The sequence below is a fragment of the Chlorocebus sabaeus genome, chromosome X (assembly GCF_047675955.1).
Source record: "Chlorocebus sabaeus isolate Y175 chromosome X, mChlSab1.0.hap1, whole genome shotgun sequence".
Taxonomy (NCBI): domain Eukaryota; kingdom Metazoa; phylum Chordata; class Mammalia; order Primates; family Cercopithecidae; genus Chlorocebus; species Chlorocebus sabaeus.
The window spans coordinates 32,746,666-32,886,197 of record NC_132933.1 but is presented as its reverse complement, the minus strand read 5'-3'; the positions used below and the strand labels follow the sequence as shown (position 1 = coordinate 32,886,197).

General features: G+C 43.3%; 12 protein-coding genes and 2 pseudogenes across 18 annotated transcripts; 1 reads left to right on the top strand and 13 right to left on the bottom strand.

The window, feature by feature from the left end:
- The first annotated feature begins 28,055 nt into the window (after positions 1-28,055).
- Positions 28,056-28,759, top strand: LOC103247364 (large ribosomal subunit protein eL14 pseudogene; annotated as a pseudogene).
- A 31,473-nt stretch (positions 28,760-60,232) lies between these two features.
- Positions 60,233-61,423, bottom strand: LOC103247365 (proliferation-associated protein 2G4 pseudogene; annotated as a pseudogene).
- A 4,087-nt stretch (positions 61,424-65,510) lies between these two features.
- On the bottom strand, positions 65,511-67,844 carry LOC103247324 (cancer/testis antigen family 47 member B1-like). 2 transcript variants are annotated; one of them, XM_073013169.1, is made up of 3 exons: positions 66,692-67,844; positions 66,538-66,625; positions 65,511-65,658 (listed from the first exon to the last, which is right to left on the bottom strand). In XM_073013169.1, exons 1-3 carry the CDS (start codon positions 67,382-67,384, stop codon positions 65,534-65,536), a joined length of 906 nt encoding a protein of 301 aa, XP_072869270.1. In that variant the 5' UTR covers positions 67,385-67,844; the 3' UTR covers positions 65,511-65,533. The 2 variants fall into 2 exon arrangements, with proteins under 2 accessions (XP_072869270.1, XP_072869271.1); XM_073013170.1 differs by having other exon boundaries at positions 66,538-66,628; positions 66,701-67,844.
- Positions 67,845-70,191: 2,347 nt separating this feature from the next.
- Positions 70,192-72,773, bottom strand: LOC140710751 (cancer/testis antigen family 47 member B1-like). Of its 2 annotated transcripts, XM_073013168.1 has the most exons (3): positions 71,648-72,773; positions 71,497-71,608; positions 70,192-70,613 (listed from the first exon to the last, which is right to left on the bottom strand). In XM_073013168.1, the coding sequence occupies exons 1-3, from the start codon at positions 72,311-72,313 to the stop codon at positions 70,489-70,491; spliced, it is 903 nt and encodes a 300-aa protein (XP_072869269.1). In that variant the 5' UTR covers positions 72,314-72,773; the 3' UTR covers positions 70,192-70,488. The 2 variants fall into 2 exon arrangements, with proteins under 2 accessions (XP_072869269.1, XP_072869268.1); XM_073013167.1 differs by having other exon boundaries at positions 71,473-72,773.
- A 2,353-nt stretch (positions 72,774-75,126) lies between these two features.
- Positions 75,127-77,681, bottom strand: LOC140710750 (cancer/testis antigen family 47 member B1-like). Its single transcript, XM_073013166.1, has 2 exons — positions 76,432-77,681; positions 75,127-75,548 (listed from the first exon to the last, which is right to left on the bottom strand). Exons 1-2 carry the CDS (start codon positions 77,270-77,272, stop codon positions 75,424-75,426), a joined length of 966 nt encoding a protein of 321 aa, XP_072869267.1. The 5' UTR covers positions 77,273-77,681; the 3' UTR covers positions 75,127-75,423.
- Positions 77,682-80,100: 2,419 nt separating this feature from the next.
- Positions 80,101-82,296, bottom strand: LOC140710749 (cancer/testis antigen 47A-like). The gene is made up of 2 exons (XM_073013165.1): positions 81,361-82,296; positions 80,101-80,501 (listed from the first exon to the last, which is right to left on the bottom strand). The coding sequence occupies exons 1-2, from the start codon at positions 82,202-82,204 to the stop codon at positions 80,377-80,379; spliced, it is 969 nt and encodes a 322-aa protein (XP_072869266.1). The 5' UTR covers positions 82,205-82,296; the 3' UTR covers positions 80,101-80,376.
- Positions 82,297-85,006: 2,710 nt separating this feature from the next.
- On the bottom strand, positions 85,007-87,588 carry LOC140710748 (cancer/testis antigen 47A-like). Of its 3 annotated transcripts, none has more exons than XM_073013163.1 (3): positions 86,439-87,588; positions 86,312-86,399; positions 85,007-85,428 (listed from the first exon to the last, which is right to left on the bottom strand). In XM_073013163.1, exons 1-3 carry the CDS (start codon positions 87,126-87,128, stop codon positions 85,304-85,306), a joined length of 903 nt encoding a protein of 300 aa, XP_072869264.1. In that variant the 5' UTR covers positions 87,129-87,588; the 3' UTR covers positions 85,007-85,303. The 3 variants fall into 3 exon arrangements, with proteins under 3 accessions (XP_072869264.1, XP_072869265.1, XP_072869262.1); XM_073013164.1 differs by having other exon boundaries at positions 86,312-86,402; positions 86,448-87,588; XM_073013161.1 differs by having other exon boundaries at positions 86,288-87,588.
- A 2,347-nt stretch (positions 87,589-89,935) lies between these two features.
- LOC140710747 (cancer/testis antigen 47A-like) lies at positions 89,936-92,517 on the bottom strand. 3 transcript variants are annotated; one of them, XM_073013159.1, is made up of 3 exons: positions 91,368-92,517; positions 91,241-91,328; positions 89,936-90,357 (listed from the first exon to the last, which is right to left on the bottom strand). In XM_073013159.1, the coding sequence occupies exons 1-3, from the start codon at positions 92,055-92,057 to the stop codon at positions 90,233-90,235; spliced, it is 903 nt and encodes a 300-aa protein (XP_072869260.1). In that variant the 5' UTR covers positions 92,058-92,517; the 3' UTR covers positions 89,936-90,232. The 3 variants fall into 3 exon arrangements, with proteins under 3 accessions (XP_072869260.1, XP_072869261.1, XP_072869259.1); XM_073013160.1 differs by having other exon boundaries at positions 91,241-91,331; positions 91,377-92,517; XM_073013158.1 differs by having other exon boundaries at positions 91,217-92,517.
- A 2,347-nt stretch (positions 92,518-94,864) lies between these two features.
- Positions 94,865-97,075, bottom strand: LOC140710746 (cancer/testis antigen 47A-like). Its single transcript, XM_073013157.1, has 2 exons — positions 96,146-97,075; positions 94,865-95,286 (listed from the first exon to the last, which is right to left on the bottom strand). Exons 1-2 carry the CDS (start codon positions 96,981-96,983, stop codon positions 95,162-95,164), a joined length of 963 nt encoding a protein of 320 aa, XP_072869258.1. The 5' UTR covers positions 96,984-97,075; the 3' UTR covers positions 94,865-95,161.
- Positions 97,076-99,784: 2,709 nt separating this feature from the next.
- On the bottom strand, positions 99,785-101,995 carry LOC140710745 (cancer/testis antigen 47A-like). The gene is made up of 2 exons (XM_073013156.1): positions 101,066-101,995; positions 99,785-100,206 (listed from the first exon to the last, which is right to left on the bottom strand). Exons 1-2 carry the CDS (start codon positions 101,901-101,903, stop codon positions 100,082-100,084), a joined length of 963 nt encoding a protein of 320 aa, XP_072869257.1. The 5' UTR covers positions 101,904-101,995; the 3' UTR covers positions 99,785-100,081.
- A 2,709-nt stretch (positions 101,996-104,704) lies between these two features.
- Positions 104,705-106,915, bottom strand: LOC140710744 (cancer/testis antigen 47A-like). Its single transcript, XM_073013155.1, has 2 exons — positions 105,986-106,915; positions 104,705-105,126 (listed from the first exon to the last, which is right to left on the bottom strand). Exons 1-2 carry the CDS (start codon positions 106,821-106,823, stop codon positions 105,002-105,004), a joined length of 963 nt encoding a protein of 320 aa, XP_072869256.1. The 5' UTR covers positions 106,824-106,915; the 3' UTR covers positions 104,705-105,001.
- Positions 106,916-109,632: 2,717 nt separating this feature from the next.
- On the bottom strand, positions 109,633-111,778 carry LOC140710743 (cancer/testis antigen family 47 member B1-like). The gene is made up of 2 exons (XM_073013153.1): positions 110,938-111,778; positions 109,633-110,054 (listed from the first exon to the last, which is right to left on the bottom strand). The coding sequence occupies exons 1-2, from the start codon at positions 111,776-111,778 to the stop codon at positions 109,930-109,932; spliced, it is 966 nt and encodes a 321-aa protein (XP_072869254.1). The 3' UTR covers positions 109,633-109,929.
- Positions 111,779-114,584: 2,806 nt separating this feature from the next.
- LOC140710742 (cancer/testis antigen family 47 member B1-like) lies at positions 114,585-116,730 on the bottom strand. The gene is made up of 2 exons (XM_073013152.1): positions 115,890-116,730; positions 114,585-115,006 (listed from the first exon to the last, which is right to left on the bottom strand). Exons 1-2 carry the CDS (start codon positions 116,728-116,730, stop codon positions 114,882-114,884), a joined length of 966 nt encoding a protein of 321 aa, XP_072869253.1. The 3' UTR covers positions 114,585-114,881.
- A 2,827-nt stretch (positions 116,731-119,557) lies between these two features.
- Positions 119,558-121,747, bottom strand: LOC140710741 (cancer/testis antigen 47A-like). The gene is made up of 2 exons (XM_073013151.1): positions 120,818-121,747; positions 119,558-119,958 (listed from the first exon to the last, which is right to left on the bottom strand). The coding sequence occupies exons 1-2, from the start codon at positions 121,653-121,655 to the stop codon at positions 119,834-119,836; spliced, it is 963 nt and encodes a 320-aa protein (XP_072869252.1). The 5' UTR covers positions 121,656-121,747; the 3' UTR covers positions 119,558-119,833.
- Positions 121,748-139,532: the final 17,785 nt, after the last annotated feature.

Genomic DNA, 139,532 nt, shown 5'->3' with positions numbered 1-139,532 from the left:
TTTGTTTCCAAAAGAGCTCCATGGCTAGGTTCATGCCAAGCTCAGGTACTACTGTTGGAAGGAAACATAATGTAGTTATTCTAAAAGATGCCTTTTGCCAAGAAGCCTCTTAGTTACTTCTTGGTTCCTGAATTTCCATTTATTTGCTTGATTCTTAATGGAAACATTTCAAGTCTAGTTGAATTTAATTTAAAGCCTAGTACTGTTGTAGCTGATATTAAAATTCAGTTGGGGAAAGATCAAATGACACTTTGTGAAGCTCTCCTGTGATACTCTTTGAAGCATTCTGGAGATCTCTCAGGATCTCTTAGGATTAAGGACATGTGATAGGAAGAAATGGTAGGACATTCTAATAAATGGTAATAATAAAATCACCCTCTGCTGTGCCTCTCTGTGAAGCAGCATTTTCTAAACTCTGCTCTGTAGGTGTTCCACAAAATGTGATTCTACTAAAAACGTGTTCTGTGGTTAAATAAGCTTGTGATGCTGCACACTACAAAGCTCTTTTAGCGATTCATTATTCATGTAAAGTTTCTGTTAAATCCTACCATAAAGTCATCTGTTTAACTCTGTGTAATGTTTTCACCCCAACTTATTGAACCCCTGTCAGCTGACCAGCTTCTTCAAATGGGAAAAAAAAGTACCAGAGGATCAACTAACCCAGACTGGCTTATTGAGCTTTATGTGGTTTTGTTTTAGACATATGCATCAGGAGGCAGTGGTTGAGCTGGGCAGCTTCCTCTCTTAGTTTATGAGCTGTAACCACAGAATATTCCGTAGCCATTGAGGCCAGGTTGAAGGATATCACATTACCCACAGACATGGCCTTGATTTCCAAAGTATCCTCGTGGTCAATAATACCTAACTTTTGTAGAACTTTAAAAGTACTCCATTATATATACTCTTATCAACAATTATTTAAGGAAAGTATTATCATTTCAATTTGCAAGGCCTAAAGAGGTTAAGTACCTGTCCAAGAATGGTAAATATGACTGGGAGTTAAAGTTTCCAGAGTTAAGGTGTTAAGGTTTTACTTCAACACGATACTGCTTCCTCTATCTATCTATCTATCTATCTATCTATCTATCTATCTATCTATCTGTCTGTCTGTCTGTCTGTCTGTCTGTCTGTCTATCTATCTATCTATCTATCTATCTATCTATCTATCTATCTGGTTATATATGTAGAATTCTTTCTGTTGCATCATGCTTTTTAGACTATGCTCTGGCAGAGCCCTAGGGGTTCTGAGAGGCTTCCCTTAGGGGCCCCCCAAGAGGGCATGATGAATGGGGAGCCCAGAGAGGTTGGGGGAGAAACTTCTATTTGAAATCACCGAAGCTTTGCCTTTATCTGTTAAACAGAGTAGGTTTGAGAATAAATTTCTTTTCTTTTCTTTTTTTTTGAGACTTTGTCTTCCTCTGTCACTTAGGCTGGAGTGCTGTGGCACAATCTTGGCTCACTGCAACCTCCACCTCTGAGGTTCAGGTGATGCTCCCACCGCTGCCTCCTGAGTAACTGGGACCACAGGCACATGCCACCACACCCAGCTAATTTTTGTACTTTTAGTAGAGATATGGTTTCATCATGTTGCTCAAGCTGGTCTTGAGCTCCTAGACTGAAGCGATCCACCCACGTCAGCCACCCAAAGTGTTGGGATTATAGGCATGAGCCACTGTGCCCAGCTTGAGAATAAATTTCTTTGGAGGAAAGTGTTCCTAAGAAATTTGTAAACTAGCTGAAAGATTAATTTTCTAGTTTCTGAGGAGAGTAAGGCAGGTACTTTCTCCAGATGAATAGATCTTTACATAGACGCAGACTGCCGGACTATGGATATAAACCTAAACAAGCTTTAAGGCCATTTCTAGTTCCTCAAGAGATGTAATGAATAAGAAAGAGGGGGCTCCCTAGGAAAAGAGGGATGTTAAAGGTTATGGTTTCTCACCACTCCAGGCAAAGTTTAGGGCAGCTTGATAGAGGAGAAGGAGCTGGATCTTTCTTTTCTGTCCATAAAGTCGACAGCACTTCTTATCAGTATGTTTTAGCAGATTCAGGAGCAATAGAACTGGTTGGGTTGGTGGTCCTAGAGAAAGTTCAACTTCTGCCCAATATTCCCCACAACTGCTATTATAGACCAAATAGATGTGCCCTGGGAGTAGCCCAACAGCAGTAGCCTGGAGGACTGATGGTATGGAGGGCATGACCAGATACTTTAGGGACAGGGCTGCTGAGGCATTCAGGGACTAGGTACCTCATGCGAAATTCTCTTGTCCTTTTAGAAAGACAAATTGCTGAAAACTGACTAGACGGTTTTCTTTTCCACATAGCATTGGTACCTGTGATGGTCAATTTTATGTGTCAACTCGGTATTTGTTCAGCTGTTTGGTCAAATACCAGTTTACACGTTGCTGTGAAGGTATTTTGTAGATGTAAGTAATGGCTATAATCAGTTGACTTTAAATAAAGCTGATTACCCTCCACAGTGTGGGCCAGCCTCATCCAATCAGTTCAACGTCTTATTAGCAGAAGCAGAGGTTTCCTCAAGAGGAAGGCATTCAGCTTCAAGACTGTGACACAGAAATTCTGCATGCCTTCCCTGTAGATTTTGGACCTGCCAGCCTCCACAGTTGTGTGAGCCAATTCCTTAAAATAAATCTCTTAATGTACATATACATATGTCCTGTTGGTTCTGTTTCTTTGGAGAACCCTCACTGATACTCTATCTAAATTCATTAAGCTGCTTAGCTCCCACTTAGAAGTGAAAACATATGATGTTTAGTTTTCCATTTCTGAGTTACTTCACTTAGAATAATAGTTTTTAATTCCATTCAGTTGCTGTGAATGCCATTATTTTGTTCCTTTTTATGACTGAGTAGTATTACTTGGTAGATCTATATACCACATTTTCTTCTTTTCTTTTCTTTTCTTTCTGTTTTTTTTTTTTTTTTTAATGGAGTCTTGCTCTGTTGGCCAGGCTGGAGTGCAGTGGCATGATCTCGGCTCACTGCAACTTCTGCCTCCTGGATTCAAGCGATTCTCCTGCCTCAGCCTCCTGAGTAGTGGAATTACAGGCGCGTGCCACCACACCCGGCTAATTTTTGTATTTTTAGTAGAGACAGGGTTTCACCATGTTGGTCAGGCTGATCTCAAACTCCTGACCTCGTGATCTGCCAGTCCCAGCCTCCCAAAATGCTGGGATTACAGGCGTGAGCCACTGTGCCCGGCCACGACGTTTTCTTTGTCCACTCGTTGATCGATGGGCATTTGGGCTGGTTCCATATTTTTGCAATTGAAAATTGTGCTGCTATAAACATGTGTGTGCAAGTATTTTTTTCATATAATGACTTCTTTTCCTCTGGGTAGATACCTAGTAGTGGGATTGCTGGATCAAATGGTAGATCTACTTTTAGTTCTTTATGGAATCTCCACACTATTTTCCACACACAAAAGCATAAGAATGATACATTGGACTTTGGGGACTCGGGGGAAAGGGAGGGATGGGGGTGAATGGTAACGGACTACACATTGGATAGAGTTTACACTGCTTGGGTGATGGGTGCACCAAAATCTCAGAAATCACCACTAAAGAACTTATTCATGTAACCAAACACCACCTGTTCCTTAAAAACCTATTGAAATAGAAAATAAATTTAGAAATACAAAAAGAAAAGGAATTAAAAATACATAAATAAAATTTGGCCACTAGAAATTAAAAAAAACATAAATATTTCAATTGGTAGTTGGTTGAATCCAAAACAATAATTTTTTTTTTTTTTTGTCATGCAGTCGGCTTGCGTCAGCTAGCTTTATGTCTAAGGCTTTAACTACTCTAGGGGAACAGTCTGGTGATGAGAGAGTTTCTTTGTAACATGGTTTTTGTTTGGAAAGGCATACATTCCTCTTGAAGGGGATTTTCCAAGGGATCCCTACCAAACACCACTCTTACATTTTTACATTGGAGAGACAGAACAATAGCATTTGCCACTCCCAACCCTGATCTGGTAGAGTTTCCCTAGCCCAATTCAGGAGAAAATGTCTCAGAATTTCCAGAGGATTGGATTATCGAATACTTTTCTGGGGACGGACAGAGTGACTTGCTCTACCAGCATTATATGTATATTGCTTTTTTTTTTTTTTTTTTTTTTTTAGAGATGGGATTTCACCATGTTAGCCAGGATAGTTACGATCTCTTGACCTTGTGATCCACCCTCCTTGGCCTCCCAAAATGCTAGGATTACAGGTGTAAGCCACCGCACCTGGCCAATTTTTGTGTTTTTAGTAGAGATGGGGTTTCACTATGTTGGCCAGAATGGTCTCAATCTCTTGACCTTGTGATCTGTCCTCCTTGGCCTCCAAAAGGGCTGGGGTTATAGGTGTGAGCCACCATAGACCAAGACTGGGGTATGCCACCTGTAGGCTTGAAGGAGAGGATCAAGGAAGACTAAGAAGGAGTGGCCAATGAGGAGAGAGGGGTATCCTAGATGTAAGAGATAGAAGTAGCCTTGGCATGGTGGCTCTCTGCTGTAACCCTAGTACTTTGAGAGGCAGAGGCGGGGGAGTTAGTTGAGGCCAGGGAAAGTTTTGTGTTTTTAGTAGAGACAGGGTTTCACCATGTTGGCCAGGATGGTCTCGATCTCTTGACCTTGTGATCCACTGCCCTGGGCCTCCCAAAGTGCTGGGATTACAGGCGTGAGCCACCGTGCCTGGCCAATTTCTGTGTTTTTAGTAGAGATGGGGTTTCACCATGTTGGCCGGGCTGGTCTTGAACTCCTGACCTCATGATCTGCCTGCCTCAGCCTCCCAAGGTGCTGGTATTACAGGCATGAGCCACCGCGCCCCCACATATACTGCTTTTTACTGTATTTCACAGTGCTCTCACAAACAGTATCTTGATGAACCTTTGATATAGGTATGGTACAGGCTGCTTTGCTTTTTCACACCAGTTTCCTCTTTCTTCCCCAATAAAAACCCTCAATATTTTGCTGAGTTAATTGCTACCCAACAAAAAGACTACTAGTTCTCTATGAAGCTAGGTGATGTCTAGCTTGTTTTGGCAGTATAGCATTGTGGTTAGGTACACATATTCTGGAATCAGGCTATGTAGATTGTGTTCAAATCTCTGCTTCATCCTTTACTAGCTGTAAATTTACTTCTCTATGCCTTCGTTTCTGCATCTGTAAAATTATATAATAATTGTACCTGTTGTATTGAGTTTCTCTGAAAAATAAATGAGTTTATATTTGTAAAGCTTTCAGAGCAGAGCCTAGCACATAGTAAATGCTATGGAAACTCTATTATTTTTATTTTGGCCAACAAGATGAAAGTGTTGTGTGGGATACCTAGGGGAAGGGGAAGTCCATCTGATCCTTTGTGCTTAATCATGGATGAAATGGGGTTGAAGCTTGAATAGTCATCTTAGCCACAAGATGAGGCAACAAGCTAAGAAGGAAGAGCAAGATAGAGCTTAGGCCTCTGATGACTGATGGCTGTGGAGGTGCCACAACAATTCTGGACTCTGTATCTATCTCCAGACTTCTTTTCATGAGAAAAAAAGAAACTTCCATTTTGTTTAAGACACTGTTGTTATTATAACTTTTTGTTGTTAAATGCAGCCAACCTTAATCTTAACTGATTTAGTAAGTGTGGCAGGAGGTGCTACCTGCTTTTTATAGTTGAGAGATTAACTATGGTCATCCAGTAAGAGTGAGAATGTTGGATTGAGGGGAAAACAGTGGTTTCAATAACCCTTATACAGTCTAGCTTGTGACCTGGTATGAGGGAAATCTGCCAGATCTACATGTGGAGAGAGGTGTTCCTTTTCATCCTAGTTCTCTCCTTACCCCCCTCCCCTAACCTGAGCAGAGCTGCTTAACCATTAGCTATCTTTTCCCTCAATGTGGACATCAAAAAAAGACTGGGGCCACATTGATAATTGTGCTTAAGAGGCAGTTAGAGCCCTTTGTTTTCCAAGGAAAACTTCTTTTCTAGACTTATCAAGGTGTTATTTCTATTTCCATCCTTCTTCCTGGAATCTCTCTTCCCCAGTTCCCACTGCACATTGAGTCTGGTTGATGCTGTCAGGTCCAACCAAAGACCCATCTTTTTTAGACAACCATCTCTGATTATTGTAGTTCCTTCTCAATGGCTTGTTTAAAGTTCTAGCATGGACCCAGTTCCAAGATGGCTGAATAGGAACAGCTCCAGTCTATAGCTCCCAGCGTGACTGATGCAGAAGACGTGTGATTTCTGCATTTCCAACTGAGGTACCAAGTTCATCTCACTGGGGCTTGTTGGACAGTGGATGCAGCCCAAGGAGTGTGAGCAGGGTGGAGCATCACCTCAGCCAGGAAGCACAAAGGGTCAGGAAATTCCCTTTCCTAGGCAAGGGAAGCCATGACAGATGGTACCTGGAGAATTAGGACACTCCCACCCTAATACTGTGCTTTTCTAACGATCTTAGCAAATGGCACACCAGGAGATTATATCCTGTGCCTGGCTCAGAGGGTCCCATGCCCATGGATTCTCACTCACTGCTAGCACAGCAGTCTGAGATCGAACTGCAAGGCGGCAGCAAGGCTGGGGGATGGGCATCTGCCATTGCTGAGGCTTGAGTAGGTAAACAAAGTGGTCAGGAAGCTTGAACTGGGTGGAGCCCACCACAGCTCAAGGAGGCCTGCCTGCCTCTGTAGACTCCAACTCTGGGGGCAGGGCACAGCTGAACAAAAGACAGCAGAAACTTCTGCAGACTTAAATGTCCCTGTCTGACAGCTTTAAAGAGAGTAGTGCTTCTCCCAGCATGGAGTTTGAGATCTGAGAACAGACAGACTGCCTCCTCAAGTGGGTTCCTAACCCCCGAATAGCCTAACTGGGAGACATCTCCCAGTAGGGGCTGACTGACACCTCATACAACTGGGTGCCCCTCTGAGACAAAGCTTCCAGAGGAAGGATCAGGCAGCAACATTTGCCGTTCTGCAATATTTGTGGTTCTGCAGCCTCTGCTGGTGATACCCAGGCAAACAGGGTCTGGAGTGGACCTCCAGCAAACTCCAACAGACTTGCAGCTCAGGGTCCTGACTGTTAGAAGGAAAACTAACAAACAGAAAGGATATCCACACCAAAACCCCAACTGTATGTCACCATCATCAAAGACCAAAGGTAGTTAAAACCACAAAGACTGGGAGAAACCAGAGGAGAAAAGCTGAAAACTCTAAAAATCAGAGCTTCTCTTCTCCTCCAAAGGAACACAGCTCCTCACCAGCAACGGAACAAAGCTGGACAGAGAATGACTTTGACAAGTTGAGAGAAGAAGGCTTCAGATGATTGGTAATAACAAACTTCTCCGAGCTAAAGGATGATGTTTGAAACCATCACAAAGAAGCTAAAAACCTTGAAAAAAGATTAGACGAATGGCTAACTAGAATAAACAGTGTATAGAAGACTTTAAATGACCTGATGGAGCTGAAAACCGTGGCATGAGAACTACGTGACGCATGCACAAGCTTCAGTAGCTGATTTGATAAAGTGGAAGAAAGGATATCAGTGATTGAAGATCAAATGAATGAAATGAAGTGAGAAGAGAAGTTTAGAGAAAAAAGAGTAAAAAGAAATGAACAAAGCCTCCAAGAAATATGGGACTATGTGAAAAGACCAAATCTACATCTGATTGGTGTACCTGAAATTGATGGGGAGAATGGAACCAAGTTGGAAAATACTCTTCAGGATATTATCCAGGAGAACTTCCCCAACCTAGTAAGGCAGGGCAACATTCAAATTTAGGAAATACAGAGAATGCCACAAAGATACTCCTCGAGAAGAGCAACTCCAAGACACATAATTGTCAGATTCACCAAATTTGAAATGAAGGAAAAAATGTTAAGGGCAGTCGGAGAGAAAGGTTGGGTTACCCATAAAGGGAAACCTATCAGACTAACAGTGGATCTCTCAGCAGAAGTGGGTGGGGGCCAATATTCAGCATTATTAAAGAAAAGAATTTTCAACCCAGCATTTCATATCCAGCCAAACTAAACTTCATAAGTGGAGGAGAAATAAAATCCTTTACAGACAAGCAAATGCTGGGAGATTTTGTAACCACCAGGCCTGCCTTACAAGAACCCCTGAAGGAAGCACTAAACATGGAAAGGTACAACTGGTACCAGCCACTGCAAAAGCATGCCAAATTGTAAAGACCATCAATGCTAGGAAGAAACTGCATCAACTAACGAGCAAAATAACCAGCTAATATCATAATGACAGGATCAAATTCACACATAACAATATTAACCTTAAATGTAAATGGACTAGATGCTCCAATTAAAAGACACAGACAAGCAAATTGGATAAAGAGTCAAAACCCATCAGTTTACTGTATTCAGGAGACCCATCTCATGTGCAGAGACACACATAGGCTCAAAATAAAGGAATGGAGGAAGATCTACCAAGCAAATGCAAACAAAAAAGGCAGGGATTGCAATCCTAGTCTCTGATAAAACAGACTTTAAACCAACAAAAATCAAAAGAGACAAAGAAGGCCATTACATAATGGTAAGGGGATCAATTCAATGAGAAGAGCTAACTATCCCAAATATATATGCACCCAATACAAGAGCACCTAGATTCATAAAGCAAGTCCTTAGAGACCTACAAAGAGACTTAGGCTCACACACAATAATAATGGGAGACTTTAACACCCCACTGTCAACATTAGACAGATCAACGAGACAGAAAGTTAACAAGGATATTCAGGAATTGAACTCAGCTCTGCATCAAGCAGACCTAATAGACATCTACAAAACTCTCCACCCCAAATCAATAGAATATACATTCTTCTCAGCACCACATCACACTTATTCCAAAATTGACCACATAGTTGGAAGTAAAGCACTCCTCAGCAAATGTGAAAGAACAGAAATTAAAACAAACTGTCTCTCAGACCACAATGCAATCAAACTAGAACTCAGGATTAAGAAACTCACTCAAAACCACTCGAATACATGGAAACTGAACAATCTGATCCTGAATGACTACTGGGTACATAATGAAATGAAGGCAGAAATAAAGATGTTCTTTGAAACCAATGAGAACAAAGACACAACATGCCAGAATCTCTGGGACACATTTAAAGCAGTGTGTAGAGGGAAATTTATAGCACTAAATGCCCACAAGAGAAAGCAGGAAAGATCTAAAATTGGCACCCTAACATCACAATTAAAAGTACTAGAGAAGCAAATGCAAACACAGTCAAAAGCTAGCAGAAGGCAAGAAATAACTAAGATCAGAGCAGAACTGAAGGAGATAAAGACACAAAAAACCCTTCAAAAAATCAATGAATCGAGGAGCTGGTTTTTGGAAAAGATCAACAAAATTGATAGACCGCTAGCAAGACTAATGTAGAAGAAAAGAGAGAAGAATCAAATAGACACAATAAAAAATGATAAAGGAGATATCACCACCGATCCCACAGAAATACAAACTACCATCAGAGAATACTATAAACACCTCTACGCAAATAAACTAGAAAATCTGGAAGAAATGGATAAATTCCTGGACACATAGACCTTCCCAAGACTAAACCACGAAGAAGTTGAATCCCTGAATAGACCAATAACAGTCTCTGAAATTGAGGCAATAATTAGTAGCCTACCAACCAAAAGAAGTCCAGGACCAGACGGATTCACAGCCAAATTCTACCAGAGGTACAAAGAGGAGCTGGTACCATTCCTTCTGAAACTATTCCAATCAATAGAAAAAGAGGGAATCCTCCCTAACTCATTTTATGAGGCCAGCATCATCCTGATACCAAAGCCTGGCAGAAGCACAATTAAAAAAAAGAGAATTTTAGACCGATATCCCTGATGAACATCGATGCAAAAATCCTCAAAAAAATACTGGCAAACTGAATCCATCAAAAAACTTATCCACCATGATCAAGTTGGTTTCATCCCTGGGATGCAAGGCTGGTTCAACATACACAAATCAATAAATGTAATCTGTCATATAAACAGAAGCAAAGACAAAAACCACATGATTATCTCAATGGAGGCAGAAAAGGCCTTCAACAAAATTCAACAGCCCTTCATGCTAAAAACTCTCAATAAACTAGGTATTGATGGGAAGCATCTCAAAATAATAAGAGCTATTTATGACATACCCACAGCCAATATCATACTGAATGGGCAAAAACTGGAAGCATTCCCTTTGAAAACTGGCATAAGACAGAGATGCCCTCTTTCACCATTCCTATTCAACATAGTGTTGGAAGTTGTGGCCAGGGCAATCAGGCAGGAGAAAGAAATAAAGGGTATTCAATTAGGAAAAGAGGAAGTCAAATTGTCCCTGTTTGTAGATGACATTACTGTATATTTAGAAAACTCTATCATCTCAGCCCAAAATCTCTTTAAGCTGATAAGCAACTTCAGCAAAGTCTCAGGATACAAAATAAATGTGCCAAAATCACAAGCATTCCCATATACCAATAACAGACAAACAGAGAGCCAAATTATGAGTGAACTCCCATTCAGAATTGCTTCAAAGATAATAAAATACCTAGGAATCCAACTTACAAGGGATGTGAAGGACCTCTTCAAGGAGAACTACAAACCACTGCTCAATGAAATAAAAGAGGACACAAACAAATGGAAGACCATTCCATGCTCATGGATAGGAAGAATGAATATCGTGAAAATGGCCATACTGCCCAAGGTAATTTATAGATTCAATGCCATCCCCATCAAGCTACCAATGACTTTCTTCACAGAATTGGAAAAAAACTATTTAAAGTTCATATGGAACCAAAAAAGAGCCTGCATTGCCAAGACAATCCTAAGCCAAAAGAACAAAACTGGAGGCATCACACTACCTGACTTCAAACCATACTACAAGGCTACCATAACCAAAACAGCATGGTACTGGTACCTAAACACACATATAGACCAATGTAACAGAACAGAGCCCTCAGAAATAACACCACACATCTACATGATCTTTGACAAACATGACAGCAACAAGAAATGGGGAAAGGATTCTTTATTTAATAAATGGTGCTGGGGAAACTGGCTAGTCATATGTAGAAAGCTGAAACTGGATCCCTTCCTTATACCTTATACAGAAATTAACTCAAGACAGATTAAAGACTTAAATGTTAGACCTAAAACCATAAAAACTCTAGAACAAAACCTAGGCAATACCATTCAGGACATAGGCATGGGCAAGGACTTCATTACTAAAACACCAAAAGCAATGGCAACAAAATCCAAAATTGACAAATAGGATCTAATTAAACTACAGAGCTTCTGTACAGCAAAAGAAACTACCATCAGATTGAACAGGCAACCTACAGAATGGGAGAAAAGTTTTGCAATCTACCCATCTGACAAAGGGCTAATATCCAGAACCTACAAATAACTTAATTTACAAGAAAAAAATCAAACAACCCCATCAAAAAGTGGGTAAAGGATATGAACAGACACTTCTCAAAAGAAGACATTTATGTAGCCAACAGACACATGAAAAAATGCTCATCATCACTGGCCATCAGAGAAATGCAAATCAAACCACAGTGAAATACCATCTCACACCATTTAGAATGGCGATCATTAAAAAGTCAGGAAACAACAGGTGCTGGAGAGGATGTGGAGAAATAGGAACACTTTTACACTGTTGGTGGGACTGTGAACTAGTTCAACCATTGTGGAAGACAGTGTGGCGATTCCTCAAGGATCTAGAACTAGAAATACCATTTGATCAAGCCATTCCATTACTGGGTATATACCCAAAGGCTTATAAATCATGCTGCTGTAAAGACACATGCACACGTATGTTTATTGCAGCACTATTCACAATAGCAAAGAGTTGGAACCAACCCTAATGTCCATCAATGATAGACTGGATTAAGAAAATGTGGCACATATACACCATGGAATATTATGCAGCCATTGAAAAGGATGAGTTCATGTCCTTTGTAGGGACATGGATGAAGCTGGAAACCATCATTCTCAGCAAACTATCGCAAGGACAGAAAACCAAACACCGCATGTTCTCACTCATAGGTGGGAATTGAACAATGAGAACACTTGGACACAGGAAGGGGAACATCACACACCAGGGCCTGTTGTGGGGTAGAGGGATAGCATTAGGAGATATACCTAATGTAAATGACGAGTTAATGGGTGCAGCACGCCAACATGGCACATGTATACATATGTAACAAACCTGCACATTGTGCACATGTACCTTAGAACTTAAAGTACAATAAAAAAATACATAAATAAATAGAGTTCTAGCAATGAGGCCTGGTGGCTTGCTACTACTCCCTGATAGAAGGAAACCTGAGCCTCCATTATCTGGGATGGTTTGAGAGCTATGCCCATGAAACAATGAAGAAAGAAGGAGGTCCCTACTGTGCAGCATAATTACCTGAATGAAACCTGGTGATCAGGGGAGTGACATGTCACAGATGACCTCTCATTTTATCTCCTCCTCTTTGAACTCTTACAATTCTTACTTATGTTATCCAGAAGTTAACTCAAGACTTGGGTTGATTGAGAGGTTTCATATTGTCATGTTATTGAGAATAACTTGCCTTTCCATTCTTTACTGCCTAGCACCTTCCTTTGCATATCCAAAGTATCTTTTATTTATAGTAGTCCATCTTTTGCAGGGTACTTTACTTTGGCAGTATAAAGAAATAGCAGAGGCTATTAAATATATTTTTCTTCTCCTTTCCCACAAATCTCCATGAGGGGAAGGGAACATATTTCCACTAGTTTGAAATATGCCTCCTCCCTTAGCATACAAATGTGGAAAAATTAGTTTTGGGTTTAAAAATTAACTTGAAAATTAAATGTTACACTAATAATACTTACTATTTATTGTTTACTATGGAAAGCACTATGTGAAATCCTTTATGTACATTATTTTATTTAATAACTGTACATATTTTATAGACAAAGAAAGAGGCTCGGGAAGGTTAAGTAGCTTGTCCAAAGTCACATAGCTGGTATTTGAACTCAGGTCAGTCTAACCCCAAATTTCATTAATTCAGCAGCATGCTGTACTGCCTCTCTTTTTCAGTACTCCTTACTTAATCTGTATAATTTAATTAAACATTTGGCAGTATAGTATAGTGGATATAATGGCTCTAGCACCAGACCTGGGTTTGAATCTGAACTTGTTCTCTTGCTAGTGGTATGACCTTGGGCATATGTACATTATTAAATGAATGAATGAATAATATGTCTTGCAGGAATGCAGTGACGATTAGATGTGAACATTGCCAGCACATAGCAGATGCTAGATGAAAGTGTTTTTCCCTCTGCTCTTCTTCTTTCATGTGTTTAGCTTGTTTTCCCAAGGAGACTACACATACCTTAAGGAGAGCGACCATATGTTTGATTTCTTGCATAGCCTCAGAATCATACACAGTGCTAGGCACATGATAGTAGGGCAATTAAAACTTTTGGTATTGACTTAAAGGAAGTATTTTTTATTAAAATTTGACAACTGCAAAATAGTTTGAGAGACTTTTCTCCATTTTAGATGCAAATAATTAACTAGCAAAGTATCACCTTGGTCCTCTTCCTTTGTAGTATGTGGTAATAGTATAAGTTTATTTCTTTTTTAAAAAAATTTATTTATTATTATTATTATACTTTAAGTTCTAGGGTACATGTGCATAACGTGCAGGTTTGTTACATATGTATACTTGTGCCATGTTGGTGTGCTGCACCCATCAACTCGTCATTTACATCAGGTATAACTCCCAATGCAATCCCTCCCCCCTCCCCCCACCCCATGATAGGCCCCGGTGTGTGATGTTCCCCTTCCCGAGTCCAAGTGATCTCATTGTGCAGTTCCCACCTATGAGTGAGAACATGCAGTGTTTGGTTTTCTGTTCTTGTGATAGTTTGCTAAGAATGATGGTTTCCAGCTGCATCCATGTCCCTACAAAGGACACAAACTCATCCTTTTTTATGGCTGCATAGTATTCCATGGTGTATATGTGCCACATTTTCTTAATCCAGTCTATCACTGATGAAAACCTAGGTAGTACCATTCAGGACATAGGCATGGGCAAAGACTTCATGTCTAAAACACCAAAAGCAACGGCAGCAAAAGCCAAAATTGACAAATGGGATCTCATTAAACTAAAGAGCTTCTGCACAGCAAAAGAAACAACCATCAGAATGAACAGGCAACCTACAGAATGGGAGAACGTTTTTGCAATCTACTCATCTGACAAAGGGCTAATATCCAGAACCTACAAAGAACTCAAACAAATTTACAAGAAAAAAACAAACAACCCCATCAAAAAGTGGGCAAAGGATATGAACAGACATTTCTCAAAAGAAGACATGCATACAGCCAACAGACACATGAAAAAATGTTCATCATCACGACCATCAGAGAAATGCAAATCAAAACCACAATGAGATACCATCTCACACCAGTTAGAATGGCGATCATTCAAAAGTCAGGAAACAACAGGTGCTGGAGAGGATGTGGAGAAATAGGAACACTTTTACACTGTTGGTGGAATTGTAAACTAGTTCAACCATTATGGAAAACAGTATGGCGATTCCTCAAGGATCTAGAACTAGATGTTCCATATGACCCAGCCATCCCATTACTGGGTATATACCCAAAGGATTATAAATCATGCTGCTATAAAGACACATGCATACGTATGTTTATTGCGGCACTATTCACAATAGCAAAGACTTGGAGTATAAGTTTATTTCTAAATGCTTTAGCAAATATTTTCTACCTTCTAACTCAGGAGATGAGTAATTTTTGCTGAAAGCATTTCCATTTTACTTATTTCCGTATCCTCTACCAAAATGAGAATTGGCTTTTGATCTGAGAATAACTTTGAAAAGCCTTGGCTGGACATCTTTAGGGCATTGAAAAAAGTTTTCTTGTAAATTTAAGTTCCTTGTAGATTCTGGATATTAGATCTTTGTCAGATGGGTAGATTGCAAAAATTTTTCTCCCATTCTGTAGGTTTCCTGTTCACTCTGATGATAGTTTCTTTTGCTGTGTAGAAGCTCTTTGGTTTAATTAGATCCCATTTGTCAATTTTGGCTTTTGTTGCAATTGCTTTTGGCGTTTTTGTTATGAAGTCTTTGCCCATGACTATGTCCTGAACGGTATTGCCTAGGTTTTCTTCTAGGGTTTTTATGCTTTTGGGTTTTACATTTAAGTCTTTAATTCATGTTGAGTTAATTTTTGTATAAGGTGTAAGGGAGGGGTCTAGTTTCAGTTTTCTGCATACTGTTCCCAGTTTTCCCAGCACCATTTGTTGACTAGAGAATCCTTTCTCCATTGCTTATTTTTGTCATGTTTGTCAAAGATCAGATGATTGTAGATGTGTGGTGTTATTTCTTAGGTCTCTGTTCTGTTCCTTTGGTCTATATGTGTGTTTTGGTACCAGTACCATGCTGTTTTGGTTACTGTAGCCTTGTAGTAGTATAGTTTGAAGTCAGCTAGTGTGATGCCTCCAGATTTGTTCTTTTTACTGAGGATTGTCTTGGCTATATGGGCTCTTCTTTGGTTCCATGTAAGATGAAAAGTAGATTCTTCTAATTCTCTGAAGAATATCAATGGTAGTTTGATGGGAATAGCATTGAATCTATAAATTACTTTGGGCAGTATGGCCATTTTCACAATATTGATTCTTCCTATCCATGAGGATGGAATGTTTTTCCATTTATTTGTGTCCACTCTTATTTCCTTGAGCAGCGGTTTATAGTTCTCCTTGAAGAGATCCTTCACATCCCTTGTTACTGTATTCCTAGGTATTTTATTGTTTGTAGCAATTGTGAATGGCAGTTCATTCATGATTTGGCTCTCTGTTTGTCTATTGTTGGTGTACAGGGATACTTGTTATTTTTGCACATTGATTTTGTATCCTGATACTTTGCTGAAGTTGCTTATCAGTTTAAGGAGTTTTTGGGTTGAAATGATGAGGTTTTCTAAATGTAGAACCATATCATCTGCAAACAGACAATTTGACTTCCTGTCTTCCTATTTGAATACCCTTTATTTCCTTCTCTTGCTTGATTTTCCTGACCAGAACTATCAATTCTGTGTTGAACAGGAGTGATGAGAGAGGGAGTCCTTGTCTTGTACTGGTTTTCAAAGGGAATGCTTCCAGCTTTTGCCCATTCAGTATGATACTGGCTGTGGGTTTGTCATAAATAGCTCTTATTATTTTGAGATATGTCCCATCAATACCTAGTTTATTGAGAGTTTTTAGCACGAAGGGCTGTTGAATTTTGTTGAAGGCCTTTTCTGCATCTTTTGAGATAATCATGTGGTTTTTGTCTTTGGTTCTGTTTATATGACGGATTACATTTGTTGATTTGCGTATGTTGAACTAGCCTTGCATCCCAGGGATGAAACCAACTTGATCATGGTGGATAAGTTTTTTGATGTGCTGCTGGATTCAGTTTGCCAGTATTTTTTTTGACTTATTTAATGAAAATATTTTTATTAGAAAATTATATTTCTCTTTACAAAGTATGTATTCTTTCTTGCATCTATATAGTCTATCAATTCTTTTTTAAATTATACTTTAAGTTCTAGGGTACATGTGCACAACGTGCAGGTTTGTTACATATGTATACATGTGCCATGTTGGCGTGCTGCACCCATTAACTCATCATTTACATTAGGTATATCTCCTAATGCTATCCCTCTACCCCACAACAGGCCCTGGTGTGTGATGTTCCCCTTCCTGTGTCCAAGTGTTCTCATTGTTCAATTCCCACCTATGAGTGAGAACATGCGGTGTTTGGTTTTCTGTCCTTGCGATAGTTTGCTGAGAATGATGGTTTCCAGCTTCATCCATGTCCCTACAAAGGACATGAACTCATCCTTTTTAATGGCTGCATAATATTCCATGGTGTATATGTGCCACATTTTCTTAATCCAGTCTATCATTGATGGACATTAGGGTTGGTTCCAACTCTTTGCTATTGTGAATAGTGCTGCAGTAAACACATGTGTGCATGTGTCTTTACAGCAGCATGATTTATAATCCTTTGGGTATATACTCAGTAATGGAATGGCTTGATCAAATGGTATTTCTAGTTCTAGATCCTTGAGGAATCATCACACTGTCTTCCACAAGGCTTGCCAGTATTTTATTGAGGATTTTTGCATCGATGTTCATCAGGGATATTGGCCTGTAGTTTTCGTGTGCGTATGTGTCTCTCTGCAGCAACCCCATCAAAAAGTGGGCAAAGGATATGAACAGACACTTCTCAAAAGAGGACATTTATGTGGCCAACGAACATGTGAAAAACTCATCACTGATCATTAGAGAAATGCAAATCAAAACCGCAATGAGATACCATCTCATGCCAGTAAGAATGGCGATTATTAAAAAGTCAAGAAACAATAGACACTGGCGAGGCTGTGGAGAAATAGGAACATTTTTTCACTGTTGGTGGGAATGTAAATTAGCTTAACCATTGTGGAAGACAGTGTGGCAATTCCTCAAGGATCTGGAACCAGAAATATCATTTGACCCAGCAATCCCATTACTGAGTATATACCCAAAGGCATATAAATCAGTCTACTATAAAGACACATGCACACATATGTTTATTGCAGCACTATTTACAATAGCAAATACATGGAACCAACCCAAATGCCCACCAATTCTTGACTGGATAAAGAAAATGTGGTACATATACACCATGGAATACTATGCAGCCATAAAAACGAATGAGATCATGTCCTTTGCAGGGACATGGATGAAGCTAGAAGCCATCATCCTCAGCAAACTAACACAGGAACAGAAAACCAAACACTGTATGTTCTCACTCCTAAGTGGGAGTTGAACAATGAGAACACATGGACACAGGGAGGGGAGCAACACGCACTGGGGCCCATGGGAGTTGGGGTAAGGGGAGGGAACCTAGATGATTGGTCAATAGATGCAGCAAACCACCATGGCACACATATACACATGTATCCCAGAACTTAAAGTAAAAAAAAAAAAAAAAAGTTTTAGGTTAGTTCAGTCAGATGACTAGTCAAGTTAAAAAACTTTAGCTGAACTATTTATTTGAGTGAGTTGTGTGTTTGATTAGGTTAATTGGCAAGAGTTTTGCAGTTAAAGTTACTGAGGGAATGTCTTGATATTTTAGGGCTTTATGTTTAAACCACTATTTGAGATCCTTGAAGAGAGGTTAAAAGACATGGACGATAGACAAAAGGTCCAATATACGTCTAAAATGAATTTCTAATGGAAGCACTAGAGAGAATGGGGGACAACTAATGTTTAAAGAGATAATGAATTTTTTTTCAGAATTGATGAATGATAGGAGTCTTGAAATTCAAAAAGCACAAGTCCTAAGTAGAATGAGTAAAAATAAGTCTGCTTCTAGATATATCATAGTAAAATTGCAGAGCACCAAAAACAAAGAAAAGCTCTTAAAATTAACTTGCTCAAGATCATAAAGCTAGTTAGTAGTGAAGTCAGTATTCAAAACCAGTGTTTTTAATCACTACTAGTACCAGATCATCTAGTTACAAGCTCTAATTTACAGATGAGGTAAATTGAGGCCAGGAGATGACAGAGATTTGTTTTTGGAGTTTATGGTAGTAGGTCTTGAAGTTATACTGGTTTCTTTACCTCAGATTTAGGAAACTCCCCATTGTCAGTGGTAAAAGGAGCCATGCTGTACCTTGGAAGCAATAATTCATGGGTTGTAGACTGTTGTTTCCAGAATGATCAGCAGACACTGCAGAACATAGCTAACAAAAATGTCCAACACTTATGTAGTGCTTACCATGTGACATTAACCCATTTAATTTTTATGTCAACTCGATGAGTTAGATAATGGTTTTATCACAGTCTTTTAGATGGGAAACTAAGGCACTCAGAGGAGGAAAGTAATTTGCCACATTCACAAAGCTAGTAAGCAGAAGAGCCAAGATTTACACCCTAGGCAGCCTGGCTGCTAAGTGTTTAACCTCTGCACTATACTTCTGCTAGCGCAAACAAAATAAACCATGTGAAGTCCAAAACTGTGTCTGTCTTGTTCACTGCTGTATCCCTAGGACCCAGTATAATGCTTGGCACATAATAAATACTCAATAAATATTTATTACATTAATTAAGTAATAAATAAGTGAATAAATTTGATTTGTGATGCATATTCAGGTGGTTGTGTGGATTGAGCTGTTCCATTACCAGCTAGCTACTTAGTAATAGTGAAATTTCTTGCAAATGGGACCAATTTGCACTTGGGCAATTAGAGCTGTGCCTAACTACCCTTTGCTCACATCATCAGTTTTACTCTGCAGCGTCGGAGATCTACTAAAGTGAATCTCCTGGTTCTGAATCCCAGCTGAACCCTAGATGCCACCTGCTGACTTGTGATTGTTTGGAGCCTGAGGCATCAGGACCCTGGGTGGAGAGAGTCCAAGTTATGATTTAAAAATATGTATCTGTACCACAGAGTCAACATTAGGCAGCTGGAAACTATTCACATCCTGTGTATTCTCTGTCGGGGTAGGGAGACTGACTGATCATGTGATCACAGAGCACACAGATTATTAGCAGGATAAAATAATCAACGTGCTTAAAACATAAAAGCTTCTGAGGGGCAATCGGAAGCCATCTGTCTCTTAGCTCTGAGACCAAACTCAAGGCTAGTGTTGGGCCTCTTGTGCATTACAGTTTCATTTTACTCTTAATTCAAACCAGATTCCTATTAAAACAGACTCCTAATAAAGCTTAACAGCCTAAGTAGGTAATCACTCTCTTAAAAATGAAATCTCACTGCCTCCACTCTGGGGCCCTTATATGGCATTATACAATTTTTAAAGTTTTAAGCGAGTAAGTTTCCATTGAAAAGATGGCAGAGATTTACTTGTCTATCGTAGTCTTCAGAGTACATAGCTATATTTACAATGGAATCATTGGTATTCTCAGTTTGATGATGCAACTTAGTAGAAGTAATGTGTCATTCACTGCTTAATATGATTATATCTATTCAGGAACTTTGATCTGAGCACTGTACTTAAACTGATGGGTTTATTCAGTAAAGTAATTAGTAAAAGACTAATTTAATAATGCAACTGACTTTGTTCATCACCTCTACACTGAACAAACCGGTTGTTTTCTTGAATCGTTTGCCCCTACCATTTGGTTTTGAACTCTGTAGTTATGTTCCCAATAAAACCAGGCTACAAGTTGGTCAAACCAGTTGCTTAGATAATGCAAACATCTGAATGATTACGGGCATGACTTCCAAAACATTGGCGTTCTGTTGTCCTCTCTTGATCAGAAATAGAGAGATTTGGTCATTCAATTATGATAAAAAAAGACAAAGTGTAAATTATTAACAGAATGTTGTCAACACATACGATTTTCCTCATTACAATGTGACTATTTGTCAAGGGTATTGTTACCTGGGAAATCACTGATATTGGAGGCAAATTTGTAATACACTCATCTTTTTCTGAATTAGAAGACTTCAACTAGGCTTGAACATCATTAGTAAATGCTCCTTTTCCTCTGAATAAACCCTTTAATTTACATCCATCATCAAACATTTCCTAAGACAAAAGCTGGTGATCTTTTGATTTCAGGCACTATTCTTGTTAATAATTGTCATTAACTGAATAGAGCTGGATCTACTCTCTTTTCTCTGTATTTCTCTTACCAGAACATGAGTATTCTGCTTTCTTAGGTATATAACTAAAAGATGGATAAATCAAAGAGGTAGAAGAATTATCTTTGATTGAAGGAGGTGGAGGTGCTATAAATATATGTCTAGACACCCGCTTTTTAACTTCCATCTCTGCATCATTAAAAAATGTATTAATGAAGGCCCTGTTCACATATCTATTATCAATTCTAATTATTTGTGTGTTTGAATCAAGCTCTCCTGCTTTCATTAGTGTTATTAACACCTGTCAGCAAATGATAATGTGGGAGAATCTCACAAATTTATATGCATTCCCAGAGTGGAGACCCAACAACAGTCAGTATTCTTGCATGACACCAGCTGTAACAAATGGCCATCCTTCCCAGGAGAAGTGTAAACAGGTCACTAATTAATGCATTTACCATTAGACTCTGTTTAGTTTTCAGTCATAGCATGTCATTCATTATGTTGGGACACCAAGTACAATGTCGTTATGGAAATGAGGTATTTGTACATTCTCCTTAGATCCACGTGACAGATTGAGTTATCTACCTGCTTTTCTCTCAGCACTTTCCCAGATATCAGAGAGTATATGAATGACCTTGGAGAAGGTCCTACTTTATTACCAGGCTTCTAGTGTAAATGGCATTATGGGTTGGCAGTTTATTTAAATACATGCAGTGAAAATCAGCTCTTGGTGAGGGATAAAGTTGGGGAAAAAATAAGAGGATTAAGAGGAAAAAGGGAAAATAAATTCTAAATGTTAGGAGTTGTGCTATAATGTCAGGAAATTGAAATCAAAATTAGAAGTGGAGTGGTACAATGAGAAGTTCATTGCTTCCAAAAGACTGAAAAGTAGACTTTGATGGTCAAGCTCCTTCCCCTATATCCACAAAATGGTCAACAGCTCCCCAAGAAAGATATAGTTGAGACAAACTTTTTTTTTCTTCCAGCTGGCAATTCTAAATTCCCTAAATCCTTAGATTAAAGCTTCAAATAAACAATGGGGCATCAAGGAAGACTAGTCATGCCTTATTTGTTAACTGTATATATTATGTTATGTGTTGATTACAAATAGCAGTTCTTATCATAGCTCATCCATTCATTTACTTAATAAACACTTAATGAGTAACACTCTGGGCCAGGTTATATGTTTGGGATACAGAGATGAAAATGATACAGACTTACCCTTCAAGAAACTTAGGAGACAGACAAACTGACAATACAGTGTGGTTATTATAAGTGAGATAAGTACTATGATAATTGTATGCCCAGGATGCTGTGGAAGTATAAAGGATGAATTCTTCATGGTAAGCATAGGGAGGGTTTCACAGAAGAGGTAACATTTAAACTGAGTTTTAAAGGAAAAGTAGGAATTTTTAGAAGAGGAAGGGAGGGGACAGGTATGTTAGGTTGAGGAAATAGGATGTGCAAAGGTAAAAGCACATTAAACAATGTACTATATTTACAGAATGGTAACAAATTAAAGGTGGCTGGAACATTGTTTGCATAGGGGATAGACTATGAGAAGGAGCAATGAGAGATGGTTGTATGAGAAGTAGATGAGGACCAAACAGAGTAGAGTTTTATATGCCATGCTGAGAGGGTTTGTACTATATATTATGAAGGAAGTAAAGGCTTAATAGAAGCATGATGTAGCCAAGTTGCTTTTTCTTTTCTTTTTTTTTTAAAGAAATTAATCTTGTGACACTGTGGAGGATGAACTGGAATGGGGAGATTGGAGACTGGGAGAGTGAACAGGAGCTTGATAAAGTAGTCTAATCAAGTGATAATTTTTCAAAGTCAGATCAGGATTAATAACTCTCAGGATCATAGGCCTTTTACTAGACCTTCCTTCCTGGAAGAGCTACCTTTCCTAGGGTCATGAAAGAAACTTCTTTTTCTTTTTTTTAACTTTTAAGTTTAGGGTACACATGTAGGTTTGTTACATAGGTAAACTTGTGTCATGGGGGTTTGTTGTTATTATGAAGGAAGTAAAGACTTAATAGAAGCATGACATAGCCAGTTTGCTTTTTCTTTTCTTAAATGTTATTTCATCACTCAGGTATTAAGCCTATTACCCATTAGTTATTTTTCCTGACCCTCTCCCTCTTCACACCATCCACCCTCTGATAGGCCCCAGTGTGTGTTGTTCTCCTCTTTGTGTCCATGTATTCTCATAATTTGGCTCCCACTTATAAGTTTACTGCACTTATCAACCCATCACCTAGGTATTAAGCTCCACATACATTAGCTATTTATCATGATGCTCTCCCTCTCCTCACCTCCATAACAGGCCCCGGTGTGTGTTATTCCCCTCCTTGTGTCCATGTGTTCTCATTGTTCAGCTCTCACTTATGAGTAAGAACATGCAGTATTTGGTTTTCTGTTCCTGTTTAGGTTGCTAAAGATAATGGCCTCCAGCTCCATCTATGTCCCTGTAAAGGACATGATCTTGTTCTGTATTATTATTGTTGGTTATTATTATTATACTTTAAGTTCTGGGGTACATGTACAGAACATGCAAGTTTGTTACATAGGTATACACGTGCCATGGTGATTTGCTGCACCCATCAACCCGTCATCTACACTGGGTATTTCTCCTAATGCTATCCCTCCCCTAGCCCCCACTCCCCGACAGGCCCTAGTGGTTGATGTTCCCATTCCTTAGTCCATGTGTTCTCATTGTTCAACTCTCACTTATGAGTGAGAACATGCAGTGTTTGGTTTTCTGTTCCTGTGTTAGTTTGCTGAGAATGATGGTTTCCAGCTTCATCCATGTCCCTGCAAAGGACATGAACTCAACCTTTTTTATGGCTGCATAGTATTCCATGGTGTATATGTGCCACATTTTCATTATCCAGTCTATCACTGATGGGCATTTGGGTTGGTTCCAAGACTTTGCTATTGTGAATAGTGCTGCAGTAAACATACGTGTGCATGTGTCTTTATAGTAGAATGATTTATAATCCTTTCGGTATATGCCCAGTAATGGGTTTGCTGGGTCAAATGGTATTTCAGGTTCTAAATCCTTGAGGAATTGTCACACTGTCTTCCACAAGGGTTGAACTAATTTACATTCCCACCAACAGTGTAAAAGCATTTCTATATCTCTAGATCCTCTCCAGCATCTGTTGTTTCCTGAATTTTTAATGATCGCCATTCTAACTGTCATGAGATGGTATCTCATTATGGTTTTGAGTTGCATTTCTCTAATGACCAGTGATGATGAGCTTTTTTTTCATATGCTTGTTGGCCGCATAAACGTCTTCTTTTGAGAAATGTGTGTTCATTTCTTTTGCCCACCTTTTGATGGGGTTGTTTTTTCTTCTACATTTGTTTAAATTCCTTGTAGATTTTGAATGTTAGCCCTTTGTTACATGGGTAGATTGCAAAAATTTTCTCACGTTATGTAGGTTGCCTGTTCACTGTGATGATAGTTTCTTTTGCTGTGCAGAAGCTCTTTAGTTTAATTAGATCCCATTTGTCAATTTTGGATTTTATTGTCATTGCTTTTGGTGTTTTAGTCATGAAGTCTTTGCCCATGCCTATGTCCTGAATGGTATTGCCTAGGTTTTCTTCTAGGGTTTTTATGGTTTTAGGTCTACATTTAAGTCTTTAATCTGTCTTGAGTTAATTTTTGTGTAAGGTGTAAGGAAAGGATCCAGTTTCAGTTTTCTGCATATGGCTAGCTAGTTTTCCCAACACCATTTGTTAAATAGGGAATCCTTTCCCCATTGCTTGTTTTTTGTCAGGTTTACCAAGATCAGATGATTGTAGATGTGTGGTGTTACTTCTGAGGCCTCTGTTCTGTTCCATTGGTCTATATATCTGTTTTGGTACCAGTACCATGCTGTTTTGGTTACTGTAGCCTTGTAGTAGTATAGTTTGAAGTCAGGTAGCGTGACGCCTCCAGCTTTTTTCCTTTTATGTAGGATTGTCTTGGCTATATGGGCTCTTTTTTGGTTCCAGATGAAGTTTAAAGTAGTTTTTTAAATTCTGTGAAGAAAGTCCATGGTAGCTTGATGAGGAAATGGGTAGTATGGCCATTTTCACGATATTGATTCTTCCTATCCATGAGCATGCAATGTTTTTCCATTTGTTTGTGTCCTCTCTTATTTCTTTGAACAGTGGTTTATAGTTCTCCTTAAAGAGATCCTTCACATCCCTTGTAAATTGTATTCCTAGGTATTTTATTCTCTTTGTAGCAATTGTGAACGGGAGTTCACTCATGTTTTGGCTCTCTCTCTGTTTGTCTATTATTGGTATATAGGAATGCTTGTGATTTTTGCACACTGATTTTGTATCCTGAGACTTTGCTGAAGTTGCTTATCACCTTAAGGAGATTTTGGGATAAGACGATGGGGTTTTCTAAATATACAATCATGTTATCTGCAAACAGAGACAATTTGACTTCCTCTCTTCCTATCTGAATACCCTTTATTGCTTTCTGTTGCCTGATTGTCCTGGCCAAGAACTTCAATATTATGTTGAATAAAAGTGGTGAGAGAGGGCATCATTGTCTTGTGCCAGTTTTCAAAGGGAATGCTTCCAGCCTTTGCCCATTCAGTATGATATTGGCTGTGGGTTTGTCATAAATAGCTCTTATTATTTTGAGATACGTTCCATTAATAGCTAGTTTATTTAGAGTTTTTAGTATGAAGGGCTGTTGAATTTTGTTGAAGGCCTTTTCTGCATCTATTGAGATAATCATGTGGTTTTTCTCATTGGTTTTGTTTATGTGATGGATTACGTTTATTGATTTGCATGTGTTGAACCAGCCTTACATCCCAGGGATGAAGCCAACTTGATCGTGGTGGATAAGCTTTTTGATGTGCTGCTGGATTTGATTTGCTCGTATTTTATTGAGGATTTTCGTGTCAATGTTCATTAGGAATATTGGCCTGAAAGTTTCTTTTTTTGTTGTGTCTCTGCCAGGTTTTCATATCAGGATGATGCTGGCCTCATAAAATGAGTTAGGGAGGATTCCCTCTGTTTTTTTGGAATAGTTTGGAATATTGATTGGAATAGTTTCAGAAGGAAGGGTACCAGCTCCTCTTTGTACCTGTGGTAGAATTCGGCTGTGAATCCATCTGGTCCTGGACTTTTTTGGTTGGTAGGCTACTAATTATTGCCTCAATTTCAGAGCCTGTTATTGGTCTATTCAGGGATTCAAGTTCTTCCCGGTTTACTCTTGGGAGAAAGTATGTGTCCAGGAATTTATCCATTTCTTCTAGATTTTCTAGTTTATTTGCATAGAGGTGTTCATAGTATTCTCTCATGGCAGTTTGTATTTCTGCGGGATCAGTGGTGATATGCCCTTTATCATTTTTTACTGTGTCTATTTGATTCTTCTCTGTTTTCTTCTTTATTAGTCTGGCTAGCGGTCTACCTATTTTGTTAATCTTTTCAAAAAACCAGCTCCTGGATTCACTGATTGAAGGGTTTTTCATGTCTGTATCTCATTCAGTTCTGCTCTGATCTTAATTATTTCTTTTGAATTTGTTTGCTCTTGCTTCTCTAGTTTTTTTTAATTGTGATGTTAGGTTGTCAAGTTTAGATCTATCAGGCTTTCTCCTGAGGGCATTTAGTACTATAAATTTCCCTCTACACACTGCTTTAAATGTGTCCCGGAGATCCTTGTATGTTGTGTCTTTGTTCTCATTGGTTTCAAAGAACTTATTTATTTCTGCCTTAATTTCATTATTTACAAGTAGTCATTCAGGAGCAGGTTGTTCAGTTTCCATGTAGTTGTGCAGTTTTGAGTGAGTTTCTTAATCCTGAGTTCTAATTTGATTGCACTGTGGTCTGAGAGACTGTTTTTTATGATTTCCATTGTTTTGCATTTGCTGAGGAGTGTTTTACCTTCAATTATGTGGTCAATTTTAGAATAAGTGTGATGTGGTGCTAAGAAGAATGTATATTCTGTTGATTTGGAGTGAAGAGTTCTGTAGATGTCTATTAGGTCTGTTTGGTCCAGAGCTGAGTTCAAGTCCTGAATATCCTTGTTAATTTTCTGTCTTGTTGATCTGTCTAATATTGACAGTGGAGTGTTAAAGTCTCCCAATTTTATTGTGTGGGAGTCTAAGTCTCTTTGTAGGTCTCTAAGAGCTTGCTTTATGAATCTGGGTGCTCGTGTATTGGGTGCATATATATTTAGGATAGTTAACTCTTGTTGCATTGATCCCTTTACCATTATGTAATTCCCTTCTTTGTCTTTTTTGATCTTTGTTGGTTTAAAGTCTGTTTATCAGAGACTAGGATTGCAACTCCTGCTTTTTTTCACTTTCCATTTGCTTGGTGAATATTCTTCCATCCCTTTTCTTTGAGCCTATGTATGTCTGAAAGTGAGATGGGTCTCCTGAATACAGCACACCAATGGGTCTTGACTCTTTATCCAATTTGCCAGTCTGTGTCTTTTGATTGGGGGATTTAGCCCATTTACATTTAAGGTTACTATTGTTATGTGTGAATTTGATCCTGTCATTATGATGCTAGCTGGTTATTTTGCCCATTAGTTGATGTGGTGTCTTCATATTGTTGAGGGTCTTTAAAATTTGGTGTTTTTGCAGCGGCTGTTAACAGTTTTTCCTTTCCATATTTAGTGCTTCCTTTAGGAGCTCTTGCAAGGTAGGCCTGGTGGTGACAAAATCTCTCAGCATTTGCTTGTCTATAAAGGATTTTATTTCTCCTTCAATTATGAAGCTTAGTTTGGCTGGATATGAAATTCTGGGCTGAAAATTCTTTTCTTTAAGAATGTTGAATATTGGCCCCCACTGTCTTCTGGCTTGTAGGTTTTCTGCAGAGAGATCTGCTGTTAGTTTGATGGGCTTCCCTTTGTGAGTAACCCGACCTTTCTCTCTGGCTGCTCTTAACATTTTTTCCTTCATTTCAACCTTTGTGTTCCTGATGATTATGTGTCTTGGGGTTGCTCTTCTTGAGGAGTATCTTTGTGGTGTTCTCTGTATTTCCTGAATTTGAATGTTGGCCGGTCTTGCTGGGTTGGGGAAGTTCTCCTGGATGATATCCTGAAGAGTATTTTCCAACTTGGTTCCATTCTCCTCATCGGTTTCAAGTACACCAATCAAACGTAGGTTTGTTTTTTTCACATAATCCTATATTTCTTGGAGGCTTTGTTCATTCCTTGTCATTCTTTTTCCTCTAATCTTGTCTTCACACTTTATTTCATTAAGTTGGTCTTCAATCTCTGATATTCTTTCTTCCACTTGATCAATTCAGCTATTGACACTTGTGTATGCTTCACAAAGTTCTTGTGCTGTGTTTTTCCACTCCACCAGGTCATTTATGTTCTTCTCTAAACTGGTTATTCTAGTTAGCAATTCCTGTAACCTTTTATCAAGGTTCTTAGCTTCCTTCTCACCTAATGCTGCCAACATGGTGTTCAGGTGCTTCATGGAGGTTGGCCGGATGGCCTACATCTCCTTTGGATCTCATGCCAGAAAATTGGTTGCGATTGTAGATGTTATTGATCAGAACAGGGCTTTGGTCGATGGACCTTGCACTCAAGTCAGGAGACAGGCCATGCCTTTCAAGTGCATGCAGCTCACTGATTTCATCCTCAAGTTTTCACATGGTGCCCTCTAGAAGTATGTCCGACAAGCCTGGCAGAAGGCAGACATCAATACAAAATGGGCAGCCACACGATGGGCCAAGAAGATTGAAGCCAGAGAAAGGAAAGCCTAGATGACAGATTTTGATCATTTTAAAGTTATAAAGGCAAAGAAAATGAGGAACAGAATAATCAAGAATGAAGTTAAGAAGCTTCAAAAGGCAGCGCTCCTGAAAGCTTCTCCCAAAAAAGCACCTGGTACTAAGGGTACTGCTGCTGCTGCTACAGCTGCTGCAGCTGCTGCTAAAGTTCCAGCAAAAGAGATGACTACTGCGAGTAAAAAGGCTCCAGCCCAGAAGGTTCCTGCCCAGAAAGCCACAGGCCAGAAGGCTGCGCCTGCTCCAAAAGCTCAGAAGGGTCAGAAAGCTCCAGCCCAGAAAGCACCTGCTCCAAAGGCATCTGGCAAGAAAGCATAAGTGGCAATCAAAAAAAGTAATAAAGGTTCTTTTTGACATGAAAAAAAAAAAAAGATTCTTAGCTTCCTTGCATTGGGTTAGAACATGCTCCTTTAGCTCGGAGGAGTTTGTTATTACCCACCTTCTGAAGCCTACTTCTGTCAGTTTGTCAAACTCATTCTCCATCCAGTTTTGCTCCCTTGCTGGCAAGGAGTTGTGATCCTTTGGAGGAGAAAAGGCATTCTGGTTTTTGGAATTTTCAGCTTTTTGTGCTGTTTTTTCCTCGTCTTCATGGATTTATATACCTTTGGTCTTTGATGTTAGTGACCTTTGGATGGGTTTTTTGAGTGGACATCCTTTTTGTTGATGTTAATTTTATTTCATTCTGTTTGTTAGTTTTCCTTATACCAGTCAGTCCCCTCTGCTGCAGGTCTGCTGGAGTTTGCTGGAGGTCCACTCCACACGCTGTTTGCCTGGGTATCACCATCAGAGGCTGCAGAACAGCAAAGATTGCTGACTGTGTCTTCCTCTGGAAGCTTTGTCCCAGAGGGGCACCAGCCAGATGCCAACTAGAGCTCTCCTGTATGAGGTGTCTTTCGACCCCTGCTGGGAGGTGTCTCCGAGTCAGGAGGCATGGGTGTCAGGGACCCACTTGAGGAGGCAGTGTGTCCCTTAGCAGAGCTCGAGCGCTGTGATGAGAGATCTGCTGCTCTCTTCAGAAGCAGCAGGCAGGAACATTTAACTCTGCTGAAGCTGCGCCCACAGCCACCCCTTCGCCTAGGTGTTTTGTCCCAGAGAGATGGGAGTTTTATCTATAAGCCCCTGAGTGGGGCTGCTGCCTTTCTTTCAAAGATGCCTTGCCCAGAGAGGAGGAATCTAGAGAGGAAGTCTAGCTACACTGGCTTTGCCATGCTGCAGTGGACTCCGCCCAGTTCGAACTTCCTAGAGGCTTTGTTTACACTGTGAGGGGAAAACATGCCTACTCAAGCCTCAGTAATGGTGGATGCCCCTCCCCCCACCAGACTTGAGCATCCCAGGTCCACTTCAGGCTACTGTGCTGGCAGCAAGAATTTCAAGCCAGAGGATCTTAGCTTGCTGGGCTCCTTGAGGTGGGATCTGCTGAGCTAGACCACTTGGCTCCCTGGCCACAGCCCGCTTTCCAGAGGAGTGAATGGTTCTGTCTCACTGGTGTTCCAGGTGCCACTGGGGTATGAAAAAAAACTCCTGCAGCTAGCTTTTTGTGTGCCTAGATGGTAGCCCAGTTTTGTGCTTGAAAAACCCAGGGCCCTGGTGGTGTAGGCACCTGAAGGAATCTCCTGGTCTGCAGGTCGCGAAGACTGTGGGAAAAGCATAGTATCTGGGCCGGAATGCACCATTCCTTACGGTACAGTCCATCACAGCTTCCCTTGGCTAGGGGAGGGAGTTCCCTGACCCCTTGCACTTCCTGGGTGAGGCGACACCCCACCCTGCTTCAGCTTGCCCTGCATAGGCTGCATCCACTGTCTAACCAGTCCCAATGAGATGAGCCAGGTACCTCAGTTGGAAATGCAGAAATCACCCATCTTCTGTGTTGATCTCACTGGGAGCTGCAGGCTAGAGCTCTTCCTATTCGGCCATCTTGCCAGCCATCTCTGATCTCATTCTTTTTTACGGCTGCATAAAATTCCATGGTATGTATGTACCACATTTACTTTATTCAGTCTACCATTGATGGGCATTTAGGTTAATTCCATGACTTTGCTCTTATTTATAATACTGAAGTGAACGTATAAGTACATGTGTCTTTACGATAAAATGATTTGTATTCCTTTGGGGATATGCCAAATAATGGGATTGCTGGGTCAAATGGTATTTATATTTTAAGTTTTTTGAGAAATCGCCACACCACTTTCCACAATGGTTGAACTAATTTACATTCCCAGTGGTATATAAGCATTCCCTTTCTCTGCAACCTCACCAGCAGCTGTTATTTTTTGACTTTTTAGTAATAGCCATTCTGACTGGTGTGAGATGGTATCTCGTGGTTTTGATTTGCATTTCTCTAATGATCAGTGATGTTGAGCTTTCTTTCATATGCTCATTGGCTGCATGTATGTCTTTTGAAAAGTGTCTGTTCATGTCCTTTGCCCACCTGTTAATGGGGCTGTTTGGTTTTTTCTTGTAAATTTGTTTAAGTTCCTTATAGATGCTGGATATTAGATCTTTGTCAGATGCTTAGTTTGCAAAAATTTTCTGCCATTCTGCAGGTTGTCTGTTTACACTGTTTATAGTTTCTTTTGCTGTGCTCTTTAGTTTAATTAGATCCTATTTGTCAATTTTTGCTTTTGTTGTAGTTGCTTTTGTCATCTTTTTTATTAAATCTTTGCTTATTCCTTATTCCTATGTCCAGAATGGTGTTGCCTAGGTTGTCTTCCAGGGTTTTTATAGTTTTGGGTTTAATATTTAAGTCTTTAATCCATCTTGACTTAATTTTTGTAAGAAACTTCTTTTTCTTAAGGTTTTAGATCTAATGTGGTTTTAGACCACATTTTCTTTATCTACTCATTGATTGATGGACATTTGAATTGGTTCCATGATTTTGCAATTGTGAATTGTGCTGCTATAAACATGCGTGTGCAAGTGTCTTTTTCAAATAATGACTTCTTTTCCTCTGGGTAGATACTGAGTAGTGGGATTGCTGGATCAAATGGTAGTTCTACTCTTGGTTCTTTAAGGAATCTCCACACTGTTTTCCATAGTGGCTGTATTAGTTTACATTACTACCAGCAGTGTAGAAGTGTACCTTGTTCACTGCATCCATGCCAACATCTACTATTTTTTGATTATGGCCATCCTTGCATGAGTAAGATGGTATCACATTGTGGTTTTGATTTGCATTTCCCTTATTAGTGATGTTGAGCATTTTTTCATATGATTATTGGCCATTTGTATACCTTATTTTGAGAATTGTCTATTCATGTCCTTAGCCCACTTTTTGATGAGATTGTTTTTTTTCTTACTGATTTGTTTGAGTTCGTTGTAGGAAAAACCCTTCTAGACATTGGCTTAGGCAAGGATTTCTTGACCAAGAACCCAAAAACAAATGCAATAAAAACAAAGATAAATAGCTTGGACCTAATTAAACTAAAGAGCTTTTGCACAGCAAAAGGAACAGTCAGCAGAGTAAACAGACAACCCACAGAGTGGGACAAAATCTTCACAATATACACATCTGACAAAGAACTAATATCCAGAATCTAGACAACAAGTGCCCTATTCCTGAGTGGTAGAATTATATCTGAGATGATTTTGGATCTAAACCTTAACTTGTAGGTGTGAATTGGGTAATACATATGTTATTTGGTCTTTCCTGTTATGTTTCTCTTTTTACCTACAGTATTCCCCCAGACCCCCTGACACTTATCTGTAATACCTTGTAGTTTAATATTTAGGTAGTTGCTAGGCCTAGCTGTCTCCATCTTGAGTTAATTTTTGTAAGAAACTTCTTGGTAATAAAGAGAAAACATGTATCACTAACGTTTTTCGACAGATGGATAAACCAACACCCAAAGAATGCATGGACATTCTCAAAAGCACCTTGGTAATTAGGATTCGACACTATTTTGTCGCTGACACAACAAGGGTAGATTTGTGAGTGTGCTAGTTATTGCAAGTAACTAACTGCAGCAGTTTATCCAGTATTTCTTTCTTTCCTTTTTTTCTTTTTTACAGTTCAGAAGTCTTGAAAAAGCCTACTGTACTGTGACTTGCATAGAATTCACTGTGTAGGATACCTTCTTTCTTGAATTTAGTTTACTTTGTCATTGGAAGAGTGAAGTTTGCTTATAGAAGTTATGGCTTCTTGCCTGGAAATAGTCTCTTGGTAAAATGAAAAATTTACACGCGGGAGGTTTCCAAGCTTCACTACCTAGCCCCTCCAAGCTACCTCAAGAATATGTTTAGTGGAACAATGGCAGATGAGAAATGTGCTTGACTAAGAATGGCCCCAGTGTGGGAGGCACTCCAGAGCCTGAAGTCTTTCCCTCATTAGTGTAAAGCAATGGACTGAAGGCATAGTCCCCCATGGGTTCTCCATCTAGCTGAGCTTATTCTGGCCAGGAGAAAGTGGCCTACTTATTATGGTGGTTGACAGAATCAAAGCAAGAGAGAGAGAGAATGTAGGACAATTTTTCTCCATAACAAATATCTCTGAAAGTGGAAAATGGACAGCAGGTGATGCCATCAAAACAGGCTTTGGCTTTCAAAGCTAGCCCTTCATCTCCTGGCCCAGTATCTCCTTTTTTCCCTTCTGTCATGCTTCCCTTGATATTTTCACTAGGAGCAGAACAAGGTATGCCTCTGTAGGATCCCAATTACCCTTGCCTGTAGCTTGAATATAGGCAGGCTGAGTTTGGGACAGGGAAGTTCAAGGGTCTGAGAACTTTGATAAAATTTTTTAATAGAGTCAAAGCTCTAATATTAATCCTAGTAATTTCAAATTTGCCATAATTCAGAGGGCTGACCTAAAAGTTACCTTTGTTCAGAAAAGGTCTTCAAAAAGAACTATTAGAGAAACAGTTAAACATACACAGAAATAGAATAGTATAATGAACCTCCATACACCCATCATCCAACTTCAACATTTATTACCATTTTGCCAATATTAGCAAAGCTTTTCTTCATTGGAATTTTAATCTTGGTCTCCCATAGGACTCTTTGGTGCCTTTACATTTTTAAACTATTTTAGTTTAGAAGCTCCCCTTCAATTTGTAATTGACTTACCAATTACAAATAATTCCAATTATTCATTAAATAGGTCTCTTAGGGACATTCTGGGACAATACTTCCTTAAAGCATTTTGAGTCCAGTTTGAGTTATTTTTATTTGAGAGTAATAAAACTTGTTTCTGTTAAATTGTCTTATGATTTGGATTTTTCCTTGGTTGACGCTGACCTCATCTTTACCATCTTCTCTAGGTAATATCAATTACCAAAGAGAGCTGATAAATTCAGGAAGAAAAGGTGTGTAGGCCTGAGTTTTGCATAATAGCTGAATTCTTCCCACTGAGGCACAATTACTTAAGGCCAGTATTTCAGGCTGCATCCCAGGAAACCATTGGCCTGTTTGGTTCATGCAGAATCAGAAAAGAGTATGAATGGGGCCTAAATGAGATGGTGATTGTCTATTAGCCCTCCAAGAAAGAACTGAGTCATACTGTCCAAAGGGCATTAAATCAATCTGGATTGTCGGAGTAGATGATTCACCTCTAAGCTGCTTGGATTAACAACGTTATTATTTCTCTACCATCAACCAGGCTTATTATGCTTTGTGTAAAGCAGAACAAATGTGCTTGAAAGCACTTGAGAGTGCTTATAGCTTTCCAGGCTCCTAAAAATGGATACACAACCTTGGGTAAGTGGTCTATCTGAGCCTATCCCTGGTGCTTCAAAGTCATTAACTTCTAGCCTGTAGAAAAGAAAATATGACCTCCCATCTTTTGCTTCATTAGCATACTGGCATAAATAAGCTCAAACAGTAAAGCATTTTATCAAGTCATTTGACTTTTCTAGAATTCCACTCACTTTCGTGTAAGTAAGGCTGTGGTATCACATTTCTAATAGCCTTTAAGCCTGAATAAGGATGAGAGTACTGTGTTGTCCTTCATCTGTATTGAAAAAAGAATTTTGGGTTAATCATAACACTTGACTGTGAAGCCCATCTACCAATCTCAGGGGAAAGTCTGCTTCCTGCGGGCCCTGGGTATCATGGGATATATAATTGGAGTCTTTGGGGGTCTGAGTTGATGTGGCTGCAAATCAATTAAGCTTAGCACTTTCAAAATAATTTCTCTCATCTAGGTGAAAAAGAATCCCAAGTGCAATTTGAGTTTCAAGGCAAAAGAATCTGTGTAAATTGTGTCCTAAAGGGTCCTATAAGACCTTGGTTTTGTGGAGACAAATTATTCTCTCATTGCTCCCCACCCTCTCATCTTTTCCCTTGTTTGATACTAGCTGGATTTGGAAGTAGAACAGGGGTATCAATAAGAGACCTGTAATTCTTCTGGTTGAATGGATAACTCTTGAGATAAGAGCAATACTCAACTGGGATTCTTGCAAAGTTTTTTTAGAAGAGTTTGGCTAGTGATAACTGTTGGTTTTAAAGCCATGTTTGACAGAATTTATCTGTTTAGATTTCTCTGGGGCTCCATCATTTCAATGTGGCAATTGTTCCGTGTCTTAGAAATATAATTCTAGGTATCTAGGCCTAGGCATTTTTTATTTCAGGGACTGAAAAGGGAAAGAGGAGAAATATTGATGCAATGGTCTTGCACTTTCATTTTTCAGGTCTGAAATTCTCCTCTGGTTTCTTCTCTCCATTTTCTGACAACCTCCAAAGAGTGGCTGGGGCTGACAGGAGGAGGATCAGGCTATTCCTCATCACTGCACTATTTTGTTTGCCCGCTGCAAGAGCTGTCTGTTGCCCACAGGGTGCCTTCTACTTCTCTCCCACTGCTGTCCCTGATGAGTCAACATTTCCCTATTCATTCCATTGTGAGATACTGCCTCTCTGAAGTAAGAGAAGCACTTGGGAATTGTATTTGTTAATTCCTCTGGAGGAACTCAGTGCATCAGTGTGCATTTGCTGCTGTATGGGCAATACAGCCAGGAGGATAGTCCTAAAAGAAAGACTGCTTCTCTTAACTTTAGGGCCTCTCTCATTCCTTATATGCCATGCTATAGTGTAAGTAAATAGGGTTACTCTCAAAGAGAGCAATCCAATGTCGTTGTTTTGTTTTTCCTCCAAGCTGGAGGTATTGGTGGTTGTTAATTTGAGAGGGAGTGGGAGTGGGGTGGAAGGGAAAAGATGAAGGAGGAATGTAAGGAAATCTGAAAGTTCCTTTAATGAAATCTAACCCATTTATTTTTCAGAGTTAGCAATGGAGGGAGGATTTCCATGTGGGGTGGGAGAGCCAGCTTTGATCTTAGAGCTCTCAATTTTCTTTCTCTTAGTATATCTTTTATGCTCTTAATGGGCCTGATACTCCTATACTGGCGTGATTACTATGTTTTCAAAAGTAGTTGAGAAGCCTGTAATACAGTTCCAATCCTCTCACTGAGAACCTGTCGGGTCTTGAGCGGTTCCCTTTTCTTTACTTTGCTCATCTGTAAAATTAAGGAGTTGGCATAAATTATAGATTTCTAAGACTCCTTCAAGTTCTCTGGCTCTCCGGCTTTCTGGATCTAAATTCATGAGTCTTCTTCATGTCCAGTGGAAGGCATCATTGAGTCCCCCAGAGACTAGTCCAACAGGTATTCGGTACCTGTATTGACACAAACAATGAGTCTTTTTTAGCTTTTTTTTTGCCTATGAGCTGTAAGATACAGTAAACAGAACTAATTATTTTAGACCCCTAACCATAAACTTGGTTTGCTAAATGAAGAACAAATAACCCAGTTTTGAAGGAAAAGGAAAAAGCATTTAGAGCTTAATGGTGTGGATTAGATTCCTTAGGGAATGGCATTCCAAGGGGAATGTCTAAGTCCAACACCATTGAGATGAACAGGAACTCAGAAGTCACTGCGGTTTCCTTCTGAGACTGAATAACATCATCTCTAGGAAGTCTTGGGAAGAGGGAGCCCTCATCCTGGGCATGTTGAGGCATTGCCATGTGATGCTGCTTGTTCTGTTGTAGTTGTAGTGTAAATGGAGTCGAGTTAGGAGAGATAGGCTGGGCGACATTCAGAGACAGCAGCTTCCTTTGTGCTCCTATAGCACATATTCTGTTTAGCACATTTCCCACTGCCTTAGGGTTATTGGGTGGATGTGTGTCTCTCTCGTGTCCTCCATAAGCTCTTAGAGAGTTTCTAGAATAGGAGCAAGTGTCTCAGGCATCTCTGTTAACTCCAGCATCTAGCACAGGGCCTGACAAACAGTGGGTATTCAATGAATCTCTTCAAAAAACCTATTCTGAGTTTCCAAACTGGGTTGGGGTCTTTCTTCTCTACTCCCATAGCACCCAACATTTCCTTTCATCAATCACAGTACAGAGTACTGATTACACTGTATTCTACCTGCCAAGTGACTTGTATCTCTGCTGTAACACCCTTAAGGGTAGGGACTGTATGGTTGTTTTCTGATGCAGTGACCACACAAAGGAAGTACAAAATAAATATTTGCTTGATGGATGTATGGAAGACTTTATTATTGCAAAGATTCAAATATTATGTCAGAATCTCCTACCTACGTCCTTGTGGGGCTCCTTAGAAATGTACTTCCCCCAGCATTTGGATAAATATTTTGTCTTTGTCATACTTTCCATCTCTATTATTTGAGAACCTAATATATGCCTATACTATACAGAGATAAATTGGACAGATCCTTCCTTATCAGGAAAGCTTTTGTTGATGAGGAACCTTCAGAACTAAAACAATGTCACTATGAAACGAGAGCAAAATCTTAGAGCATATATGGGAACTTCAATTCTAAATCAGATAGTTTAATGCTACACACTTGAGATTTTCCTCTTCTCCATTCTTTTTTCCATGTACCCCATTCCTGACTGTTTATATATATCTGGCTATCTTCTGTGTGTCTTCAGCCTTCATATTAAAGGCTACAGTGTTGCAGCCTGTAGGTACTTAAAAAAAAATTATATTTCCATAGGTTATTGGGGAGCAGGTGGCGTTTGATTACATGAGTAAGTTCTTTAGTGGTGATTTGTGAGATTTTGGTGCACCCATCACCTGAGCAGTATACACTGCACCCTATTTGCAGTCTTTTATTCCCCACTCCCTTCCCGTCATTTCTGCCTGAGTCCCCAAAGTCCATTGTGTCATTCTTATGCCTTTGTATCCTCATAGCTTAGCTCCCACTTAACGAGTGAGAACATACAGTGTTTGGTTTTCCATTCTAGAGTTACTGCACTTAAAATAATAACTCCAATCTTATCTAGGTTGCTGCGAATGCCATTAACTCATTCCTTTTTATGGAAGAGTAGTATTCTGTTGTACATAGCACAGTTTCTTCTTTTTTTTTTTTATGGTGTTAGACAGCAACTTTTATGAAGTAGCAGTGTACAGCAGCAGCAGAGGTACTCCTCCTCGCAGAGCAGGGCTAACCCATAGGTAGTGTGCCCAGATTAGCAACTCAGGGGCAGTTCTGCATTTATATTTATACCCACTTTTATTTTATTTATTATTTATTTATTTTAAGACGGGGTTTCACCATGTTGGCCAGGCTGGTCTCAAACTCCTGACCTCAAGTGATCTGCCCACCTCAGCCTCCCACAGTGCTGAGATTATAGACGTGAGACATTGCACCTTCCCCTTGACTTTTAATTACATGCAAGTTAAGGGGCATGTAATTTCTAATTCTCTTTTCTAGAAAAGGGGTGGTAACTTCTGGGTGTCGCCACAGCGATGGTAAAGTGTCATGGCATTGGTGGGCATGTCTGTTGTCTGTTTTTTTTTATTATTATACTTTAAGTTCTGGGATACATGTGCAGAAAGATCACAGCTTTTTTAGCCATTTGTTGATTGATGGGCATTTGGGTTGGTTCCACTTTTTGCAATTGTGAATTGTGCTGCTATAAACATGCGTGTGCAAGTGTCTTCTTCACATAATGACTCCTTTCCTTTGGGTAGATACCCAGTAGTGGCATTGCTGGATCAAATGGTAGTTCTAATTTTAGTTCTCTAAGGAATCTCCACACTGTTTTCCATAGTGGTTGTACTAGTTTACATTTCTACCAGCAGTGTAGAAGTGTTCCCTGTTCACCACATCCACAGCAACATCTACTGTTTTTTTATTTTTTGATTTTTTGATTATGGGCATTCTTGCAGGAGTAAGGTGGTATCACACTGTGGTTTCGATTTGCATTTCCCTGATCATTAGTGATGTTGAGCATTTTTTCATATGATTATTGGTCATTTGCATATCTTCTTCTGAGAATTGTCTATTCATGTCCTTAGCCTACTTTTTGATGGGATTGTTTGCTTTTTTTCCTGCTAATTTATTTGAGTTCCTTGTAGATTCTGGATATTAGTCCTTTGTCAGATGTATAGATTGTGTACATTGTCTCCCACTCAGTGGGTTGTCTGTTTACTCTGCTGATTGTTCCTTTTGCTGTGCAAAAGCTCTTTAGTTTAATTAAGTCCTAGCAATTTATCTTTGTTTTTATTGCATTTGCTTTTGGGTTCTTGGCCATGAAATCCTAACCTAAGCCAATGTCTAGAAAGGTTTTTCCAATGTTATCTTCCAGAATTTTTAGTTTCAGGTCTCAGATTTAAGTCCTTGATCCATCTTGAGTTGATTTTTTTTTTCTTTTTTGAGACAGACTCTCGGTTTGTCACCCAGACTGGACTGCAGTGGCACATTCTTGGCTCAATGCAACCTCCTCCCAGGCTCAAGCAATCCTCCTGCCTCAGCCTCCCAAGTAGCTGGGATTACAGGTGTCTGCCACTGCACCTGGCTAATTTTTGTATTTTTAGTAGAGACAGGGTTTCGCCATGTTGGCCAGTCTGGTCTTGAACTCCTGACCTCAGGTGATCCACCCCCCTTGGCCTCCCAAAGTGCTGGAATTACAGGCGTGAGACACCAGAGTTGATTTTTGTGGAAGGTGAGAGATGAGGAATTATCCCAGCACCATTTGTTGAAAAGCGTGTCCTTTCCCCTCTGTATGTTTTTGTTTGCTTTGCCGAAGATCAGTTGGCTGTAAGTATTTGGGTTTATTTCTGGGTTCTCTATTCTGTTCCATTGGTCTAAGCGCCTTTTTTTTTTTTTTTTTTTTTTTTAAATAACAGTACCATGCTGTTTTGGTGACTATGGCCTTATAGTATAGTTTGAAATCAGGTAATGTGATGCCTCCAGATTTGTTCTTTTTGCTTAGTCTTGCTTTGGCTATACAGGCTCTTTTTTGGTTCCATATGAATTTTAGAATGGTTTTTTCTAATTCTTTGAAGAATGATAGTGGTATTTTGATGAGAATTGCATTGAATTTGTAGATTGCTTTTGACACTATGGTCATTTTTAACAATGTCGATTCTACCTATGCATGAGCATGGGATGTGTTTCCATTTGTTTGTGTCATCTATGATTTCTTTCAGCAGTATTTTGTAGTTTTCCTTGGAGAGGTCTTTCACCTCCTTGATTAGGTATATTGCTAAGTATTTTATTTTATTTTTTGCAGCTATTGTAGAAGGGGTTGCGTTCTTGATGTGATTCTTAGCTTGGTCTCTGTTGGTGTATGGAAGAGCTACTGATTTGTGTACATTAATTTTGTATCTGGAAACTTTGCTGAATTCTTTTTATCAGTTCTGGGAGCTTTCTGCAGGAGTCTTTAGGGTTTTCTTGGGAAATGATCATACCATCAGCAAACAGTGACAGTATGACTTGCTCTTTACCAATTTGGATGCCCTTTATTTCTTTCTCTTGTCTGATTGGTCTGACTAGGACTTCCAGTACTATGTTGAAGAGGAGTGGTGAGAGTGGGAATCCTTGTCTTTTTCCAGTTGTCAGAAGAAATTCTTTCAGTTTTTCCCCATTCAGTATTATGTTGGCTGTGAGTTTGTCATAGATGGCTTTTATAATTTTGAGGTATGTCCCTCATATGCTGATTTTGTTGAGAGTTTTAATCATAATGGGATGGGGATTTTGTTGAGTGCTTTTTCTGCATCTATTGAGATCATCATGTGATTTTTGTTTTTAATTCTGTTTATGTGGTATATCACATTTATTGATTTGTGTATGTTAAACCATCCCTGCATCCCTGGTATGAAACCCACTTGATCATGTTGTATTGTCTTTTTGATATGTTGTTGGATTCAGTTAGCTAGTATTTTGTTAAGGATTTTAGCATCTATGTTCATCAGGGTTATTGGTCTGTAGTTTTCTTTTTTGGTTATGTCCTTCCCTGGTTTTAATATTAGCATTATACTGGCTTCACAGAATGATTTAGGTAGGGTTCACTCTTTCTCTATCTTTTGAAATAGTGTCAGTAGGATTGGTTCCAATTCTTATTTGAATGTCTAGTAGAATTCTGCTGTGAATCTGTCTGGCCCTGGACTTTTTTAATGATAATTTTTAATTTACCATTTCAATCTTGCTGCTTGTTATTGGTCTGTTCATGGTATCTAATTCTTCCTGATTTAATCTAGGAGGGTTGTATATTTCCAGGAATGTATCAATCTCTTTGAGGTTTTCTAGTTTGTGTATGTAAAGGTGTTCATAGTCACCTTGAATGATCTTTTGTATTTCTGTGGTGTCAGTTGTATATCTTCCATGTTGTTTCTTATTTGGATTTTCTCTCTTCTTTTCTTGGTTAATCTCGCTCATGGTCTATCAATTTTATTTATCTTTCCTAAGAACCAGCTTTTTGTTTCATTTATCTTTTGTATTTTTTTGTTTTAATTTCATTTAGTTCTGCTTGATCTTTGTTGTTTCCTTTATTCTGCTGGGTTTGGGTTTGGTTTGTTCTTGTTTCTCTAGTTCCTTGAGATGTGACCTTAGATTGTCTGTTTGTGCTCTTTTAGACTTTTTGATGTAGGCATTTCGGGTTATGAACTTTCCATTTAGCACCAGCTCTACTGTATCCCAGAGGTTTAGATAGGTTGTGTCACTATTATTGTTCAGTTCAAAAAAATTCTTAATTTTCATCTTGATTTCATTTTTTACCCAATTATTCAGGAGCAGGTTATTTAATTTCCAGGTTATATGAATTTGCATGGTTTTGAAGGTTCCTTTTGGAATTTGATTTCTAGTTATATTCCACTGTGGTCTGAGAGATTGCTTGATCTAATTTCGATTTTCTTAAATTTATTGAGGATTGTTTTGTGGCCTATCATATATTCTTTCTTGGAGAAAGCTCCATGCACTGTTGAATAGAATGTATATTCTGCAGTTGTTGGATGGAATGTTCTGTATGTATCTGTTAAGTCCATTTGTTCCAGGGTATAGTTTAAATCCACTGTTTCTTTATTGACGTTCTCTCTTGATTATCTGTCTAGTGCTGTCAGTGGAGTATTGAAATTCCCCACTATTATTGTGTTGCTGTCTGTCTCATTTTTTAGGTCTATTAGTAATTGTTTTATAAATTTGGGAGCTCCAGTGTTAGGTGCACATATATTTAGAATTGTGATATTTTCCTGATGGAATAGTCATTTTATCATTATATAATGTCTCTCTTTGTTTTGTGTTTTAACTGCTGTTGCTTTAAAGTTTGTTTTGTCTGATATAAGAATGGCTACTTCTGCTTGCTTTTGGTATCTATTTTCCTGAAATGTGTTTTTCCACCCCTGTACCTTAAGTTTGTGTGAGTCCTTATGTGTTAGGTGAGTCTCTTGAAGGAAGCAGATAGTTGGTTGGTGAATTCTTATCCATTCTGCAATTCTGTATCCTTTTTCTTTTGAGATGGAGTCTCGCTCTGTTGCCCAGGCTGGAGTGCACTGGCATGATCTCGGCTCACTGCAACCTCCGCCTCCCAGGTTCAAGCAATTCTCCTGCCTCAGCCTCCTGAGTAGCTGGGACTACAGGTGCACGCTGCCATGCCTGGCTAATTTTTGTATTTTTAGTAGAGAGGGGATTTCACCACGTTGGCAAGGATGGTCTTGATCTCCTGACCTAGTGATCCGCCTGCCTCGGCCTCCCAAAGTGCTGAAATTACAGGAGTGAGCCACCATGCCCAGCCAATTCTGCATCTTTTGAGTGGAGCATTTAGGCCATTTACCTTTAATGTTAGTATTGAGATGTGGGGTACCATTCCATTCATCGTGCAATTTGTTGCCTGTATACCTTGGTTTTTTTGTTTCAGGTTTTTGTTCTTTGAATTGCATTTTTGTTTTATAGGTCCTATGAGATTTATGCTTTAAAGAGGTTCTGTTTTGATGTATTTCCAGGATTTCTTTCAAGATTTAGAGCTCCTTTTAGCAGTTCTTGCAGTGGTAACTTGGTAGTGGCAAATTCTCTTGGCATTTGTATGTCTGAAAAAGACTTTCCTTCGTATATGAAGCTTAGTTTCACTGGATACAAAATTCTTGGCTGATAATTGTTTCATTTGAGGAGGCTGAAAATATCCCTTCTAGCTTGTAGGGTTTCTGCTGATAAATCTGCTGTAAATCTGATAGGTTTTCCTTTATAGGTTGCCCGGTGCTTTTGTCTCACAGCTCTTAAGATTCTTTCCTTCATCATAACTTTAGGTAACCTGATGACAATGTTCATAGGAGATGATCTTTTTGCAATGAATTTCCCAGGTGTTGGTGTTCTTTGTGCTTTTTGTATTTGGATGTCTAGGTCTCTAGCAAGGCCAGAAACGTTTCCTGAATTATTCCCCCCAAATATGTTTTCCAGACTTTTAGATTTCTCTTCTTCCTCAGGAACACTGATTATTCTTAGGTTTGATCATTTAACATAATCCCAGATTTCTCAGAAGCTTTGTTCCTATTTTCTTATTCTTTTTCCTTTGTCTTCATCGGGTTCAGTTAATTTGAAGACCTTGTCTTTGAGCTCTGGATTTCTTTCTTCTACTTGTTCAATTCTATTGCTGAGACTTTCCAGAGCATTTTGCCTTTCTATAAGTGTGCCCATTGTTTCCTGAAATTTTGATGGTTTTTTATTTATGCTATCTATTTCCTTGAATATTTCTCCCTTCATTTCTTGTATCATTTTTTGGATTTCCTTACATTGGGCTCTGCCTTTCTCTGGTGCCTCCCTAATTAGCTTAATAACTAACCCCTGAATTCTTTTTCAGGTAAATCAGGGATTTCTTCTTGGTTTGGGTCCATTGCTGGTGAGCCAGTATGATTTTTTGGGAGTGTTAAAGAGCCTTGTTTTGTCATATTACCAGAGTTGGTTTTCTGGTTTCTTCTCATTTGGGTAGGCTCAGTCAGAGGGAAGGTCTAGGGCTAAAGGCTGTTATTCAGATTCTTTTGTCCCATGGGGTGTTCCCTTAATGTAGTAATCTCCCCCTTTTCCTATGGTTGTGGCTTTCTGAGAGCTGAGCTGTAGTGATTATTATCTCTCTTCTGGATTTAGCCACCCAGCAAGTCTACCAGGCTCCAGGCTGGTACTAAGGGTTGTCTGCACAGAGTCCTGTGGTCTCTCAGCCATGGATACCAGCACCTGTTTCGGTGGAGGTGGCAGGGGTGTGAAATGGACTCTGTGAGGATTCTTAGCTTTGGTGGTTTAATGCACTATTTTTGTGCTGGTTGACCTCCTGCCAAGAGGTGGTGCTTTCCAGAGAGCATGAGCTGTGGTAGTATGGGAAGGAACAGGTGGTAGGCCCTATAACTCCCAAGAGTATATGTCCTTTTTCTTCAGTTACCAGGGTGGGTAGGGAAGGACCACTGGGTTGGGGCAGTGCTAGGTGTTGTCTGAGCTCAGACTCTCCTTGGGCGGATCTTGCTGTGGCTGCTGTGGGGGATGAGAGTGAGGTTCTCAGGTCAATGGAATTATGTTTCTAGGAGGATTATGACTGTCTCTACTGTGTCGTGCAGGTTGTCAGGGAAGTAGGGGAAAGCTGGCAGTCACAGGCCTCACTCAGCTCCCACACAATCCGAAGGGCTGGTCTCACTTCCACCGTGCCTGCTCCCCGCCCAATAGCACCAAGTCTATTTCCAGGCAGTGGGCAAGCAGGGCTGAGAACTTGCCCCAGGCTACCGTCGTCCTAGCTGTGAAAGCAAATATGTCTTTCCTTCTTCCTTGCCTGTGAAGTCTGTACACTGGATTCATGCCCTCCCTTGAGTTCTGGCCGGGAGGTTTCTCAAACAGTTCAAATTGTTACAAAGTTTAGCTGGGGATTTTCTTCTCCCTGTGGCCTTTTTCCTGTGCCTCTGGCAACCCTCTTGAAGGGCCCCTGTGAGGCCAGACAAAAACGGCTTGCTAGGGAACCCAGTGAGCTCCCAGGGCTTTTCCTGCTGCTTCCTCTACCTCTGTATTTCGCTCAGCTCTCTAAATTGACTCAGTTACAGGTAAGATCAAAATCTTTTCTAGGTCAAAATCTAGGCCTTCCATTTCCCCAGTTGGGGTATGTGTTCAGGGGCGGACAATCTCCCTTTCCCACCTCTTCAGTTTGAGCACTCACAGTATTTGGGTTGTCTCCCAGGTCCTGCAGGAGCAATCTGCTTCTTTCAGGGGGTCTGTAGGTCCTCTCAAGCTTCCCGATTTGTTCCTGCAATTGTTCTGGAGCAAAAACTCATGATGTGAGCCTCTGCATGCTGCTCTGTCCATCTGAATTGGAGCTGCAATCTAGTCCTGCATCCCATATGCCATGATCCCCTGAGAGTCTCTAGGTACTTCAGTAGCCTGAAGGCTTTCTGCTGAGAAATGCAGTGTAGGCTCTCATTGAGTACTGTTCACTTATGACACTATCAAACTAAATTCTTGCCTACTGGTTGTACTGGAGACTTGCTAATAGTGTCTTCCTCTTTCATTTATTTTAACCTGACTAGGCACCAGGGCTGATTAGATCAGTTTTTATTTTCCCTACAAGAATGATGCTTATTTCGGCCCTGAAATCTTTTGGCAATTTAAAAATGGTTGTTGTATAGCATTTGCACTGGTAGATATAACAATTGTGCTTTGTTGTTTTCCATGTTGTAAAACTAGCTAAGAATTACCCTAATGGTGACATTGCCAGTTCTATCTCTTGTCCCAAAAGAATATGAACTACCCTTACTTGGAGATAGTAAATGCTGGATTATTTGTGTTTCTGAAAAGATTTGCCAGTCTAGGGATATTACTGTATTAGTTAGAGTAAATGCTAGGCATATCACTTCTTCAAATAATGATTCAGGGACTGAAACTCCTTTCATCTTATGGCAATGCCATCTTTATCATGGCATTCTAGGCTCTGTTTCCATTCCAGTAAACTAGAAGGAAAAAAAGAACATGGAGAATATCATATAGGAGAGCAGGATTGGAGATGATACATATCACTTTGGTTCATAATCCACTGGGCAAAAATCAGTCACATGAATATAGCTAACTATAGGGGATACTGGCAAATATGGTTCAGATATATGGCCATTCCAAGGAAAAGGAAACAGGTTTTCATGAATAGATAGTATCTATAATAATTAACTTTGGAGCAACCACTAGAAAGCTAAACCATTCCTTCTAATTGTTTCCCTTTCACTGGTGCAACAGAGCCACTGCGTCCCACTCCTGTTGTCTTTTCCGATGTGTCTTTAACTTCTAGGTGGAAGGAGCTAGACACTAACCTGACTGATTGTGAAAGATGATTGATCCAGAGATCAAGAACCATTTAGTGAATGCCATGTTAGGTAACATATTAGTCCATTTACGTTGCTATAAAGGAATACCCGAGACTGGGTAATTTATAAAGAAAAGAGGTTTATTTTGGTTCCCAGTTCTGTAGGCTGTACAGGAAGCATGGTGATGGCATTCATTTCTGCTGAGGGCCTCAGGAAGCTTACAATCATGGCAGAAGGTAAAGAAGGAGTAGATATATCACATGGCAAGTGAGGGAGCAAGAGAGAAAGGGGGTGGGTCACAGATTATTTTAAACAACCAGACCTTGTGTTAAATACCTGTGAAAGAACTCACTCATCACCAAGAAGATGGTACTAAGCCATTCATAAGAGACCTGTCCCTATGACCCAAACACCTCCCACCAGGCCCACCAACAACATTGGAGGTCACATATCATCATCAGATTTGGAGGGGACAAAACATTCAAACCATATCAGCTAATGATAAACTGCTAAAGAAAGTTGTATCACCTACATTTTTTCATGTTATCTTTTCCTCACAGGTTTGCTTAGAGGTAAGGAAACTGGGATCTCCCTCTGGTTCTTGCTGAAAGGAGACACTTAGTTGTGTTCTGAAGTATCAGCAGACCAGAGCTGGTACCCACATGTGACGTTATCAAAAGTAGAGATGAGCAAATATTTACCAAGCAATCAACATGTGCCAAATACTTGCTGGGAGCTGAGGACATAGAAGTTAATAAAATGGTTAAAAACAGTAATGAAATAACTCTTTTCTATGATAATATTGGCAAAATTTAAAAGGCTGACAATAGCAAGTGTTGGTAAGGAGATAGGGAAATGACAACTCTCAAACAATGCTGATGAGAGTAAAAGTCAGTACAGCCACATTGTAGGACAATTTGTCAGTGTCTCTTAAAAATATGCACATACCCTATAATCCAGCAGTTTCACTTCTAAGTCTTTTTTACTAGAGTAACACACATGCAGACACATAGGAACGTAGTAAAGCACTTCATCATAAATTTCATGATAAATTTTTTGTAATAGCAAGATCTTGGAAATGATCTAAATGTCCATCAATATGGACAAAAATGGTTACAATGGGGATACATCCATATAATGGAAAACAATTAAAATGAATTACCTAGCTATATCTATCATCATGGATATATTTCATAAATACTTTTGAGTGAAAGAAGCAAGTGGCAGAATGATGTACACAGCCACATGATATTTGGGAAAATGTGCAAATCAATACTGTATATTTTATATGGATACAGGTTATATATGTAGATGTATACAAAAAGATTGGAAGGCTAACCATCAAACTCATATTACTGTTTGGTTACCTTTGGAAAAGCAGTGAAGGGATAGAGCATGGGGGTGGAGATCAAGGGTGCTTTTGGCTTTATCTATAATATTTTATTCTGGAATAATGAACAGTGTTTTTATAAGTTATTTTTAAGTGAAATAAATTGGAAAAACTGGAAGTAAAAGTGCCAAAAGGTTAATAGTAGTTACTTGTGAAAGTTAGAAAAATGGGTGATTGTTTTATTATTCTCTGTACTTTTCTGGATGTGTTAAAATTAATGGCAACAAAAAGAACATCTAGAGAAACAACTGAAAATACCCATCGTCCATGACTTTAAAGAGCTTCCTCTCTAATAGGGGAAAGATGGGCATAAAGAGGTAAAGAGTGCCGAGAGAACAAGGAAGAGAGTCTCCTAACTTAGGCTTAGGGGTCTAATAAATGCTTCCCAGAGAATATGCCAATGATTTAGGCCTTGAAGATCAAGTATGAGCTTTCTAAGTCAAGGAGCTGCATCCAGGCTAAAGAAGGAGCATAAGCAACAGTGTGGAGATAAAAAGTAGCATATTGTGGCTGGGCACGGTGGCTCATGCCTGTAATCCCAGCATTTTGGGAGGCCGAGGTGGGCAGATAACGAAGTCAGGAGATGGAGACCATCCTGGCTAACACAGTGAAACCCCGTCTCTACTAAAAATACAAAAAAAATTAGCCGGGTGTGGTGGCGGGTGCTTGTATTCCCAGCTACTCGGGAGGCTGAGGCAGGAGAATGGCGTGAACCCGGGAGGCAGAGGTTGCAGTGAGCCGAGATCACAACACTGCACTCCAACCTGGGCGACAGAATGAGACTCCATCTCAGAAAAAAAAAAAAAAAGGTAGCATAGTGTATGAGGAAACTCCAGTTGGTTTTGTTTGTCTGGAGTATGAATTCTTAGGTAGGAGATTGTGGCAGGAAATGCAATAATGTGGGTACATACAAACTGGAAAGGTTTCACTAAGGAACTTGAATATTTTCTTATTAGAATTACTAAGATGTATTGAATGATTTATCATGTGCTAGGCAGTGTGTGAAGCTTTGTACATGTACATCATTTAATTTTCTCCACAGCTTGTAAGAGGTATGTGCTATTATTATCTTCGTTTTAGAGAAAGGAAATTGAGGTTCACTGAGAGAATCATGTATATATTTGGGCAGTGAAATACTTTTTAGTTCATTGATTGAGATCTGGAGGTCCCGCTGAGGAGATTCCATGCTAGAATGCTGTGCGCACTTACGAGTTGTTTCCTAGCTGTGGGGATGAGTTTGCACTAAGCTAGTGATTCTCAAATGTTGGTGAGTGTCAAAATCACTTGGTGGAGTTTATTGTCATTCAGATACCTGGACTCCAATCTGTAGATTCTGATTCAGCAGGTCTGGGGTGGAATCCAGGAATCTGTAGGTTTAATATTCACCTCTGATTGTGATTGTGATGCAGGTGGGCCTGAGATCACACTGTGAACAATTCCAACACTATTGCCTTTTCTTTCTTAACGTCTTTGGACCACTGGTGTCCATTTTAAGCATGGCACCCAGGAGCAGGGCAAAACTCTTAACTATATATTACAAAAATTAGCTCTACTACCTTGGAACTCCATTTTACTTAGATAACCAGTCACAGACCCAAATAGAGAAAGCCCATTGGCAAAAACTGTAGAGTGAACCAGGGGCCTTCAGTTTCTCACCTGAGCTCTTCTAGCTCCTAGAGCTCATTAGGTCCAGGGCGAAGGGCTTGGTAAATGTATAGTATACACTGCTGGGTGTCAGTTGGTTAGGCTGAACATGACCATAAAGAAGAGTGATAAATTGTAGGTAAGTCATCAATGTTGAATTTTACAAGCAAATACATTACACATGTAAATTACTTAGAAACCAACTAGATTTGTGGGCAAGAAATTTTACAAACGGGATGCAGAGGACACGGCCTAATATTGCCATTCACACATCACAGAAAACAGAGGCTCAGGGACTATCCAATAACCTTGATTCAGAGATATCTCACATTCATATGCCTGACGTGGTGTAAACTCAACCTTTCCCCACTCCCATTCTATTGGCGTGGGGAGTTTCTTCTGGGTCTTCTGGAAGAATGTTTACTTCTGTCTCCTGTGTCACTGGGAGCAATAGGTAGGAGCAGAAAATTTGTGTTCAAAACTCTTCATTTCCTTCTCCTTAACGCCTAGATAGATGGTTAGGAGATTAATGGAGCCTTCTGAAGTTGGAGATGAAAGTCCTATTGAATCACAGCAGCATGGTCTCTGTGATTCCCGTGATAGTCCTGTATTCTTGTCTCTTTCTTTTGAAGTGATATCAATTTGACAAATTGGTCGAGGCTGTCCTGTTTTACAATGATGTGGCTCCACCTGTTTGCCTTTTTAGGGCCACATTCAAGATTATATTAATATAGTATAGCTTTAAGAAAGGAAATGGTTATTTTTTGGCTTAAAGATGTCCAGAATGTGGGCAAAGGATAAAAACATAACACAATGCATTGTTTTTTAATGTGCTCATTCACCTTTGTACTTAGCATTGAAAATTCTGACTAAAAAGTATTCTTTCCCCACAACTCCTGTAATAATTATTTGTTAAAATTTTATCTTCCTCCTGATACTATGGTTATATCTCTTCACACTTTCTGGTCTTTTATAAGTTCTGTGTCCTTTTCTGACCAAAACACATTTATATGCTGCACTCACATAATGTCCACGTGACTAAAAGTGAAAGATCCAGTTAAACAACCTCATTTTTGTAGTGTGTGTGTGTTTCTTCCCTGTGGATTCAACTATTTTCCCCCAGATTTTCTGTGTTATATACACACCCCATGTACATTAGGAGGAAACTATTAAAATGGGCATTAGAAATAATGGAGTAATGAGGCTGATGGAATCTGAAGAGATCTTCTGACACAGCTCCTGCATACAGGCAGGTAAATATTTAGTCTATTTAAGATAAGTAGTCATCTTATCTCTTCTTCAAGGGCTTTACAGAGTATTTTGATCATTTAGTCCAGTGTTTTGTCTCCACAGTCAAGATAGTCTTCCTCATGATTAGTGGTGTTAAGCATTTCTTTCATATATTTGTTGGCTATTTATGTCTTTTGAGGAATTTCTATTCAGATCCTTTGCCCATTTTTAATTGGGTTATTTGTTTTCTTGCTATTGAGTTGTTTTGAGTTTGTTATATATCCTTATCAGATGTATGGCTTTGAAATATTTCTTGTTCAGTCTTTAGGTTACCTCTTCATTCTGTTAATTGTTTCCTTTGTTGTGCAGAAGCTTTTTAAATTTGATGTAATCCTATTTATTTACTTTTGGTTTTCATTGCAAATTAAACTACAATGAGATAACACTTCACACCGATCAGAATAGCAATTATCAAAAAGATAAAAGATAACTGTTGGATTAACATGGCAGACAGGAGGCAGGACTAGCTTGCAGCTCCTGCTTGGACATGTGGAGACTCACATCGTGAACTTTTGCTCCAAGAACTACCACAGGAACTTACCAGGAGAGGTGAGAGAATCCACAGACCCTTTGACGGAACTGGATCAAAGCTACAAGCTCCCTGAGATGCTGAAAAACTATAAGTCTGCATGCCTTCTCAATGAGGAGGCTCGTGGTCCTGGGAAAGTACTCAGTCTTGGTCACCGGCTGCCTGAAAATAGGCTCAGTGTTGTTGGCGAGGCACAGTGGGAGTGAGACTGGCCTTTAGGACTGCAGGCTGTGAGGGAGTGGGGTGAGGCCTGTGACTGCTGACTTTCCTCCACTTCCTTGGTGACCTATATGACTCAGCAGAGGCAGCCATAATCCCCCTGGGAATATAACTCCATTGGACTGGGAACTAAACTTCCATCCCCCACAGCAGCCTCAGCAAGCCCTGCCCAAGGAGAGGCTGAGCTCAGGCACATCAATCCCCAACCCCACCTGGTGGTCATTCTCTACCTGTCCTGGTAGCCAAAGACGAAAGTCATAATCTCTTGGGAGCTCTATGGCCCTGCCCACCACCTGAGAAACCTGAACACTTAACCAGTTGTCCCTAGGGCAAGTTTGCGTCCTTATAGAACTGCAACTGATGCACTGTTGAAAGCGCCACCTCCTGGCTAAAGGCCAGCCAATACAAAACCAGTGCATGAAACAAAAACACAACCAAAGAACCTCACAGAGTCTACTTCACTCCCCCGCTCCCTCCACTGGAGCAGGTGATGGTATCCATGGCTGCAAGACCTGAAGATGGATCACATCACAGGATACTTCTTAGACACTCCCCAGTACCAGCCAAGAGCCTGGTAGGTCCACTGGGTGACTAGACCCAGAAAAAGAAAGACAATCACTACAGTTGAGCTCTCAGGAATCCCCATTCCTATGGGAAGAGTGAGACCACCACATCAAGGGAGCATCCTGTGGGATAAAAGAATTTGAACAGCAGCCCTTGAATACCAGGTCTTCCATCTGACACAGTCTACCCAAATGAGAAGGAACCAGAAAAACATTTCTGGTAATATGACAAAACAAGGTTCTTTAACTCCCTGAAAAGATCATACCAGCTCACTAGCAATGGATCCAAACCAAGATGAAATCTCTGAATTGCCAGGAAAACAATAATTCAGAAGGTCAATTTTTAAGCTAATCAAGGAGGCACCAGAGAAAGGCGAACTCCAACTTAAAGAAATCAAAAACATGATACAGGATATGAAAGGAAAATTCTTCAGTGAAATAGAGAGCATAAATAAAAAACAGTCACAACTTCTGGAAATGAAGGACACACTTAGAGAAATGCAAAATGCACTGGAAAGTCTCAGCAGTAGAATCAAACAAGCAGAAGAAAAGACTTCAGAACTTGAAGACAAGGCTTTTGAATTAACCCAAACTGTCAAAGACAAAGAAAAAAGAATTTAAGAAAATGAACAAAGCCTCCAAGAACTTTGGGACTATGTTAAACGTCCAAATCTAAGAATAATTGGTATTTCTGAGGAAGAAGAAAAATCCAAATGTTTGGAAAACATATTTGAGGATATAATTGAGGAAAACTTTCCTGGCTGATATGGTTCAGCTATGTCCCCATCAAAATCTCATCTTGAATTCCCAGGTGTTGTGGGAGAGACCAGGTGAGAGGTAACTGAATCATGGGGGCAAGTCTTTCTTATGCTGTTCTTGTGATAGTGAATGAGGCTCATGAGATCTGATGGTTTTATAAAGAAGAGTTACCCAGCACAAGTTCTCTCTCTATGCCTACTGCCATCCATGTAAGACATGACTTGCTCCACCTAGCCTTCCACCATGATTGTGAAGCTTCGCCAGCCACATGGAACTGTAAGTCCATTTTTTAATTGCCCTGTCTCGGGTATGTCTTTATCAGCAGCTTGAAAATGGACTAACACTGGCCTTGCTAGAGATCTAGACATCCAAATACAAGAAGCTCAAAGCACACCTGGGGGATTCATGGTAAAAATATCATTGCCTGGGCACATAGTAATCACGTTACCTAAAGTCAAGATGAAGGAAAGAAACTTAAAAGCTGTGAGGCAAAAGCATCAGGTAACATATAAAGGAAGGCCTATCAGATTAACAGCAGATTTCTCAGCAGAAACCCTATAACCTAGAAGGGATTGGGGTCCTATATTTAGCTACCTTAAACAAAACAATTATCAGTGAAGAATTTTGTATTCAGTGAAAGTAAGCCTCATAAATGAAGGAAAGATACAGTCTTTTCCAGACAAACAAATGATGAGAGAATTCACCACTACCAAGCCAACACTACAAGAACTGCTAAAAGGGGCTCTAAATCTTGAAACAAATCTTCAAGATACACCGAAATAGAACCTCCTTAAAGCATAAATCTCACAGGACTTATATAACAAAAACACAATTTAAAAAAGCAATGTGTTCAAGCAACAAATAGCATGATGAATAGGATAGTACGTCACATCTCAATACTAACATTGAATGTAAATGGACTAAATGCTCCACTTAAAAGATACAGAATAACGGAATAGATAAGAATTCAACCAACAATTCTCCTGCCTTCTTCAGGAGACTCACCTAACATATAAGGACTCACATAAACTTAAGGTGGGAAAAGATATTCCATGCAAATGGATATCAAAAGCGAGCAGGAATAGCTATTCTTATATCAGACACAACAAACATTAAAGCAACAGCAGTTAAAAAGAAACAAAGAGGGACATTACATAATGATAAATGGACTAGTCAACAGGAAAATATCACAGTTCTAAATATATATGCACCTAACACTGGAGCTCCCAAATTTATAAAACAATTACTACTAGACCTAAGAAATGAGACAGTGATGCAATAATACTATGGGACTTCAGTATTCCAATGATAGCACTAGACAGGTCATCAAGACAGAAAGTCAACAAAGAAACAGTGGACTAACACTATACTCTACAGCAAATGGGCTTAACAGCTATCTATAGAACATTATGCCCAACAACTGCAGAATACACATTTTGTTCATCAGCACATGGAACATTCACCAAGATAGACCATATGATAGCCTACAAAACAAGTCTCAGTAAATTTAAGAAAATCAAAATCACATCAAGTACTTTCTTAGACCACAGTGGAATAAAACTGGAAATCAACTCCACAAGAAACGCTTTAGTAGAGATGGGTTTCACCATGTTAGCCAGGATGATCTCGATCTCCTGTCCTTGTGATTTGCCTGCCTTGGCCTCCCAAAGTGCTGGGATTACATGCATGAGCCACTGTGCCTGGCCAGAAAGGGGTCTAGTTTCAATCTTCTGCATATGGCTAGCCAGTTCTCCCAGCACTACTTATTGAATAGGAAATGCTTTCCCCATTGCTTATTTTTTGTCAGCTTTGTTAAAAATCTGATAGTTGTAGATGTGCAGCCTTATTTCTGGGCTCTCTATTCTGTTCCATTGGTCTACATGTCTGTTTTTGTATCAGTACCATGCTGTTTTGGTTATCGTAGCCCTGTAGTATAGATTGAAGTTGGAGAGCATGATGCCTCCAGCTGTGTTCTTTTTGCTTAGGATTGCCTTGGCTATTTAGGCTTTTTTGGTTCCAAATGAATTTTAAAATAGTTTTTTCTAGTTCTGTGAAGAATGTCACTGGTAGTTTGATAGAAATAGCATTGACTCTATAATTTGCTTTGGGCAGTATGACTGACCATTTTAACAATATTGATTTTTCCTATCCATAAGCATGGCATGTTTTTCCGTTTATGTCATCTCTGATTTCTGTGAGCAGTGTTTTATAGTTCTCCTTGTAGAGATTTCACCTTCCTGGTTAACTGTATTCCTAGGAATAATATTTTATTCTTTTTGTGTCAATTGTGAATGGGATTGCATTCCTGATTTGACTCTCAGCTTGACTGCTGTTGTTGTATAGGAATTCTAGTGATTTTTGTACATTAATTTTGTATCCTGAGACTTTGCTGAAGTTTTTATCAGCTGAAGGGGCTTTTGGGCTGAGACTGTGGGGTTTCCTAGATATAAGATCATATTGTCTGAAAACGGGGATAGTTTCGCTTTCTCTCTTCCCATTTTGGATGCCCCTTCTTTCTTTCTCTTGCTTGATTGCTATGGCCAGAACTTCTAATACTATGTGGAAGGGAGGGCATCCTTTTCTTGTGCCGATTTTCAAGGGGAATGCACCAGGTTTTGCCCATTCAGTCTGATATTGGCTGTGGATTTGAGGTATATGGCTCGTATTATTTTGATGTATCTTCCTTCAAGATCTATTTTATTGAGAGTTTTTAACATGAAGGGGTATTGAATTTGATTGAAAGCCATTTCTGCATCTATTGAGATAATAACGTGGTTCTTCTCTTTAGTTCTGTTTATGTGATGAATCACATTTATTGATTTGTGTATGTTAAACCAAGCTTGCATCCAGGGATAAAGCCTGCTCAATCATGGTGGATATGGTTTTTGATGTGCTGCTGGGTTCAGTTTGTCATTATTTTGTTGATGTTCATCGAGAATACTGGTCTGAAGTTTTCTTTTTTTGTTGTATCTGCTAGGTTTTGGTATCAGAATGATGCTGGTCTCATAGAGTGAGTTAGGGAGGAGTCTCTTCTCCTCAAATTTTGGAAATAGTTTCGGTAGGAATCACACCAGCTCTTCTTTGTACATCTGTTAGAATTCAGTTGTGAATCAGTCTGGTCCTGGGTTTTTTTGGGGTTGGTAGGCTACTTATTACTGATTCAATGTTGGAGCTCATTATTGTTCTATTCAAGGATTCAGTTTCTTCCTGGTTCAGTCTGTGAAGGGTGTATATGTCCAATAATTTATCCATTTCTTCTAGATTTTCTAGTTTGTGTATATAGAGGTGTTCATAATATTCTCTGATGGTTGTATTTCTTTGGGGCCAGTGGTAGTATACCCTTTGTCATTTCTAATTGTGTTTAATTGGATCTATTTTCTTCTTTATTAGTCTAGATGGTGGCCTATGTATTTTATTAATTTTTTCAAAAAACCAACTCTCAGATTTGTTGATCTTTTGAATGTTTTTTTTCATCTCAGTCCCCTTCAGTTCATCTTTGATTTTGGTTATTTCTTGTCTTCTGCTAGCTTTGGGATTGGTTTGCTCTTGGTTCTCTATTTCTTTTAGTTGTATATTCACTACTTTAAACATTTATTATTTCTTTTTGGTGATGACACTAAAAATCTCTTCTAGCAATATTGAAATATGCACTACATTGTTATTTGCTCTAGTTACTTTACTGTGCATTAAAATAGCAGAACTTATTCTTCCTGTGATATGGTTAGGCTTTGTGTTCTCACCCAAATCTCAACTTGAATTGTAATCCCCATAATCCCCATATGTCAAGGGGAGACAAGGTGAAGGTAATTGAATCATGGGGGTGGTTTCCCCCATGCTGTTCTGGTGATAGTGAGTTATCATGAGATTTAATGGTTTTATATGGGGCTCTTCCCCCTTCACTCAGTACTTCTCCTTCCTGCACCTTGTGAAGAAGGTGCTTTGCTTCCCCTTCACCTTCCACCATGATTGTAAGTTTCCTGAGGCCTCCCCAGCCGTGCTGAACTGTGATTCAATTAAACCTCTTCCTTTATGAATTATAAATTACCCAGTCTCAGGCAGTTCTTTATAGCAGTGTAAAAATGGACTAATACATCCTAACTGTAATTTTGTACTTGTAGTTTTTTCCTTGAGTTGTTAGTAGTTTTCTTATTGCTGAGTTTTAAGAGTTTTTTGCATATTTTGAATAACAGTCTTTTATCAGTTATCTTTTGCATATTTTGAATAACAGTCTTTTATCAGTTATCTTTTGCAAACATTTTTTCCCAGTCTGAGGCTTGTCTTTTAGTTCTCTGACAGTTTCTTACACAAAGCAGGAATTTTTAATTTTAATGAAGTCCAGCTTATCAATTATTTCTTTCATAGATTATGCCTTTGGTGTTGTATCTAAAAAGCCATGTCCAAACCCAAGGTCATCTAGATTTTTTCCTGAGTTATCTTCTAGTATTTATATAGTTTTGTGTTTCACATTTAAGTCTATGACCCTTTTTAAATTAATTTCTGTGAAGGGTGTAAGGTCTGTGGCTAAATTCACTTCTTTTACATGGGAATATTGTCCATTCATTTTTGCTCCACTGCTTGCAACTGGACCATTACTATTCATTTTAGATGACCTAGGATATTACAACACACACACACACGCACACACATACACTCCACCCCCACCACACCAGACAAGTGTCTTCTCAGGTTGTGAAGAGCTGAGCTGTCTACTTGAAGCTGCAGGAGAGACACTTCAGACCCTGGTCATTCAGTCATTTACTCAGCATGTATTGAGTACCTACTATATGTTTGTTGTTATGTTAGAAGCTGGATACTCATGGTGCCTAAGGAACATGCCTTGATCTATCTAGTTCATGGTCTAGAGGGGAAGATAGATGTTTGTACAAGGATGACATAAGATGTCAAGTTCCAAAACGGGGATAAGCAAAAGGTGCTATGGATATCAGGAGAAAGAGTGGTAAGTTAGGAGGAAGAGAGGAGGAATGTTTGTTGGTACTTGGGGAGGTGCTCAAGAGGAAGCATTTCACTTCCTGAAAGATCACTAGGAGTAAAGGGGTGGGGAAAGCAGAGAGATCACTGCAAATAAAGGAAACAGTATGAACAGTGGTAGAGGTGTGTGTGCGTGTGTGTGTGTGTGTGTGTGTGTGTTTAAGGAAAGGGCTCGATTACTGGGCAGAGTAGCAAATGGGTCTGAAAATCATATTGGGATCATGAATACAATACAATGCTAGGGAGTTTGTTCTTTACCCTGTAAACTAGATCTGACTCCCAGGACAAACAGATACTACTTTCTGCCACCATTCTCTTCCTCTTTCCTAATCAGTGCCCTCCTTTGTCTTTACTTTTTATGTAAACTTGTTCACTTCATTTATTAAGTCATGGATTTATGTTTACCACATTTATTGGGTATTTTCTAATGTACCAATGCTGAGTCTTTTGGAACTGTCATTTGTAGCTGGTGATTGTTTGATATGCAGAACCCAAAGACAGCAGAACTCTCCATGGTCCCCATCCTAGTGCCTCCCTGCCATCATTCCTGTGCCCCTCTAGGGGATTTGGCCAAGACTTCTGGAAGCCAATGCCTTCCAGCTATATATAGTGTTGATATTCTGATATATTTGCCAAGACTGTAGTTTATATGCAATCATTTCTTCTCCAGTTGCCTCCTGGACTTATCAGTGGTACTGAAACACAACATAAAGACTACTGCCAATATTAAAGTTTTTGGCAAAGAAGTGTGCACCTGAATCTTCTTCTTTGTGCAGGGAGGTAGGATTGGGCACTGGACTTGTCATAGAGCAAGCTGTTGTAAAGAAGTGAAGTGGATCCTGGAGATGGTTCTGTTGTAGTGGCAGCACACTATCTCACCAGGTGCTTGGAACTGGCTCCAAGTCTCTGGGAGGGGAACTGGTTGGCATCAGCAAACAAAGGAGGAAAAAAAAAATCTGAGCAGGTGTATTTTCAAGAAATACCTGAAGTAAAACTGAGAAAGAGTCTCCTCCTAGCTCCCACATTGGGACTCTCTTCATGGCAAGTACATGATTCAGAATTCTATGGAATAGTAGTCTCCATATCCTTGGTTATCTGCCTGAGCCTGCTGCCTATAGATGCAAACCCAACCAGGATGTCACATTCTCTATCTCTGGTGTATAGTTGGTGCCTATATTTATCCCTAGCTATCCCACCCGTGATATCTGATCTTCTCCAAACAAGGAAGTTGGCACAATCCAGAATTTCAGATTTGCTTGGGGAAATGTGTTTTCTTTCTCCACCAGACTTCCTCTGTCAGTCAAGAAAAGTGGCCAAGTCCTTTCTCTTTGCAAACTCATCACTAGGGACAGGGTGGGATGGGGGAGGGACCCAAGACCATACAACCTGAAGAGATTACCATTTAATTTTGGAAGTAGCAGAGAACACCCCTGGAAAATAAATGTCTAAAATTCTCCTTTACAGTCTGGCTCAAAATTCATCACCTCCAAGAAGCCTTCTTTTCTATATCTCCCCACATCACTACGTTCACTAGAGGCTATCTTGAATTTACAGTGATATGTGTAGACATTGTTTAGCTCCACCGAAAGCATAGGCCCCTTAAGGGGAATGTCCAGGCCTTCCTCTAGTTTCTAACACCCATGGTGTCTGTCACAAGGCAGGTGTTTGGTAAATGTTTGTTAAATAAATCCCATGGGTTTTGGAATAACTGTTACCATTAATGTTATTTTTTTTCCTACATGCCTAGGTCTTGACTGTCTATATAGGGCCTTCACATCCCTTTTTCCTTGAATCCTCATCATGGCCTATGAAGTTTCTGCTCTCATGTAAGGGCCATCCATGATGCTGGATACACTGCTGTAGACAAAAAACCTTTATATTTGTACAATGTACTTTTTTTTTTTTTTTTTTTTTTTTTTTTTGAGATGGAGTCTCGGTCACCCAGGCTGGAGTATAGTGGGGTGATCTCGGCTCACTATAACCTTTGCCTCCCAGGTTCAAGCGATTCTCCTGCCTCAGCCTTCTGAGTAGCTGGGATTACAGCTGTGCCCCATCATGCCCAGCTAATTAAATTTGTTGTTGTTGTTGTTGTTGTAGAGACAGGGGTCTCACAAGTCCATGATAAATGGACTAGTCAACAGGAAAATATCACAGTTCTAAATATATATGCACCTAACACTGGAGCTCCCAAATTTATAAAACAATTACTACTAGACCTAAGAAATGAGACAGTGATGCAATAATACTATAGGACTTCAGTATTCCAATGATAGCACTAGACAGGTCATCAAGACAGAAAGTCAACAAAGAAACAGTGGACTAACACTATACTCTACTCTACTAACACTACACTATACTCTATACTCAAGGACTCAAGAGATCTTCCCTCATTGGACTCCCAAAGTGCTGAGATTACAGGTGTGAGCCACTGCACCCAGCCGTAAAACATCTTTTTTTTTTTTTTTTTTTTTTCTGATAATGGTATCTGCCTTGTTGATAATGCTAGGTTTTCAGTTGACTGGATTTGATTTGTTTTGCATTCCCAAAGCAAACAGTTCATGTAGGTAGATGCCCCTTATCCAGGTAATCCTCATAGCTATTTCACTCCTTCCTCCCTTTTCTCACAGTGGATCTCTATTAGGTAATTATCAGTCTTATAAATCTCCATTAAGAATTTCTTTTCCACAGTTAACAACAAAGCCCCTCTGTTTTTATTTTATTTTTTTGACTCCTGATTTTATTATTCTATTTCTTTTTTTTTCATTTAGTCTTCTGTGGTTGGGAAGCCATGCCTCCCAAGACCATTCAGTTGGAGCTGGTTGTTGGAAGGGAGTGGGTTGGGGAACTGGGATGGGGGCAGGGAGACCCCTGCTCTGCTGGTGGTCCTAGGTGGAGAAGAAGAACTATACTTCACAGAGCCTGGGGTGTGGTGGGAAGGGGATGAGGTAGGAGCAACAAGCTGGGGAGATGGGACCCACCTAGTCCCCAGCTTCATTTTCTTCTAATGTTTCCCCACTGGTGGCTTTCTCTGCAGTCTTGTAGGCCTTTTTTTTTTTCTTTTTCTTTTTCTGGGTTTTTTGACTTGCAGAACTCTGGAGGAGAGCCTTTAGCTCTGCATCCTGGACCTCCATCTCAGACTTGTAGAGGTCAGGCTCAAAGGGACCACTGGTTATCTGCATAAGGCCAATGGGCATGAACAGAACTGTACATTTAAACTGGGCAAGAAATTCGCCTTCCTTCTTATAGAGAACATTAAATAGTTGCAGCAGTTCATGCTTGGTGCACTCTGCCACACCCATCCGAGCCTTCTTCTCATCTTCAATTGTTCTTAAAGTAAATGGCATAGCATCAAAACGCCTTTCCACCTCACTGAAGAAGGCGCGTGAAGTTTTCATTTTCAGTCCGTGCTGTTTAGAGGGGTCTCATTTGTAAATAGTGGTTCTCTGTCCTGCATCCTTGGCCTTGCCCTCTTCTGAGCTGATGAGAACATCCACAGCATATACTTCATGTACCGCCAATTCTGCTTTTTCATGGTCCTTCTTCTGCTGGTCTGTGGGATTCTGGATAATGGTTTTTTCTCCATCGACGACATGCTCCTTCAACTGATGTGACAGCATGCCTTCTATTGGCATGCAGTTAAGTGAGTGGGCAGCTTTGTTCAGGGTTTCTGTCACTTGTGTGTTCTGGTTTCCAGGTTTGACCAGGCATAGGACAGCTTCATCACAAAAGTGAATTGCCTTAATAACATCTGCTTTCCTCCCTGTTACTTGGGTCCCTGAGCTACGTCAACTACAAAACTATGAACTACATTAGCGATGAAGCCATCCACATGGACCCCGAGGTCAATTTTTACCAAGTCACCTTCCTTGAGAATATAATCCTGGTTGCTCTTCAAAGGGGAGAAGTGACATACACAGTTATTTACTGAAATGCTGGTGGGAAAAGCAATACCTTTTTTCATTTCTATTTTTTTCTTGAAGATTTTCCCTATTTCTTCCATAATCATGGCATCATCTTTCTCACACAGGCTCAGTACCGATACGCCTGAGCTAGATGCTTCTACCAAGGACTGAAGTACCTGGTTGGCTATGTCGTTCCCCCATCTTATACTTGGTCACGACCAGGTCCTTGGTGATAGTTTGCTCCTGCTGCTTGTCCTTGCCGGACATCTTCCTACACCATCACTGCAGCCTCGTTTTCCCTGTGCCACCGCCTGTTTCCCTTCCCAGCCACAGGCTGTGGTCAGAGCCCCCTTGATCCTCGAGGAGAGGGCGAGCAAAATCGTGAGCAAGAAAGGGAGAGGGTAGGCAGGCGAGAGCAAAGCTCTGTTTTTAAATGAAGAGGTTTTCTTATTTCATTTTTAAATACCCAGAGGCTCATTCTGACAAGTTTTCAGCTCCTTTGTAGCTTCCTTGATCTTCCCTACATGACAAATACAATGGAACCTGTTCTGTAGTCCTTCCCTGTCTGTAACGGGGAAGGAAATCAAATAGGAGAGACAACTCAGAGCTGAAGGTTGTCAGAGAAATAAACTGTTCTTAAGAGGTGGGGCTGCGAATAAAGGGCGTCCACGCAGGTGTGCCTGACCAAAGTGATGGCTTTCAGGTGTGCATTGATATTTGGTATGTGGGAGAAGGGCCATTGCAGAGGTTTTGCATCTGAACACCTAGAGAGCAAAGAGAGGGGTGTGGTTGGGGGCGAGCAGAAGAGACAAGGTGGTTGGTGGTTGCACTCTAGCCTGGGTCAGGGACGAAGTCCAAGTCCCATAGGAAGATGGGCTACTGGAACAAGCGCTTTTCAGAAGCAAGGGGCCCCACTATGCTCAGGTAACAAAGTGGCATGGAGGGAGGAAGGAAAAGGGGTTACAGGCCAGATATTGAGCCTGGCTCACCTGTAACATTTTCGGGGTTTAGAACAAGAGTTCAACTTGGGATCCACATACCATATGCCTAAATATTTGAAATGTTTAGCTCAACAAATACAGCATGTTTTATTTAATGGTTTATCTCCTTCTATGACAAATGTACCTTCATAATGACCTCAAAGGCCAGGTTGGGTTCTAGAATTCTCAGACTAAGTCCTGCCCAGTGGTGTGGGAAGAACTGCTATGCTTCCCCCTCCCGCTTTAGAAATATTTCAGACCTACATAAAATTGTAGAAAACATTACTATAAACATCCATGTGTCTACTATTCAGCTTAAGAAATATAACATTACAAATACAGTTGATGTCTGCTGTGGAGCCTTCTCTACTAGAATGCCCCTCCCTTTCTTTCCCTGAGAGGTAACCATCATCTCAAATGTTCTTCTTTTGTTTTTGTTTTTATGAGATGCAGTTTTGCTCTTGTTGCCCAGGCTGGAGTGCAGTGGTGCGATCTTGGCTCACTGCTGCCTCCGCCTCCCAGGTTCAAGCGATTCTCCTGCCTCAGCCTCCTGAGCAGCTGGGATTATAGGTGTGCACCACCACGCCTGGCTAATTTTTGTATTTTTAGTAGAGACGGGGTTTCACCATGTTGGCCAGGCTTGTCTCAAGCTCCTGACCTCAGATGATCTGCCCGCCTTGGACTCCCAGAGTGCTGGGATTACAGGGGTAAGCCACTGCGTCCAGTCACAAATATGCTTGTCTTTTGAATGCACACCTCTCTGTATTCTGTATGCTACATTTGTATGCATCTCTTACATGCACACCTTTTAGTCTCTATATACTTACGCACAATCAATTTATGGTGGTCATTTGTATGTTTTCCTAGAAGTCATATACATGGTGTCATGTTTGCATCCTTTTGGGCCCGACTTTTTCCTTTATGCATTTTTCCCCTCTAGGCCTCAGCCCCTGTGAGTTTTACTCTCCTCCCCAGCCCAGCCCTTGCTGTCCCTTTCAGTTTACCTGAAACAAACCCAAGCTAGTGAATTAAGGCTGGTGTGACAGGAGGTGAAGCTCAGCTTCTTCCTCTGTTGCTTGAAACCAGTGGTTCTCAAACCTTAATGTTCATCAAAAGCTCTTAGGGGTCGTGTTAAAACACAGATTGCTGCCCCTACCACCAGAGTTCCGATTCTGTAGTTCCTGGGTATAGTCTGAGAATTCCCAGGTAATGCTGATGATGCTGTTTGGGGACCAAACTTTGAGAACCACTGCTTCAGATCAAAGGCTGGGCCCAAGCTCAGTGATAACATGTGGCTTCCAGGCAACCTGAGCCATTCATGAAGTTTCCTTCAGAACCATGCTCTACAGCAGTATTGTCCAACAGACATATAATGTGATCTACATGGGTAATTCTAAATGTTCTAGTAACCTCACTAAAAAAAAAAGAAACCAACAAAAACTTTAATATTTTAATTCAAGTATTATTTCAATGTGTAATCAGTATAAAAAACATTAGTAAGGCTGGGCGTGGTGGCTCACACCTGATATCCCAGCACTTTGGGAGGCTGAGATGGGCAGATCACAAGATCAGGAGATCGAGACCATCCTGGCTAACACGGCGAAACCCTGTCTCTACTAAAAATACAAAAAATTAGCTGGGTGTGGGGGCAGGCGCCTGTAGTCCCACATACTCAGGAGAGTGAGGCAGAATTCCTGGAAACCGGGAGGCGGAGGTTGCAGTGAGCTGAGACCGTGCCACAGCACTCCAGCCTGGGTAACACAGTGACACACAGTCTCGGAAAAAAAAAAAAAAAGTAAAATATGCAATATTATTTAACACTTACAATACATATTAAATCAGACTAGCCACATTAAAAGTGCTCAGTAGCCACAACACACTGATCTAAAGATGTGCCCCATCTCTCTCTTTCCAAAAATTGTTTTAAACTTGACATTTTACTTGATTTTTGGCTGCAGTAAAAGAATTTCAAACAATCTTACCAAATGGTGGAAAGTAATACCTTTCAATGAAGGTATGGTGGGCCAAAACAAAGAGGTAAAGGAGAGATTTGAGTTAGCATTATTTATTGAGAAATCTTCCCATGTTTCAGTTTATTCATTTGAAACAAACTTTTATTTTTAACTTGAACAAACACTGTCAAATACATGCATGAAAGTTAGATGTCACTGGATATCACTTTTGATGTAACCAACTTTGCAATGACGTGTGTTAAAAGTCCCACAGGCATCTGAAAAAAAAAATAAAAACAATGAACAACAGAGACTTCTTTTGATTCTTCCCAACTGCAGGATGAAATGAGAGAAAATAAACAATAGCACAACATTAACCAGCACCAGTGACTTTCTAAATAGAAGAAAATGGCCAGCTCTGTGTATATCTGCAAGATTTGTGTGCTATATGTTAAACAAGTAGAGAAAACCACCTTTTCCTTTTGTAACTCACAAGCTTGGATATCAAGGTGCTTGCGGAACTGAAGGTTTCAGTCAAAGGGTCACACCAACCTTGTGTGCCTAGCACTACAAAAGCTTGTTGCTTTTCTATCTACATGAGGGGCCATTCAGAGATTTAAATAAATCTCTCAAGCTTCAACAGCCTGTGCTGGTTTCATAAATGAACCTCCCTTACCCTCCCAGACCCTTGGTTTCCTATCTACCATGCAGGAAAGAAGCTATTAAGAAATACACGGCTGTGAAAATGCAAATAAATAAATAAATAAGAAAGAAAAATGTTAACCATTTAAATATACTCAAAGACAGATATACCTTAAGACTTAATTACCAATTCAGTGATAAACACACATTCTTTTCATCTGACTGTGACATAAAATACAAAAATATATAGCTAAGTAAATACTTAGGTATTAGTCATTAAATGTGTTCCTACTTGAAATTCTTAGCTTTTTGCTAGTTGTAAGTAGTCACTTTGTAAAAGGCATTGAGTTGTCTCCTAGTTACTATGGGAGCCTGCATTTCTGTGGTCAAGTAATGACAGCCCAACTAATGCGTGTGGCCCAGTCAAGTTAGTGACTGTTCCTGGCAACTGTTTTCTACACAAATATTGGTCTTGGTAGTAGGTCTGATACATTTACCACTTGTTAGTAGTCTTGCAGCTAGAAGACAAAACACCTCAAACATGAACAAATGAGTAGCCATGAAGTATATTTCAGAACACACTGCAGTTCATATTACTAGATACATGAATATTCTAGTAATATTTTACGTAAGCTAAATTGAATTTTTAAACTACTTTTAAACATTTTCTTAATTAATTTGCTGGGATTCTTTTTTGTTGTTAAATAAAACTGTCAGCAACAGGTAAATGCCAGGAACAGTCGAGTGATTCTCAAAGCTATACACAGATAACCTGGATTTTCTCGGCTTCCCCTCTGCTGCATCTAGGTCCCCTTGGAGTTCTTCGCCTTGTTTTCCGCATCCTTCTCTTTTCCTTGTCCTTTCTCTTCCTCGCCTGCAGCATCTTGGGCCTCTTCATCCCACTTATCAGGCTGAGATTTAGTGACTTCTTAAGTTAAGAAAAATACACACTTGGGACCAGACATTCACAGAAAATACAGCCCAATTTACAACTAGCAGCGGCATCCCATATCCCCCCTTCAGGAGAAGCAGGATAGAGTTAACTAAGGAAGGAACAGCTGGGCACCTTCCTACTGGTTTTCACAACAGTTCCATGGCCCTGGCGTTGCTCCCGCTTGATCATTTCCACAGGGACACTATCTCCCTTTCTTCTGGTAAATCTCCCACCCAAAGCTGCTGATTATTTCTCGTTTTTGGAGAAGAGATCTGAATCATCGGGTCTGGTCTCATTCTACGGTATTTTGGTCAGAACTTCGTTGGGAAAATATTTGTTTGCCTCAAAAGACAAATTTTATGGTGAAGCTCATTGGTTCCTCACCCCCCTGAATGTGTCAGTTTTACCAAGGGCTCCTGTATCACTTCATCATTTGAGGGATCATCTTTCTACAAATCTTTGTACTTTGAAAAGCCATGAATCTGAAAGGATGCCTGCCATTTGCCTGTTCTCTTCGTGCCGGTACCCCTCTGTTTCCTGCGGAGCTCCCTCCTGAACCCCTATCTACCCGGCCATTCATCTGCGGGCTCACAAATGGCATCGATGATCTCAGATCTCCTATCAAATACAGGTTGGTAGAGGGCGGCAAGTTTTCTCAAAACCATAGAGGTCGTTAGAGAACTGGGTTTCGACTCATTGGGAAACATTCGGCCTTAAGTTTCAGGAGGGCCCCGACTGCTGCTTCATCACCCGAGGCCCCGACTACCCCTTCACCACCCGCTTCACCAGCTGTGTCCGCACCACGGCCCTGCCCAGAGCCCTTGGACACACGGGTCCCCGCCTCCCCACTGCTGCCACTAGCCCGTTCCTCACCCTCAGGGGCCGTGGCCTCCTCTGCGGGCGGTTTCTCTGTGGCTGGTTCCTCTGTGGCCTCCTCTGCGGGCTTCTCCTCTGTGGCCTCCTCCTCTGTGGCCTCCTCTGCAGCCTCGTCCTCTGTGGCCTCCTCTGCAGCCTCCTCCTCTGTGGCCTCCTCCACCGGCTCCTCTGCGGCCTCCTCTGTGGGCTCCCTGGCCATCTCGGCCAGGTCGCCTGGCACTGCAGGCTCTGGGACCAACGCGGCCTCCTGGATCAGGCCCAGGCCCTGGCCTTCCAGGGCTGCGGCCCCCGCGGCCAGCCTCTGGAGCACCAGCAGCAGGGAGGGCTCGACCCTGCGGTTGGGTGCAGCAGCGCGGGGCCCCACCATCAGGCGGCTGTGGTGACGGGTCGCTATCAGGATGTGGTCGTTGCGATAGAGGCGGCGGAGAAGGGAGTGGACCAGATCCAGGAACACAAAGCGAATGCCCGCCGCAGGGTAGCGACGGGTGACCTCCGCCAGGTCGAGGTTGCCCGCCACGTTCCTCTCTTCTTCCTCCTCCTCCTCCTCCTCCTCCTCCTCCTCCTCTTCCTCCGCCGCCGGCCCGATGTTCGGGTCCTCCTCGGCGCTCCCGCCCCCGGGGACTGTGGCCAGGCCTGCCGCCTGCTCACCCTCCTCCTCCCTGAGGCCTTCCATGGGCCCTGCGACTCCGACCACCTCAGCCGCAGGCACCATGTCGCTACTGTGGAGGCCGGAGTCGCCGCCCCCCGGGTTACCAGCTCCGGCCGCCTCGGCCTGCGCTCCCTCCTGGCTTACCGGGGCCTCCTGGTCCCCTTCGGCCGGGTGTCGGTCCCCTGTGGCAGACATGACACCAGTCAGTACCTCAACTGGGGTGGTGAGCAGGCTGAGGTGACCGCGGTGAAGACAGTGGCCACTGAGGTGGCTACGGCTGAGGGGAGGTGAGGGTTTGGCCGCTGAGGGAGTAAGAGTCTGTCTCCTTATTGAGGGAATAAGAGTCCGTCTCAGAGGACACCCTACGGTAGGAAGGGCAAGGAGCGAATCCCACGAGCCTCCCACCAAGGCTGGCCTGAGAGGACTTAGACAAGCCGGGAAAGATTCCGGTTGGCAGGCGACAGGGGGCGGGACCGGAAGCGTCAATGAGGGGGCTCTCAGCGGGCTCTAAGCCCATTTGCTGAAAACTTCAGATTGACATGTTCTGTGTCCAGTGAATGAGCAAGGCGCTTTAGCTCTAGGACAACTCAGAATCCAGGGTTTTTTTTTTTTTTTTTGGGACCGGAGTCTTACTCGGTCACCCAGGCTGGAGTGCAGTGCCACGATCTCGGCTCACTGCAATCCCCGCCTCCTGGGTTCCAGTGATTCTCCTGCCTCAGCCTCCTCAGTAGCTGGGACTACAGGCACAGGCTACCACGCCCCACTAGTTTTTCTAGTTTTAGTAGAGACAGCGTTTCACCACATTGGCCAGGATGGTCTCGATCTCATGACCCTGTGATCCACCTGCCTTGGCCTCCCAAAGTGCTGGGGTTACAGGCCTGAGCCACTGTCCACGGCCGAACTCTACCTTTTCTTTGAGGCCTTAGTGTCCAGGACTACCCTTTTGGTCCACACAAGTCTTGCGCTTTTAATTTTAGGATTAGCAACACTATAGTAGTCCAATGTGGAGGCACCCTGGAGTATGGGAACTGCAAGATGTTCACAGAGTCCACTTATTTCCACCTAGTAATGGCTCATGCCAGTAGAGATAGTGTCATAAAAATGTTACCTAGTTCAGACCTAAGCAGTTGTGAAAACCTCCCAAGAAGAGACGTAGAATTTCAATGATTTAATGTAGTCAATGCTACTTAGAAAAGAATGTGCAGAGTTGAAATGGATGCAGTCATCACTGAGTGCTGATGTGGTAAATGACAGACACTGGAAGGTGTTTAATGAATCCAGCCAAATTCACTTCAAACCTCCAAATAAAGAAAAAAAATAGATACTGTTTTAAAAGGACTTATCTCATAAGAGCTAAGCAGAAAGAACACTAAAAGGGCCTGGGCGCGGTGGCTCATGCCTGTATTCCAGCACTTTGGGAGCCCGAGGCAGGCAGATCACCTGAGGTCAGTAGTTTGAGACCAGCCTGACCAACATGGTAAAACCCTGTCTCTACTAAAAACACAAAAAATTAGCTGGGTGTGGTGGTGCACGCCTGTCGTCCCAGCTACTCAGGAGGCTGAGGCAGCAGAATTGCTGGAACCCGGGAGGTGGAGGTTGCAGTGAGCCGAGATGGTGCCACAGCACTCCAGCCTGTGTGACAGAGCGAGACTCAGTCTCAAAAATAATAATAATAATAATAATAATAATAATAATAGTAAGATATGCAATAATTTTTTCACACTTACAGCATGTATTAAATCAGGCTAGCCATATTACAAGTGCTCAGTGGCCACAACACACAGATCTAAAGATGAGCCCCATCTCTCTCTTTCCAAAAATTGTTTTAAACTTGACATTTTACTTGATTTTTGGCTGCAGTAAAAGAATTTCAAACAATCTTACCAAATGGTGGAAAGTAATACCTTTCAATGAAGGTATGGTGGGCCAAAACAAAGAGGTAAAGGAGAGATTTGAGTTAGCATTATTTATTGAGAAATCTTCCCATGTTTCAGTTTATTCATTTAAAACAAACTTTTATTTTTAACTTGAACAAACACTGTCAAATACATGCATGAAAGTTAGATGTCACTGGATATCACTTTTGATGTAACCAACTTTGCAATGACGTGTGTTAAAATTCCCACAGGCATCTGAAAAAAAAAATAAAAACAATGAACAACAGAGACTTCTTTCGATTCTTCCCAACTGCAGGATGAAATGAGAGAAAATAAACAATAGCACAACATTAACCAGCACCAGTGACTTTCTAAATAGAAGAAAATGGCCAGCTCTGTGTATATCTGCAAGATTTGTGTGCTATGTGTTAAACAAGTAGAGAAAACCACCTTTTCCTTTTGTAACTCACAAGCTTGGATATCAGGGTGCTTGCGGAACTGAAGGTTTCAGTCAAAGGGTCACACCAACCTTGTGTGCCTAGCACTACAAAAGCTTGTTGCTTTTCTTTCTACATGAGGGGCCATTCAGAGACTTAAATAAATCTCTCAAGCTTCAACAGCCTGTGCTGGTTCCATAAGTGAACCTCCCTTACCCTCCCAGACCCTTGGTTTCCATATCTACCATGCAGGAAAGAAGCTATTATGAAATACACGGCTGTGAAAATGCAAATAAATAAATAAATAAGAAAGAAAAATGTTAACCATTTAAATATACTCAAAGACAGATATACCTTAAGACTTATTTACCAATTCAGTGATAAACACACATTCTTTTCATCTGACTGTGACATAAAATACAAAAATATATAGCTAAGTAAATATTTAGGTATTAGTCATTAAATGTGTTCCTACTTGAAATTCTTAGCTTTTTGCTAGTTGTAAGTAGTCACTTTGTAAAAGGCATTGAGTTGTCTCCTAGTTACTATGGGAGCCTGCATTTCTGTGGTCAAGTAATGACAGCCCAACTAATGCGTGTGGCCCAGCCAAGTTAGTGGCTGTTCCTGGCAACTGTTTTCTACACAAATATTGGTCTTGGTAGTAGGTCTGATACATTTACCACTTGTCAGTAGTCTTGCAGCTAGAAGACAAAACACCTCAAACATGAACAAATGAGTAGCCATGAAGTATATTTCAGAACACACTGCAGTTCATATTACTAGATACATGAATATTCTAGTAATATTTTACGTAAGCTAAATTGAATTTTTAAACTACTTTTAAACATTTTCTTAATTAATTTGCTGGGAATCTTTTTTGTTGTTAAGTAAAACTGTCAGCAACAGGTAAATGCCAGGAACAGTCGAGTGATTCTCAAAGCTATACACAGATACCTGGATTTTCTCGGCTTCCCCTCTGCTGCATCTAGGTCCCCTTGGAGTTCTTCGCCTTGTTTTCCGCATCCTTCTCTTTTCCTTGTCCTTTCTCTTCCTCGCCTGCAGCATCTTGGGCCTCTTCATCCCACTTTTCAGGCTGAGATTTAGTGACTTCTTAAGTTAAGAAAAATACACACTTGGGACCAGACATTCACAGAAAATACAGCCCAATTTACAACAAGCAGCGGCATCCCGTACCCCACCCCCCTCAGGAGAAGCAGGATAGAGTTAACTAAGGAAGGAACAGCTGGGCACCTTCCTACTGGTTTTCACAACAGTTCCATGGCCCTGGCGTTGCTCCCGCTTGATCATTTCCACAGGGACACTATCTCCCTTTCTTCTGGTAAATCTCCCACCCAAAGCTGCTGATTATTTCTCGTTTTTGGAGAAGAGATCTGAACCATCGGGTCTGGTCTCATTCTACGGTATTTTGGTCAGAACTTTGTTGGGAAAATATTTGTTTGCCTCAAAAGACAAATTTTATGGTGAAGCTCATTGGTTCCTCACCCCCCTGAATGTGTCAGTTTTACCAAGGGCTCCTGTATCACTTCATCATTTGAGGGATCATCTTTCTACAAATCTTTGTACTTTGAAAAGCCATGAATCTAAAAGGATGCCTGCCATTTGCCTGTTCTCTTCGTGCCGGTATCCCCTCTGTTTCCTGCGGAGCTCCCTCCTGAACCCCTATCTACCCGGCCATTCATCTGCGGGCTCACAAATGGCATCGATGATCTCAGATCTCCTATCAAATACAGGTTGGTAGAGGGCGGCAAGTTTTCTCAAAACCATAGAGGTCGTTAGAGAACTGGGTTTCGACTCATTGGGAAACATTCGGCCTTAAGTTTCAGGAGGGCCCCGACTGCTGCTTCATCACCCGAGGCCCCGACTACCCCTTCACCACCCGCTTCACCAGCTGTGTCCGCACCACGGCCCTGCCCAGAGCCCTTGGACACACGGGTCCCCGCCTCCCCACTGCTGCCGCTAGCCCGTTCCTCACCCTCAGGGGCCGTGGCCTCCTCTGCGGCCGGTTTCTCTGTGGCCGGTTCCTCTGTGGCCTCCTCTGCGGGCTTCTCCTCTGTGGCCTCCTCCTCTGTGGCCTCCTCTGCAGCCTCCTCCTCTGTGGCCTCCTCCACCGGCGCCTCTGCGGCCTCCTCTGTGGGCTCCCTGGCCATCTCGGCCAGGTCGCCTGGCACTGCAGGCTCTGGGACCGACGCGGCCTCCTGGATCAGGCCCAGGCCCTGGCCTTCCAGGGCTGCGGCCCCCGCGGCCAGCCTCTGGAGCACCAGCAGCAGGGAGGGCTCGACCCTGCGGTTGGGTGCAGCAGCGCGGGGCCCCACCATCAGGCGGCTGTGGTGACGGGTCGCTATCAGGATGTGGTCGTTGCGATAGAGGCGGCGGAGAAGGGAGTGGACCAGATCCAGGAACACAAAGCGAATGCCCGCCGCAGGGTAGCGACGGGTGACCTCCGCCAGGTCGAGGTTGCCCGCCACGTTCCTCTCTTCTTCCTCCTCCTCCTCCTCCTCCTCCTCCTCCTCTTCCTCCGCCGCCGGCCCGATGTTCGGGTCCTCCTCGGCGCTCCCGCCCCCGGGGACTGTGGCCAGGCCTGCCGCCTGCTCACCCTCCTCCTCCCTGAGGCCTTCCATGGGCCCTGCGACTCCGACCACCTCAGCCGCAGGCACCATGTCGCTACTGTGGAGGCCGGAGTCACCGCCCTCCGGGTTACCAGCTCCGGCCGCCTCGGCCTGCGCTCCCTCCTGGCTTACCGGGGCCTCCTGGTCCCCTTCGGCCGGGTGTCGGTCCCCTGTGGCAGACATGACACCAGTCAGTACCTCAACTGGGGTGGTGAGCAGGCTGAGGTGACCGCGGTGAAGACAGTGGCCACTGAGGTGGCTACGGCTGAGGGGAGGTGAGGGTTTGGCCGCTGAGGGAGTAAGAGTCTGTCTCCTTATTGAGGGAATAAGAGTCCGTCTCAGAGGACACCCTACGGTAGGAAGGGCAAGGAGCGAATCCCACGAGCCTCCCACCAAGGCTGGCCTGAGAGGACTTAGACAAGCCGGGAAAGATTCCGGTTGGCAGGCGACAGGGGGCGGGACCGGAAGCGTCAATGAGGGGGCTCTCAGCGGGCTCTAAGCCCATTTGCTGAAAACTTCAGATTGACATGTTCTGTGTCCAGTGAATGAGCAAGGCGCTTTAGCTCTAGGACAACTCAGAATCCAGGGTTTTTTTTTTTTTTTTTGGGACCGGAGTCTTACTCGGTCACCCAGGCTGGAGTGCAGTGCCACGATCTCGGCTCACTGCAATCCCCGCCTCCTGGGTTCCAGTGATTCTCCTGCCTCAGCCTCCTCAGTAGCTGGGACTACAGGCACAGGCTACCACGCCCCACTAGTTTTTCTAGTTTTAGTAGAGACAGCGTTTCACCACATTGGCCAGGATGGTCTCGATCTCATGACCCTGTGATCCACCTGCCTTGGCCTCCCAAAGTGCTGGGGTTACAGGCCTGAGCCACTGTCCACGGCCGAACTCTACCTTTTCTTTGAGGCCTTAGTGTCCAGGACTACCCTTTTGGTCCACACAAGTCTTGCGCTTTTAATTTTAGGATTAGCAACACTATAGTAGTCCAATGTGGAGGCACCCTGGAGTATGGGAACTGCAAGATGTTCACAGAGTCCACTTATTTCCACCTAGTAATGGCTCATGCCAGTAGAGATAGTGTCATAAAAATGTTACCTAGTTCAGACCTAAGCAGTTGTGAAAACCTCCCAAGAAGAGACGTAGAATTTCAATGATTTAATGTAGTCAATGCTACTTAGAAAAGAATGTGCAGAGTTGAAATGGATGCAGTCATCACTGAGTGCTGATGTGGTAAATGACAGACACTGGAAGGTGTTTAATGAATCCAGCCAAATTCACTTCAAACCTCCAAATAAAGAAAAAAAATAGATACTGTTTTAAAAGGACTTATCTCATAAGAGCTAAGCAGAAAGAACACTAAAAGGGCCTGGGCGCGGTGGCTCATGCCTGTATTCCAGCACTTTGGGAGCCCGAGGCAGGCAGATCACCTGAGGTCAGTAGTTTGAGACCAGCCTGACCAACATGGTAAAACCCTGTCTCTACTAAAAACACAAAAAATTAGCTGGGTGTGGTGGTGCACGCCTGTCGTCCCAGCTACTCAGGAGGCTGAGGCAGCAGAATTGCTGGAACCCGGGAGGTGGAGGTTGCAGTGAGCCGAGATGGTGCCACAGCACTCCAGCCTGTGTGACAGAGCGAGACTCAGTCTCAAAAATAATAATAATAATAATAATAATAATAATAATAATAATAGTAAGATATGCAATAATTTTTTCACACTTACAGCATGTATTAAATCAGGCTAGCCATATTACAAGTGCTCAGTGGCCACAACACACAGATCTAAAGATGAGCCCCATCTCTCTCTTTCCAAAAATTGTTTTAAACTTGACATTTTACTTGATTTTTGGCTGCAGTAAAAGAATTTCAAACAATCTTACCAAATGGTGGAAAGTAATACCTTTCAATGAAGGTATGGTGGGCCAAAACAAAGAGGTAAAGGAGAGATTTGAGTTAGCATTATTTATTGAGAAATCTTCCCATGTTTCAGTTTATTCATTTAAAACAAACTTTTATTTTTAACTTGAACAAACACTGTCAAATACATGCATGAAAGTTAGATGTCACTGGATATCACTTTTGATGTAACCAACTTTGCAATGACGTGTGTTAAAATTCCCACAGGCATCTGAAAAAAAAAATAAAAACAATGAACAACAGAGACTTCTTTCGATTCTTCCCAACTGCAGGATGAAATGAGAGAAAATAAACAATAGCACAACATTAACCAGCACCAGTGACTTTCTAAATAGAAGAAAATGGCCAGCTCTGTGTATATCTGCAAGATTTGTGTGCTATGTGTTAAACAAGTAGAGAAAACCACCTTTTCCTTTTGTAACTCACAAGCTTGGATATCAGGGTGCTTGCGGAACTGAAGGTTTCAGTCAAAGGGTCACACCAACCTTGTGTGCCTAGCACTACAAAAGCTTGTTGCTTTTCTTTCTACATGAGGGGCCATTCAGAGACTTAAATAAATCTCTCAAGCTTCAACAGCCTGTGCTGGTTCCATAAGTGAACCTCCCTTACCCTCCCAGACCCTTGGTTTCCATATCTACCATGCAGGAAAGAAGCTATTATGAAATACACGGCTGTGAAAATGCAAATAAATAAATAAATAAGAAAGAAAAATGTTAACCATTTAAATATACTCAAAGACAGATATACCTTAAGACTTATTTACCAATTCAGTGATAAACACACATTCTTTTCATCTGACTGTGACATAAAATACAAAAATATATAGCTAAGTAAATATTTAGGTATTAGTCATTAAATGTGTTCCTACTTGAAATTCTTAGCTTTTTGCTAGTTGTAAGTAGTCACTTTGTAAAAGGCATTGAGTTGTCTCCTAGTTACTATGGGAGCCTGCATTTCTGTGGTCAAGTAATGACAGCCCAACTAATGCGTGTGGCCCAGCCAAGTTAGTGGCTGTTCCTGGCAACTGTTTTCTACACAAATATTGGTCTTGGTAGTAGGTCTGATACATTTACCACTTGTCAGTAGTCTTGCAGCTAGAAGACAAAACACCTCAAACATGAACAAATGAGTAGCCATGAAGTATATTTCAGAACACACTGCAGTTCATATTACTAGATACATGAATATTCTAGTAATATTTTACGTAAGCTAAATTGAATTTTTAAACTACTTTTAAACATTTTCTTAATTAATTTGCTGGGAATCTTTTTTGTTGTTAAGTAAAACTGTCAGCAACAGGTAAATGCCAGGAACAGTCGAGTGATTCTCAAAGCTATACACAGATACCTGGATTTTCTCGGCTTCCCCTCTGCTGCATCTAGGTCCCCTTGGAGTTCTTCGCCTTGTTTTCCGCATCCTTCTCTTTTCCTTGTCCTTTCTCTTCCTCGCCTGCAGCATCTTGGGCCTCTTCATCCCACTTTTCAGGCTGAGATTTAGTGACTTCTTAAGTTAAGAAAAATACACACTTGGGACCAGACATTCACAGAAAATACAGCCCAATTTACAACAAGCAGCGGCATCCCGTACCCCACCCCCCTCAGGAGAAGCAGGATAGAGTTAACTAAGGAAGGAACAGCTGGGCACCTTCCTACTGGTTTTCACAACAGTTCCATGGCCCTGGCGTTGCTCCCGCTTGATCATTTCCACAGGGACACTATCTCCCTTTCTTCTGGTAAATCTCCCACCCAAAGCTGCTGATTATTTCTCGTTTTTGGAGAAGAGATCTGAACCATCGGGTCTGGTCTCATTCTACGGTATTTTGGTCAGAACTTTGTTGGGAAAATATTTGTTTGCCTCAAAAGACAAATTTTATGGTGAAGCTCATTGGTTCCTCACCCCCCTGAATGTGTCAGTTTTACCAAGGGCTCCTGTATCACTTCATCATTTGAGGGATCATCTTTCTACAAATCTTTGTACTTTGAAAAGCCATGAATCTAAAAGGATGCCTGCCATTTGCCTGTTCTCTTCGTGCCGGTATCCCCTCTGTTTCCTGCGGAGCTCCCTCCTGAACCCCTATCTACCCGGCCATTCATCTGCGGGCTCACAAATGGCATCGATGATCTCAGATCTCCTATCAAATACAGGTTGGTAGAGGGCGGCAAGTTTTCTCAAAACCATAGAGGTCGTTAGAGAACTGGGTTTCGACTCATTGGGAAACATTCGGCCTTAAGTTTCAGGAGGGCCCCGACTGCTGCTTCATCACCCGAGGCCCCGACTACCCCTTCACCACCCGCTTCACCAGCTGTGTCCGCACCACGGCCCTGCCCAGAGCCCTTGGACACACGGGTCCCCGCCTCCCCACTGCTGCCGCTAGCCCGTTCCTCACCCTCAGGGGCCGTGGCCTCCTCTGCGGCCGGTTTCTCTGTGGCCGGTTCCTCTGTGGCCTCCTCTGCGGGCTTCTCCTCTGTGGCCTCCTCCTCTGTGGCCTCCTCTGCAGCCTCCTCCTCTGTGGCCTCCTCTGCAGCCTCCTCCTCTGTGGCCTCCTCCACCGGCTCCTCTGCGGCCTCCTCTGTGGGCTCCCTGGCCATCTCGGCCAGGTCGCCTGGCACTGCAGGCTCTGGGACCGACGCGGCCTCCTGGATCAGGCCCAGGCCCTGGCCTTCCAGGGCTGCGGCCCCCGCGGCCAGCCTCTGGAGCACCAGCAGCAGGGAGGGCTCGACCCTGCGGTTGGGTGCAGCAGCGCGGGGCCCCACCATCAGGCGGCTGTGGTGACGGGTCGCTATCAGGATGTGGTCGTTGCGATAGAGGCGGCGGAGAAGGGAGTGGACCAGATCCAGGAACACAAAGCGAATGCCCGCCGCAGGGTAGCGACGGGTGACCTCCGCCAGGTCGAGGTTGCCCGCCACGTTCCTCTCTTCTTCCTCCTCCTCCTCCTCCTCCTCCTCCTCTTCCTCCGCCGCCGGCCCGATGTTCGGGTCCTCCTCGGCGCTCCCGCCCCCGGGGACTGTGGCCAGGCCTGCCGCCTGCTCACCCTCCTCCTCCCTGAGGCCTTCCATGGGCCCTGCGACTCCGACCACCTCAGCGGCAGGCACCATGTCGCTACTGTGGAGGCCGGAGTCGCCGCCCTCCGGGTTACCAGCTCCGGCCGCCTCGGCCTGCGCTCCCTCCTGGCTTACCGGGGCCTCCTGGTCCCCTTCGGCCGGGTGTCGGTCCCCTGTGGCAGACATGACACCAGTCAGTACCTCAACTGGGGTGGTGAGCAGGCTGAGGTGACCGCGGTGAAGACAGTGGCCACTGAGGTGGCTACGGCTGAGGGGAGGTGAGGGTTTGGCCGCTGAGGGAGTAAGAGTCTGTCTCCTTATTGAGGGAATAAGAGTCCGTCTCAGAGGACACCCTACGGTAGGAAGGGCAAGGAGCGAATCCCACGAGCCTCCCACCAAGGCTGGCCTGAGAGGACTTAGACAAGCCGGGAAAGATTCCGGTTGGCAGGCGACAGGGGGCGGGACCGGAAGCGTCAATGAGGGGGCTCTCAGCGGGCTCTAAGCCCATTTGCTGAAAACTTCAGATTGACATGTTCTGTGTCCAGTGAATGAGCAAGGCGCTTTAGCTCTAGGACAACTCAGAATCCAGGGTTTTTTTTTTTTTTTTTGGGACCGGAGTCTTGCTCGGTCACCCAGGCTGGAGTGCAGTGCCACGATCTCGGCTCACTGCAATCCCCGCCTCCTGGGTTCCAGTGATTCTCCTGCCTCAGCCTCCTCAGTAGCTGGGACTACAGGCACAGGCTACCACGCCCCACTAGTTTTTCTAGTTTTAGTAGAGACAGCGTTTCACCACATTGGCCAGGATGGTCTCGATCTCATGACCCTGTGATCCACCTGCCTTGGCCTCCCAAAGTGCTGGGGTTACAGGCCTGAGCCACTGTCCACGGCCGAACTCTACCTTTTCTTTGAGGCCTTAGTGTCCAGGACTACCCTTTTGGTCCACACAAGTCTTGCGCTTTTAATTTTAGGATTAGCAACACTATAGTAGTCCAATGTGGAGGCACCCTGGAGTATGGGAACTGCAAGATGTTCACAGAGTCCACTTATTTCCACCTAGTAATGGCTCATGCCAGTAGAGATAGTGTCATAAAAATGTTACCTAGTTCAGACCTAAGCAGTTGTGAAAACCTCCCAAGAAGAGACGTAGAATTTCAATGATTTAATGTAGTCAATGCTACTTAGAAAAGAATGTGCAGAGTTGAAATGGATGCAGTCATCACTGAGTGCTGATGTGGTAAATGACAGACACTGGAAGGTGTTTAATGAATCCAGCCAAATTCACTTCAAACCTCCAAATAAAGAAAAAAAATAGATACTGTTTTAAAAGGACTTATCTCATAAGAGCTAAGCAGAAAGAACACTAAAAGGGCCTGGGCGCGGTGGCTCATGCCTGTATTCCAGCACTTTGGGAGCCCGAGGCAGGCAGATCACCTGAGGTCAGTAGTTTGAGACCAGCCTGACCAACATGGTAAAACCCTGTCTCTACTAAAAACACAAAAAATTAGCTGGGTGTGGTGGTGCACGCCTGTCGTCCCAGCTACTCAGGAGGCTGAGGCAGCAGAATTGCTGGAACCCGGGAGGTGGAGGTTGCAGTGAGCCGAGATGGTGCCACAGCACTCCAGCCTGTGTGACAGAGCGAGACTCAGTCTCAATAATAATAATAATAATAATAATAATAATAATAATAGTAAGATATGCAATAATTTTTTCACACTTACAGCATGTATTAAATCAGGCTAGCCATATTACAAGTGCTCAGTGGCCACAACACACAGATCTAAAGATGAGCCCCATCTCTCTCTTTCCAAAAATTGTTTTAAACTTGACATTTTACTTGATTTTTGGCTGCAGTAAAAGAATTTCAAACAATCTTACCAAATGGTGGAAAGTAATACCTTTCAATGAAGGTATGGTGGGCCAAAACAAAGAGGTAAAGGAGAGATTTGAGTTAGCATTATTTATTGAGAAATCTTCCCATGTTTCAGTTTATTCATTTAAAACAAACTTTTATTTTTAACTTGAACAAACACTGTCAAATACATGCATGAAAGTTAGATGTCACTGGATATCACTTTTGATGTAACCAACTTTGCAATGACGTGTGTTAAAATTCCCACAGGCATCTGAAAAAAAAAATAAAAACAATGAACAACAGAGACTTCTTTCGATTCTTCCCAACTGCAGGATGAAATGAGAGAAAATAAACAATAGCACAACATTAACCAGCACCAGTGACTTTCTAAATAGAAGAAAATGGCCAGCTCTGTGTATATCTGCAAGATTTGTGTGCTATGTGTTAAACAAGTAGAGAAAACCACCTTTTCCTTTTGTAACTCACAAGCTTGGATATCAGGGTGCTTGCGGAACTGAAGGTTTCAGTCAAAGGGTCACACCAACCTTGTGTGCCTAGCACTACAAAAGCTTGTTGCTTTTCCTTCTACATGAGGGGCCATTCAGAGACTTAAATAAATCTCTCAAGCTTCAACAGCCTGTGCTGGTTCCATAAGTGAACCTCCCTTACCCTCCCAGACCCTTGGTTTCCATATCTACCATGCAGGAAAGAAGCTATTATGAAATACACGGCTGTGAAAATGCAAATAAACAAATAAATAAGAAAGAAAAATGTTAACCATTTAAATATACTCAAAGACAGATATACCTTAAGACTTATTTACCAATTCAGTGATAAACACACATTCTTTTCATCTGACTGTGACATAAAATACAAAAATATATAGCTAAGTAAATATTTAGGTATTAGTCATTAAATGTGTTCCTACTTGAAATTCTTAGCTTTTTGCTAGTTGTAAGTAGTCACTTTGTAAAAGGCATTGAGTTGTCTCCTAGTTACTATGGGAGCCTGCATTTCTGTGGTCAAGTAATGACAGCCCAACTAATGCGTGTGGCCCAGCCAAGTTAGTGGCTGTTCCTGGCAACTGTTTTCTACACAAATATTGGTCTTGGTAGTAGGTCTGATACATTTACCACTTGTCAGTAGTCTTGCAGCTAGAAGACAAAACACCTCAAACATGAACAAATGAGTAGCCATGAAGTATATTTCAGAACACACTGCAGTTCATATTACTAGATACATGAATATTCTAGTAATATTTTACGTAAGCTAAATTGAATTTTTAAACTACTTTTAAACATTTTCTTAATTAATTTGCTGGGAATCTTTTTTGTTGTTAAGTAAAACTGTCAGCAACAGGTAAATGCCAGGAACAGTCGAGTGATTCTCAAAGCTATACACAGATACCTGGATTTTCTCGGCTTCCCCTCTGCTGCATCTAGGTCCCCTTGGAGTTCTTCGCCTTGTTTTCCGCATCCTTCTCTTTTCCTTGTCCTTTCTCTTCCTCGCCTGCAGCATCTTGGGCCTCTTCATCCCACTTTTCAGGCTGAGATTTAGTGACTTCTTAAGTTAAGAAAAATACACACTTGGGACCAGACATTCACAGAAAATACAGCCCAATTTACAACAAGCAGCGGCATCCCGTACCCCACCCCCCTCAGGAGAAGCAGGATAGAGTTAACTAAGGAAGGAACAGCTGGGCACCTTCCTACTGGTTTTCACAACAGTTCCATGGCCCTGGCGTTGCTCCCGCTTGATCATTTCCACAGGGACACTATCTCCCTTTCTTCTGGTAAATCTCCCACCCAAAGCTGCTGATTATTTCTCGTTTTTGGAGAAGAGATCTGAACCATCGGGTCTGGTCTCATTCTACGGTATTTTGGTCAGAACTTTGTTGGGAAAATATTTGTTTGCCTCAAAAGACAAATTTTATGGTGAAGCTCATTGGTTCCTCACCCCCCTGAATGTGTCAGTTTTACCAAGGGCTCCTGTATCACTTCATCATTTGAGGGATCATCTTTCTACAAATCTTTGTACTTTGAAAAGCCATGAATCTAAAAGGATGCCTGCCATTTGCCTGTTCTCTTCGTGCCGGTATCCCCTCTGTTTCCTGCGGAGCTCCCTCCTGAACCCCTATCTACCCGGCCATTCATCTGCGGGCTCACAAATGGCATCGATGATCTCAGATCTCCTATCAAATACAGGTTGGTAGAGGGCGGCAAGTTTTCTCAAAACCATAGAGGTCGTTAGAGAACTGGGTTTCGACTCATTGGGAAACATTCGGCCTTAAGTTTCAGGAGGGCCCCGACTGCTGCTTCATCACCCGAGGCCCCGACTACTCCTTCACCACCCGCTTCACCAGCTGTGTCCGCACCACGGCCCTGCCCAGAGCCCTTGGACACACGGGTCCCCGCCTCCCCACTGCTGCCGCTAGCCCGTTCCTCACCCTCAGGGGCCGTGGCCTCCTCTGCGGCCGGTTTCTCTGTGGCCGGTTCCTCTGTGGCCTCCTCTGCGGGCTTCTCCTCTGTGGCCTCCTCCTCTGTGGCCTCCTCTGCAGCCTCCTCCTCTGTGGCCTCCTCCACCGGCTCCTCTGCGGCCTCCTCTGTGGGCTCCCTGGCCATCTCGGCCAGGTCGCCTGGCACTGCAGGCTCTGGGACCGACGCGGCCTCCTGGATCAGGCCCAGGCCCTGGCCTTCCAGGGCTGCGGCCCCCGCGGCCAGCCTCTGGAGCACCAGCAGCAGGGAGGGCTCGACCCTGCGGTTGGGTGCAGCAGCGCGGGGCCCCACCATCAGGCGGCTGTGGTGACGGGTCGCTATCAGGATGTGGTCGTTGCGATAGAGGCGGCGGAGAAGGGAGTGGACCAGATCCAGGAACACAAAGCGAATGCCCGCCGCAGGGTAGCGACGGGTGACCTCCGCCAGGTCGAGGTTGCCCGCCACGTTCCTCTCTTCTTCTTCCTCCTCCTCCTCCTCCTCCTCCTCCTCCTCTTCCTCCGCCGCCGGCCCGATGTTCGGGTCCTCCTCGGCGCTCCCGCCCCCGGGGACTGTGGCCAGGCCTGCCGCCTGCTCACCCTCCTCCTCCCTGAGGCCTTCCATGGGCCCTGCGACTCCGACCACCTCAGCGGCAGGCACCATGTCGCTACTGTGGAGGCCGGAGTCGCCGCCCTCCGGGTTACCAGCTCCGGCCGCCTCGGCCTGCGCTCCCTCCTGGCTTACCGGGGCCTCCTGGTCCCCTTCGGCCGGGTGTCGGTCCCCTGTGGCAGACATGACACCAGTCAGTACCTCAACTGGGGTGGTGAGCAGGCTGAGGTGACCGCGGTGAAGACAGTGGCCACTGAGGTGGCTACGGCTGAGGGGAGGTGAGGGTTTGGCCGCTGAGGGAGTAAGAGTCTGTCTCCTTATTGAGGGAATAAGAGTCCGTCTCAGAGGACACCCTACGGTAGGAAGGGCAAGGAGCGAATCCCACGAGCCTCCCACCAAGGCTGGCCTGAGAGGACTTAGACAAGCCGGGAAAGATTCCGGTTGGCAGGCGACAGGGGGCGGGACCGGAAGCGTCAATGAGGGGGCTCTCAGCGGGCTCTAAGCCCATTTGCTGAAAACTTCAGATTGACATGTTCTGTGTCCAGTGAATGAGCAAGGCGCTTTAGCTCTAGGACAACTCAGAATCCAGGGTTTTTTTTTTTTTTTTTTGGGACCGGAGTCTTGCTCGGTCACCCAGGCTGGAGTGCAGTGCCACGATCTCGGCTCACTGCAATCCCCGCCTCCTGGGTTCCAGTGATTCTCCTGCCTCAGCCTCCTCAGTAGCTGGGACTACAGGCACAGGCTACCACGCCCCACTAGTTTTTCTAGTTTTAGTAGAGACAGCGTTTCACCACATTGGCCAGAATGGTCTCGATCTCATGACCCTGTGATCCACCTGCCTTGGCCTCCCAAAGTGCTGGGGTTACAGGCCTGAGCCACTGTCCACGGCCGAACTCTACCTTTTCTTTGAGGCCTTAGTGTCCAGGACTACCCTTTTGGTCCACACAAGTCTTGCGCTTTTAATTTTAGGATTAGCAACACTATAGTAGTCCAATGTGGAGGCACCCTGGAGTATGGGAACTGCAAGATGTTCACAGAGTCCACTTATTTCCACCTAGTAATGGCTCATGCCAGTAGAGATAGTGTCATAAAAATGTTACCTAGTTCAGACCTAAGCAGTTGTGAAAACCTCCCAAGAAGAGACGTAGAATTTCAATGATTTAATGTAGTCAATGCTACTTAGAAAAGAATGTGCAGAGTTGAAATGGATGCAGTCATCACTGAGTGCTGATGTGGTAAATGACAGACACTGGAAGGTGTTTAATGAATCCAGCCAAATTCACTTCAAACCTCCAAATAAAGAAAAAAAATAGATACTGTTTTAAAAGGACTTATCTCATAAGAGCTAAGCAGAAAGAACACTAAAAGGGCCTGGGCGCGGTGGCTCATGCCTGTATTCCAGCACTTTGGGAGCCCGAGGCAGGCAGATCACCTGAGGTCAGTAGTTTGAGACCAGCCTGACCAACATGGTAAAACCCTGTCTCTACTAAAAACACAAAAAATTAGCTGGGTGTGGTGGTGCACGCCTGTCGTCCCAGCTACTCAGGAGGCTGAGGCAGCAGAATTGCTGGAACCTGGGAGGTGGAGGTTGCAGTGAGCCGAGATGGTGCCACAGCACTCCAGCCTGTGTGACAGAGCGAGACTCAGTCTCAATAATAATAATAATAATAATAATAATAATAGTAAGATATGCAATAATTTTTTCACACTTACAGCATGTATTAAATCAGGCTAGCCATATTACAAGTGCTCAGTGGCCACAACACACAGATCTAAAGATGAGCCCCATCTCTCTCTTTCCAAAAATTGTTTTAAACTTGACATTTTACTTGATTTTTGGCTGCAGTAAAAGAATTTCAAACAATCTTACCAAATGGTGGAAAGTAATACCTTTCAATGAAGGTATGGTGGGCCAAAACAAAGAGGTAAAGGAGAGATTTGAGTTAGCATTATTTATTGAGAAATCTTCCCATGTTTCAGTTTATTCATTTAAAACAAACTTTTATTTTTAACTTGAACAAACACTGTCAAATACATGCATGAAAGTTAGATGTCACTGGATATCACTTTTGATGTAACCAACTTTGCAATGACGTGTGTTAAAATTCCCACAGGCATCTGAAAAAAAAAATAAAAACAATGAACAACAGAGACTTCTTTCGATTCTTCCCAACTGCAGGATGAAATGAGAGAAAATAAACAATAGCACAACATTAACCAGCACCAGTGACTTTCTAAATAGAAGAAAATGGCCAGCTCTGTGTATATCTGCAAGATTTGTGTGCTATGTGTTAAACAAGTAGAGAAAACCACCTTTTCCTTTTGTAACTCACAAGCTTGGATATCAGGGTGCTTGCGGAACTGAAGGTTTCAGTCAAAGGGTCACACCAACCTTGTGTGCCTAGCACTACAAAAGCTTGTTGCTTTTCTTTCTACATGAGGGGCCATTCAGAGACTTAAATAAATCTCTCAAGCTTCAACAGCCTGTGCTGGTTCCATAAGTGAACCTCCCTTACCCTCCCAGACCCTTGGTTTCCATATCTACCATGCAGGAAAGAAGCTATTATGAAATACACGGCTGTGAAAATGCAAATAAATAAATAAATAAGAAAGAAAAATGTTAACCATTTAAATATACTCAAAGACAGATATACCTTAAGACTTATTTACCAATTCAGTGATAAACACACATTCTTTTCATCTGACTGTGACATAAAATACAAAAATATATAGCTAAGTAAATATTTAGGTATTAGTCATTAAATGTGTTCCTACTTGAAATTCTTAGCTTTTTGCTAGTTGTAAGTAGTCACTTTGTAAAAGGCATTGAGTTGTCTCCTAGTTACTATGGGAGCCTGCATTTCTGTGGTCAAGTAATGACAGCCCAACTAATGCGTGTGGCCCAGCCAAGTTAGTGGCTGTTCCTGGCAACTGTTTTCTACACAAATATTGGTCTTGGTAGTAGGTCTGATACATTTACCACTTGTCAGTAGTCTTGCAGCTAGAAGACAAAACACCTCAAACATGAACAAATGAGTAGCCATGAAGTATATTTCAGAACACACTGCAGTTCATATTACTAGATACATGAATATTCTAGTAATATTTTACGTAAGCTAAATTGAATTTTTAAACTACTTTTAAACATTTTCTTAATTAATTTGCTGGGAATCTTTTTTGTTGTTAAGTAAAACTGTCAGCAACAGGTAAATGCCAGGAACAGTCGAGTGATTCTCAAAGCTATACACAGATACCTGGATTTTCTCGGCTTCCCCTCTGCTGCATCTAGGTCCCCTTGGAGTTCTTCGCCTTGTTTTCCGCATCCTTCTCTTTTCCTTGTCCTTTCTCTTCCTCGCCTGCAGCATCTTGGGCCTCTTCATCCCACTTTTCAGGCTGAGATTTAGTGACTTCTTAAGTTAAGAAAAATACACACTTGGGACCAGACATTCACAGAAAATACAGCCCAATTTACAACAAGCAGCGGCATCCCGTACCCCACCCCCCTCAGGAGAAGCAGGATAGAGTTAACTAAGGAAGGAACAGCTGGGCACCTTCCTACTGGTTTTCACAACAGTTCCATGGCCCTGGCGTTGCTCCCGCTTGATCATTTCCACAGGGACACTATCTCCCTTTCTTCTGGTAAATCTCCCACCCAAAGCTGCTGATTATTTCTCGTTTTTGGAGAAGAGATCTGAACCATCGGGTCTGGTCTCATTCTACGGTATTTTGGTCAGAACTTTGTTGGGAAAATATTTGTTTGCCTCAAAAGACAAATTTTATGGTGAAGCTCATTGGTTCCTCATCCCCCTGAATGTGTCAGTTTTACCAAGGGCTCCTGTATCACTTCATCATTTGAGGGATCATCTTTCTACAAATCTTTGTACTTTGAAAAGCCATGAATCTAAAAGGATGCCTGCCATTTGCCTGTTCTCTTCGTGCCGGTATCCCCTCTGTTTCCTGCGGAGCTCCCTCCTGAACCCCTATCTACCCGGCCATTCATCTGCGGGCTCACAAATGGCATCGATGATCTCAGATCTCCTATCAAATACAGGTTGGTAGAGGGCGGCAAGTTTTCTCAAAACCATAGAGGTCGTTAGAGAACTGGGTTTCGACTCATTGGGAAACATTCGGCCTTAAGTTTCAGGAGGGCCCCGACTGCTGCTTCATCACCCGAGGCCCCGACTACCCCTTCACCACCCGCTTCACCAGCTGTGTCCGCACCACGGCCCTGCCCAGAGCCCTTGGACACACGGGTCCCCGCCTCCCCACTGCTGCCGCTAGCCCGTTCCTCACCCTCAGGGGCCGTGGCCTCCTCTGCGGCCGGTTTCTCTGTGGCCGGTTCCTCTGTGGCCTCCTCTGCGGGCTTCTCCTCTGTGGCCTCCTCCTCTGTGGCCTCCTCTGCAGCCTCCTCCTCTGTGGCCTCCTCCACCGGCTCCTCTGCGGCCTCCTCTGTGGGCTCCCTGGCCATCTCGGCCAGGTCGCCTGGCACTGCAGGCTCTGGGACCGACGCGGCCTCCTGGATCAGGCCCAGGCCCTGGCCTTCCAGGGCTGCGGCCCCCGCGGCCAGCCTCTGGAGCACCAGCAGCAGGGAGGGCTCGACCCTGCGGTTGGGTGCAGCAGTGCGGGGCCCCACCATCAGGCGGCTGTGGTGACGGGTCGCTATCAGGATGTGGTCGTTGCGATAGAGGCGGCGGAGAAGGGAGTGGACCAGATCCAGGAACACAAAGCGAATGCCCGCCGCAGGGTAGCGACGGGTGACCTCCGCCAGGTCGAGGTTGCCCGCCACGTTCCTCTCTTCTTCCTCCTCCTCCTCCTCCTCCTCCTCCTCCTCTTCCTCCGCCGCCGGCCCGATGTTCGGGTCCTCCTCGGCGCTCCCGCCCCCGGGGACTGTGGCCAGGCCTGCTGCCTGCTCACCCTCCTCCTCCCTGAGGCCTTCCATGGGCCCTGCGACTCCGACCACCTCAGCCGCAGGCACCATGTCGCTACTGTGGAGGCCGGAGTCGCCGCCCTCCGGGTTACCAGCTCCGGCCGCCTCGGCCTGCGCTCCCTCCTGGCTTACCGGGGCCTCCTGGTCCCCTTCGGCCGGGTGTCGGTCCCCTGTGGCAGACATGACACCAGTCAGTACCTCAACTGGGGTGGTGAGCAGGCTGAGGTGACCGCGGTGAAGACAGTGGCCACTGAGGTGGCTACGGCTGAGGGGAGGTGAGGGTTTGGCCGCTGAGGGAGTAAGAGTCTGTCTCCTTATTGAGGGAATAAGAGTCCATCTCAGAGGACACCCTACGGTAGGAAGGGCAAGGAGCGAATCCCACGAGCCTCCCACCAAGGCTGGCCTGAGAGGACTTAGACAAGCCGGGAAAGATTCCGGTTGGCAGGCGACAGGGGGCGGGACCGGAAGCGTCAATGAGGGGGCTCTCAGCGGGCTCTAAGCCCATTTGCTGAAAACTTCAGATTGACATGTTCTGTGTCCAGTGAATGAGCAAGGCGCTTTAGCTCTAGGACAACTCAGAATCCAGGGTTTTTTTTTTTTTTTTTGGGACCGGAGTCTTACTCGGTCACCCAGGCTGGAGTGCAGTGCCACGATCTCGGCTCACTGCAATCCCCGCCTCCTGGGTTCCAGTGATTCTCCTGCCTCAGCCTCCTCAGTAGCTGGGACTACAGGCACAGGCTACCACGCCCCACTAGTTTTTCTAGTTTTAGTAGAGACAGCGTTTCACCACATTGGCCAGGATGGTCTCGATCTCATGACCCTGTGATCCACCTGCCTTGGCCTCCCAAAGTGCTGGGGTTACAGGCCTGAGCCACTGTCCACGGCCGAACTCTACCTTTTCTTTGAGGCCTTAGTGTCCAGGACTACCCTTTTGGTCCACACAAGTCTTGCGCTTTTAATTTTAGGATTAGCAACACTATAGTAGTCCAATGTGGAGGCACCCTGGAGTATGGGAACTGCAAGATGTTCACAGAGTCCACTTATTTCCACCTAGTAATGGCTCATGCCAGTAGAGATAGTGTCATAAAAATGTTACCTAGTTCAGACCTAAGCAGTTGTGAAAACCTCCCAAGAAGAGACGTAGAATTTCAATGATTTAATGTAGTCAATGCTACTTAGAAAAGAATGTGCAGAGTTGAAATGGATGCAGTCATCACTGAGTGCTGATGTGGTAAATGACAGACACTGGAAGGTGTTTAATGAATCCAGCCAAATTCACTTCAAACCTCCAAATAAAGAAAAAAAATAGATACTGTTTTAAAAGGACTTATCTCATAAGAGCTAAGCAGAAAGAACACTAAAAGGGCCTGGGCGCGGTGGCTCATGCCTGTATTCCAGCACTTTGGGAGCCCGAGGCAGGCAGATCACCTGAGGTCAGTAGTTTGAGACCAGCCTGACCAACATGGTAAAACCCTGTCTCTACTAAAAACACAAAAAATTAGCTGGGTGTGGTGGTGCACGCCTGTCGTCCCAGCTACTCAGGAGGCTGAGGCAGCAGAATTGCTGGAACCCGGGAGGTGGAGGTTGCAGTGAGCCGAGATGGTGCCACAGCACTCCAGCCTGTGTGACAGAGCGAGACTCAGTCTCAATAATAATAATAATAATAATAATAATAATAATAATAGTAAGATATGCAATAATTTTTTCACACTTACAGCATGTATTAAATCAGGCTAGCCATATTACAAGTGCTCAGTGGCCACAACACACAGATCTAAAGATGAGCCCCATCTCTCTCTTTCCAAAAATTGTTTTAAACTTGACATTTTACTTGATTTTTGGCTGCAGTAAAAGAATTTCAAACAATCTTACCAAATGGTGGAAAGTAATACCTTTCAATGAAGGTATGGTGGGCCAAAACAAAGAGGTAAAGGAGAGATTTGAGTTAGCATTATTTATTGAGAAATCTTCCCATGTTTCAGTTTATTCATTTAAAACAAACTTTTATTTTTAACTTGAACAAACACTGTCAAATACATGCATGAAAGTTAGATGTCACTGGATATCACTTTTGATGTAACCAACTTTGCAATGACGTGTGTTAAAATTCCCACAGGCATCTGAAAAAAAAAAACAAAACAATGAACAACAGAGACTTCTTTCGATTCTTCCCAACTGCAGGATGAAATGAGAGAAAATAAACAATAGCACAACATTAACCAGCACCAGTGACTTTCTAAATAGAAGAAAATGGCCAGCTCTGTGTATATCTGCAAGATTTGTGTGCTATGTGTTAAACAAGTAGAGAAAACCACCTTTTCCTTTTGTAACTCACAAGCTTGGATATCAGGGTGCTTGCGGAACTGAAGGTTTCAGTCAAAGGGTCACACCAACCTTGTGTGCCTAGCACTACAAAAGCTTGTTGCTTTTCTTTCTACATGAGGGGCCATTCAGAGACTTAAATAAATCTCTCAAGCTTCAACAGCCTGTGCTGGTTCCATAAGTGAACCTCCCTTACCCTCCCAGACCCTTGGTTTCCATATCTACCATGCAGGAAAGAAGCTATTATGAAATACACGGCTGTGAAAATGCAAATAAATAAATAAATAAGAAAGAAAAATGTTAACCATTTAAATATACTCAAAGACAGATATACCTTAAGACTTATTTACCAATTCAGTGATAAACACACATTCTTTTCATCTGACTGTGACATAAAATACAAAAATATATAGCTAAGTAAATATTTAGGTATTAGTCATTAAATGTGTTCCTACTTGAAATTCTTAGCTTTTTGCTAGTTGTAAGTAGTCACTTTGTAAAAGGCATTGAGTTGTCTCCTAGTTACTATGGGAGCCTGCATTTCTGTGGTCAAGTAATGACAGCCCAACTAATGCGTGTGGCCCAGCCAAGTTAGTGGCTGTTCCTGGCAACTGTTTTCTACACAAATATTGGTCTTGGTAGTAGGTCTGATACATTTACCACTTGTCAGTAGTCTTGCAGCTAGAAGACAAAACACCTCAAACATGAACAAATGAGTAGCCATGAAGTATATTTCAGAACACACTGCAGTTCATATTACTAGATACATGAATATTCTAGTAATATTTTACGTAAGCTAAATTGAATTTTTAAACTACTTTTAAACATTTTCTTAATTAATTTGCTGGGAATCTTTTTTGTTGTTAAGTAAAACTGTCAGCAACAGGTAAATGCCAGGAACAGTCGAGTGATTCTCAAAGCTATACACAGATACCTGGATTTTCTCGGCTTCCCCTCTGCTGCATCTAGGTCCCCTTGGAGTTCTTCGCCTTGTTTTCCGCATCCTTCTCTTTTCCTTGTCCTTTCTCTTCCTCGCCTGCAGCATCTTGGGCCTCTTCATCCCACTTTTCAGGCTGAGATTTAGTGACTTCTTAAGTTAAGAAAAATACACACTTGGGACCAGACATTCACAGAAAATACAGCCCAATTTACAACAAGCAGCGGCATCCCGTACCCCACCCCCCTCAGGAGAAGCAGGATAGAGTTAACTAAGGAAGGAACAGCTGGGCACCTTCCTACTGGTTTTCACAACAGTTCCATGGCCCTGGCGTTGCTCCCGCTTGATCATTTCCACAGGGACACTATCTCCCTTTCTTCTGGTAAATCTCCCACCCAAAGCTGCTGATTATTTCTCGTTTTTGGAGAAGAGATCTGAACCATCGGGTCTGGTCTCATTCTACGGTATTTTGGTCAGAACTTTGTTGGGAAAATATTTGTTTGCCTCAAAAGACAAATTTTATGGTGAAGCTCATTGGTTCCTCATCCCCCTGAATGTGTCAGTTTTACCAAGGGCTCCTGTATCACTTCATCATTTGAGGGATCATCTTTCTACAAATCTTTGTACTTTGAAAAGCCATGAATCTAAAAGGATGCCTGCCATTTGCCTGTTCTCTTCGTGCCGGTATCCCCTCTGTTTCCTGCGGAGCTCCCTCCTGAACCCCTATCTACCCGGCCATTCATCTGCGGGCTCACAAATGGCATCGATGATCTCAGATCTCCTATCAAATACAGGTTGGTAGAGGGCGGCAAGTTTTCTCAAAACCATAGAGGTCGTTAGAGAACTGGGTTTCGACTCATTGGGAAACATTCGGCCTTAAGTTTCAGGAGGGCCCCGACTGCTGCTTCATCACCCGAGGCCCCGACTACCCCTTCACCACCCGCTTCACCAGCTGTGTCCGCACCACGGCCCTGCCCAGAGCCCTTGGACACACGGGTCCCCGCCTCCCCACTGCTGCCGCTAGCCCGTTCCTCACCCTCAGGGGCCGTGGCCTCCTCTGCGGCCGGTTTCTCTGTGGCCGGTTCCTCTGTGGCCTCCTCTGCGGGCTTCTCCTCTGTGGCCTCCTCCTCTGTGGCCTCCTCTGCAGCCTCCTCCTCTGTGGCCTCCTCCACCGGCTCCTCTGCGGCCTCCTCTGTGGGCTCCCTGGCCATCTCGGCCAGGTCGCCTGGCACTGCAGGCTCTGGGACCGACGCGGCCTCCTGGATCAGGCCCAGGCCCTGGCCTTCCAGGGCTGCGGCCCCCGCGGCCAGCCTCTGGAGCACCAGCAGCAGGGAGGGCTCGACCCTGCGGTTGGGTGCAGCAGTGCGGGGCCCCACCATCAGGCGGCTGTGGTGACGGGTCGCTATCAGGATGTGGTCGTTGCGATAGAGGCGGCGGAGAAGGGAGTGGACCAGATCCAGGAACACAAAGCGAATGCCCGCCGCAGGGTAGCGACGGGTGACCTCCGCCAGGTCGAGGTTGCCCGCCACGTTCCTCTCTTCTTCCTCCTCCTCCTCCTCCTCCTCCTCCTCCTCTTCCTCCGCCGCCGGCCCGATGTTCGGGTCCTCCTCGGCGCTCCCGCCCCCGGGGACTGTGGCCAGGCCTGCTGCCTGCTCACCCTCCTCCTCCCTGAGGCCTTCCATGGGCCCTGCGACTCCGACCACCTCAGCCGCAGGCACCATGTCGCTACTGTGGAGGCCGGAGTCGCCGCCCTCCGGGTTACCAGCTCCGGCCGCCTCGGCCTGCGCTCCCTCCTGGCTTACCGGGGCCTCCTGGTCCCCTTCGGCCGGGTGTCGGTCCCCTGTGGCAGACATGACACCAGTCAGTACCTCAACTGGGGTGGTGAGCAGGCTGAGGTGACCGCGGTGAAGACAGTGGCCACTGAGGTGGCTACGGCTGAGGGGAGGTGAGGGTTTGGCCGCTGAGGGAGTAAGAGTCTGTCTCCTTATTGAGGGAATAAGAGTCCATCTCAGAGGACACCCTACGGTAGGAAGGGCAAGGAGCGAATCCCACGAGCCTCCCACCAAGGCTGGCCTGAGAGGACTTAGACAAGCCGGGAAAGATTCCGGTTGGCAGGCGACAGGGGGCGGGACCGGAAGCGTCAATGAGGGGGCTCTCAGCGGGCTCTAAGCCCATTTGCTGAAAACTTCAGATTGACATGTTCTGTGTCCAGTGAATGAGCAAGGCGCTTTAGCTCTAGGACAACTCAGAATCCAGGGTTTTTTTTTTTTTTTTTGGGACCGGAGTCTTACTCGGTCACCCAGGCTGGAGTGCAGTGCCACGATCTCGGCTCACTGCAATCCCCGCCTCCTGGGTTCCAGTGATTCTCCTGCCTCAGCCTCCTCAGTAGCTGGGACTACAGGCACAGGCTACCACGCCCCACTAGTTTTTCTAGTTTTAGTAGAGACAGCGTTTCACCACATTGGCCAGGATGGTCTCGATCTCATGACCCTGTGATCCACCTGCCTTGGCCTCCCAAAGTGCTGGGGTTACAGGCCTGAGCCACTGTCCACGGCCGAACTCTACCTTTTCTTTGAGGCCTTAGTGTCCAGGACTACCCTTTTGGTCCACACAAGTCTTGCGCTTTTAATTTTAGGATTAGCAACACTATAGTAGTCCAATGTGGAGGCACCCTGGAGTATGGGAACTGCAAGATGTTCACAGAGTCCACTTATTTCCACCTAGTAATGGCTCATGCCAGTAGAGATAGTGTCATAAAAATGTTACCTAGTTCAGACCTAAGCAGTTGTGAAAACCTCCCAAGAAGAGACGTAGAATTTCAATGATTTAATGTAGTCAATGCTACTTAGAAAAGAATGTGCAGAGTTGAAATGGATGCAGTCATCACTGAGTGCTGATGTGGTAAATGACAGACACTGGAAGGTGTTTAATGAATCCAGCCAAATTCACTTCAAACCTCCAAATAAAGAAAAAAAATAGATACTGTTTTAAAAGGACTTATCTCATAAGAGCTAAGCAGAAAGAACACTAAAAGGGCCTGGGCGCGGTGGCTCATGCCTGTATTCCAGCACTTTGGGAGCCCGAGGCAGGCAGATCACCTGAGGTCAGTAGTTTGAGACCAGCCTGACCAACATGGTAAAACCCTGTCTCTACTAAAAACACAAAAAATTAGCTGGGTGTGGTGGTGCACGCCTGTCGTCCCAGCTACTCAGGAGGCTGAGGCAGCAGAATTGCTGGAACCCGGGAGGTGGAGGTTGCAGTGAGCCGAGATGGTGCCACAGCACTCCAGCCTGTGTGACAGAGCGAGACTCAGTCTCAATAATAATAATAATAATAATAATAATAATAATAATAGTAAGATATGCAATAATTTTTTCACACTTACAGCATGTATTAAATCAGGCTAGCCATATTACAAGTGCTCAGTGGCCACAACACACAGATCTAAAGATGAGCCCCATCTCTCTCTTTCCAAAAATTGTTTTAAACTTGACATTTTACTTGATTTTTGGCTGCAGTAAAAGAATTTCAAACAATCTTACCAAATGGTGGAAAGTAATACCTTTCAATGAAGGTATGGTGGGCCAAAACAAAGAGGTAAAGGAGAGATTTGAGTTAGCATTATTTATTGAGAAATCTTCCCATGTTTCAGTTTATTCATTTAAAACAAACTTTTATTTTTAACTTGAACAAACACTGTCAAATACATGCATGAAAGTTAGATGTCACTGGATATCACTTTTGATGTAACCAACTTTGCAATGACGTGTGTTAAAATTCCCACAGGCATCTGAAAAAAAAAAACAAAACAATGAACAACAGAGACTTCTTTCGATTCTTCCCAACTGCAGGATGAAATGAGAGAAAATAAACAATAGCACAACATTAACCAGCACCAGTGACTTTCTAAATAGAAGAAAATGGCCAGCTCTGTGTATATCTGCAAGATTTGTGTGCTATGTGTTAAACAAGTAGAGAAAACCACCTTTTCCTTTTGTAACTCACAAGCTTGGATATCAGGGTGCTTGCGGAACTGAAGGTTTCAGTCAAAGGGTCACACCAACCTTGTGTGCCTAGCACTACAAAAGCTTGTTGCTTTTCTTTCTACATGAGGGGCCATTCAGAGACTTAAATAAATCTCTCAAGCTTCAACAGCCTGTGCTGGTTCCATAAGTGAACCTCCCTTACCCTCCCAGACCCTTGGTTTCCATATCTACCATGCAGGAAAGAAGCTATTATGAAATACACGGCTGTGAAAATGCAAATAAATAAATAAATAAGAAAGAAAAATGTTAACCATTTAAATATACTCAAAGACAGATATACCTTAAGACTTATTTACCAATTCAGTGATAAACACACATTCTTTTCATCTGACTGTGACATAAAATACAAAAATATATAGCTAAGTAAATATTTAGGTATTAGTCATTAAATGTGTTCCTACTTGAAATTCTTAGCTTTTTGCTAGTTGTAAGTAGTCACTTTGTAAAAGGCATTGAGTTGTCTCCTAGTTACTATGGGAGCCTGCATTTCTGTGGTCAAGTAATGACAGCCCAACTAATGCGTGTGGCCCAGCCAAGTTAGTGGCTGTTCCTGGCAACTGTTTTCTACACAAATATTGGTCTTGGTAGTAGGTCTGATACATTTACCACTTGTCAGTAGTCTTGCAGCTAGAAGACAAAACACCTCAAACATGAACAAATGAGTAGCCATGAAGTATATTTCAGAACACACTGCAGTTCATATTACTAGATACATGAATATTCTAGTAATATTTTACGTAAGCTAAATTGAATTTTTAAACTACTTTTAAACATTTTCTTAATTAATTTGCTGGGAATCTTTTTTGTTGTTAAGTAAAACTGTCAGCAACAGGTAAATGCCAGGAACAGTCGAGTGATTCTCAAAGCTATACACAGATACCTGGATTTTCTCGGCTTCCCCTCTGCTGCATCTAGGTCCCCTTGGAGTTCTTCGCCTTGTTTTCCGCATCCTTCTCTTTTCCTTGTCCTTTCTCTTCCTCGCCTGCAGCATCTTGGGCCTCTTCATCCCACTTTTCAGGCTGAGATTTAGTGACTTCTTAAGTTAAGAAAAATACACACTTGGGACCAGACATTCACAGAAAATACAGCCCAATTTACAACAAGCAGCGGCATCCCGTACCCCACCCCCCTCAGGAGAAGCAGGATAGAGTTAACTAAGGAAGGAACAGCTGGGCACCTTCCTACTGGTTTTCACAACAGTTCCATGGCCCTGGCGTTGCTCCCGCTTGATCATTTCCACAGGGACACTATCTCCCTTTCTTCTGGTAAATCTCCCACCCAAAGCTGCTGATTATTTCTCGTTTTTGGAGAAGAGATCTGAACCATCGGGTCTGGTCTCATTCTACGGTATTTTGGTCAGAACTTTGTTGGGAAAATATTTGTTTGCCTCAAAAGACAAATTTTATGGTGAAGCTCATTGGTTCCTCACCCCCCTGAATGTGTCAGTTTTACCAAGGGCTCCTGTATCACTTCATCATTTGAGGGATCATCTTTCTACAAATCTTTGTACTTTGAAAAGCCATGAATCTAAAAGGATGCCTGCCATTTGCCTGTTCTCTTCGTGCCGGTATCCCCTCTGTTTCCTGCGGAGCTCCCTCCTGAACCCCTATCTACCCGGCCATTCATCTGCGGGCTCACAAATGGCATCGATGATCTCAGATCTCCTATCAAATACAGGTTGGTAGAGGGCGGCAAGTTTTCTCAAAACCATAGAGGTCGTTAGAGAACTGGGTTTCGACTCATTGGGAAACATTCGGCCTTAAGTTTCAGGAGGGCCCCGACTGCTGCTTCATCACCCGAGGCCCCGACTACCCCTTCACCACCCGCTTCACCAGCTGTGTCCGCACCACGGCCCTGCCCAGAGCCCTTGGACACACGGGTCCCCGCCTCCCCACTGCTGCCGCTAGCCCGTTCCTCACCCTCAGGGGCCGTGGCCTCCTCTGCGGCCGGTTTCTCTGTGGCCGGTTCCTCTGTGGCCTCCTCTGCGGGCTTCTCCTCTGTGGCCTCCTCCTCTGTGGCCTCCTCTGCAGCCTCCTCCTCTGTGGCCTCCTCCACCGGCTCCTCTGCGGCCTCCTCTGTGGGCTCCCTGGCCATCTCGGCCAGGTCGCCTGGCACTGCAGGCTCTGGGACCGACGCGGCCTCCTGGATCAGGCCCAGGCCCTGGCCTTCCAGGGCTGCGGCCCCCGCGGCCAGCCTCTGGAGCACCAGCAGCAGGGAGGGCTCGACCCTGCGGTTGGGTGCAGCAGCGCGGGGCCCCACCATCAGGCGGCTGTGGTGACGGGTCGCTATCAGGATGTGGTCGTTGCGATAGAGGCGGCGGAGAAGGGAGTGGACCAGATCCAGGAACACAAAGCGAATGCCCGCCGCAGGGTAGCGACGGGTGACCTCCGCCAGGTCGAGGTTGCCTGCCACGTTCCTCTCTTCTTCCTCCTCCTCCTCCTCCTCCTCCTCCTCTTCCTCCGCCGCCGGCCCGATGTTCGGGTCCTCCTCGGCGCTCCCGCCCCCGGGGACTGTGGCCAGGCCTGCCGCCTGCTCACCCTCCTCCTCCCTGAGGCCTTCCATGGGCCCTGCGACTCCGACCACCTCAGCGGCAGGCACCATGTCGCTACTGTGGAGGCCGGAGTCGCCGCCCTCCGGGTTACCAGCTCCGGCCGCCTCGGCCTGCGCTCCCTCCTGGCTTACCGGGGCCTCCTGGTCCCCTTCGGCCGGGTGTCGGTCCCCTGTGGCAGACATGACACCAGTCAGTACCTCAACTGGGGTGGTGAGCAGGCTGAGGTGACCGCGGTGAAGACAGTGGCCACTGAGGTGGCTACGGCTGAGGGGAGGTGAGGGTTTGGCCGCTGAGGGAGTAAGAGTCTGTCTCCTTATTGAGGGAATAAGAGTCCGTCTCAGAGGACACCCTACGGTAGGAAGGGCAAGGAGCGAATCCCACGAGCCTCCCACCAAGGCTGGCCTGAGAGGACTTAGACAAGCCGGGAAAGATTCCGGTTGGCAGGCGACAGGGGGCGGGACCGGAAGCGTCAATGAGGGGGCTCTCAGCGGGCTCTAAGCCCATTTGCTGAAAACTTCAGATTGACATGTTCTGTGTCCAGTGAATGAGCAAGGCGCTTTAGCTCTAGGACAACTCAGAATCCAGGGTTTTTTTTTTTTTTTTTGGGACCGGAGTCTTGCTCGGTCACCCAGGCTGGAGTGCAGTGCCACGATCTCGGCTCACTGCAATCCCCGCCTCCTGGGTTCCAGTGATTCTCCTGCCTCAGCCTCCTCAGTAGCTGGGACTACAGGCACAGGCTACCACGCCCCACTAGTTTTTCTAGTTTTAGTAGAGACAGCGTTTCACCACATTGGCCAGGATGGTCTCGATCTCATGACCCTGTGATCCACCTGCCTTGGCCTCCCAAAGTGCTGGGGTTACAGGCCTGAGCCACTGTCCACGGCCGAACTCTACCTTTTCTTTGAGGCCTTAGTGTCCAGGACTACCCTTTTGGTCCACACAAGTCTTGCGCTTTTAATTTTAGGATTAGCAACACTATAGTAGTCCAATGTGGAGGCACCCTGGAGTATGGGAACTGCAAGATGTTCACAGAGTCCACTTATTTCCACCTAGTAATGGCTCATGCCAGTAGAGATAGTGTCATAAAAATGTTACCTAGTTCAGACCTAAGCAGTTGTGAAAACCTCCCAAGAAGAGACGTAGAATTTCAATGATTTAATGTAGTCAATGCTACTTAGAAAAGAATGTGCAGAGTTGAAATGGATGCAGTCATCACTGAGTGCTGATGTGGTAAATGACAGACACTGGAAGGTGTTTAATGAATCCAGCCAAATTCACTTCAAACCTCCAAATAAAGAAAAAAAATAGATACTGTTTTAAAAGGACTTATCTCATAAGAGCTAAGCAGAAAGAACACTAAAAGGGCCTGGGCGCGGTGGCTCATGCCTGTATTCCAGCACTTTGGGAGCCCGAGGCAGGCAGATCACCTGAGGTCAGTAGTTTGAGACCAGCCTGACCAACATGGTAAAACCCTGTCTCTACTAAAAACACAAAAAATTAGCTGGGTGTGGTGGTGCACGCCTGTCGTCCCAGCTACTCAGGAGGCTGAGGCAGCAGAATTGCTGGAACCCGGGAGGTGGAGGTTGCAGTGAGCCGAGATGGTGCCACAGCACTCCAGCCTGTGTGACAGAGCGAGACTCAGTCTCAAAAATAATAATAATAATAATAATAATAATAGTAAGATATGCAATAATTTTTTCACACTTACAGCATGTATTAAATCAGGCTAGCCATATTACAAGTGCTCAGTGGCCACAACACACAGATCTAAAGATGAGCCCCATCTCTCTCTTTCCAAAAATTGTTTTAAACTTGACATTTTACTTGATTTTTGGCTGCAGTAAAAGAATTTCAAACAATCTTACCAAATGGTGGAAAGTAATACCTTTCAATGAAGGTATGGTGGGCCAAAACAAAGAGGTAAAGGAGAGATTTGAGTTAGCATTATTTATTGAGAAATCTTCCCATGTTTCAGTTTATTCATTTAAAACAAACTTTTATTTTTAACTTGAACAAACACTGTCAAATACATGCATGAAAGTTAGATGTCACTGGATATCACTTTTGATGTAACCAACTTTGCAATGACGTGTGTTAAAATTCCCACAGGCATCTGAAAAAAAAAATAAAAACAATGAACAACAGAGACTTCTTTCGATTCTTCCCAACTGCAGGATGAAATGAGAGAAAATAAACAATAGCACAACATTAACCAGCACCAGTGACTTTCTAAATAGAAGAAAATGGCCAGCTCTGTGTATATCTGCAAGATTTGTGTGCTATGTGTTAAACAAGTAGAGAAAACCACCTTTTCCTTTTGTAACTCACAAGCTTGGATATCAGGGTGCTTGCGGAACTGAAGGTTTCAGTCAAAGGGTCACACCAACCTTGTGTGCCTAGCACTACAAAAGCTTGTTGCTTTTCTTTCTACATGAGGGGCCATTCAGAGACTTAAATAAATCTCTCAAGCTTCAACAGCCTGTGCTGGTTCCATAAGTGAACCTCCCTTACCCTCCCAGACCCTTGGTTTCCATATCTACCATGCAGGAAAGAAGCTATTATGAAATACACGGCTGTGAAAATGCAAATAAATAAATAAATAAGAAAGAAAAATGTTAACCATTTAAATATACTCAAAGACAGATATACCTTAAGACTTATTTACCAATTCAGTGATAAACACACATTCTTTTCATCTGACTGTGACATAAAATACAAAAATATATAGCTAAGTAAATATTTAGGTATTAGTCATTAAATGTGTTCCTACTTGAAATTCTTAGCTTTTTGCTAGTTGTAAGTAGTCACTTTGTAAAAGGCATTGAGTTGTCTCCTAGTTACTATGGGAGCCTGCATTTCTGTGGTCAAGTAATGACAGCCCAACTAATGCGTGTGGCCCAGCCAAGTTAGTGGCTGTTCCTGGCAACTGTTTTCTACACAAATATTGGTCTTGGTAGTAGGTCTGATACATTTACCACTTGTCAGTAGTCTTGCAGCTAGAAGACAAAACACCTCAAACATGAACAAATGAGTAGCCATGAAGTATATTTCAGAACACACTGCAGTTCATATTACTAGATACATGAATATTCTAGTAATATTTTACGTAAGCTAAATTGAATTTTTAAACTACTTTTAAACATTTTCTTAATTAATTTGCTGGGAATCTTTTTTGTTGTTAAGTAAAACTGTCAGCAACAGGTAAATGCCAGGAACAGTCGAGTGATTCTCAAAGCTATACACAGATACCTGGATTTTCTCGGCTTCCCCTCTGCTGCATCTAGGTCCCCTTGGAGTTCTTCGCCTTGTTTTCCGCATCCTTCTCTTTTCCTTGTCCTTTCTCTTCCTCGCCTGCAGCATCTTGGGCCTCTTCATCCCACTTTTCAGGCTGAGATTTAGTGACTTCTTAAGTTAAGAAAAATACACACTTGGGACCAGACATTCACAGAAAATACAGCCCAATTTACAACAAGCAGCGGCATCCCGTACCCCACCCCCCTCAGGAGAAGCAGGATAGAGTTAACTAAGGAAGGAACAGCTGGGCACCTTCCTACTGGTTTTCACAACAGTTCCATGGCCCTGGCGTTGCTCCCGCTTGATCATTTCCACAGGGACACTATCTCCCTTTCTTCTGGTAAATCTCCCACCCAAAGCTGCTGATTATTTCTCGTTTTTGGAGAAGAGATCTGAACCATCGGGTCTGGTCTCATTCTACGGTATTTTGGTCAGAACTTTGTTGGGAAAATATTTGTTTGCCTCAAAAGACAAATTTTATGGTGAAGCTCATTGGTTCCTCACCCCCCTGAATGTGTCAGTTTTACCAAGGGCTCCTGTATCACTTCATCATTTGAGGGATCATCTTTCTACAAATCTTTGTACTTTGAAAAGCCATGAATCTAAAAGGATGCCTGCCATTTGCCTGTTCTCTTCGTGCCGGTATCCCCTCTGTTTCCTGCGGAGCTCCCTCCTGAACCCCTATCTACCCGGCCATTCATCTGCGGGCTCACAAATGGCATCGATGATCTCAGATCTCCTATCAAATACAGGTTGGTAGAGGGCGGCAAGTTTTCTCAAAACCATAGAGGTCGTTAGAGAACTGGGTTTCGACTCATTGGGAAACATTCGGCCTTAAGTTTCAGGAGGGCCCCGACTGCTGCTTCATCACCCGAGGCCCCGACTACCCCTTCACCACCCGCTTCACCAGCTGTGTCCGCACCACGGCCCTGCCCAGAGCCCTTGGACACACGGGTCCCCGCCTCCCCACTGCTGCCGCTAGCCCGTTCCTCACCCTCAGGGGCCGTGGCCTCCTCTGCGGCCGGTTTCTCTGTGGCCGGTTCCTCTGTGGCCTCCTCTGCGGGCTTCTCCTCTGTGGCCTCCTCCTCTGTGGCCTCCTCTGCAGCCTCCTCCTCTGTGGCCTCCTCCACCGGCTCCTCTGCGGCCTCCTCTGTGGGCTCCCTGGCCATCTCGGCCAGGTCGCCTGGCACTGCAGGCTCTGGGACCGACGCGGCCTCCTGGATCAGGCCCAGGCCCTGGCCTTCCAGGGCTGCGGCCCCCGCGGCCAGCCTCTGGAGCACCAGCAGCAGGGAGGGCTCGACCCTGCGGTTGGGTGCAGCAGCGCGGGGCCCCACCATCAGGCGGCTGTGGTGACGGGTCGCTATCAGGATGTGGTCGTTGCGATAGAGGCGGCGGAGAAGGGAGTGGACCAGATCCAGGAACACAAAGCGAATGCCCGCCGCAGGGTAGCGACGGGTGACCTCCGCCAGGTCGAGGTTGCCTGCCACGTTCCTCTCTTCTTCCTCCTCCTCCTCCTCCTCCTCCTCCTCTTCCTCCGCCGCCGGCCCGATGTTCGGGTCCTCCTCGGCGCTCCCGCCCCCGGGGACTGTGGCCAGGCCTGCCGCCTGCTCACCCTCCTCCTCCCTGAGGCCTTCCATGGGCCCTGCGACTCCGACCACCTCAGCGGCAGGCACCATGTCGCTACTGTGGAGGCCGGAGTCGCCGCCCTCCGGGTTACCAGCTCCGGCCGCCTCGGCCTGCGCTCCCTCCTGGCTTACCGGGGCCTCCTGGTCCCCTTCGGCCGGGTGTCGGTCCCCTGTGGCAGACATGACACCAGTCAGTACCTCAACTGGGGTGGTGAGCAGGCTGAGGTGACCGCGGTGAAGACAGTGGCCACTGAGGTGGCTACGGCTGAGGGGAGGTGAGGGTTTGGCCGCTGAGGGAGTAAGAGTCTGTCTCCTTATTGAGGGAATAAGAGTCCGTCTCAGAGGACACCCTACGGTAGGAAGGGCAAGGAGCGAATCCCACGAGCCTCCCACCAAGGCTGGCCTGAGAGGACTTAGACAAGCCGGGAAAGATTCCGGTTGGCAGGCGACAGGGGGCGGGACCGGAAGCGTCAATGAGGGGGCTCTCAGCGGGCTCTAAGCCCATTTGCTGAAAACTTCAGATTGACATGTTCTGTGTCCAGTGAATGAGCAAGGCGCTTTAGCTCTAGGACAACTCAGAATCCAGGGTTTTTTTTTTTTTTTTTGGGACCGGAGTCTTGCTCGGTCACCCAGGCTGGAGTGCAGTGCCACGATCTCGGCTCACTGCAATCCCCGCCTCCTGGGTTCCAGTGATTCTCCTGCCTCAGCCTCCTCAGTAGCTGGGACTACAGGCACAGGCTACCACGCCCCACTAGTTTTTCTAGTTTTAGTAGAGACAGCGTTTCACCACATTGGCCAGGATGGTCTCGATCTCATGACCCTGTGATCCACCTGCCTTGGCCTCCCAAAGTGCTGGGGTTACAGGCCTGAGCCACTGTCCACGGCCGAACTCTACCTTTTCTTTGAGGCCTTAGTGTCCAGGACTACCCTTTTGGTCCACACAAGTCTTGCGCTTTTAATTTTAGGATTAGCAACACTATAGTAGTCCAATGTGGAGGCACCCTGGAGTATGGGAACTGCAAGATGTTCACAGAGTCCACTTATTTCCACCTAGTAATGGCTCATGCCAGTAGAGATAGTGTCATAAAAATGTTACCTAGTTCAGACCTAAGCAGTTGTGAAAACCTCCCAAGAAGAGACGTAGAATTTCAATGATTTAATGTAGTCAATGCTACTTAGAAAAGAATGTGCAGAGTTGAAATGGATGCAGTCATCACTGAGTGCTGATGTGGTAAATGACAGACACTGGAAGGTGTTTAATGAATCCAGCCAAATTCACTTCAAACCTCCAAATAAAGAAAAAAAATAGATACTGTTTTAAAAGGACTTATCTCATAAGAGCTAAGCAGAAAGAACACTAAAAGGGCCTGGGCGCGGTGGCTCATGCCTGTATTCCAGCACTTTGGGAGCCCGAGGCAGGCAGATCACCTGAGGTCAGTAGTTTGAGACCAGCCTGACCAACATGGTAAAACCCTGTCTCTACTAAAAACACAAAAAATTAGCTGGGTGTGGTGGTGCACGCCTGTCGTCCCAGCTACTCAGGAGGCTGAGGCAGCAGAATTGCTGGAACCCGGGAGGTGGAGGTTGCAGTGAGCCGAGATGGTGCCACAGCACTCCAGCCTGTGTGACAGAGCGAGACTCAGTCTCAAAAATAATAATAATAATAATAATAATAATAGTAAGATATGCAATAATTTTTTCACACTTACAGCATGTATTAAATCAGGCTAGCCATATTACAAGTGCTCAGTGGCCACAACACACAGATCTAAAGATGAGCCCCATCTCTCTCTTTCCAAAAATTGTTTTAAACTTGACATTTTACTTGATTTTTGGCTGCAGTAAAAGAATTTCAAACAATCTTACCAAATGGTGGAAAGTAATACCTTTCAATGAAGGTATGGTGGGCCAAAACAAAGAGGTAAAGGAGAGATTTGAGTTAGCATTATTTATTGAGAAATCTTCCCATGTTTCAGTTTATTCATTTAAAACAAACTTTTATTTTTAACTTGAACAAACACTGTCAAATACATGCATGAAAGTTAGATGTCACTGGATATCACTTTTGATGTAACCAACTTTGCAATGACGTGTGTTAAAATTCCCACAGGCATCTGAAAAAAAAAATAAAAACAATGAACAACAGAGACTTCTTTCGATTCTTCCCAACTGCAGGATGAAATGAGAGAAAATAAACAATAGCACAACATTAACCAGCACCAGTGACTTTCTAAATAGAAGAAAATGGCCAGCTCTGTGTATATCTGCAAGATTTGTGTGCTATGTGTTAAACAAGTAGAGAAAACCACCTTTTCCTTTTGTAACTCACAAGCTTGGATATCAGGGTGCTTGCGGAACTGAAGGTTTCAGTCAAAGGGTCACACCAACCTTGTGTGCCTAGCACTACAAAAGCTTGTTGCTTTTCTTTCTACATGAGGGGCCATTCAGAGACTTAAATAAATCTCTCAAGCTTCAACAGCCTGTGCTGGTTCCATAAGTGAACCTCCCTTACCCTCCCAGACCCTTGGTTTCCATATCTACCATGCAGGAAAGAAGCTATTATGAAATACACGGCTGTGAAAATGCAAATAAATAAATAAATAAGAAAGAAAAATGTTAACCATTTAAATATACTCAAAGACAGATATACCTTAAGACTTATTTACCAATTCAGTGATAAACACACATTCTTTTCATCTGACTGTGACATAAAATACAAAAATATATAGCTAAGTAAATATTTAGGTATTAGTCATTAAATGTGTTCCTACTTGAAATTCTTAGCTTTTTGCTAGTTGTAAGTAGTCACTTTGTAAAAGGCATTGAGTTGTCTCCTAGTTACTATGGGAGCCTGCATTTCTGTGGTCAAGTAATGACAGCCCAACTAATGCGTGTGGCCCAGCCAAGTTAGTGGCTGTTCCTGGCAACTGTTTTCTACACAAATATTGGTCTTGGTAGTAGGTCTGATACATTTACCACTTGTCAGTAGTCTTGCAGCTAGAAGACAAAACACCTCAAACATGAACAAATGAGTAGCCATGAAGTATATTTCAGAACACACTGCAGTTCATATTACTAGATACATGAATATTCTAGTAATATTTTACGTAAGCTAAATTGAATTTTTAAACTACTTTTAAACATTTTCTTAATTAATTTGCTGGGAATCTTTTTTGTTGTTAAGTAAAACTGTCAGCAACAGGTAAATGCCAGGAACAGTCGAGTGATTCTCAAAGCTATACACAGATACCTGGATTTTCTCGGCTTCCCCTCTGCTGCATCTAGGTCCCCTTGGAGTTCTTCGCCTTGTTTTCCGCATCCTTCTCTTTTCCTTGTCCTTTCTCTTCCTCGCCTGCAGCATCTTGGGCCTCTTCATCCCACTTTTCAGGCTGAGATTTAGTGACTTCTTAAGTTAAGAAAAATACACACTTGGGACCAGACATTCACAGAAAATACAGCCCAATTTACAACAAGCAGCGGCATCCCGTACCCCACCCCCCTCAGGAGAAGCAGGATAGAGTTAACTAAGGAAGGAACAGCTGGGCACCTTCCTACTGGTTTGCACAACAGTTCCATGGCCCTGGCGTTGCTCCCGCTTGATCATTTCCACAGGGACACTATCTCCCTTTCTTCTGGTAAATCTCCCACCCAAAGCTGCTGATTATTTCTCGTTTTTGGAGAAGAGATCTGAATCATCGGGTCTGGTCTCATTCTACGGTATTTTGGTCAGAACTTTGTTGGGAAAATATTTGTTTGCCTCAAAAGACAAATTTTATGGTGAAGCTCATTGGTTCCTCACCCCCCTGAATGTGTCAGTTTTACCAAGGGCTCCTGTATCACTTCATCATTTGAGGGATCATCTTTCTACAAATCTTTGTACTTTGAAAAGCCATGAATCTAAAAGGATGCCTGCCATTTGCCTGTTCTCTTCGTGCCGGTATCCCCTCTGTTTCCTGCGGAGCTCCCTCCTGAACCCCTATCTACCCGGCCATTCATCTGCGGGCTCACAAATGGCATCGATGATCTCAGATCTCCTATCAAATACAGGTTGGTAGAGGGCGGCAAGTTTTCTCAAAACCATAGAGGTCGTTAGAGAACTGGGTTTCGACTCATTGGGAAACATTCGGCCTTAAGTTTCAGGAGGGCCCCGACTGCTGCTTCATCACCCGAGGCCCCGACTACCCCTTCACCACCCGCTTCACCAGCTGTGTCCGCACCACGGCCCTGCCCAGAGCCCTTGGACACACGGGTCCCCGCCTCCCCACTGCTGCCGCTAGCCCGTTCCTCACCCTCAGGGGCCGTGGCCTCCTCTGCGGCCGGTTTCTCTGTGGCCGGTTCCTCTGTGGCCTCCTCTGCGGGCTTCTCCTCTGTGGCCTCCTCCTCTGTGGCCTCCTCTGCAGCCTCCTCCTCTGTGGCCTCCTCCACCGGCTCCTCTGCGGCCTCCTCTGTGGGCTCCCTGGCCATCTCGGCCAGGTCGCCTGGCACTGCAGGCTCTGGGACCGACGCGGCCTCCTGGATCAGGCCCAGGCCCTGGCCTTCCAGGGCTGCGGCCCCCGCGGCCAGCCTCTGGAGCACCAGCAGCAGGGAGGGCTCGACCCTGCGGTTGGGTGCAGCAGCGCGGGGCCCCACCATCAGGCGGCTGTGGTGACGGGTCGCTATCAGGATGTGGTCGTTGCGATAGAGGCGGCGGAGAAGGGAGTGGACCAGATCCAGGAACACAAAGCGAATGCCCGCCGCAGGGTAGCGACGGGTGACCTCCGCCAGGTCGAGGTTGCCCGCCACGTTCCTCTCTTCTTCCTCCTCCTCCTCCTCCTCCTCCTCCTCTTCCTCCGCCGCCGGCCCGATGTTCGGGTCCTCCTCGGCGCTCCCGCCCCCGGGGACTGTGGCCAGGCCTGCCGCCTGCTCACCCTCCTCCTCCCTGAGGCCTTCCATGGGCCCTGCGACTCCGACCACCTCAGCCGCAGGCACCATGTCGCTACTGTGGAGGCCGGAGTCGCCGCCCTCCGGGTTACCAGCTCCGGCCGCCTCGGCCTGCGCTCCCTCCTGGCTTACCGGGGCCTCCTGGTCCCCTTCGGCCGGGTGTCGGTCCCCTGTGGCAGACATGACACCAGTCAGTACCTCAACTGGGGTGGTGAGCAGGCTGAGGTGACCGCGGTGAAGACAGTGGCCACTGAGGTGGCTACGGCTGAGGGGAGGTGAGGGTTTGGCCGCTGAGGGAGTAAGAGTCTGTCTCCTTATTGAGGGAATAAGAGTCCGTCTCAGAGGACACCCTACGGTAGGAAGGGCAAGGAGCGAATCCCACGAGCCTCCCACCAAGGCTGGCCTGAGAGGACTTAGACAAGCCGGGAAAGATTCCGGTTGGCAGGCGACAGGGGGCGGGACCGGAAGCGTCAATGAGGGGGCTCTCAGCGGGCTCTAAGCCCATTTGCTGAAAACTTCAGATTGACATGTTCTGTGTCCAGTGAATGAGCAAGGCGCTTTAGCTCTAGGACAACTCAGAATCCAGGGTTTTTTTTTTTTTTTTTTGGGACCGGAGTCTTGCTCGGTCACCCAGGCTGGAGTGCAGTGCCACGATCTCGGCTCACTGCAATCCCCGCCTCCTGGGTTCCAGTGATTCTCCTGCCTCAGCCTCCTCAGTAGCTGGGACTACAGGCACAGGCTACCACGCCCCACTAGTTTTTCTAGTTTTAGTAGAGACAGCGTTTCACCACATTGGCCAGGATGGTCTCGATCTCATGACCCTGTGATCCACCTGCCTTGGCCTCCCAAAGTGCTGGGGTTACAGGCCTGAGCCACTGTCCACGGCCGAACTCTACCTTTTCTTTGAGGCCTTAGTGTCCAGGACTACCCTTTTGGTCCACACAAGTCTTGCGCTTTTAATTTTAGGATTAGCAACACTATAGTAGTCCAATGTGGAGGCACCCTGGAGTATGGGAACTGCAAGATGTTCACAGAGTCCACTTATTTCCACCTAGTAATGGCTCATGCCAGTAGAGATAGTGTCATAAAAATGTTACCTAGTTCAGACCTAAGCAGTTGTGAAAACCTCCTAAGAAGAGACGTAGAATTTCAATGATTTAATGTAGTCAATGCTACTTAGAAAAGAATGTGCAGAGTTGAAATGGATGCAGTCATCACTGAGTGCTGATGTGGTAAATGACAGACACTGGAAGGTGTTTAATGAATCCAGCCAAATTCACTTCAAACCTCCAAATAAAGAAAAAAAATAGATACTGTTTTAAAAGGACTTATCTCATAAGAGCTAAGCAGAAAGAACACTAAAAGGGCCTGGGCGCGGTGGCTCATGCCTGTATTCCAGCACTTTGGGAGCCCGAGGCAGGCAGATCACCTGAGGTCAGTAGTTTGAGACCAGCCTGACCAACATGGTAAAACCCTGTCTCTACTAAAAACACAAAAAATTAGCTGGGTGTGGTGGTGCACGCCTGTCGTCCCAGCTACTCAGGAGGCTGAGGCAGCAGAATTGCTGGAACCTGGGAGGTGGAGGTTGCAGTGAGCCGAGATGGTGCCACAGCACTCCAGCCTGTGTGACAGAGCGAGACTCAGTCTCAATAATAATAATAATAATAATAATAATAATAATAATAATAGTAAGATATGCAATAATTTTTTCACACTTACAGCATGTATTAAATCAGGCTAGCCATATTACAAGTGCTCAGTGGCCACAACACACAGATCTAAAGATGAGCCCCATCTCTCTCTTTCCAAAAATTGTTTTAAACTTGACATTTTACTTGATTTTTGGCTGCAGTAAAAGAATTTCAAACAATCTTACCAAATGGTGGAAAGTAATACCTTTCAATGAAGGTATGGTGGGCCAAAACAAAGAGGTAAAGGAGAGATTTGAGTTAGCATTATTTATTGAGAAATCTTCCCATGTTTCAGTTTATTCATTTAAAACAAACTTATTTTTAACTTGAACAAACACTGTCAAATACATGCATGAAAGTTAGATGTCACTGGATATCACTTTTGATGTAACCAACTTTGCAATGACGTGTGTTAAAATTCCCACAGGCATCTGAAAAAAAAAAACAAAACAATGAACAACAGAGACTTCTTTCGATTCTTCCCAACTGCAGGATGAAATGAGAGAAAATAAACAATAGCACAACATTAACCAGCACCAGTGACTTTCTAAATAGAAGAAAATGGCCAGCTCTGTGTATATCTGCAAGATTTGTGTGCTATGTGTTAAACAAGTAGAGAAAACCACCTTTTCCTTTTGTAACTCACAAGCTTGGATATCAGGGTGCTTGCGGAACTGAAGGTTTCAGTCAAAGGGTCACACCAACCTTGTGTGCCTAGCACTACAAAAGCTTGTTGCTTTTCTTTCTACATGAGGGGCCATTCAGAGACTTAAATAAATCTCTCAAGCTTCAACAGCCTGTGCTGGTTCCATAAGTGAACCTCCCTTACCCTCCCAGACCCTTGGTTTCCATATCTACCATGCAGGAAAGAAGCTATTATGAAATACACGGCTGTGAAAATGCAAATAAATAAATAAATAAGAAAGAAAAATGTTAACCATTTAAATATACTCAAAGACAGATATACCTTAAGACTTATTTACCAATTCAGTGATAAACACACATTCTTTTCATCTGACTGTGACATAAAATACAAAAATATATAGCTAAGTAAATATTTAGGTATTAGTCATTAAATGTGTTCCTACTTGAAATTCTTAGCTTTTTGCTAGTTGTAAGTAGTCACTTTGTAAAAGGCATTGAGTTGTCTCCTAGTTACTATGGGAGCCTGCATTTCTGTGGTCAAGTAATGACAGCCCAACTAATGCGTGTGGCCCAGCCAAGTTAGTGGCTGTTCCTGGCAACTGTTTTCTACACAAATATTGGTCTTGGTAGTAGGTCTGATACATTTACCACTTGTCAGTAGTCTTGCAGCTAGAAGACAAAACACCTCAAACATGAACAAATGAGTAGCCATGAAGTATATTTCAGAACACACTGCAGTTCATATTACTAGATACATGAATATTCTAGTAATATTTTACGTAAGCTAAATTGAATTTTTAAACTACTTTTAAACATTTTCTTAATTAATTTGCTGGGAATCTTTTTTGTTGTTAAGTAAAACTGTCAGCAACAGGTAAATGCCAGGAACAGTCGAGTGATTCTCAAAGCTATACACAGATACCTGGATTTTCTCGGCTTCCCCTCTGCTGCATCTAGGTCCCCTTGGAGTTCTTCGCCTTGTTTTCCGCATCCTTCTCTTTTCCTTGTCCTTTCTCTTCCTCGCCTGCAGCATCTTGGGCCTCTTCATCCCACTTTTCAGGCTGAGATTTAGTGACTTCTTAAGTTAAGAAAAATACACACTTGGGACCAGACATTCACAGAAAATACAGCCCAATTTACAACAAGCAGCGGCATCCCGTACCCCACCCCCCTCAGGAGAAGCAGGATAGAGTTAACTAAGGAAGGAACAGCTGGGCACCTTCCTACTGGTTTTCACAACAGTTCCATGGCCCTGGCGTTGCTCCCGCTTGATCATTTCCACAGGGACACTATCTCCCTTTCTTCTGGTAAATCTCCCACCCAAAGCTGCTGATTATTTCTCGTTTTTGGAGAAGAGATCTGAACCATCGGGTCTGGTCTCATTCTACGGTATTTTGGTCAGAACTTTGTTGGGAAAATATTTGTTTGCCTCAAAAGACAAATTTTATGGTGAAGCTCATTGGTTCCTCACCCCCCTGAATGTGTCAGTTTTACCAAGGGCTCCTGTATCACTTCATCATTTGAGGGATCATCTTTCTACAAATCTTTGTACTTTGAAAAGCCATGAATCTAAAAGGATGCCTGCCATTTGCCTGTTCTCTTCGTGCCGGTATCCCCTCTGTTTCCTGCGGAGCTCCCTCCTGAACCCCTATCTACCCGGCCATTCATCTGCGGGCTCACAAATGGCATCGATGATCTCAGATCTCCTATCAAATACAGGTTGGTAGAGGGCGGCAAGTTTTCTCAAAACCATAGAGGTCGTTAGAGAACTGGGTTTCGACTCATTGGGAAACATTCGGCCTTAAGTTTCAGGAGGGCCCCGACTGCTGCTTCATCACCCGAGGCCCCGACTACCCCTTCACCACCCGCTTCACCAGCTGTGTCCGCACCACGGCCCTGCCCAGAGCCCTTGGACACACGGGTCCCCGCCTCCCCACTGCTGCCGCTAGCCCGTTCCTCACCCTCAGGGGCCGTGGCCTCCTCTGCGGCCGGTTTCTCTGTGGCCGGTTCCTCTGTGGCCTCCTCTGCGGGCTTCTCCTCTGTGGCCTCCTCCTCTGTGGCCTCCTCTGCAGCCTCCTCCTCTGTGGCCTCCTCTGCAGCCTCCTCCTCTGTGGCCTCCTCCACCGGCTCCTCTGCGGCCTCCTCTGTGGGCTCCCTGGCCATCTCGGCCAGGTCGCCTGGCACTGCAGGCTCTGGGACCGACGCGGCCTCCTGGATCAGGCCCAGGCCCTGGCCTTCCAGGGCTGCGGCCCCCGCGGCCAGCCTCTGGAGCACCAGCAGCAGGGAGGGCTCGACCCTGCGGTTGGGTGCAGCAGCGCGGGGCCCCACCATCAGGCGGCTGTGGTGACGGGTCGCTATCAGGATGTGGTCGTTGCGATAGAGGCGGCGGAGAAGGGAGTGGACCAGATCCAGGAACACAAAGCGAATGCCCGCCGCAGGGTAGCGACGGGTGACCTCCGCCAGGTCGAGGTTGCCCGCCACGTTCCTCTCTTCTTCCTCCTCCTCCTCCTCCTCCTCCTCCTCTTCCTCCGCCGCCGGCCCGATGTTCGGGTCCTCCTCGGCGCTCCCGCCCCCGGGGACTGTGGCCAGGCCTGCCGCCTGCTCACCCTCCTCCTCCCTGAGGCCTTCCATGGGCCCTGCGACTCCGACCACCTCAGCCGCAGGCACCATGTCGCTACTGTGGAGGCCGGAGTCGCCGCCCTCCGGGTTACCAGCTCCGGCCGCCTCGGCCTGCGCTCCCTCCTGGCTTACCGGGGCCTCCTGGTCCCCTTCGGCCGGGTGTCGGTCCCCTGTGGCAGACATGACACCAGTCAGTACCTCAACTGGGGTGGTGAGCAGGCTGAGGTGACCGCGGTGAAGACAGTGGCCACTGAGGTGGCTAAGGCTGAGGGGAGGTGAGGGTTTGGCCGCTGAGGGAGTAAGAGTCTGTCTCCTTATTGAGGGAATAAGAGTCCGTCTCAGAGGACACCCTACGGTAGGAAGGGCAAGGAGCGAATCCCACGAGCCTCCCACCAAGGCTGGCCTGAGAGGACTTAGACAAGCCGGGAAAGATTCCGGTTGGCAGGCGACAGGGGGCGGGACCGGAAGCGTCAATGAGGGGGCTCTCAGCGGGCTCTAAGCCCATTTGCTGAAAACTTCAGATTGACATGTTCTGTGTCCAGTGAATGAGCAAGGCGCTTTAGCTCTAGGACAACTCAGAATCCAGGGTTTTTTTTTTTTTTTTGGGACCGGAGTCTTACTCGGTCACCCAGGCTGGAGTGCAGTGCCACGATCTCGGCTCACTGCAATCCCCGCCTCCTGGGTTCCAGTGATTCTCCTGCCTCAGCCTCCTCAGTAGCTGGGACTACAGGCACAGGCTACCACGCCCCACTAGTTTTTCTAGTTTTAGTAGAGACAGCGTTTCACCACATTGGCCAGGATGGTCTCGATCTCATGACCCTGTGATCCACCTGCCTTGGCCTCCCAAAGTGCTGGGGTTACAGGCCTGAGCCACTGTCCACGGCCGAACTCTACCTTTTCTTTGAGGCCTTAGTGTCCAGGACTACCCTTTTGGTCCACACAAGTCTTGCGCTTTTAATTTTAGGATTAGCAACACTATAGTAGTCCAATGTGGAGGCACCCTGGAGTATGGGAACTGCAAGATGTTCACAGAGTCCACTTATTTCCACCTAGTAATGGCTCATGCCAGTAGAGATAGTGTCATAAAAATGTTACCTAGTTCAGACCTAAGCAGTTGTGAAAACCTCCCAAGAAGAGACGTAGAATTTCAATGATTTAATGTAGTCAATGCTACTTAGAAAAGAATGTGCAGAGTTGAAATGGATGCAGTCATCACTGAGTGCTGATGTGGTAAATGACAGACACTGGAAGGTGTTTAATGAATCCAGCCAAATTCACTTCAAACCTCCAAATAAAGAAAAAAAATAGATACTGTTTTAAAAGGACTTATCTCATAAGAGCTAAGCAGAAAGAACACTAAAAGGGCCTGGGCGCGGTGGCTCATGCCTGTATTCCAGCACTTTGGGAGCCCGAGGCAGGCAGATCACCTGAGGTCAGTAGTTTGAGACCAGCCTGACCAACATGGTAAAACCCTGTCTCTACTAAAAACACAAAAAATTAGCTGGGTGTGGTGGTGCACGCCTGTCGTCCCAGCTACTCAGGAGGCTGAGGCAGCAGAATTGCTGGAACCCGGGAGGTGGAGGTTGCAGTGAGCCGAGATGGTGCCACAGCACTCCAGCCTGTGTGACAGAGCGAGACTCAGTCTCAAAAATAATAATAATAATAATAATAATAATAATAATAGTAAGATATGCAATAATTTTTTCACACTTACAGCATGTATTAAATCAGGCTAGCCATATTACAAGTGCTCAGTGGCCACAACACACAGATCTAAAGATGAGCCCCATCTCTCTCTTTCCAAAAATTGTTTTAAACTTGACATTTTACTTGATTTTTGGCTGCAGTAAAAGAATTTCAAACAATCTTACCAAATGGTGGAAAGTAATACCTTTCAATGAAGGTATGGTGGGCCAAAACAAAGAGGTAAAGGAGAGATTTGAGTTAGCATTATTTATTGAGAAATCTTCCCATGTTTCAGTTTATTCATTTAAAACAAACTTTTATTTTTAACTTGAACAAACACTGTCAAATACATGCATGAAAGTTAGATGTCACTGGATATCACTTTTGATGTAACCAACTTTGCAATGACGTGTGTTAAAATTCCCACAGGCATCTGAAAAAAAAAATAAAAACAATGAACAACAGAGACTTCTTTCGATTCTTCCCAACTGCAGGATGAAATGAGAGAAAATAAACAATAGCACAACATTAACCAGCACCAGTGACTTTCTAAATAGAAGAAAATGGCCAGCTCTGTGTATATCTGCAAGATTTGTGTGCTATGTGTTAAACAAGTAGAGAAAACCACCTTTTCCTTTTGTAACTCACAAGCTTGGATATCAGGGTGCTTGCGGAACTGAAGGTTTCAGTCAAAGGGTCACACCAACCTTGTGTGCCTAGCACTACAAAAGCTTGTTGCTTTTCTTTCTACATGAGGGGCCATTCAGAGACTTAAATAAATCTCTCAAGCTTCAACAGCCTGTGCTGGTTCCATAAGTGAACCTCCCTTACCCTCCCAGACCCTTGGTTTCCATATCTACCATGCAGGAAAGAAGCTATTATGAAATACACGGCTGTGAAAATGCAAATAAATAAATAAATAAGAAAGAAAAATGTTAACCATTTAAATATACTCAAAGACAGATATACCTTAAGACTTATTTACCAATTCAGTGATAAACACACATTCTTTTCATCTGACTGTGACATAAAATACAAAAATATATAGCTAAGTAAATATTTAGGTATTAGTCATTAAATGTGTTCCTACTTGAAATTCTTAGCTTTTTGCTAGTTGTAAGTAGTCACTTTGTAAAAGGCATTGAGTTGTCTCCTAGTTACTATGGGAGCCTGCATTTCTGTGGTCAAGTAATGACAGCCCAACTAATGCGTGTGGCCCAGCCAAGTTAGTGGCTGTTCCTGGCAACTGTTTTCTACACAAATATTGGTCTTGGTAGTAGGTCTGATACATTTACCACTTGTCAGTAGTCTTGCAGCTAGAAGACAAAACACCTCAAACATGAACAAATGAGTAGCCATGAAGTATATTTCAGAACACACTGCAGTTCATATTACTAGATACATGAATATTCTAGTAATATTTTACGTAAGCTAAATTGAATTTTTAAACTACTTTTAAACATTTTCTTAATTAATTTGCTGGGAATCTTTTTTGTTGTTAAGTAAAACTGTCAGCAACAGGTAAATGCCAGGAACAGTCGAGTGATTCTCAAAGCTATACACAGATACCTGGATTTTCTCGGCTTCCCCTCTGCTGCATCTAGGTCCCCTTGGAGTTCTTCGCCTTGTTTTCCGCATCCTTCTCTTTTCCTTGTCCTTTCTCTTCCTCGCCTGCAGCATCTTGGGCCTCTTCATCCCACTTTTCAGGCTGAGATTTAGTGACTTCTTAAGTTAAGAAAAATACACACTTGGGACCAGACATTCACAGAAAATACAGCCCAATTTACAACAAGCAGCGGCATCCCGTACCCCACCCCCCTCAGGAGAAGCAGGATAGAGTTAACTAAGGAAGGAACAGCTGGGCACCTTCCTACTGGTTTTCACAACAGTTCCATGGCCCTGGCGTTGCTCCCGCTTGATCATTTCCACAGGGACACTATCTCCCTTTCTTCTGGTAAATCTCCCACCCAAAGCTGCTGATTATTTCTCGTTTTTGGAGAAGAGATCTGAACCATCGGGTCTGGTCTCATTCTACGGTATTTTGGTCAGAACTTTGTTGGGAAAATATTTGTTTGCCTCAAAAGACAAATTTTATGGTGAAGCTCATTGGTTCCTCACCCCCCTGAATGTGTCAGTTTTACCAAGGGCTCCTGTATCACTTCATCATTTGAGGGATCATCTTTCTACAAATCTTTGTACTTTGAAAAGCCATGAATCTAAAAGGATGCCTGCCATTTGCCTGTTCTCTTCGTGCCGGTATCCCCTCTGTTTCCTGCGGAGCTCCCTCCTGAACCCCTATCTACCCGGCCATTCATCTGCGGGCTCACAAATGGCATCGATGATCTCAGATCTCCTATCAAATACAGGTTGGTAGAGGGCGGCAAGTTTTCTCAAAACCATAGAGGTCGTTAGAGAACTGGGTTTCGACTCATTGGGAAACATTCGGCCTTAAGTTTCAGGAGGGCCCCGACTGCTGCTTCATCACCCGAGGCCCCGACTACCCCTTCACCACCCGCTTCACCAGCTGTGTCCGCACCACGGCCCTGCCCAGAGCCCTTGGACACACGGGTCCCCGCCTCCCCACTGCTGCCGCTAGCCCGTTCCTCACCCTCAGGGGCCGTGGCCTCCTCTGCGGCCGGTTTCTCTGTGGCCGGTTCCTCTGTGGCCTCCTCTGCGGGCTTCTCCTCTGTGGCCTCCTCCTCTGTGGCCTCCTCTGCAGCCTCCTCCTCTGTGGCCTCCTCTGCAGCCTCCTCCTCTGTGGCCTCCTCCACCGGCTCCTCTGCGGCCTCCTCTGTGGGCTCCCTGGCCATCTCGGCCAGGTCGCCTGGCACTGCAGGCTCTGGGACCGACGCGGCCTCCTGGATCAGGCCCAGGCCCTGGCCTTCCAGGGCTGCGGCCCCCGCGGCCAGCCTCTGGAGCACCAGCAGCAGGGAGGGCTCGACCCTGCGGTTGGGTGCAGCAGCGCGGGGCCCCACCATCAGGCGGCTGTGGTGACGGGTCGCTATCAGGATGTGGTCGTTGCGATAGAGGCGGCGGAGAAGGGAGTGGACCAGATCCAGGAACACAAAGCGAATGCCCGCCGCAGGGTAGCGACGGGTGACCTCCGCCAGGTCGAGGTTGCCCGCCACGTTCCTCTCTTCTTCCTCCTCCTCCTCCTCCTCCTCCTCCTCTTCCTCCGCCGCCGGCCCGATGTTCGGGTCCTCCTCGGCGCTCCCGCCCCCGGGGACTGTGGCCAGGCCTGCCGCCTGCTCACCCTCCTCCTCCCTGAGGCCTTCCATGGGCCCTGCGACTCCGACCACCTCAGCCGCAGGCACCATGTCGCTACTGTGGAGGCCGGAGTCGCCGCCCTCCGGGTTACCAGCTCCGGCCGCCTCGGCCTGCGCTCCCTCCTGGCTTACCGGGGCCTCCTGGTCCCCTTCGGCCGGGTGTCGGTCCCCTGTGGCAGACATGACACCAGTCAGTACCTCAACTGGGGTGGTGAGCAGGCTGAGGTGACCGCGGTGAAGACAGTGGCCACTGAGGTGGCTAAGGCTGAGGGGAGGTGAGGGTTTGGCCGCTGAGGGAGTAAGAGTCTGTCTCCTTATTGAGGGAATAAGAGTCCGTCTCAGAGGACACCCTACGGTAGGAAGGGCAAGGAGCGAATCCCACGAGCCTCCCACCAAGGCTGGCCTGAGAGGACTTAGACAAGCCGGGAAAGATTCCGGTTGGCAGGCGACAGGGGGCGGGACCGGAAGCGTCAATGAGGGGGCTCTCAGCGGGCTCTAAGCCCATTTGCTGAAAACTTCAGATTGACATGTTCTGTGTCCAGTGAATGAGCAAGGCGCTTTAGCTCTAGGACAACTCAGAATCCAGGGTTTTTTTTTTTTTTTTGGGACCGGAGTCTTGCTCGGTCACCCAGGCTGGAGTGCAGTGCCACGATCTCGGCTCACTGCAATCCCCGCCTCCTGGGTTCCAGTGATTCTCCTGCCTCAGCCTCCTCAGTAGCTGGGACTACAGGCACAGGCTACCACGCCCCACTAGTTTTTCTAGTTTTAGTAGAGACAGCGTTTCACCACATTGGCCAGGATGGTCTCGATCTCATGACCCTGTGATCCACCTGCCTTGGCCTCCCAAAGTGCTGGGGTTACAGGCCTGAGCCACTGTCCACGGCCGAACTCTACCTTTTCTTTGAGGCCTTAGTGTCCAGGACTACCCTTTTGGTCCACACAAGTCTTGCGCTTTTAATTTTAGGATTAGCAACACTATAGTAGTCCAATGTGGAGGCACCCTGGAGTATGGGAACTGCAAGATGTTCACAGAGTCCACTTATTTCCACCTAGTAATGGCTCATGCCAGTAGAGATAGTGTCATAAAAATGTTACCTAGTTCAGACCTAAGCAGTTGTGAAAACCTCCCAAGAAGAGACGTAGAATTTCAATGATTTAATGTAGTCAATGCTACTTAGAAAAGAATGTGCAGAGTTGAAATGGATGCAGTCATCACTGAGTGCTGATGTGGTAAATGACAGACACTGGAAGGTGTTTAATGAATCCAGCCAAATTCACTTCAAACCTCCAAATAAAGAAAAAAAATAGATACTGTTTTAAAAGGACTTATCTCATAAGAGCTAAGCAGAAAGAACACTAAAAGGGCCTGGGCGCGGTGGCTCATGCCTGTATTCCAGCACTTTGGGAGCCCGAGGCAGGCAGATCACCTGAGGTCAGTAGTTTGAGACCAGCCTGACCAACATGGTAAAACCCTGTCTCTACTAAAAACACAAAAAATTAGCTGGGTGTGGTGGTGCACGCCTGTCGTCCCAGCTACTCAGGAGGCTGAGGCAGCAGAATTGCTGGAACCCGGGAGGTGGAGGTTGCAGTGAGCCGAGATGGTGCCACAGCACTCCAGCCTGTGTGACAGAGCGAGACTCAGTCTCAATAATAATAATAATAATAATAATAATAATAATAATAGTAAGATATGCAATAATTTTTTCACACTTACAGCATGTATTAAATCAGGCTAGCCATATTACAAGTGCTCAGTGGCCACAACACACAGATCTAAAGATGAGCCCCATCTCTCTCTTTCCAAAAATTGTTTTAAACTTGACATTTTACTTGATTTTTGGCTGCAGTAAAAGAATTTCAAACAATCTTACCAAATGGTGGAAAGTAATACCTTTCAATGAAGGTATGGTGGGCCAAAACAAAGAGGTAAAGGAGAGATTTGAGTTAGCATTATTTATTGAGAAATCTTCCCATGTTTCAGTTTATTCATTTAAAACAAACTTTTATTTTTAACTTGAACAAACACTGTCAAATACATGCATGAAAGTTAGATGTCACTGGATATCACTTTTGATGTAACCAACTTTGCAATGACGTGTGTTAAAATTCCCACAGGCATCTGAAAAAAAAAATAAAAACAATGAACAACAGAGACTTCTTTCGATTCTTCCCAACTGCAGGATGAAATGAGAGAAAATAAACAATAGCACAACATTAACCAGCACCAGTGACTTTCTAAATAGAAGAAAATGGCCAGCTCTGTGTATATCTGCAAGATTTGTGTGCTATGTGTTAAACAAGTAGAGAAAACCACCTTTTCCTTTTGTAACTCACAAGCTTGGATATCAGGGTGCTTGCGGAACTGAAGGTTTCAGTCAAAGGGTCACACCAACCTTGTGTGCCTAGCACTACAAAAGCTTGTTGCTTTTCCTTCTACATGAGGGGCCATTCAGAGACTTAAATAAATCTCTCAAGCTTCAACAGCCTGTGCTGGTTCCATAAGTGAACCTCCCTTACCCTCCCAGACCCTTGGTTTCCATATCTACCATGCAGGAAAGAAGCTATTATGAAATACACGGCTGTGAAAATGCAAATAAACAAATAAATAAGAAAGAAAAATGTTAACCATTTAAATATACTCAAAGACAGATATACCTTAAGACTTATTTACCAATTCAGTGATAAACACACATTCTTTTCATCTGACTGTGACATAAAATACAAAAATATATAGCTAAGTAAATATTTAGGTATTAGTCATTAAATGTGTTCCTACTTGAAATTCTTAGCTTTTTGCTAGTTGTAAGTAGTCACTTTGTAAAAGGCATTGAGTTGTCTCCTAGTTACTATGGGAGCCTGCATTTCTGTGGTCAAGTAATGACAGCCCAACTAATGCGTGTGGCCCAGCCAAGTTAGTGGCTGTTCCTGGCAACTGTTTTCTACACAAATATTGGTCTTGGTAGTAGGTCTGATACATTTACCACTTGTCAGTAGTCTTGCAGCTAGAAGACAAAACACCTCAAACATGAACAAATGAGTAGCCATGAAGTATATTTCAGAACACACTGCAGTTCATATTACTAGATACATGAATATTCTAGTAATATTTTACGTAAGCTAAATTGAATTTTTAAACTACTTTTAAACATTTTCTTAATTAATTTGCTGGGAATCTTTTTTGTTGTTAAGTAAAACTGTCAGCAACAGGTAAATGCCAGGAACAGTCGAGTGATTCTCAAAGCTATACACAGATACCTGGATTTTCTCGGCTTCCCCTCTGCTGCATCTAGGTCCCCTTGGAGTTCTTCGCCTTGTTTTCCGCATCCTTCTCTTTTCCTTGTCCTTTCTCTTCCTCGCCTGCAGCATCTTGGGCCTCTTCATCCCACTTTTCAGGCTGAGATTTAGTGACTTCTTAAGTTAAGAAAAATACACACTTGGGACCAGACATTCACAGAAAATACAGCCCAATTTACAACAAGCAGCGGCATCCCGTACCCCACCCCCCTCAGGAGAAGCAGGATAGAGTTAACTAAGGAAGGAACAGCTGGGCACCTTCCTACTGGTTTTCACAACAGTTCCATGGCCCTGGCGTTGCTCCCGCTTGATCATTTCCACAGGGACACTATCTCCCTTTCTTCTGGTAAATCTCCCACCCAAAGCTGCTGATTATTTCTCGTTTTTGGAGAAGAGATCTGAACCATCGGGTCTGGTCTCATTCTACGGTATTTTGGTCAGAACTTTGTTGGGAAAATATTTGTTTGCCTCAAAAGACAAATTTTATGGTGAAGCTCATTGGTTCCTCACCCCCCTGAATGTGTCAGTTTTACCAAGGGCTCCTGTATCACTTCATCATTTGAGGGATCATCTTTCTACAAATCTTTGTACTTTGAAAAGCCATGAATCTAAAAGGATGCCTGCCATTTGCCTGTTCTCTTCGTGCCGGTATCCCCTCTGTTTCCTGCGGAGCTCCCTCCTGAACCCCTATCTACCCGGCCATTCATCTGCGGGCTCACAAATGGCATCGATGATCTCAGATCTCCTATCAAATACAGGTTGGTAGAGGGTGGCAAGTTTTCTCAAAACCATAGAGGTCGTTAGAGAACTGGGTTTCGACTCATTGGGAAACATTCGGCCTTAAGTTTCAGGAGGGCCCCGACTGCTGCTTCATCACCCGAGGCCCCGACTACCCCTTCACCACCCGCTTCACCAGCTGTGTCCGCACCACGGCCCTGCCCAGAGCCCTTGGACACACGGGTCCCCGCCTCCCCACTGCTGCCGCTAGCCCGTTCCTCACCCTCAGGGGCCGTGGCCTCCTCTGCGGCCGGTTTCTCTGTGGCCGGTTCCTCTGTGGCCTCCTCTGCGGGCTTCTCCTCTGTGGCCTCCTCCTCTGTGGCCTCCTCTGCAGCCTCCTCCTCTGTGGCCTCCTCCACCGGCTCCTCTGCGGCCTCCTCTGTGGGCTCCCTGGCCATCTCGGCCAGGTCGCCTGGCACTGCAGGCTCTGGGACCGACGCGGCCTCCTGGATCAGGCCCAGGCCCTGGCCTTCCAGGGCTGCGGCCCCCGCGGCCAGCCTCTGGAGCACCAGCAGCAGGGAGGGCTCGACCCTGCGGTTGGGTGCAGCAGCGCGGGGCCCCACCATCAGGCGGCTGTGGTGACGGGTCGCTATCAGGATGTGGTCGTTGCGATAGAGGCGGCGGAGAAGGGAGTGGACCAGATCCAGGAACACAAAGCGAATGCCCGCCGCAGGGTAGCGACGGGTGACCTCCGCCAGGTCGAGGTTGCCCGCCACGTTCCTCTCTTCTTCCTCCTCCTCCTCCTCCTCCTCCTCCTCTTCCTCCGCCGCCGGCCCGATGTTCGGGTCCTCCTCGGCGCTCCCGCCCCCGGGGACTGTGGCCAGGCCTGCCGCCTGCTCACCCTCCTCCTCCCTGAGGCCTTCCATGGGCCCTGCGACTCCGACCACCTCAGCGGCAGGCACCATGTCGCTACTGTGGAGGCCGGAGTCGCCGCCCTCCGGGTTACCAGCTCCGGCCGCCTCGGCCTGCGCTCCCTCCTGGCTTACCGGGGCCTCCTGGTCCCCTTCGGCCGGGTGTCGGTCCCCTGTGGCAGACATGACACCAGTCAGTACCTCAACTGGGGTGGTGAGCAGGCTGAGGTGACCGCGGTGAAGACAGTGGCCACTGAGGTGGCTACGGCTGAGGGGAGGTGAGGGTTTGGCCGCTGAGGGAGTAAGAGTCTGTCTCCTTATTGAGGGAATAAGAGTCCGTCTCAGAGGACACCCTACGGTAGGAAGGGCAAGGAGCGAATCCCACGAGCCTCCCACCAAGGCTGGCCTGAGAGGACTTAGACAAGCCGGGAAAGATTCCGGTTGGCAGGCGACAGGGGGCGGGACCGGAAGCGTCAATGAGGGGGCTCTCAGCGGGCTCTAAGCCCATTTGCTGAAAACTTCAGATTGACATGTTCTGTGTCCAGTGAATGAGCAAGGCGCTTTAGCTCTAGGACAACTCAGAATCCAGGGTTTTTTTTTTTTTTTTTTTTGGGACCGGAGTCTTACTCGGTCACCCAGGCTGGAGTGCAGTGCCACGATCTCGGCTCACTGCAATCCCCGCCTCCTGGGTTCCAGTGATTCTCCTGCCTCAGCCTCCTCAGTAGCTGGGACTACAGGCACAGGCTACCACGCCCCACTAGTTTTTCTAGTTTTAGTAGAGACAGTGTTTCACCACTTTGGTCAGGATGGTCTTGAGCTCATGACCTTGTGATCCACCTGCCTTGGCCTCCCAAAGTGCTGCGTTTACAGTCCTGAACCCCTGTGCCCCTCTGAGCTCTACCTTTTCTTTGAGGCCTTAGTGCCCAGGGCTACTGTTTATGTCTGAACAAGTCCTGGCCTTTAATTTTAGGATTATTAGCAACACTATAGTAGTCCAATGTGGAAGTATTCTGGAGCATGGGAATTGCAATATGTTCACAGAGTTCACTTATTTCCACCTAGTAATGGCTCATGCCAGTAGAGATAGTGTCATGAAACTGTTACCTAGTTCAGACCTAAGCAGTTGTGAAAACCTCCCAAGAAGAGACATAAGAATTTCAATCATTTAACGTAGTTAAAGCTACTTAGAAAAGAACGTGCAGAGTTGAAATGGATGCAGTCATCACTGAATGCTGAGGTGGTAAATGACAGACACTGTCACGGTGTTTAATGAATCCTGCCAAATTCACTTCAAACCTCCAAATAATGAAACAAAAAGATCCTTTTTTAAAAGGACCACTTTATCTCATAAGATCTAAGCATAAAGAAAACCAAATGGGCCTGGTCGCGGTGGCTCACGCCTGTAATCCAGCAGTTTGGGAGCCCGAGGCAGGCAGATCACCTGTGGTCAGTAGTTTGAGACCAGCCTGACCAACATGGTAAAACCCTGTCTCTACTAAAATAACCAAAAATTAGCTGGGTGTGGTGGTGTCCGCCTGTAGTCCCAGCTACTCGGGAGGGTGAGGCAGGAGTATTGCTGGAACCCGGGAGGCAGAGGTTGCAGGGAACTGAGATGTTGCCACAGCACTCTAGCGTGGGTGACAGAGCGAGACTCAGTCTCAAAAAAAAAAAGATAAAGAAATAAAAACACCCAACGGACAGGCTTCCTAGGCTATTTCAAGCAATAACCCAAGACTTTTTGTTGATTTCAAGACCTACTTAACGAAGGTTCAAGTAGTAATTATTTCTGAACATTTTGGAGAAATCAACTGTTATTTTATATTCATTGTATGAATTTTTTGGGTCACATTACAACTACTCTTGGAAAAAAGCTGTAGGTAGCATATTTCATGTATTAAATTCAAGAATACTAATACCATTAAATCTTTTCAAGGCGAGTAGGTAGTTTTTGTACCTTTCATCACCTCATCAAATGGCCGTGCTTCTGTTTTTCTCTAGTTTCACCTAAAAAAGGGTCATCGTGCTGTCATAAGTCATTGGTTTAAATCTGGAAGGCAATGTGGAAAATTTCTAATACAAAATACTTACTATTAAAACAGCAAAACCTAGGCAGAATCCCAATCTGAGGTCTAGAGTTGGTTTTAATATTTGCTTCCTGATGTGAAATTGCGAAAGTTACTTATTTCTATGCCTCAGTTTTTTCATTTGTGAAATTAGGATAATGATTCTCTAGCTACCTCCCAAGGTTAATCTGAGAGTCAAATAAAATAATGGGATGAAAACCCTTTTCATACTGTAAAGTACTATACATGTATATGATTACATCAAAAATAATTTTTCACTGTTCTTAAATTATTGGAGTGGAGCCATCAGGTATATTTGGCCCTCTGTATCCGTGGATTCTGCATGTGTAGATTCAACTAACTGTGGATCAAAAATATTCAGAAATTGCATATGCACTGAACATATACAGACTTTCTTCATGTCATTATTCCCTAAACAATATAATATTACAACTATTTAGATAGCATTTACATTGTATTAGGTATTACAAATAATCTAGAGATGATTTAAAGTATACATGATAATGTACATAGGTTATATGCAAATACTATGCCATTTTATATCTGGAACTTGGGCATCTGCAGATTTTGGTATCTGCAGGAGGTCTTGGAATAAGTTCCCCATGGGTAACTAGGGGTGACTGTAGTCTCTCAGGCCTTCAGAGAACCCTCTAATTTGGATTTAGAGGAATTAGTTTTTTCCTAGCTACATGGAGTTATATACTCCCCTGGCTAATACCTTGACTTCAGTCAAGATTTGAGTGAGATAGGTAGATGGAATGAGATGGGATTATATTTACAATATTAACTATTTGTTGAAAATATTTCCCAGATTGATTTTACCTTCTAAGTTGATTAATGTTTCCAAGTATTTAGTTTTTCATTTATGTGTTCTAAAAGTCTAACAATATTTTATTTTTAATGATTTTGACTTCATTGTAAATTTGTAAGTCTTCTTGTATGGAGAATTTTATTTTACATTTTCTTTTTGGGGATCTTCTTAATGTTTACCTTTAGCTCCTTAATGCATAGTGTGAGATTAAAGTCTCAGATGATTTTTATTTTGAACAGCTCACCTATACCACCACTTATTGAGTAACTCTTCCCCTGTATACTGATGTGTGGCCATGTACTCTTTAGCACTTTCTCTAAAGGTAGAAAAAATGCAAGAGAAAAAACTCATTTTCCCTAAATCTCAGAGCTTGAAATCGTCTTTAGCTATTGAGTCCAAGTTTATTCTTTTTCAAGTGGAAAAATTAAGGCCTGGAGTAGTTAACTGGCTTTCCAAAGTCATACTACTCAATGGAGGAGCCAGGAGTAGAACCAACATCCTCTGACATTTAATCTGAAATTGAGACAGGCATGCTTATTGTACATACAGCTTCAGGGGTAATTTGACAGCACAAGGTTAATTACCCAAATAAATAAATGGTTATGAGTTGAGGGTCTCTGAAATTCAGGCAAGCCTGTCCTCCTGACTCTGAATCAATCAGCGAATATTTACTGAACACCTACATTAAATGCCTTGTGTAAGACCTTGCCGGGGACAGAGAAGCAGGTGCCACCACTTCTGGCCACAAGAATCTGACAGTCTATTTGGGAGAAAGGATTGTGTACCGAGAATGGAGGTAAAAAAGCAGCACCTGACATTCAGAGCTGGCCTGGCACTCACAGCTAAGCCATCTTATTCTCCTACTGGATATAAACATAGCATAGAACACCAACATCAGACAGGATCACTCTGTGTCCATGATAAATAGAGACAAAGCAAGGCTACTTTATAATTTCATTCAAGCAGAGAAAAATGAAGTCATGAAATACCAAACAAAATATTAAACTTAGCTTCTCTTGATTAAAATGAGTACCACTTCTTTACCAATTACAGCTTTATCCTGGCTCTAATATCCCCTCTCTATAAATAAGATTTATTGAAATACTAATCAGAACTGCACCCACTTTCCGATAGCATGTAATCTAGAGCAAATCCCCACTTTGTTCAAAACTTCCACATATTCTAAGCTTTGGATTTGGGGAAGGAAGTGATATTGCCTCTGGCAAGAAAATAGATATAGGGAATTTGATGGAAGTCTTGTGGTGAGGAAGGTGCCCAGTGGGGCACCCCTGTTCTTGCTGCAATGCTATCACCAGGACTGGCTCCACTCTTTCTTAGTGAAAACAAATACAGTCAGGTAGATGGTTTTTGTACACTTATAGTATTCCTACTTTTTTTCTTTTCCCTTCTTTCTGTCGATGTCCATCCATTTTTGCTTCACAACTTTCAACAGGACCATTACTAGTCACTTTAGAGGAGCATGTTAACAAAAAAACAAAACCAAAAACCACAGAAGTGTCTTCCTAGGTCATGAAGAGCTGGGCTGTCCACTTGAAGCTGTAGGACAAATACTTCAGACCCTAGTCATTCAATCATCTGGTGAGCATATATTGAGCACCTACTATAGGTCTGGAGTTATGTCAAGGGCTGGGGACGCATTGGTGCTTAAGGTCCATGGCTTGATCTATCTAGTTCATGGTCTAGAGGGGAAGACAAACATTTGGATGATGATGACACAAGGTGTCAAGAACTATAACAGGGATGAACACAAGGTACTATGGGATCTCAGGAGAGAGAACGATTAGCTAAAGTTGAGGGGATGGAGGGGAAAGTGGGTTGGTGCCTGGGAAGGTGCTCAAGAAGAGGTATTTCAGCTGAGTCCTGAAACTAGGAGTTCAACCAGCAATAAAGATTGGGGGGAAGTCATTGCAAGTAAAGGAAGCTGCATGGATGATGGCAGGGGTGTGTGCGTATTGGTCCAAGGCAATGAAATGGGTGGAGCATTGGGCAGAGTGGCAGATGGGCCTTTAAAGCAGATGGGGCAGGGGATGGATACCCCATTCTCCATGATGTGCTTATTTCACATTGCATATGTGTACCAAAACATCTCATATATCCCATAAATAAATACACCTACTATGTACCTAAAAAATTAAGAATAAAAGAAATAGAAAAATAAAGCAGATGGGGCAATGAATAATGAATGCTTCTCTAAAGAGTTTGCCCTTTGGCCTGAAAGGGCCAGGCTGTCCACTAGAAGCTGCAGGGCAAATACTCCAGAATCTAGTAATTGAATCATTCACTGAGTTTGCCCTTTGTCCTGAAACCCCTTTGCCTGCTTTCCCTTTGTATAGAAGACATTTCCAGAAGTATTACTGCAAGTTTTCACCCTCATTTTTATGTTCTTAGTTATTTTCATAGGTCTTCCTCTCAGGTTGTCCAATGGCTGCCTCCTTGGCATTCAGGTTTTAGTCAAAGGGCTCTCATGGGGTTTGTCCCTGACCACCTTGACTAAAGCTGTCACCTACCTCCACCCCAATCTCTATTATGTCACTACCCTGTTTTATTTCCTTTCTAGCCCTTGTACTAATTTAACTAATTTTATCTTTGTTTTTATCCTGTATCCCTACTACCACCACTCTAGATGCCATAAGGAAAGGAATTACTGTCTGTTTCCACTGATATTGACCCAAACACCTAGAATAGTGCCTGGAACATAGTAAATAAACACTTATTAGATGACTGTTTTCTCTACATTGATTAACTGTTCAAGGTGTACAAGGTGCAAAACCAAATGTTAAGTTGCAAGATCATGTTTATGAATTGGATGAGCCTCCAATGGGTTAGTAAGATTAAGGTTGTTTTGAATTTCTGTAAAGTATTGGTAATTTTCTTAGACATCTCTGTTTTTAGATTGATAAAGTAACTTCAGAGGAAATAAATTGTTTTCATTTGACAACAATTAAAATGGGCCAGTATATATAAGAATAGAGGGGTTTATACTAGTGTTAAATGTGTTTGTTTTGTTTTGTGATTACCTCATGCCAAATTGCAACTTTTGGAGGTCAGAGAATTCACATGTAAGCCAACTTCCTGTCTTCTTACATCGTGTGAGTTAAAGTCTTCACTTTAGATTCACGTAGATTTGGTCTTTTCACATAGTCCCATATTTCTTGGAGGTTTGGTTCGTTCCTTTTCGTTCTTTTTTCTCTAATCTTGTCTCCATGCTTTATTTCATTAAGTTAATCTTTAATCTCTGATATCCTTTCTTCCACTTGATTGATTCGGCTATTGATAACTTGTGTATGCTTCACAAAGTTCTTGTGCTGTGTTTTTCAGGTCCATCAGGTCATTTATGTTCTTCTCTAAACTAGTTATTCTAGTTAGCAATTCCTCTAGCCTTTTATGAAGGTTCTTAGCTTCCTTGCATTGGGTTAGAACATGCTCCTTTAGCTCGGAGGAGTTTGTTATTACCCACCTTCTGAAGCCTACTTCTGTCAATTCGTCACACTCACTCTCTGTCCAGTTTGTTCCCTTGTTGGCGAGGAGTTGTGATCCTTTGTAGGCGAATAGGTGTTTTGGTTTTTGGAGTTTTTAGCCTTTTTGCACTGGTTTTTCCTCATCTTCATAGATTTATCTACCTTTGGTCTTTGATGTTGGTAACCTTCAGATGGGGTTTTGGCGTGGACGTCCTTTTGTTGATATTGATGCTATTCCTTTCTGTTTGTTAGTTTTCCTTCTAACAGTCAAGTCCCTCTTCTCCAGGTCTGCTGGAGTTTGCTGGAGGTCCACTCCTGACCCTGTTTGCCTGGGTATCATAAGCGGAGGCTGCAGACCAGCAAAGATTGCTGCCTGTTACTTTCTCTGGAAGCAGGTGTCCCAGAGGGGCACCTGCCACATGCCAGCCAGAGCTCTACTGTATGAGGTGTCTGTCGACCCTTGCTGGGAGGTGTCTCTCAGTCAGGAGGCACAGGGGTCAGGGACCCACTTGAGGAGGCAGTCTGTCCCTTAGCAGAGCTTGAGCGCTGTGCTGGGAGATTCGCTGCTCTCTTCAGAGGCAGCAGGCAGGAACATGTAAGTCTGCTGAAGCTGTGCCTACAGCCACCCCTTCCCCCAGGTGCTCTGTCCCAGAGAGATGGGAGTTTTATCTAGAAGTCCCTGACTGGGGCTGCTGCCTTTCTTTCAGAGATGCCCTGTCCAGAAAGGAGGAATCTAGAGGGGCAGTCTGGCTACAGCAGCTTTACTGAGCTGCAGTGGACTCCGTCTAGATCAAACTTCAAGGCAACTTTGTTTACACTGTGAGGTAAAACTGCCTACTCAAGCCTCAGTAATGGTGGATGTCCCTCCTCCCACCACGCTCAAGCATCCCAGGTCCACTTCAGACTGCTGTGCTGGCAGCAAGAATTTTAAGCCAGTGGATCTTAGCTTGCTGTCCTCCATAGGGGTGAGATCCTCTGAGCTAGACCACTTGACTCCCTGGCCACAACACCCTTTCCAGGGGAGTGAATGGTTCTGTCCCGCTGGTGTTCCAGTCGCCACTGGAGTCTGAAAAAATACTCGTGCAGCCAGCTCGGTTTCTGCCCAAACAGCCACCCAGTTTTGTGCTTGAAACCCAGGGCCCTGGTGATGTAGGCACCCGAGGGAATCTCCTGGTCTGTGGGTTGCATAGACCATGGGAAAAGTGTAGTATCTGGGCTGGAATGCACCATTCCTCACAGCACAGTCCCTCACTGCTTCCCTTGGCTACGGGAGGGAGTTTCCCAACCTCCTGTGCTTCCTGAGTGAGGTGACACCCCACCCTGCTTCAGCTCACCCTCTGTGGGTTGCACTCACTGTCTAACCAGTCCCAGTGAGATGAACCGGGTACCTCAGTTGGAAATGCAGAAATTACCAGCTTTCTGTGTTGATCTCTCTGGGAACTGCAGACTGGAGCTGTTTTTATTTGGCCATCTTGCCAGCCACACCCAGGATTATTCTTTAAAGCATACAGTATTTATCATTGAGTAGATAATGACTATTTACTACACCAGCACAATGAATGGTATACTGCCTCATTACTGTTAGTTGTGAATGAAAGTTCCATCCCTATTTCCCACTAGGTCTCCTTTGACATCTCAGAAAGGGGAGACCCTCATTACTTCCGGGCAAGGATGGAATTTCAAGTCCCCAGTAGTACTCTGCAGTTACTGGTTGGGAGGGAAAAGGGTGCTTTGCTATGCTTTTTCACGTGGCCTCCACTATCACCCTTGAAGAGGGCCTCCTTACCACTAGGCCAGGTTAGAATGAAAGTTCTGGCTACCCATTCAACCTTCTTTGTCACCACCCTGGCAGTGGAGAGGGAGAGGGGAAGAGGTGCCTTGTTACAACTTTGTGAAGGTAGGAGTCTAGGTTTACCACTTGGCCTGTGCTGTCATGGGTTGGGATGAGACCATAGGTTTTTATTTTTTTTCCATGGTGTTTGACTGAATGCTATGGTTTAAATGTTTGTCCCTTTCAAAACTCATGTTGAAATTTAATTTCGATTGTGATCACATTGGGAAATGGGACCCTTTTTTTCTTTTGAGATGGTGTCTCTTTCTGTCACCCAGGCTGGAGTGCAGTTGTGTGATCATAGCTCACCATAGCCTCGAACTCCCAGGTTCAAATGATCCTCCTGCCTCAGCTTCCCAAGTAGCTTGGACTGCAGGTGCATGCCACCACACCCAGCTAATTATTTTATTTTTTGTAGAGACAGAGTCTCTCTTTGTTGCCCAGACTGATCTTGAACTTCTGGGCTTAAGTGATCCACTCACCTTGGCCTTCCCAAATTCTGAGATTACAGGCATGAGGGGAAGTGGGACCTTTAAAATGTGTTTAGGTCATGGGGGTTCCACTCTCACGAATGGAGTAATGCCATTATCATGGGAACGGGTTTGCCCCCTCTTGCTCACTCTCTTGCTCAGTCTTGCTCACTCTATCATCTTCTCTTTGCCCTTCCACTATGTGATGCCTTCTGCCATATTATTATGCAAGAAGAAGGCCCTCACCAGATGGCAGCACCTTGATCTCAGACTTCTCAGCTTCCAGAACGGTGAGTCAATAAATTTCTGTTTATTATAAATTACCCAGTATGTGGTATTCTGTTGTAGTAGCAAACATAAACTAAGACACTGAAGTAGGGTGATTATTTTCTAAAAGTTTTCTGTCTCAGCCTGCCATTTTCCTGGTCCTTTGGCTAGACAGAGCAGGTTTTTCTTGAAACATTTTAAGTCTGCACTCATTGGTGTTTCCTGGTTACAGGCTTCTATATAACCCAATTAAAAAATACATGAGGCAAGAATAAAACCACAGAATTTAATACCATAACATTCCTTAGGTCCCAAGTCCCCTAGTTGCTCATTCCCCTTTTTTCCACCTTTTAGAATCTTCACATGTTTTTTTGTATATAATGTCCAGAGTTGTTAATTGTAGTTGGGAGAAATGTAAAGCAGTGCATCTACTCCTCCATCTTTTAAATATTACCATTTTAGGCACTGGAGACATTTTGATGCAGCTATTTTGGAATAACTTCAGAACAATTATGTTAAAACATGGGAATACTTTTATTACTAGGTAATGAACACAAGATCATTTTTGCCTCTTACTTCATGCTATCCCTGACCTCCTTGGAAGTGGAAGTTCTTTTATCTCTCTGAAGTAAAGCAGAACTGCTTAAGATAAACGGGGTTCCCTTATACTTGCAGAAGAGACCTTCCGTTGAATCTTTCTCTGGTTGCTCCTTAGATAGTGCCCATTAATGGCTCATCTGATTATCTGAGGAGAAAAGAGATGGCATTTACACCAAGGTGGAAATAGAAACAGAAGTTGGGAGCCTGTAGCATCTGATTTATTCTTGCAACAAATGAATCCTTAGCTCTTACACTTACCCTGAAGTGGCTTTCATTAGAGTGGAGACAGAGATAGTGATTAGCCATGAAGTCAATAGATAGTAAATTTTAGTCTAAGGCAACAAAAGTTACTGAAATAATGTCTTCAGTGGCAGAATTTATGATTACATCAAGGTAACCTATGGGTAAATGACTTGCCACTTTTCTGGAAAAGTAATCACTATTGTTTGTGGAATTTTCCTCCCTTCTCTTTCAACATGAAGTGATAGCTTTTGCCACCAGCTCTTAACTTCTGTTGCTCAGGACTCTCAGTTGGAAATGGGACAGAAGACTCAGGACAGAAGACTAGAGACAGAGGAAGCCTACCTAGAGTCATGCAAATTAACTGAGCCTATTGAGTAAATGTTAATTGTGTACGATATACAGTACACATATCCTTTAGTTAATACTGTCAAAGTCCATGGAGAGAACTCTCAGATTTAAATGGCAACGAATAAGGAGAGTCTAATATTTGGCTTAATAAACTGACTTATAAATTACGTGATTTAAAACAGATAAATGAGTTTGCGATGGTATTCCTCAATACATTTTTTCTCACTTAATTGTTTCCCTTGAGCATTATAACTGTTAAGAACTGTAATCTTGGAATCAGACTGCATGACTTCAATTTCTAGCTTTGTCATTTAACTATTTGTGAGACTTGGGGCAAATTATCTAATTTTTCAGAGGCTTGGTTTTTTCAGTGGTAAATTGAGCATCTTGGCAGCACCTGTCTCATAGAGTTATTGTGAGATTTAGCTGCAATAAAAATTATGAATCCCTAGAAAAAGCTGACCCGTTATAGGCATTCAATACACGTTAGCTAAAGTAACAAACATTTTTTCAGGAGAACACATGTAGTTATGTGGATGGATCTCAGCTGCTGACAGTATTTATTGGCCCTTGTTTTCTCCCCTTCTGATCTCTGAATAAGGTATATAGTTGGATAGTGTCTCAGTTTTCAGGTGCTTCATTGCAGTACAAGTGCCTCAACAAAATTTTGGGCTCATTTTTATTATGAAAACTTGTGGGATTGTGAGGAACTTATTTGTCCAGAAAGTCTGGCCATTGGTAGGTAATAATTTTAGGGATTTAACCTGGTGTAAAAAAAAATCAGGCAAACCAAATAGAAAATGTGGTTGAGATGAAGGTGTCACCCTTCCCTCTCATCTCATTCTGATATGGGTCTCTTGTGAGACTGTAGACTGAGAATATATATCTGGGGCTGATATGCCTGTACCTATGTATATCAGTATCTTACTATTCAGAATCTCCCTTAAGGGAATACTGATTCCTATTTACTGCTACTTATTAATACCATCTGGAATGACTTTTGCTTATCATTGTAACTTAACATCCAAAAATACATTGCATATTTATCATTTTTTAGCCTTCTTAAAGGGGATATGACGGTTATCTGAAAAATAATGCCAGAGGATAGTACAATCATGCATCACTTAATGATGTGGATATGTTTTGAAAAATGTATCATTAGGCATTTGTCATTATTGTGTGAACATCAGAGTGTACTTACACATAGATTGTATAACCTACTACATACCTAGGCTATGTGGTACAAGTCTATTTTTCCTAGGCTACAAACGTGTACAGCTTGCTAATGTACTGACTTCTTTATAGGCAATTGTAACACAATGGTATTTGTGTATCTAAATAGATACTTGTGTGTCTAGATAGGTAAGGTACAGTAAAAATGCAGTATAAAAAATTTTAAAAATGGTATTTCTATATGGGATATTTACTATGGATGGAGCTTGCAGGACTAGACATTGCTTTGGGTGGGTCAGTGAGTAGTGAGTGAATGTGAAGGCCTAGGACATTACTGCACCCTACTATAGACTTTATAAACACTGTACACTTAGGCTACACTAAATTCGTTATTTTTATTTTTTACAGTAAATGTACAATATTTTTCTTTCTTCAATAATAAACTTAGCTTACTATAACTTTTTTATTTTATTAACTTAAAAGTTTTTTTTTGAAACAGTGTCTCACTCTGTCACCCAGGCTGGAGTACAGTGGCACAATCTTGGCTCACTGCAACTTCCACTCGCCAGGTTTAAGAGATTCTCCTGCCTTAGCCTCCCGAGTATCTGGGATTACAGGTGTGCACCATCATGCCCAGCTAATTTTTGTATTTTAGTAGAGACAGGTATTCACTATGTTGGCCAGGCTGGCCTCAAACTCCTTGCCTCAAGTGATCTGCCTGCCATGGCCACCCAAAGTGCTGGGATTACAGGTGTGAGTCACCATGCCCAGCCACCAGTCAACTTTTTAATTTTTTAAACTTTTGACTCTTTTGTAACAACAACTTAAAACACAAACACATTTTACAGCTATACACAAATATTTTATTTCTTATATCCTTATTTTATAATCTTTTTAAAAATACTTTTCAAACTTTTTTGTTAACTAAGAGACAAATACCCATATTAGCCTAGGCCTACACAGGGTCAGGCTCATAGATATCATTGTCTTTTACCTCTACATCTCGTCCCATTGGAAGACCTTCATGGGCAATATAATGTATGGAGCTATCATCTGTAACAATACCGTCTTCAGGAATACCTCCTGAAAGACCTACTTGAGGCTTCTTTTACAGTTAAATTTTATTTTTTATATGTATAAGGAGTACACTGTAATATAATAATGAAAAGTATACTATGGTAAATCCATAAAGAACCTAGCTTTTTATTATAATAATCAGGTACTACATGCTGTACATAATTGTGTGTGCTATACTTTTATATAACTGGCAGCACAATAGGTTTAGTTACATCAATATCACCAAAAACACATGAGTAATGCATTGTACTATGACATTATAATGGCTACAAGTCACTAGGCAATAGGAAGTTTTCAGCTCTGTTCTAATCTTATTACAATGGAGTTATGTATGTGTCCTGCTGTTGACCAAAACATCATTATGCATCACATGACTGTATGTAGCCATAGTTTAAAAAAATATTCTTCATCTTAAGTTTTTAGGAAAATATTTAAAGATAAATATTTTTAAAGATTGCAGTAGGGAAAGATGGAAGAGATCAGATAAGTATATTTTAGTTTGCCAAAATAGCAACATGAAACCTAGTTATTTTCTGTGCCAAATTTTCAGTCACTGAATTAGATATAAGGCTCTATAAAGTGTTTTTTCCATTATTTATTAATTCACTAAGTGTATTTAGTGCCTACTCTGTGTCAGGTACCTTGCTGGGCTGTGGTTATATTACTGAAAACTAGATGAACAAGAACTCTTCATTCATGGGATTTCAATCTAGTGGGTGTGGAAAGTGGAGACAGAGGATCAAAAAGATAAAGAAATAAGGTTAATTTCAGGATAAGCATTCTGAAATAAATACCATCCTATGATAAAAAATAGAGGGAAATTACTAGGTAGCATGATTTGGGGAGGCCTCTATAAAGGAAAAACAGTTAAGTTGAAGTTTGAGGATAAGAATGAGATGCAAGATATTTAAATAAGATATAAATAAGATATTGAAAAATCTGAGAAGAGAATTCTAGGAATTGGAATGAATGACAGAGAAGAACTTTGAGCATTCTTACAACTGAAAGAAGATCAATAATATTTGAGTAAAGAGCATACTGATACTGTTAATTCTTTAAATGTTTGGCAGCATTTACCAGTGAAGCTATTGATTCTGAACTTTTCTTCACTGAGAGATTTTTGATTAACAGTTCTATTTCCTTACTTGTTATAGATCTATTCAGATTTTCTGTTTCTTTTTGGTCATTTTATTACTTTGACAATTTATAGAGATAAAATTGTTCATAATCATTTATAATCCTTTTGATTTCTGCAAGTTTTGGAGTAATACCACACTTCCATTTCTGATTTTAGTTATTTGCATCTTCTCTTTTTTCCATAATCTAGGTACAGACTTACCAGTTTTGTTGATCTTTTTTCAATGAACCAACTTTTTGGTTTCAGTGATTCTGTTTTGTTTTCTGTTCTCTACTTCATTTATTTCTTCTCTAAACTTTATTTCCTTTATTCTAGTAGCTTTAGGTTTAGTTTACTTTTACTTTTCTAGTCTTTAATATGTAACGTTAGGTAACTGATTTTGAGATACAGCTTCTATTGTAATGTATTCTATTGTAACATTTAGAGCTATATATAGCACTGCTTTTACTTCCTTTTACAAGTTTTTGGTGTGCTGTATTTTCATTTTCATTTCTATAAAAGTATTCTCTGATTTCCCTTGTGGTTCCTTACTTGACCCATTGGTTGTGTCACAGTCAAATAAAATATAGAGAAATTAAAACACTTTATTTGGGAAGAAATAATTGCAATCTGGGGCACACGCACAAATTGGATGGTCTTTGGTATATCTGAAGAACAAAGAGAAGGTTAGAGGTTTTATAAAAAGGATCAATGTTATATATTGCTCTTCAAGAAAGTTCATTGCAATTGGTAAGGTTTGGGGGAGCTGACAAGCTGTGATTGGGGAGTGATGGCAATGAGCAAACCAAGTCTTATGTTGCAGAAGGTTTTTCAGCAGCCGTTAGATAAAACTGGTTTCAAGTTACAGCAGGCAGTTTCAACAGCCAACTTGCAGAGAATTATATTTTTCAAACAGTGTTATGTGCCCTGAGTGCTTTCTTCCCCAGACTTCTCAACTCTGTTTTAGTTGGGTATGATAAGAATGACCCAATTTGTATAATTGACTTTCACATTTCCCCCTTTTGATCAAGATCTTTCTGTGAAAACATTGATGATCAACAATTTTGAAGTTAGTTTTAATTGTCCCTTGGCTCTGGGATGGGCCTATCCTGATTGTCTCTATCCCATGTCAGGGGGAAGGTATGGGAGGTGTATGTCAGGGATCTTGGACGTATTTAAGTAACAAGCCAGAAGAAAAAGTCTCAGGGTAGGTTTGTTTGGAGTCCAGCACTGAATTCCATCTTATCAGTTTCTATAGGCATCAGCAAACATCTTGAAGTGTTGAGCTAACATTATCCTGTTAGGAGAATTGGCTTTACACAGATTAGTCAGGCAATGAGAATGACGTTTAAAAATCGTAATGTAAACAATTAACAATATAAAAAATTTAGTTTGTACAGTGATTTTGAACTAAGCATCAAGTCCGAGGACAACAAACTAAAAAAATCAGTAGACCACTGGGGAAACTGGGTGAGACCCGTTGAGACCTGTGGTATTTTATGATTGGGTTGAATTAAAGCAGAGCTTTGCAAAAGGAGTCACCAGTACAATTTGAACAAAAAGTTGTGTTAGCGATATTGTCAGTTACCCACTAGGTGGACTCAAAAGATTTCTTAGATTGGGTTTTGTCAAGTTACCTATATTGGTTACTGACTGTGAAATCTTAACTACAGAATTATTCTGCCAAGTCAAATAGGCATCATTAAGAGGGGTAAGAGTCTCATTATGATATGGAGTCTTGTTCTGATGTCTTAAGAAAAGTTGTTTACAGCATGGAAAGTATCAACCTCTTATCCTTGTTTTCAGTTTGAATGTCTCTTGATATGGCTTCTGGCAGCTTGGTGAACCTTCTGTGTGGCCTATAAATCAGGCACAAGACAAGCACCTTAAAATTTATCTAATTTCAGCTTATAGGGCTTTAGAAACAGAACAGTTTACGTTTCAGTAATGCTTTGGAAGAATGTTGGATTGGAGTAACCCAGAAAAATTTAGGATGTAGTCTAATCTATAGATATATAACAAAAACTCAAAAACAATGTACAGTGTTTTAATCTAATAATAAATATATTATAGTTTTTCTTTGGAAACATAACTTTTTCCTATATTAATCATATAGGAATCTCAGATTTACAAGTGTCTGGAGGCAAAGAAGCCAAACCAATGCAGATTTTAGATTTTGTTTACAGTCTTAAGGTCCCCAAGCATTCCAGGAAGTGACAATATTTACTTATTTATTATAGGGCTGGGGATACTTGAAGTCAGGCATTTTATGCATATTTTCAGGCCAGGCGCGGTGGCTCATGCCTGTAATCCCAGCACTTTGGGAGGTTGAGGCGGGCAGATCATGAGGTGAGGAGATCGAGACCATCCTGGCTAACTCGGTGAAACCCTGTCTCTACTGAAAATACAAAAAAATTAGCCGGGCATAGTGGCCAGCACCTGTAGTCCCAGCTACTCGGGAGGCTGAGGCAGGAGAATGGCGTGAACCTGGGAGGCAGAGCTTGCAGTGAGCGGACGTGCTACTTCACTCTAGCCTGGGAGACAGAGTGAGACTCTGTCTCAAAAAAGAAAAAAAAAAGAAAAAAAAAAGAAAGACTTTATACATTATCTTAATTATAGCCAACTTGATCACATACAAAATTCTTTTTATAAATTTTCTTTACACAAATCTTACTACGATGTTACTCAGAACTTTGAAAACATGTTCAGATTATCTGCTCTGTCTCATATTTCCTCTTCCTTAAATAACCAGTCATTTAATTTCCACACAAAAATATTTACCACAGGATTTTTTCTTATACAAAATTTTCTTTTTCTCAATAATGAACATTTTTATTCCTGTCATATTTTTTTCATTTAAAAACATCTCTTTTTGGCACACTTTACATACAGAATTATATATATTAATTAGAATTTTCAACTCTTGGTAACTTTAAATTTTAGTGAAAACCTAGGAAGTAAGAAATTTTGAGTTATCTGTCATACATTTGTATTTTATAGATGAGAACAATTTTATAATTTTTAGAAACATGTTTCATTATAACATAAAATTTCCCTTCTTAATTGTAAATGATCCAGACATTTAATGAGTATTATATTTCAATTTAAAACAACATAACTTTAAGATTTTAAATTACATGAAAAGTCCATTTATAAACATTTATTTCATTTATAGTTATCTAATTTAACAATTATATATAGATTGCCTATGAAAACTGAGATATTAGATGGAGCTAGGTATTTATTTCAAGTTTTTTTTACTAACCAAGTTTATTGCCTATTACCTGATTTAATAGGCTATAAACTTGGTTATCCATGTATTTAATCAGGTGTTTGCCTGGTTTAATAGGCTATAAACTTTAGAGTTAAATATGTGGATATCTTATTATCTCAGAAGATGCAACTTTTTAGATTAAATCAACAACATTAAATTTAATAATATTTATCAAAAAATTATGCAAAGATCATTCTGTTTTAGACTGATTTTATAGCTTTATGACCTTTATGTCAAACCCTGACACTTCAAAATATCTACTCGTGACATTTATAAGACTGTCTGAATTGTAAACCCAGGCAAAAGTATATGCTAACAATTTTGAAGACTATTTTACCAATAATTTTAAATCTAAGCTATTTATTAAAGATTTACTTAAGTCACGTGAACTTTAAAAAATTAGATTAATTACTATATATTTTATGAGTACTCATTTATTTAAACCAATTGGAATAAAATTCTTTTAGGGATTTTGGCTAACTACGCCAGATTTTATTATGTAGACACAACATACAGCATAATGCATGTATATATGTATAAACACACCTAAATACATATGCATATAAATAAAAATATCATAGCATTTATTTTAGAATTCTAGTCATGAGATAGTAAAACACGTCGACTCATCAGTTTATGAAAATCTGTTGGATCCAAATTATTTATCTGATGAAATGGGGCAAGGCTAAACTAAGATTTTTTAAAATGGCAATCTTATAAAGGCTGTGAACCAAAATTTGTGTAAAGCAGTTTGAATCAGTTAACAATATACTGGATTGGACAAAGAATAGTTAACTGTGAAAATGTGACTGAATTATGGGAGGAGGCCCCAAAGATAGGAGTTATTCTAACAGAGTCAATACAGTATTATTTTTTGGTCTCAATTCTTTGTCCTTGAAGATAAGAATGTTGCCATTCCCCTTAGTATAGGATAGGTGTGTCTTCACATGGGAATTTCTTTTTTTTTTTAATTGCAAAGGAAACAGCATGAAGATCATAATGATTTTTTTATACCTGCTGGTTTTCAAGTGCTTTACTTAAATACTATGTCAGAATAGCTCAGGAGTTTTGGAAAAAGAGAGTTTATCTTAGAGAAGCATAAAGAGGAATTTTAAGAAGGGGAGGGGAAAACTGCAGAGAGGAAAGAGTTCAGCCAGCTTTGAGACAATATTTTGTAGTGAGACAATCTTTGAGTTCTGAATGATTTTCTCTCTTTTATCAGATATCAGTGAGATATGCATATCTTATTTGCAGTATATGCTTTTACAGACATGGTCTTTTGGTTTAGT

Bases quoted from the DNA above. Each gene is read 5' to 3' on its own strand.
- LOC103247324 (XM_073013169.1), bottom strand. From the start codon at position 67,384: ATGTCTGCCACAGGGGACCGACACCCGGCCGAAGGGGACCAGGAGGCC. The intron at 66,626-66,691 runs GCCACAGAGGAG...GCCACAGAGGAG, and splicing joins CAGAGGAGCCGGTGGAGGAG to GAGGCCACAGAGGAGAAGCC. The intron at 65,659-66,537 runs GTGAGGAACGGG...TCTTAACTTAAG, and splicing joins GGAGGCCACGGCCCCTGAGG to AAGTCACTAAATCTCAGCCT.
- LOC140710751 (XM_073013167.1), bottom strand. From the start codon at position 72,313: ATGTCTGCCACAGGGGACCGACACCCGGCCGAAGGGGACCAGGAGGCC. The intron at 70,614-71,472 runs GTGGGGAGGCGG...TCTTAACTTAAG, and splicing joins GGAACGGGCTAGCGGCAGCA to AAGTCACTAAATCTCAGCCT.
- LOC140710750 (XM_073013166.1), bottom strand. From the start codon at position 77,272: ATGTCTGCCACAGGGGACCGACACCCGGCCGAAGGGGACCAGGAGGCC. The intron at 75,549-76,431 runs GTGAGGAACGGG...TCTTAACTTAAG, and splicing joins GGAGGCCACGGCCCCTGAGG to AAGTCACTAAATCTCAGCCT.
- LOC140710749 (XM_073013165.1), bottom strand. From the start codon at position 82,204: ATGTCTGCCACAGGGGACCGACACCCGGCCGAAGGGGACCAGGAGGCC. The intron at 80,502-81,360 runs GTGGGGAGGCGG...TCTTAACTTAAG, and splicing joins GGAACGGGCTAGCGGCAGCA to AAGTCACTAAATCTCAGCCT.
- LOC140710748 (XM_073013161.1), bottom strand. From the start codon at position 87,128: ATGTCTGCCACAGGGGACCGACACCCGGCCGAAGGGGACCAGGAGGCC. The intron at 85,429-86,287 runs GTGGGGAGGCGG...TCTTAACTTAAG, and splicing joins GGAACGGGCTAGCGGCAGCA to AAGTCACTAAATCTCAGCCT.
- LOC140710747 (XM_073013158.1), bottom strand. From the start codon at position 92,057: ATGTCTGCCACAGGGGACCGACACCCGGCCGAAGGGGACCAGGAGGCC. The intron at 90,358-91,216 runs GTGGGGAGGCGG...TCTTAACTTAAG, and splicing joins GGAACGGGCTAGCGGCAGCA to AAGTCACTAAATCTCAGCCT.
- LOC140710746 (XM_073013157.1), bottom strand. From the start codon at position 96,983: ATGTCTGCCACAGGGGACCGACACCCGGCCGAAGGGGACCAGGAGGCC. The intron at 95,287-96,145 runs GTGGGGAGGCGG...TCTTAACTTAAG, and splicing joins GGAACGGGCTAGCGGCAGCA to AAGTCACTAAATCTCAGCCT.
- LOC140710745 (XM_073013156.1), bottom strand. From the start codon at position 101,903: ATGTCTGCCACAGGGGACCGACACCCGGCCGAAGGGGACCAGGAGGCC. The intron at 100,207-101,065 runs GTGGGGAGGCGG...TCTTAACTTAAG, and splicing joins GGAACGGGCTAGCGGCAGCA to AAGTCACTAAATCTCAGCCT.
- LOC140710744 (XM_073013155.1), bottom strand. From the start codon at position 106,823: ATGTCTGCCACAGGGGACCGACACCCGGCCGAAGGGGACCAGGAGGCC. The intron at 105,127-105,985 runs GTGGGGAGGCGG...TCTTAACTTAAG, and splicing joins GGAACGGGCTAGCGGCAGCA to AAGTCACTAAATCTCAGCCT.
- LOC140710743 (XM_073013153.1), bottom strand. From the start codon at position 111,778: ATGTCTGCCACAGGGGACCGACACCCGGCCGAAGGGGACCAGGAGGCC. The intron at 110,055-110,937 runs GTGAGGAACGGG...TCTTAACTTAAG, and splicing joins GGAGGCCACGGCCCCTGAGG to AAGTCACTAAATCTCAGCCT.
- LOC140710742 (XM_073013152.1), bottom strand. From the start codon at position 116,730: ATGTCTGCCACAGGGGACCGACACCCGGCCGAAGGGGACCAGGAGGCC. The intron at 115,007-115,889 runs GTGAGGAACGGG...TCTTAACTTAAG, and splicing joins GGAGGCCACGGCCCCTGAGG to AAGTCACTAAATCTCAGCCT.
- LOC140710741 (XM_073013151.1), bottom strand. From the start codon at position 121,655: ATGTCTGCCACAGGGGACCGACACCCGGCCGAAGGGGACCAGGAGGCC. The intron at 119,959-120,817 runs GTGGGGAGGCGG...TCTTAACTTAAG, and splicing joins GGAACGGGCTAGCGGCAGCA to AAGTCACTAAATCTCAGCCT.